General features: G+C 53.3%; 6 protein-coding genes, 1 long non-coding RNA gene and 1 pseudogene across 20 annotated transcripts in view; 3 read left to right on the top strand and 5 right to left on the bottom strand.

The window, feature by feature from the left end:
* Nucleotides 1-14287, bottom strand: part of UCKL1 (uridine-cytidine kinase 1 like 1) — a 22655-nt gene extending 8368 nt beyond the window's left edge. Inside the window, exons 1-8 of one of the 4 annotated variants that reach the window (XM_014873911.2) lie at nucleotides 14197-14287; nucleotides 6231-6424; nucleotides 5579-5685; nucleotides 5062-5232; nucleotides 4744-4815; nucleotides 3104-3293; nucleotides 2022-2083; nucleotides 731-747 (exon numbers count right to left, since the gene is read on the bottom strand). In XM_014873911.2, coding sequence (XP_014729397.1) covers nucleotides 731-747; nucleotides 2022-2083; nucleotides 3104-3293; nucleotides 4744-4815; nucleotides 5062-5232; nucleotides 5579-5685; nucleotides 6231-6424; nucleotides 14197-14246 — 863 coding nt within the window. In that variant the 5' untranslated portion in view covers nucleotides 14247-14287. The remainder of the gene's footprint in view (nucleotides 1-730; nucleotides 748-2021; nucleotides 2084-3103; nucleotides 3294-4743; nucleotides 4816-5061; nucleotides 5233-5578; nucleotides 5686-6230; nucleotides 6425-14196) is intronic. The other 3 variants (XM_088174828.1, XM_088174826.1, XM_088174827.1) reach the window with 3 other exon arrangements.
* A 1105-nt stretch (nucleotides 14288-15392) lies between these two features.
* Nucleotides 15393-45506, bottom strand: ZNF512B (zinc finger protein 512B). Of its 8 annotated transcripts, none has more exons than XM_088174824.1 (17): nucleotides 45488-45506; nucleotides 41270-41392; nucleotides 40181-40260; nucleotides 39307-39435; nucleotides 38791-38963; nucleotides 38373-38626; nucleotides 37498-37569; nucleotides 35755-35889; nucleotides 34324-34451; nucleotides 31812-31904; nucleotides 30863-30961; nucleotides 29861-30148; nucleotides 29098-29289; nucleotides 22712-22813; nucleotides 21662-21724; nucleotides 19609-19707; nucleotides 15393-19249 (listed from the first exon to the last, which is right to left on the bottom strand). In XM_088174824.1, exons 2-17 carry the CDS (start codon nucleotides 41388-41390, stop codon nucleotides 18956-18958), a joined length of 2322 nt encoding a protein of 773 aa, XP_088030950.1. In that variant the 5' UTR covers nucleotides 41391-41392; nucleotides 45488-45506; the 3' UTR covers nucleotides 15393-18955. The 8 variants fall into 8 exon arrangements, with proteins under 8 accessions (XP_088030950.1, XP_014729384.1, XP_088030949.1 ...); XM_014873898.2 differs by lacking the exon at nucleotides 45488-45506 and adding an exon at nucleotides 45238-45300; XM_088174823.1 differs by lacking the exon at nucleotides 45488-45506 and adding an exon at nucleotides 44784-44904.
* Nucleotides 45507-53999: 8493 nt separating this feature from the next.
* SAMD10 (sterile alpha motif domain containing 10) lies at nucleotides 54000-66199 on the bottom strand. Of its 4 annotated transcripts, none has more exons than XM_088174821.1 (5): nucleotides 66108-66199; nucleotides 60531-60724; nucleotides 56987-57155; nucleotides 55591-55691; nucleotides 54000-55283 (listed from the first exon to the last, which is right to left on the bottom strand). In XM_088174821.1, exons 1-5 carry the CDS (start codon nucleotides 66136-66138, stop codon nucleotides 55266-55268), a joined length of 513 nt encoding a protein of 170 aa, XP_088030947.1. In that variant the 5' UTR covers nucleotides 66139-66199; the 3' UTR covers nucleotides 54000-55265. The 4 variants fall into 4 exon arrangements, with proteins under 4 accessions (XP_088030947.1, XP_014729302.1, XP_088030945.1 ...); XM_014873816.2 differs by having other exon boundaries at nucleotides 54000-55326; nucleotides 55551-55691; nucleotides 66108-66171; XM_088174819.1 differs by having other exon boundaries at nucleotides 55551-55691; nucleotides 66108-66171.
* An 8355-nt stretch (nucleotides 66200-74554) lies between these two features.
* On the top strand, nucleotides 74555-99061 carry PRPF6 (pre-mRNA processing factor 6). The gene is made up of 21 exons (XM_014873876.2): nucleotides 74555-74741; nucleotides 75717-75885; nucleotides 76704-76822; nucleotides 77316-77394; nucleotides 78024-78200; nucleotides 79016-79171; nucleotides 79837-79931; nucleotides 80633-80789; nucleotides 81000-81162; nucleotides 83993-84111; nucleotides 84778-84996; nucleotides 86342-86464; nucleotides 87293-87414; nucleotides 88525-88663; nucleotides 89791-89910; nucleotides 91164-91340; nucleotides 92116-92249; nucleotides 92727-92818; nucleotides 94798-94912; nucleotides 96903-97029; nucleotides 97792-99061. Exons 1-21 carry the CDS (start codon nucleotides 74671-74673, stop codon nucleotides 97942-97944), a joined length of 2826 nt encoding a protein of 941 aa, XP_014729362.1. The 5' UTR covers nucleotides 74555-74670; the 3' UTR covers nucleotides 97945-99061.
* Nucleotides 99062-103840: 4779 nt separating this feature from the next.
* On the top strand, nucleotides 103841-105837 carry C17H20orf204 (chromosome 17 C20orf204 homolog). Its single transcript, XM_088175219.1, has 5 exons — nucleotides 103841-103913; nucleotides 103992-104140; nucleotides 104364-104426; nucleotides 104529-104681; nucleotides 105548-105837. Exons 1-5 carry the CDS (start codon nucleotides 103841-103843, stop codon nucleotides 105704-105706), a joined length of 597 nt encoding a protein of 198 aa, XP_088031345.1. The 3' UTR covers nucleotides 105707-105837.
* A 5683-nt stretch (nucleotides 105838-111520) lies between these two features.
* Nucleotides 111521-112915, bottom strand: LOC106851660 (ammonium transporter Rh type B pseudogene; annotated as a pseudogene).
* An 8029-nt stretch (nucleotides 112916-120944) lies between these two features.
* Nucleotides 120945-122818, top strand: LOC148221803 (uncharacterized). Its single transcript, XR_015807325.1, has 2 exons — nucleotides 120945-121421; nucleotides 121531-122818. It is a non-coding gene; the product is annotated as an uncharacterized LOC148221803 (long non-coding RNA).
* Nucleotides 122819-128984: 6166 nt separating this feature from the next.
* On the bottom strand, nucleotides 128985-133218 carry SOX18 (SRY-box transcription factor 18). Its single transcript, XM_014873941.2, has 2 exons — nucleotides 132615-133218; nucleotides 128985-131037 (listed from the first exon to the last, which is right to left on the bottom strand). Exons 1-2 carry the CDS (start codon nucleotides 133015-133017, stop codon nucleotides 130187-130189), a joined length of 1254 nt encoding a protein of 417 aa, XP_014729427.2. The 5' UTR covers nucleotides 133018-133218; the 3' UTR covers nucleotides 128985-130186.
* Nucleotides 133219-137940: the final 4722 nt, after the last annotated feature.

Here is a 137940-nt window from a genome sequence, read left to right as displayed (position 1 = left end):
GGTCCAGGGCTCCCACCACCCTCAAGATCACAGACTGGTTTGGGCTGGGAGAGACCTTAAAGACATCTTATTCCAGCCCTCTACCATGGGCAGGGACACCTTCCACTATCCCAGGTTGCTCCAAGCCCTGTCCAACCTGGCCATGAGCACTTTCAGGGACGGGACAGCCACGGTGTCTCCAGGCAACCTGTGCCAGGGCCTCACCTCCTCACAGGGAAGAATTTCTTCCTATTACCCAATCTAAATTTCTCCTCCTTTAGTTTAAAACTGTTCCACCTCATCCTATCACTATCTGCCCATTTAAAAAGTCACTTGCCACCCTTTTCTCAAGATACTTTGACTAATCCAGTAATTGATGTTTAATGATCTTTAATCATCAGAGATGGAGAGCAGCTCTGAAAATGGTTCATTTTAGATGATGAAGAGAAATAAAAGAGAACCTCAGGATGCAAAGGCTCCCCTCCTGCAGAGACTGGTGATTCCCAGGTACAAACCTGGCCCTGTCCCAGCTTCAGGGGTCTGTGCTCAAGCTGGCAGTACCTCCCTGGGGAGCAACCCTGTCCCTGCCATCCCAAAGCCAAGGGCAAGGTGGCCTTTTGTCACTGTGGAGGGTGACAAAGCCATGTGCTACACGAGCTGCTGGTCCTGCCATGGATCAGGGTGAGGCCCAGCAGTGCCTGGCATTGGAAATGCCTCAGCTGCACAGACAGGACAGAGTGAGGGCTCTTACCTGACACTGAGTTCACGCTGCAGCAGCAACACAAAGACACAACGCAACCGGTATTAAGCATTGTCAACACCAGGGTGGTTTCAAGATAAAAAAAAAAAAGGAAAAATAGGAGTATTTTCCTGAATTCACATGCAGCCTTTTGCCTTTCTTCCCCTCCCCAGGTCAATGAAAGCCCTCCCCAACCCCTTGCCTGGCTCACAGTGGCACCCTATGGGTGCTGGGTTTGCTGTGATATTCCCTGGCTGGATCCCAGGAGCTGGGGGGAAACAGCCATTCCCCTTTCCTAGGCTCTGTCTCAGGGCTGGGTGCCCTTCTCAGCCTGGCACTAGCAGAGATCCTTCCTCCTGTGACCAAGGGTTTAGAAACCACCTTCCCAACCAGAGTTTAGTGCTCAGAATTCAGGCAGCCAGGTACTCCAGGAGCAGGAACCTGCCAAGACACCTTTGCCAAGAGCAGTCCCTCCTGAGAAGGCATGCCAGCTCCCATCCCAGGGCTGAGCAGCTCCTGCCACCTGGGAGCTCCAAAAAAGACTTGCAAGAATCAAGCCCTTTATTTTCCAGTGCATCTATCTCCAGGTCATGCTCTCTGCACTTCCCAGGACATCACTCTGAGCATTTCCACGACTGGAACATCACCAAAACTACAACCGTGGAGTGGGAGGAGACTGTGCTGCTCGGGAACAGTAACACAAAATGCCATCAGTTCACTGCAGGGTCCCAAACCACTGGTCAGGACGGGAGAACTGGCCCAGGATAAACAGGAGAAGACCTAAAGCCAGTGGTGGTGAAGTGATGGAGCATGTGCCTGGATCAGGGCTCAAACATGACAAGATTTCGAGTTTTGAAACCCAACAGCTGCACGCAGCACAGAAGTGGAAAAGTGGGCTCCTGACTGGAAAGACTACAGCAGTGTCTGCATGGGAGGGAAGAGGAGAAGCCCAAGAGCAGTGGAGGGTTTGGGGCAATGCTGGCCCTGGGAGGGCTGCAGGGAGGGGGACAGACCCCTCAGATCACAGGAGGGTGCCTGGTTTGTCCCCTCATGACTTGCTGCCCCAGGGAGGGAAGGAAGCTGCTTCTGGACCACAGCTGGCAGAGGAGCCAGGACCAACCAGAGCACACAGGGCAGTTTCCTTCACTGGCCTGAGGGAGAGGGCTGGGAGGAGTTCACTGGAACTCCCACACTTGGAGCACAGGAGAAGCCCGGCCATTCCCACCTGGGCACCCAGAGCACAGCTCCCTGCCAGGTCAGGCTGTGAACCCCCCTCACCACCCAAGGACCACCCAGCTCTTACCTCTTCCAGCTGGCTGTGGACATGCTGAACAATCAGGTCAATGGCCACAGTATTTCCACTGCCTGGAGTGACCCAAAAGCAAAAGAATCACAGAATCAGAACTGTAAAGGTCGGAAAACCCCTCTAAGATCATTGAGTCCAACCTTTAAATCAGCACTGCCAAGCCCACCACTAAATCATATTCCCAAGTGTCACATCCACACACCTTTTAAATCTCTCCAGGGATGGTGACTCCACCACTGACTGCCCTGGGACCCTGTGCCATGGCTTGACAGCCCTTTTGGTGAAGAAAATTTCCCTGACATTCAATCTGAACCTTTCCTGGTGCAACTTGAGCCAGTTTCCTATTGTCCTGTTACTTTATACCAGGGAAAGAAGAGTCACCCTGGTCAGGATCACATTTTTTTTCCATGTTTCTTCCCTAAATTCCCCACGATGTTCAAAACCACACTGTTACCCCGAACATCCCTTTCCTTGCAAAGAAGGAGACATTCCTGCTTTTATTAAATCCTTATTCAACAATCTGTTACTGGGTATCTCCAAGTCACTTCCAGCTCATAAATCACTGTGCTGTAGGAGCTGGTAGGGCTGAGGAAAAAGCACAGACTTTTCCCATGCAATTGGGCAGTGTTCAGACACCCTCAGCTACAAGGACCTTTGCTTTGGCATGGGACAGCCACTGTGTCCTCACCAGCCAGAGAGAACTCCAGGGACTCTGAGGCTACAAAAGGCATGCCAAGGAGAACATAGGACTGCTACAACATGGCTCCCTCCACACCTTTCTGCTTGCCACCAATTTAGCCACCATGCTGCTTTTTCTGCTCCACCTAGGGTTAGGGTTCAGAAAACAACAAAGCCCAGAGCTCCACCAGCTCTGCAGCTACAAAAGGCATGCCAAAGGGAACACAGGGGACACAAACATGGCTCCCTCCACACCTTTCTGCTTGGCACCAGTCTCAGCCTAAGACTGCTTTTTCTGCTCTGCCTAGGGTTAGGGTTCAGAAAAGCCCAGAGCCCAGAGGTGAGGGCTGGGGTCTCTGAGGGGTCTCAGGATGCCACTTAGGACAGCCCTGGGCAGGTACCTCGGGGGACAACGATGTCTGCCAGCCTCATGGTGGGCTGGATGTACTGGTCAAAGGCAGGCTTGACAAACTTGTTGTACTGCTTGATGACCCCCTCGATGTCCCGGCCACGCTCGCTGATGTCCCTGCGCAGGCGGCGCACCAAGCGGATGTCTGAGTCTGTGTCCACGAATATCTTCAGATCCAAGAGCTGAAAGGACAGGGGAGGGGAAAATCCCAGCTGGTCAGGTGTGGGACTCAACCCATCTTCCCCTGCTGCCCCAAGCAGGGCTGAGCCCAGCCCAGCATCTGTTTAACAGAGCCTGGCTCTGCTCTGGCCTGTGTGGAGCTTTTCTCTGGAACCTGGCTGGTGCTGCTTTGGGCCCCTTGCTGCTACCTTATTCTTGTGTCCCCTGAGACCTGTCCTGCTCCACACTCTGTCCCTACTGCTAACGAGCTCCAACACTTTGGCTGGATGTTATTTAAGAGCATGGAGGAGACAAGAGGAGCTGCTGTCCGTGACACGCACCAAACACTGGCTTCTTAATCAAAGAATCCTTGGATGGTTTGAATTGGAAGGGGCTTTAAAGATCATCTCATTCCAAGCCTCTCCCACAGGCAGGGAATTCATGCTGGAAAGGAGCCCAGCACAGCAGGGCAGCTCATGACTCTGTCCTTAATTGCAAGAGGCAGGAGTGGGGAAGCTGATGGAGCCACCTGGGGGATTCACCCAGCTGTCCACTGGAGGTCATCCTTGCTCCAGAAAAGCGCAACCCAAGCACTCACTTGGCAGGGGAGGAAACTCTTTAGACAGAACTTGGCTAAGTCTGTGTATGGCTCACTGCCTGCTGCAGTCTTTGTCAGGGCTGCAGAGATGCTCCGAGGGATGGAGACAGGCTGAGAGAGCTGGGATTGTACAGCCTGGAGAATAGAAGATTCTGGGGAGACCTTAGAGCCCCTCCAATATCCAAAGAAGCTCAAAGATAACTGGACAAGGGCCTGGAGTGACAGAGCAAGTGGGAATGGCTTCACAATGCCAAAGGGAATGGTTAGATGGGATATTGAGAGGAAATTTGTCCCTGTGAGGGTGCTGAGGCCCTGGCACAGGGTGCCCAGAGAAGCTGCAAGTGTTCATGGCCAGGTTGGACAGGGCTTGGAGCAACCTGGCAGGGGGTGGAACGTGATGAGATTAAGGTCCCTTCCAACCCAAACCATTCTGTGATTCTATGATATATCCAAATAATCCCCAAGAGAGCCTGAAGCGCTGGATGATTCCATGCTAGGAACACCAGGCTCTGTGCAGTAGAAGTTCACCAGACTTTGCCTCTGGCTGTGCAAACTAAAGCAAATGCAGTGTGGAGGCAGGCTAATTCTAGCTGTATAAACATAACATACTTATAGCACTGCCAGCAACCAGGTCACCACTCAGCTCCTGTTTCCAGGGCACGAATGGCTGAGACTGAGGTGTTTGCTGAAACATTTGACCTCTGCCAGGGCCTCTTCCCTGGCTGCTAAGAATCAAAGCCTATTTCTCCTACCCGGGGAAGTGCTGCAGCATCTGGTGTAACCTGGAAGAGAAGGTCACCTCCCTGCTGCAGGACCTCAGGAGAGAGTATCCTCCCATCACCTTACCTTGGAACTGCTTCAAAACCCTTCCTCACCTTCAGGAGCTCCTTGTCTGCAAACGCCATGATGCCTTCGAAGATAATCACATTGGCACCATACAGGGTTTTCTGTGGAGTCAAAATATGATATGGTTAGGCACAGAACATCTGTTCAGAGGTGCCCTATCCCAGGGATTCTCTCTGGGTTGTGATTGTGACAGCTCACCCAAAAAATGCACCCTGAACCAGGCCCAGAGCAGAGGGTGACAGCACCGATGGGACTGCAAAGGCCAGGGGCTGGAGGGGTCCAGTCAGCTTCCCCTGTCCTGCCTTGGCCATCCCCCACCTTGTCCCGCCCCCCTCAGTGTCCCATACCCATTCCTTCTTCCGGCTGTGGGTGGTGAAGTCGTAAATGGGGATCTTGACGCTCTTGCCTTGCTTCAGCTTCTTCAGGGTGGCGATGATGAGGTCAAAGTCAAAGGCGTCGGGGTGGTCAAAGTTGAAGTCATTGCTGGCTGCCTGCTCCTGCTGCTGCTTGGTCAGCACCTGCCACAGAGCAGAGCTTAGGGCACGTGGCTGGGCAGTTCCCTCCCCACTGCTGTGCCCAGTCACTTCTTCCCTGCCCCACAAGAGCCACTGGAAGGGAAAACCACATGGCTGTCCCTAAATCTACAACATGTTTCCTTAGCAGGGGTTATCACACAGTCCCAGACTGATGTGGGTTGGAAGGGACCTTAAAACTCATCTCATTCCAACCCCCTGCCATACGTAGGGACGCCTTTCACTAGAACAGGTTGCTCTAGGCCCTGTCCAGCTTGGCCTTGGACACTTCCAGGAATGGGACAACAGCAAATTGAGGAGCCTGGCCAGGCCAACAGGGGTGCAGCCTCACCTTGTAGAAGGAGTCCATGGACAGCAGAACCACCCACGGGACATCAAGAGCTTCAATGATCATGGTGGCCACTGTGGTCTTCCCAGAGGCGCTGCCTCCTCCCAGACCTGCCAGGGAAAAGGTGATGAAGCCACCAACCCCAGGCACAGCCCTTCCCAGCACAGGCTGGAACCCAGGTGCTGTGCTGTTGCACTAAGCTGGAGGAGCCTCCAAAGAGGGAAGTCACAGGCACTTCAAGATACTATCCTGGAAAATGCCAAATGGCATGTACTAGAACTGCCAGCAACATGCCCAGCACACACTGGGAAATCCAGAGTTCCATGCTTATGTAACACAGGGAATGCTGGCACGGGAACCAGTCCAGACTGAATCCCCAGGAACTCGTGACAGCCCACGCAGCAGGAGCTGAGGGAACAAGAAGCAGAGTGGGGTCTCCTACAACCCATCACCCTCCCTGCACACTCTCAGGTTCAGCCCACCCACTCAATGCAGGACTAACAGGGACTCCTCCTGCTCCTGTCCAGAATGAAGCAGTGCTCAGAAGGGGGTGGTGCAGGAATCCCACCAAGATCTCCAGGAGAGCCATGGGGCAGGGGCACCGATGCCGCCTGGGCAGTGCAGAGGTGACATACCTATGACAAAGGTGACCTACCTATGACAAAGGCCTCCTTGGACTGTGTCCCGTGCTCGTTGTACCAGGGTGGCCGGCCTGCAGTGTAGATGGTTCTTTTGCTGGTCCTCAGCAGCGGGGGCTCAGACTTGCACTGGCTCGTGGTCCGCTTGCGGGGGGGCTTGGTGGAGCCCACGGTGGGATACAGCCTGTCCAGGGACTCAGCACTGCTGCTGCTGGGTGGGGAGAGGAAGAGGCACCATTAACCAGTGTGGGGAAGGACACACGTGCCTGGTGTGTGAGAGTGGGATCTTGGAGGATCCTGTGTTGTACGGTGAGGGATGCAATGGAAGAGCATAGCCAAGCATAGCCCCACTGCAGCACTACCAGCACTCACATTTCTGTGACCCATGGCCATGGACAACATCGAGGAATTCTCACACAGAAGCAATCTGAACCTGGAAGAAGTGCCGTGCAAACATCCCTCCCTAAAGTCCTGCTGTTTGAGGAATGTCTCCCTGAAATAAATCCCCTAGTGAGCTCTCAAAGCATCAAGGAGTGTGTTACAGGGAGCAACAACCCACCCTGATGTGCCAAGGGATAGAAGTCAAACACATGAGACACAGCACAACCATCCTCATCCCCAATCCCTTTTCTCTCCCCACTTTGAGTGCTCCACTCCCACCCAAGCTCTAGTTCCCACTCTTTTGTCCTGAAGCCTCCAGGAACAAAGCTGTGAGCTGGGCAGAGCCAGGCAGTGCTGGGCAGAGCCATCAGCTTTGCCTTGGGAGCTGAGAGCTCTGAGCTCACCCAAAGCCCTGGAGCTGCCCTTATCTTCCCTCCTGGAGAAGGAGAGGAACAAGGCACCCTCCAGAGCCCTTTTCAGCTTGGCAGGAGGAGAGCTGTGGCTGGGAGGCGATAAGTGGCCTCTGGCCAGGAGATAAGCTGCAGCCGCTGCCTGGCTAGCTAAGGGACAGGGAGGATTATTTATACCAGTGCCTGCTCCTGTTCCACTGCCCCAGAGTGAAGTCTGCCACCTGGGACAAAAGTCCAAAGGGCTCTCCTGGCTCATGCTGCTCTTCTCCCTAGCCATGACTGGGCTGGAAGGGAAACCAAGAGATCTGGGCACTGGCTCCAAGCTGTCCCTGTTTGGTACAGCCTGGCCGAGCCCGCAGGGCTTTACTGCTGCTCTGTTATGGCTTGCTCTTGAAAGGGCTTAAACTGCAGGGCTTTAGAGATTTTGGGTTGATTTTAAGCTGTTTCGGTATGAAGATTAATTTCCTTCCCTCCCCCAGCCCTTTTTAGAACAATTTTAGATAAAGATCAAAATTTCAGAAAGGCCATCTGTGCGTCAAGTGACCAGGCAACCCTTACCCCTGCATGGCAAACAAACCTCTTGGGCACAGCAGGATGCCCTTGGCAAACCCCCTGGGCATGGCAGGATGCCCACAGCACACCATCCCTACCTCTGGCACATCCCTGTGGAGCAGGCAAGGACACAGGGATTTGCCTGGCTTTGCTGAACTCCTGCTAACAAATGGCTGCAGCTCCTGCCCCTGTGACAGGGCCTGATGTCCACCCTAAGCTGTGCATTCATGGAGGTCCGCACAAGAGCTCAAGGCACCAACACCCCATCCCTTGCCCATCAGCACACACAGACAGTTCCAAACACTGCTAGGCTCAGGCTCAACCAGGAGCCCAAAACTCCCCAACTATTGTCACTTGCTTCTTATATGGGTTGCTAATTGAATAGATGGTGGACTCTCAACCGACACAGGTATCAGTCCCTTATCTAAATACTTTCCTGCCTTTCCTCTGATTGATGGTAGGCTCAAAAGGCTGATGCCAAAGATGGTAGGAAACATCAGCAGGTCACTAAAGCCTTCTTGCCTTTTCCCTGTAGCAATCCCACAGGCAGCATCCACAGACTCCTTCCTCTCACAGCACGACCTGCTAGCTCCACCAACACCACCTTGCTCTCCTCCTAGCTCTTTGTACCTTTTCTCTCACATGCATAACACCTCTGTGCCCTTTTACTGTTTTGTGGCTGATCAATACACATCAACATTCCGTGCATTCTTCTCCTTTAATGCTGTTCACTGGTCTTATATAGTTGCACCCCATTAGGGATGAAGTTCGGCTGTAGCACCATTCCCTATGTCCCATAATCTGTTCTCCTACAAACTATGACTCTTTAAAAGCAACCTCAGGAGACGACACCCATCGGGAAACCTGCTGTGAAGAAATGGTTCCTTCCATGGGGAGAAGCAAACCTAGGTGGGATGTTTGGGTCTCCTCTCCCACTGGTGATGCTGCAGCAGCTGTTACCCACTGGTTCTAGTCCCAGAGCGGGGCTGACAGCAGCCAGTGGTGCTGGAGCATAAACAACATCACTTTGGCTTGATAAAAGCAGAGGTGACAAAAACACCATTGTTTACCACAGCAGAAAGCGGTTCCTTTCATCCGCATCCCAGCCCCTCTCCCGGGACTGTGGTGACTCCAGAGCTGCTCAGCTGGTTCTCCTCTGGGAATGCACGTCAGCCTCCACGAGACAGGCGAGCCTGTGGGGATGCTCTGCTCCTTGGTGTCACACAGCACCCAGCTCTGCTGTGCCAGCCTGCAGATCCTGACCCAGGCCACCATTCCCAAAGTGACGCCGAGCTCTGTTTTCAGAGCTCTGCTCCCACCGCCTCCAACCAGCATCAACATCACCCAGCTCCTGGCAGGGAGGAAGAGGCTTGGACTCTAACAGCTCCACCAGCGCTCAGAATTACAGGCAGTACCCAGAATTACAGCCACAACCCCACCCCGCTTTCCCAAGTGTCATCTCTCCACTTTGCTCTCTCTGCAGCACACCCAGGGTGTTGGAACAGAAGGGACGTCGCTGTGGGATGAAGGGAGAGGAGTGGAGCCATCCTCCCCCTGCACACCTGGGGCTTCTCTGGGATGCAGCACCTGAATCCCATCCCAAGAGTTGGTGCTCTGCCTTATCCAAATAATTCTGGACTTTCACCAAAATTCTACACATTCCTATCAGTATCATCTTAACTTATACATCTACGCCTCACCTACCCCTGAAACCTCTACAGGCAGATGATATTCTACACCTCTCAAATCTGTATTCCCCATGATTTATTTGGGAGAAGCAGCACCGTGGTGCTGCAGGGCTGTCCTGGAGTTCTCCAAAGGTCATGCCTTTTCTCCTAATGTTACACTTCAAGATCTGTAATGTTTTCCATGGCTGCCTTTGCCAGGAAGGGGCTCTTCTTGCTCTGAAGGGTCGGCTGATCTCAACCATCTCCACTGGCCATTCCCCCCTACTCCTTTTCAGAAATTCCCTGCTGCAGTGCTGAAGCCCCTGCAATGCCCTGTACCTGCAAGGTGAAGCCCCCAGAGAACAGGACTCTGGAGTCAATGCCATCGCTCTGCCCAGAGGACGGTCCTTGTTCCACATGGACCCTCCCCAGCAGAGCAAACCCCTGGGGTGCCAAAACCACATCAACAGGAAAGGAAACATCACCTGGGCTTGGCAATCCCCCTCCTGCCAAGCCTTCCTGGAGGGCTGGGCTGCCCCCAGCTCTCTCCAGGCTGTCCCCAGCTTTTGGGAATGCTTTGCCTTCCCTTTCCTTGCTGGAGCATCCCAGAGGAAGCTGGGGGAGGTCCTGCTCCTGAGAAGGGCTCTCCAGCTCTGCTGTTTTGCCAGCACAAATGAAGGAAGCATTTTGCTCCTGTTTCCAAGCACGGATTTACTGAGGTGCAAGGGACACCCCTCTCCTTCCCCACTGTGCTCCCATCACTATCCCTGTGCCCTGTGCTTGGGCTCTCTGTCTCCTGCTGCCTTCAGAGACCCCCAACCACCCTGGGTCCATGCAGGGTTGGGAGGGCAAAGGCAGCAGGTCCCAAAAGTGCCTACAGCAGCAAGGACAGATGGCATAGCCCCAAACCTGAACTTGGCAGCAGACAGGAGAGCATGTCCTGGGCTCTGCGCCCCGTAAACAACCCAGTGACTGAGCTCCCAGCCCTGTGGACCCCCCAGCAGCCCCCACAGCCTGCTGAGGTGCCTGGCTGGCTGCAGACCTGTCCCATGGGAAGCCAATCTCTTCAGACAGGAACTGGGGCTGAGGGACTGGGACAAGAGCTACCGAGAGTTCACTCCAACAAACAAACAAACGAAAACTAGCAAATCCCACCCAAAACCGAAGCAAAACTCACCCTCCATCTGGCCCAAGGGCCCAGCAGCCAGAGATGCGGACACTGGAGAAGGCTGGGGGGCTGCTCATCTCCCCCTGCCACCGATCCAGGGGTGATCCTGGACTGAGGGTGTCACCCCCGTCCCTGTCCACACTTGGGCTCCTGTCCCACAACCTCTGGCACTACCAGGGTGAGGGAGGGGCTATGGAAGCGAGGCTCCCAGGGTGATTCTTGGGGCACGGAGCCATGCACGGAGTGTCCCCCTGGAATGGCACTGAGGGGTCCTAAGAGGCTGGGGTGAGGCAGAGCCCAGCAGATCCAGGGGGCTGGAAGATGGAGGCAGGCAAAGGGAGCAGAGCAGGGGGAGTGTCTGTGCCCGGGAGCTGCGAGGCGGTCAGCAGCATAAGAGGATAGCTTAACCTCCAGATTACGTTCATTACCTGATATTAATAGCACTGGCTTGATTAAAGAAAAAGAGGGGGGTTGGGGTTGAGGTGACACCTCCCCTCACCGCCCCCAGCATGGGCAATAAACACCAGCCCCAGCTCCTCTGCTCCCGGGACTGGGGGTGTTTGGCTGTCATGGACGTGTGGGCTCATGGGGAGGGCACCTGGAAAGTGACATCCACATCCACTTCCACCGGCACTGGTGAGTACCCAGGGACTTCTGGACACCACTGGGGAGGGGGCTGCAGGGGGCAGGAGGGGATGACCCCAGTGCAGGGGGTACCCAGCCAGCAGCCCTTATACAGCTGATGGAGCAGCTGGGGCTCAGGGCCAGGGGCTTCTGGCCATGTAGGGCTTTTTGATCCAAGACTCACACTCCTCTCCCTTGGCTCTCATCACTGGGGGGTCTGGCTGAGGGTCCCCCCGGTCACTCAGCTTCCCCAAGAGCTGCCCCTCACTGTCCCCTCAGCCCTGGAGTAAACAAGTGGGTGAAACTCAACACCCCGGGGCTGCGGGTGGCTAAGAATAACATCCTGCTGGCTGCTGTGCCCAGCCATCCGCTCCCTCAGCACCCCCTGCCAGCTGCCCCGGCCCCCCCCGGCCAGCCGGCTCCTCTTCCAGCATCAGCCTCTCCAGGGAGGGCAGGGAGCCTGGGCATCCTGCGGGCAGCCCAGGGAGCCAGGCAGCTGCTGAAGGGCAGGACATGTGGCAAGGGTGGGAGATGTTGGGCACCACGGCAGGGGGGTCCAGGCCAGCTCCGGAGCAGAGACTGGGGCAGAGCAGCCCTTAGCCCACAGCCTCTGGCTGCCAAGGAAAGGAGGAGGTGGCGCAGGACACACTGGAGGGCAGCCAGGCTCTGCCAGGGACAAGGAGCATCCTGACAAAGTCCCATGGCCACCAAGTGAGACTCCAGCTCACCCCAGCATGGTGAGACAGGAGCTTGGCCTCTGCACACCCACTGCTCAGGGGTTCCAAGGAGGGTGCTCCCTCCTGCTTAGCACCAAAACCCACAGATGGGGTCAGAAATGGAAAAACCCTTTCCTCCTCAAGCCATCAAGGTTATTCCAGAGGCAGGGGAAACACACTGCCTCCCAGAGCCATCAGGAAACCCCTCCTGCTCCTGCTCACCAATGGGACCTGCAGAGCCTCATCTCAAAAGATGAAAACCTGATGGGAACCAGAGATGAGGGGCTGGTCCTGAGGCAGGGGACAGGGACAGCAAGGTTTTGGGGTAACCTGTCTCCAGGACGGCTGCAGCTGCTGCCCCCACGTCAGGGAAGCGAGCGATGATCAAAGGAACTTTTCCATCCCTGATCTCTGCCTGGACTCCCCTCTCGCTGTAAAAGCTCCCTCAGAAGTTTAAAAATAAAATTCTCTTCCGGAGCCACTTCTGTTCCTTCTCATTAAAGAAGCAAAAAAGCAAAGGGATGCGGGACACGGCACGAGGAGCCCTCGCCCAGGGGTATTGTTCCTTATCGCGTGCTCCTGCTGCCACTTTTCCTGCCTTTGTTAAATGTCCAGCAAGTCTCCCAGCATCCCACCCGACATTCCCACTGGGCTCCCAGGTGGGACACACTGGCTCCAAAGCCCCGCTGTCACTGAGCCTTCCTGCTGGCAAAAATCTCCTCTGCTTCCCAAGCCCCTTCCCAGTTTTTGAGCTCTTGCAGAAGCTGAAATTCCTGGGTTTTGGACTTTTTTCTACCAGGTGATTTTTAAGCAAATCCCTCCTCTAATGGCACACTTAAATTTGGAGAGAGAGGAAAGCAGGCATGAAGGCCAGGCTCCCCTTTTCTTTCTGGTGCTGGCAGCTGCTGGGTGGGGTTCCCCTGGGATTTAAGGATGGAAGCTGGACTGGATGTGGATTTTCTTCGTTTGGTCACAAGTATTGTCACAAGATTGGTGTAAGAGCTTCAGACACATCAAGCCCCCAGTGGAAGAATGCCTGTTCCCAGCAGAGGGTCCTGCTCCCAGATCCCATCCTGTGAGCAGCACCCACAGGAGCATGGAGGTCAAACCTTCTTCCTCCATCACTGAGCTGGGCTTTCTTGGGCTGGATCCATGTGTGCCAGCTCTTGGCTGGGCCTTCCCTCTCCAAGAAACCATCCCAAGGGATGGAGGAACATGTCCAAGGGATCAAGGAACCTGCCCATGGGATGGATGAACCTGCTTGAGGAATGAAGGAACCTGCCTGAGGGATGGAGGAACCCAGACATGGGATGGAGGGACCTGGCTGCCACCCCACTGTCACATGTCACGCCCATGCCTGTCCTGGAACCCACGGAACGCCACTCCCAGTTTGTCCAGCCTTGTACCAAGCTCTGTCCTGGCTGGAGCCACCTGGAGCTGGATGGCTCATCCCAGCAGCTCCAAGCACAGGCACTCCCTTCCAGCTCTATTATGGTCTCTCTCTATTATGGCCTCACCACAAAAGAACAAACATTTCCCTCTGCAAACCCAATTATCTGTTGCTATTTATACCGAGTGGGAGCCACGGTGGAAGAGCCTCTGTTACACAACCCAGTTACTCATTCCTCACTCCTTCCTCCCAAACCTCATCCTCATCCTCATCCTCATCCTCCCTGCCATCCACTGCTGACCCCCAGGAAGGGCACAGGCAGCTGCCAGCAGTGGGCTTAGCTGCTGGAACACGCAGGATGGGAACAGGGGGATGCTCTGGCACTGACTCCAGGGCTGGCCAGTTGGTGCTGTGGGGTGTTGGTACCCTACAACCAGGGATGCAGGGATGCTCCATCCCTATAAGCTTTGCCACATCCCCAGAGCACCAGTGATGCTCCAAATTTAATTCCCAGATATTTGATTGGGAGCAGTCAGTCTCACGAGGATTGTGCGGGAAAAGGGGGTGGAAAATAGAGGGGAAACATGCGTGTGTGTTGGGGGGTGGGGGGCTGGAGGCAATCACCCTGTATGGGGTTTTTGGGTGGAAAAGTTTAGGTTGTCCCACTCTTCATCTTGATGGAGTGGATGTATGTGCAACCAAGCTTGGAAAATGGGAGGTTGTGGTTTATCTGCTTGTAAGTTAAGGGCAAAAACCATAAAATAAGGTAAATAAGGGAAAAGGTAGCAACACGAAAGGCAAAAAAAAAAAAAAAAAAAAAAAAAAAAAAAGAAGGATGAAAATAAACAAGGGATAAACCGGGGATGAGAAGAAACGGTTGGTGGGAAAAGCGAAGGGATTTCATGGAGCGATGGGCTCGGGGAGGCCCCACTCGCGGAAGTGGCATCGTGGGGGACGGGACGGGCACCGCAACCCCCGGGAGCCGGCGGGGAACGGGAACCGGCGGCTCCGGGGCAGCGCCGTGTCGGTCCCGTCCCGGAGGGATCGTCCCGGGGAAAAGAAAGCGGGGTCTTACCTGTCGTGCGGTTCTACCGGAGCCCCCTCGGGCACCGGGGCCGCGGCCATGGTGCTGCGGGAGAGGCGGGAGCGGCGGGGGCGGCGCTGCCGCGGGGATCCCTGGGACTTGTAGTGCGGGATTGGGGAGGAGCGGGACGGAGCGGGACAGAGCGTGGGATCCGGGCTTTGAGGGAATTTGGGCACAGGTTTGGGGGGGACAGATGGGGCACAGAGGGGTGCTGTGGCCATGGGTAAGAGCTGTGCGGGAGATGGGTGTGTGTGGGCACGGCTGGGTGATGTAGGGTTGGTGGGTGCGGGTGGGTGTTGGGAGGTATAGGGGGGTGTTTTGGGCGTGGGTGGGTGCTGCGGGGCTCCGAGTGATGCTGTGGGTACCTGTGGGCGCTATGGGGTGGGTGCACAGTAGCATCCCTGCCCAAGATGCTAAGGGGTGCAACACAGCACCCCCAGCACCCCGCAGCTGGGAGGGGGGATTTGGGTGACCCCGGGCTCTGACAACGTCTCTGGGCACTGGGGAGAGCAGAGACGACCCCGGTCCCGTGGGGGACCCAGGGCGCTGTGTGGGATCTGGGTTTGTTCGGCACCGCGCTCCCATCACTGCCGTGCTGCCCCGGGGCTGGGGTTTGTGGTACCTCAGGTTTGGGGGTGTGGGGGACAAGGCAAGCATCGCTCCCGGGGTCCCCACCCGTCTTTGGGAGGCTGCGTTCTCAGCCAGCGGGGTCAGCCTCAATCTGTCCCTGACTTGGGTTCGGTGCCAAAAAAGCCATTAGGGAGCAGAAGAGGATTTATTCCCACGCTGGGAAAGCCAGGGGGTGGCCCCGAGTCCCGCAGGGCTCCCCAGGGAGGAGAGGTCCTGGGCTGGATGTGGCCCTTGGGGCCAGGAGACGCTGGATGCTGCTGATGAGATGGGTGGGTTGGGAGCAGCTTTAGGGGGATTTCTGCCATGGGAGTGGGGGGTGGCTGGGCTTTGGGCACTGAGGATCCTCCTGGCACCAGGAGTGCTGGTGTGCCGAGTGCCGGTGCAGGAAGCATCACCAGTCCTCACCTTCCCCATCCTGGCTTCGGGAACACCCCTGGGTTGGTGACCACTCAGGGAATCCTCTCAGCCATTGCCATGATGGAAGGATAAATCCAAACCCACCGGATCCCATGTCCAACCTCCCACTGAACTGCCCAATAACGCTGATGAGACAGTGCTAATAAAAAATCAATAACCATTTATTCGATACAGCTGTTTCATACATACAGTACAGGGAGCGCCTCGGCGCTGCTCGGAGCTGCTCGGACAGTACTCTCCAACTGAGGATTTGTCAATGATTAACAAAAGAACAGATCATCACAAATCGGGAGTTTATTATAAGATAGTTTACCGTTAAAACAATTTTATTTTTTGCAAATAAACACTTTTTAATATATATATTTATATATTTATATATATGGTTACAAGTGATAAATTGAAAATTTTTTTTTCCTTTTTTTTTGTTTTTTTCTGTTTTAATTTTTTCCCCAAAATACACTTATCCACTAATAACTGGCATCGACGAGAAACATTCGGATATGCCATGGGATGGGTGTCACAAGGAGAGAAAGAAAAGAACAAAATGCTCCCAGGGTTCCTGGGGGTGAGAGATGCTCCAGGCCCGGGCAGCTCCATCCAGCGTGGCTGGAGCTGGTGTGACACAGCCAACCTTGCCAGGGCGTGGTGTTGGTGCTGAGGGTTCCCCAGTTCCCCATGATCCAAGCTTTCCATGAGGTCTTCCCACAGGCTTGCAGTCCATGCCTGTTCCCATGGAGGTTTAGCCCTTTCCTTGGGGACATGGGTGATGGGATGGTGGGTTTCCCCAACAGTGGAGGTGCGGGACCACAGTGTCACTGTGCCCAGGGTGACAAAATCCCCAATTGCCACGGGTGATGGGATGGAAGGGGACAGGACACCTTGTCCCCTATCTGGTCCCGCAGCCTCTGCCTGTCCCTCTACATCAAGGTGGTTTCCCCTCTGGCACTGCCTCACTGGGAGCACCTGAAGGGGCACAACCTACTGGCCCCCAGCAATGCCAACATGGTGCCACTCAGCCCTGCCTGCTCACTTATTGTGGCAGGTGCTGGTGATTCCCCAGAATTGCCCTGGAACCTTCCCTGCACAAGCAGGAGAGTAAAGGATGTCTCATGGAGAAGGTGGGGGAGAACATGTTCCTCTCCAAGTGATGACTAGTGGGGAAAACACCTTTTTTGGGTGGGGGGGAAAAAACCCTGAAGATTTCACTTTCTCATAGAAATTCCCACCTGACCACGGTGCTGCCCTCACTGGGGCTGTGAGTGCTCTGAGGGTGACAGGAACAGCCCCAGCACCAGGACTGCTGCTCCCATTGCCTGTCTCGAGACCCCAGATGGTCCCTGGAGTCCCCTCCAGGCTGGTGTCACTCTGTGAGGCCACTGCAGCTGTCCCTGCTCCTGCCAGACACTCGTTATGGAAGCAGAGGTGGGCTTTGATCCGGACCCCATGATGACCTCTGAGCTAGCCCTTTGTCTACCCCATCCTGAGCAGCTCCCGGGGCTCCCTCCCTGTGGAGCACAGTGCTGCCTGTTAATTTAATCAATGAGAAGCCAATAATTGCATATTAATGAGAACAGAGTCCCAGGCCATGCCCAAGGGGAGACAGTGAGGATTGTGTGGTGACCACCCAAGCCAGCAGCCTGGGCCTCCCAGATCTAGTTCCCCTCTCTAGGCCAGGGCATGGAGCTTTCCTGGGGACTTCCTGTCATGGCAAGACATGATTTTGGGATCCAGAGGCTCCCTCTGCACCACCACAGAGATTTTCAGTGCCAGGCCCACAGCTCTGCCTGTGCTCCCCTTCCTGCTGCTGCCTGTGAGCTTTCCTAAACTGTGCTACAGCTCCCAAAGCTGTCCCCCTTCCCCAGGGAAGTAGGATCTACCCCAGTGACACCATCCAAACACAGATCTGATGAAGTGCAAGCAGCGACCAGGCTGAGCTGCAGTGACTAATTAAGCTTTCTCACTAATTGCCTCGAGGCCTGGCACAGCCAGCAATGCTCAGGCAGTTCCCTCAGCCGCAGGCACGTGCCCAGCTTGCTGGGCAATGCAGATGGTGATCCAGGTGCCGTGGACAGAGCAGGAGCCCTGGCTCCCTGAGAAGCCACCCTGGCTTCAGCCACCACTGTCCCCCCTCCCTGGCTGGAATAACCTGCTAGTGGAGGATGTTAATTATGACTGAGCCGCTGCTCGGAGCAGGGAATGACACCGAGCCTCTGGCGGGCGACAAGGAGCAGTGAAGGAAAGCGAGGACTGAGGTTTGAATTGATTAAAGTAAAAGCAGAAGCTCCCCCTCTGATGCCTCCCTCCTGGCTCTGCATAGGGGAAAAATCAAATTAAGGTTTTCTGTTGTGTTACTGAGAGGAAACATGCCCCTTTCCCAAGGACCGAGGTAGCCTGGTTTTGTCTGGAGACGGGCATATCCCGGTCCAGGGATGGCTCCCCCTGGGCTGGAGCGAGGTGTGACACTGTCAGCACAGGAGCAAAGAGCTCCGGGGAAGAGCACAAGCAGGGATGGCACCACAGGATCCTGCCACCCCGAGGAGGGTGGTCAGGGGCTCAGATGCATCCTTGGAAGCAGAGACTCCTCCTATGGTGGGGTCCCAGCCCGAAAGGACAAGAGGAATGTGAGGTGCCTGGGCAGCAACTGGGCTCATCCGACAGCAGGACCCGTGATTGTCTCTCGATGCTGCCCCGTCCCTGTTACACACCTCCTGTGGCCACAGCTGGGGAATCAAGACTCCATTCCTCCCTCCCGGGTGACTGGCACCTTCGGGATGGAGCACACTGGGACCCTGAATTATCCCTGATGTCCCCAGGTCGGGGGACAGCTCCTTGGTTGCCATCTCCCCCTGACCCTGGCAGTGGCATCATGTCTCTGCCATCACAGCATTCCAGACTCGGCAAACACAACCCCAGCACCGGGGCGCAGCTCCCTCACTGCACCCCCTCCATGGCTGCACTGCCCCTCTCCACGGTGCCCACAGCATTCCCACAACTTCCCATTAAACCCTCTAGCCTGACCAGTCCCGGAGCTTCCCCCTCTCCTGCTCACACCTCCCACGCTCCCAGCGTGTGTCACAGTCCCTGCTCCCTGCTCCCTGCTCCACGCAGACAAACCCTGCCGAGCTGACACCGCACAGAGCCGCTCCCTGCCCCAACACATTCCCCCTTCAACTCGCGGCTGCAGGGAAAGAAAGCGCTGCCAACCAACCCTCCCTCACCGCAGCATCCCTCCGGACCCCTCGGGGTCAAACATCTTTGGAAACATCACCCTGGAGCTGGGAGGAGGCCGGGCAGGTGGGCAGCTCCCCGTCCCTTGGAGGGTCCCTGCCCACGGGACCCCGCTGCTATTGCACTTCTCTTTCGCTCAAGCGTCACCAGGTTGGCGCAGGGGACGGGAATCACGGGCCGGGGGAGGCAGCGGGGCCCCACCGAGGGGTATGTACATGGGCAGGGGGTGGAGAACGTTCCAGCTTCCTTGATCCTGTTTGTTTTCCAGTGTGAAACAAGGTCCGTGATTTGTTTAAAGTGGTTAATTGGTATTTTCTGTCTTTTTTTTTTTTCCTTTGTTTTTGTAAAAAGAGGGTGAGAGGAGGGTGGGGCAAAGGGAGGTGGGATGGGGAGGAGGGGACATAAAACTGGGAGAGACCCCCACCCTGTTACCCTGGGCTGTAAACGAATCCTCGGAGACGAGTCTCTGAGCTGCTCATTTCTCGGGCATCTTGCTGGCTCCTCCCTTCCGCTGGCTCGGGGGCTTGAGGACGAGCTCGTCCCCCTCGGGGCTGCTCCGGGAGCCTTCCCAGTGCTCGAGGGTTTTCTTGTGATTAGTCTTTGCTGCCACGCTCTCTTTGCCCTTCGGGGACATTTCCGGAGGCCTCTCCTTGGGTTTTCTCCCCCTCTTCTTCCCGTTTGTGCTTTTCTTTTTTTCCTCTTTGCTGGAAGAAAGCTGTTCCCTGTTTTTCTTTTTCCGGCTGGCCTCTGAGGAGGTTCGGAACCAGTTCTGTGTTCGTGGGGTGACACGGGGGTTAGTGACAGTCCTGGGGACAGGCACAGGCACACACAACCCGAGCCTGGCCCACCCCTCACCCACTGGCATCACCTCCCTGAGGTCAAATTACTCAGTGTTGAGCTGCTGCAATGAGCCTGGAGGTGTCAGGGACACCAAGGAGGATAGGGAAGAACCCCCCAGGCTGACTGGGAGCTGTTACTCAGCTCTGCTCTTAACAGACATGGATGGATGGATGGATGGATGGATGGATGGATGGATGGATGGATGGATGGATGGATGGAAAAGGACAGCCCAAGGACGCATGTGCTGAAGCAGGGGCCAGCCCAGCCCAGCTCCAGCTGCTTCCTTACCTCTGAGTGAGCCTTGATGATGTGGTACTTGACGCCACTCTCAGAGCTGAACTCCTTCTGGCACAGGAGGCAGCGGTACTTGCCCACTGAGTGGTCCCCCTGCAAGACACAGCAGCTTCTGCAGAGCCCAAAGCACCCCAAGGGGTGACCCTCCCCTGGCTGTGACCCTCCTGTGACCTCAGAGTGACACAAAATAAATACTCATGTCTGAACCTCCAGATCTCTGCCAGCCTCGGTGCTGGGCCAGGAGCTCACAGCCACATCCTCTTTCTGAGTTTCAGTCCATGCCACTCGTGCTGCAGCCTGTGTGTCCCCAACATCTGGTGATCGCCCCGTGTCCTCACTGTCAGCAGATCTGTGATCCCCTGGGACTGAACCACCATCAGATTTATGTCTAACACTCACCTAATTTTCCTGTTACATTGTCAAAGAGCCAGGGTGACTACTGATTCCTGTCACCAGCGCCCTGGTGGGATGACAGATCTCCCGGCTCTGCTGTAGGTCACGGCACGTGGGAGATAATGTGCTCTCTATTGATGAGGGAGTTATGGATGGGCCCCTCTGGGCCATCTATTTCCTCCCTGGGAATTTCTCCATAGCTGTAAATCTTGAGATAAACAGGTCTCTCATTTCGGGAGAGAACAGGCCTGGCTTCAGGAATCCTTGTGAAAAATCATCCTGGTGCATCAATGCCCACTGAGGATGGGGTGCTACCTGGGAGCAGCCTCTGCTCTTGCTAAGGCTCTATGTATTGCAACCAGTTCTGCAGGATTTTACAGTGGGAATCACAAACCAGTTCTGGAGGGGCTGCGATTTATTTATGCCAAATTTGCTGGCACATGTATTCAAAGTAAATTCTCTCCCCTAAGGGGAAGAAAACTGCTGATGGCAGTGTGGGGATTGCAGAGCAGCTTCCCATTGATGATTCCCAATACCTGGCCCCAGCTGAGCCAGATCTAGAGGATGCAGCTCTGTGGTTCATAAAAATGTTCATGCAGATCCTGGCTGCTTCCCGTGCACAGAACCAACCAGAAACCATCTCCATTTTCTCTCAGAGAAAGAGCAGTCCTAGTCTTCTGTGTTTGCTCTTTTATCCTGCATAAATCCAGCTTCTCCTGCCGGATCTCTGCAGCCCATTTTCTAAATGATCTCATTAAGGGCTGCTGTTCCAGCTAGCGCTGGAGGAGTGCGGGAGTTGGTGTTTTTAATAACCACGGGGTATGTATTGGAGCTGCCTCCTGGAAGCTCTATTCAATGGAAGCTGCAGCTGGAAATGTTTCAGGGTATAAAGCTTTAGCAGCTCTTGCTTGGTTCCAATTTGAGGGACCTACACAGAGCTCCTGATCCCTCCCCTGGGGCAGCTGCAGGGCACTGGAGCTCAGGGCTGCTCCATCCATCCTGTGGGAGGGCACTGGTGTCTGCACGGAGCAGCTGCCTCTTCCAGACTCAGCTTATCCCAGGAGGCACCACACCAGCATCCCTCCAGCTGGGCTTCCAAAGGGGCTGTGAGGCTGCCCAAATTGATGGAAGAAGAAGATTCCTGATTCCCACCTGCCTCAGGAAACATTCAGTTTCCAGCACCCAGCTCCTTGGCTCTGAGCTGCTGTGGCTGATGTGTGGTTGTGACACACGGGCCGTGCTTAGCCAAGGGCTTGTGAATGATCTGGGATGTGCAGGGACCAGCAGGGCACAGGCTGCTGTGGGACAGGACGACATGAGGCAGGAGGACTAAGACTCACTGCTGTGTCCCTGTAACACTTTGTGTGTCAGAGGTCTGTGCTTGGCTGACAAGTCCATGTTGTGGGACCTTTTCTCTATAAGTGGAATAGCAGCTACATCCCTCCATCCCATCTGCTCAACTTCAGCCTCTCTGCCTCCATCTGCCGGGTGACAACCCACTTGGAGCTGCACTGCCAGCCAGACCTCCAGCAGCCACCATCCTTTAACCTGTGTCATTGTCCTTTGGCTTATTCCTTCCAGACCAGTGGCAGGGGAAGACAACACCCAACACCAAATCCACCTCTGAGAAAAGGGTGTAAAAGGGAGGATCTACCTTGTTGCAGTTGGCCAGGTGAGCTTTCAGCCCCGAAACACTGGAGTAAATGGCTTCACAGCACTGGAGGAAAAAACAAAGCAGGGTTAGACATGATCCCCCTCATCCCCTGCCTTTCTCTGAGCCATGGCCAGGAGTCTGCTGAGCCAGCATGGCCACCGGTCCAGGCTGAGCAGTGTGAGGTTAATGCTCTACGAGGCGCCGAGGGCTCTGGTCACACGTTTCCCATTAATGCTAATGGCAGTCATGTGGCCACATCCCTCTGCAACGGGCTGAAAAACGTCTCCCCTAAACGTCTCCGTGGAAAACCTACATTTGTGAGCTGTTGGGAGGTCCTGCTGGGCTACAGGAGTTCTTGGAGCCACAGCAGAGGCTTAATGGAGAAATCACCCAGGCAGCAGCATGACCAGTTTCTGAGCAACGTCTTTTCCAAGTGCCTGTGTATGACATTAATTAGCCAGCCTGGCTCCCCTGGCCTTGTGGGAACTGCCTCCTTCAGAACTCCCATTAGCAAGGCTTTGTTTGGGACGATAAATCCGGGCTCAGCACTAGGGTGGGGTTCACCTCTCTGTCAGCTCGGGCCAAGGCTGTGTCTCACAGCGAGATGAGGCACACGCACCATGCCCTGGGGTTTGTGCTTGTCACACGGCTTTAAAAAGCTTAGCTTAAATTTATCTTCGCTTAACCCTGGGAGAAACAGGTTCTTTGCATCAAAAGGCCGTGCAGGATGTGCAGCCTTCACTCGTCAGGATCTTGGGAGCTTCCCAAAGGCAGCTCCAGGGCTCAGATTGGGCAATGCTGCACCATCAGGGTGTAAGGGTGGCCCTGTTCCCAAGGCTGGTGGCTTGAGCACACAAGGAAGATCACAAAGGTGTGACATGCTTTAACCAGTCACAGCAGCAAGCTCAGGGGAAGGAGGTGAAACGAGTGCCTGAGCATGTAATCAGGGGTCCAATAAGAACAATTTTTGGTGGATTTCTGCGCCAGAAAGTCTCCAGTCCTCCTGCAGATGGAGACCAGCCAGCCCATGGAAGAATAGACAATCCTTACGTTGTTAGGACAGTTGATGCGGCCCTTCTCCTTCACTTCGTTCTTCCAGTTTTCCAGCAGCCTGGGATTGAGCTTTGGAAGTCCGGGTCGGGTGTAATTGAGCTGTGAACAATAGCAGTTGATTAGCAGAGCTGCACACCCCAGCCCGGTCCTGCCTCTTCACATGGGTCTTGCCCTGCTCCCAAGTGAATAGGAGCTGAAAACTACTTGGGAGGCTTCCCCTAGAGATGCCATTCTCCCCCCGGGCACTGCAGAGCAGGGAGGTGGCTCTGGCCACTGCCCTGCCACCAGCGAGGAGTCCCTGGCAAACAGGAGAGGAGAGGCTCCTGCTCCCGGGTCCATGCCCACAGGGCCAAGACTGAACCCGGCCTTTTGGGTGCATGGTGTTGGCACAGCCCTCTGCCGTGTTTTATAACCACGGGAATAAACAACCCTTCACACTGGGCAAGAGGGGCCAGGAGCCTCCATGGCTGCCTTCCATGGATGAATGGGCACAACCCGTTAAACAATGAAAGGCTCTTGTGTCTCTGCCTCTCCTTCTGGCAGGGCAGCTCCTTCCAAGTGCTTTTAATTAGCGCTTTATTAGCGACTTTGAGGGTTAGCATAGCGGGCCGGCCTCACCAGCTCCAGTTCTGTGTGTTCAGCACAAGCCAAGGCAGCTGTGGCAGCTCCAGGCATCTCCGGCCTCCCAGCCACTGTGCCTGGCCCTACCTGCAGGGCTGGTCCCAGCCTGACCCTGAGCCACTGTGCCAAGGTCTGCAGAGGACACCAGGCTGCCCAACCACACCAGCACAACTCCCAGCCCAGCCTGCTGAGCTCTGCTAGAGCCAGTGGATGTTGTTTCTGTTCTGAGCCCCAAACCTTCCGAGTGGGAGCAGTGCTGGGTGTGCCCACAGATGGCACGGTGCAGGTGTGGGTACCTAAGCATGTGCCACTCTCCATGCTCTGAGCATGGGATGCAACTGCACCCCTGCATCCATAGTGGATAGAGAGCATGAACGGCCAAAAGGTGCTTACAGAGGTGCAAACCCAGGCCAAGCATTCCCCGAGGTCCTGGAGCTGGTGGTTTGGAAGCAGCAGGAAGCTGGCTGGATTTCTTTTCCAGCTGTGACTTTTCCTGAACATGCTGATAAAGCTGCGAATCTGCCTTTGTCCAGCTCCCCCCAGCTGTTCTCAAACCTCCCTGCAAAGGGAAGCTCGGGATGTTGAAGGCTCAGATTCCAGCCCCTCCTTTCCACTCAAATTGAAGTGATCCATGCGGCCCTGCAGCCTTGCCCTTGGCACATGGCAGGGCATGGCTGGGTCAGGAAGCACTGGGCTCCACATGAGGGCCAGGGGCACAGGGCCTTGTGAAACGGCGCCGCTAACACTGGTAAGGACGGATGTGGATGTGGAAAACTCCCCCGAGCCCCAGCGGGCTACAATTCTGTCGTGCTTCGTGGCTGGGGGAGATGCCAGCAGAGCTCTTTGAAGCTCTGGGATGGTGCATCTACCAAGAGCTTGGTCCCCAGCCCGGGGAAGGCAATGTCACCTCCAGGGGAGAACACAGGAGTCCCTTTTTGCCATTGATACTGAGAGCCAGCATGCCAAACAGCCTCCATAATTAAAACCCAATCAATCCCATGAATGAGCAAACATTAACGGTAACCGCACACAGCCCCAGCAACAACCTCTCCCTCCGTGGGTCCCCGGGGAGGAGGCGAGGGGGGATGTTCAGAGATGTGGACTCTCTTGCTCTGCTTTCCCACTCCAGAGAAAAATCCCTCCCTGCTCTCCTCCAACGGTCCTGCACAATAACATGCAAATCCCATGTCTTCCCAGGGCGCTGCGGTTCTGGGAATGTCAAAGTCATCTTTATGTCTCTATTAAGAGGGAGCCCCAGGCATGGAATATTTTATATTTTTTTTTCTTTTCCATTTATTTTCCTCAAACAGCCTGTAAGTGAAAATTTTCATGGCCAAATCATTAAACAACTACAACTGGTTTTGGCTACAGCCCATCTCTTCTGAACAGTTGAGGGATGCTGGGCTGGGAAGGTTTGTTTCCTTTGACTGACGGTTTTATTTAATTAACTTTCATATTTCAATCCTCTCTGCTCCCTAGACAGCTCTCCCCTTCCCCAAAATATATTACAGCAAATGAGAACCATGCAGGATGTCTCAGCCGAAGAGCGCCCCTGAAGCCTCACTCAGGTCCCCAGCACAAGGCACAGTCCTCCCTTCATCCTGTGGAAGTTGTGGATGATGCCCTGAAGGCAAGATGCACCCAGGGGTGCTGGCCAGCAGCCAGGTCCTACAGGAGGGCCATACCGTGCCAACTCTGAGGAGCAAGGGGAGGGAGGACGGACTCAGCCCCGCAGCTGGAGCTGGGATCTGGTTTGGCCCACGGTGCCATGAGTCTGCAGGGCTCAGCCTGGCTCCTGCCTGCATCGCAGGGCCATTGTTTTGGGGGACAAACCCAAGCCAACCTCTTCTGCTCCGGAATTTATCCTAGTTCCAGTATAAAACCTCAAGCCTGGAGATGACTGCTCCCCTTTAGCTTTATGACTGACCTACAGCTGCCCCTTGCTCCAGATCCCTGGCACCCCACGGTAGCAGACTCCACAGGGATGTGCAGACTCCATGGCTGCCCCTACTGACACTGAGACCCTGAGCCACAGGGAGGCAAATGGATTGTCCATGTATCCCACAGTGGAGCTCTGCATCCCTCCCTGCGTGACATAGCTCCTGCCTGGGCTGCAGGAGCCCATCACAACCGCCAGCACCTTGAAGCAAGGAACCCCACCTCAAGCTCTACCAAGAGTGTCACACTCTGAAACAGTGAAATTTCCACAGCATTTTCTCCCCTTCTGCCTCTTAGATGCCTCTTCCCTCTGCTCAAGGCGGTTGTTTCTCATCCACCACTACATCCCAGAGCTCACTGCCATGAGATGGGAACCTGTAGCCTCAAGGCTGCTCATGGGCAGGCGACAGCCCCAGCAAAGGCCAGAGGAGGGTCGGCATCATCTTCATGGAGCTTCTGGAGAGGGGATTTTTCCCAGAAAAGCAGCAGGGGTGTGCCCTTCCCCATCTGACATCCCCAGCAAGCGGCTGTTGTGAAACACCCCATCTGTTTCAGCTTATCTGGAGGCAAATAAAGATCGGAGCGAGAAAATAAGACTCCAGTGTATATTTAGAAATGCTGGATTTGGTTAGCGCAGAGCGAAGGCAGCGCAGGGCCTGGGATCGAGCAGCAATCGTTTATTCTGATGCCATTGCTTTGGTGTGAAGGAATCCATCCTCCCGGGGAAAGGCGAATTCATCCCACCACAGGCCACCAATGGGATCCAAACCCAGCATCCCTCTCCCCAGCTGGGACCAGCTGCCATGTGGCCACAGAGCAGGGGCTGCAGTGGGGCTATTTCTGCTGCCAGGCTGAGAACCCCTGTATACCATCAGCTTGATGAGGAGCTGTGCCTTCCCCTGGGAAAAGGTTTTGCTGCCTGGAAAAGGGATGGAGAGGGGTGGCTTTCTTCATCAGCTTCCTTCATCCACATTCCATCATCCACACTGACTGCTGGGACCATGGTGAGGAACTGGAGAGTTCAGTGATGGAGCTTGTCCTGTGCTGCAGCAAGTTTGGGTGTATCCATCCACCACTGACTACAGACCAGAGCTGGGAAGCACCTGTCCCTCTGGAATCCTGGAAATCCCTAGTGCTTGATGAAAAGGTAAAGGAGCAGCTGCAATCTGCTGCTGATCCCTGACATTCCATTTCTCTCCACGTCCAGTGCAGGGTCTGCAGGCCCAGCAGTGTACTCCCAATAGCTGGGCATGACTCAGGGGGAAGAAGAGGTGGTGGTGTGGTGGCTCTTCTGGGAATTCCATCAGTTCTCACCAGTCCCAGTGCCCTGGTAAAGGTGAACTGGTGTTTATCTTCCTGCTGCTCCAGTGGCTCTGCGCTGCCAGCTCCCTCAGGGAGGGCCACCACATGCTCGGTGGGGTGGTGGCATGGGGATGCTGCCAGCTGCTCTGAGCCTCCCATGTGGCACAAGACTGTCCCACAGGCAGTTCTGTTTTGGGGCTGAAATGAGGCCAAATTCGGCACTTGCTGGGAGGTTTCTTTCTCCACCCTGAACCGAACTAACTTGTAAAGGCAGAGAAGTCCTGAGCAATGCAAACCGTGGCTGAGCAGAGCAGCTCAGAGCGTGCTGAAGTCAGCAAGCTCCCACCAGCCTGCCTGGGCAGAACCTGCCTCCCACCTCCTCCCAGTATTGCTCGTCAAGAAAAAATGTCATAGACTGAACAGATTAAAAAGTGTTGTCAAGGGAACGTGACAGTCACTGCAAGACGTACCCACAGTCACACGCACGGCTGTGCGCAGATTCACCCACTACACCAACTTCCTCCAAAATCCATGTGGGATTTCATGCAGGGCCTGAGGTCTCTTGATCGTCCACCTCAAGAGCATTGTTTTGGATCATCTGGGAGCTGATCCAATTTCCCCCTTTCCCATCTTTAATACAAAACTCCTTCTGCCAGCCTTACAGCAATTCTTTGCTTTTTAGCACTGAGATGGGGCTCAGTTCAACTTAATCAGACTCTGAATACAACAAATGCCTCATTAAAAAAACCCACCAGCACTTCATGGAGCAATTACGCCAGTGCTGAGACCTTTACGATGCCATTGTCAGCCTGAGCATGTGCCCCTTGTCCAGGCCTGGGGTCCTGGCTGCTCTCTCAATTCAAAAACAAAATACCCAAAGTCATGAGTAAAGGGAACAATTCCAAGAGGAAGAAGAATGAAAGAGCTGAGAGAGGAGAGGGGAAAAGAGAGCAGCACACCTTCTCCCACAGTATCTGAAATAAAATAGCTACTTTGGGCTTGGTTTTTTAAAGTTATTAATGCATTGCAGCTGAAGTAATCTGGAAACCAACAATGGCAATACCAAACAGTGGGGAAATAAAACGTTTGCAAGCAGTTCTGGCCGTGAAATGCCCAGCTCTGCCCCTGCAGCTGGATCCCCTTCTGTGCCAGTGCCTCACTGGGATGCCAAGGGAGGTAAAGAAGCTGTTGGTTTGTTTCTGTGCTGGATTTCCAGCTGCCCACCACATGCAGACCAGAGCTAAGCCAGGCTGAGCTTCTCTGGGTCTCTGCAGGACCATGGTGGCACTTCTGCTGAACATTCACAGGACAGCATGGGACAGTCTGTGGGAGCAGGAGGGCATTTTGGTGCAAGTTCTGCTCTCCTGCCACTCCTTTTCCTGGAGTGACCCTCATCACTTCTCCAAGCTGGCTCTCACATTTGGGCTGTTCTCATGGCTTGGGGTAGGTCCTCTGGGCTGGGACTATTCACACTCTCCTGATGCCCTCTGATCCTCCCTTCCATCTTTGCAACGTGCCCAATATCTTGCCATGGTGAATTTCAGAGCACTGAAATGCCCACTGTTCAATGGCCAACTCTTCAGAGCAGGGAACGGGTCTGGCACTTAACTGCAGAGTCACCTGCTCAGGAAACAGGCTGCACCTCATGCAGAGACTTGCAGGAGAGCTCTGCATTGAGTCCTGGCAAACAAAAAGAATTCCTATACCCTTTTTTCCCCCTTTATGATTTACGTCCTTTTACAGTCCAGAAGGAGCATACCTGGAGGGAATTTCAGCTTTAGTACACTCCCAGGAATAATCACCTCCTCCCACAGCCAGAAGGGAGGTTTGGTTTAACATGTACTCACTCCAATGCCTACAAAAAACTCAAGCCTTCTGAGGCCCTGTGCAACCCCGACAGCTCTGGGCCACGAGTGCACGGCTGCTGGAGCTTGCAAGGTTTAGTCCTGTCTCCACTCTCTGCCTTCCTCTGCTCCCAGCAGTGCTGCTCTGGGATGCTGCAGGCCTTTTACCCCCAGGAAAGCATCTCCCAGAAGTTAAGAAAGAGATTTGGAAGGTAGGGAATTCTGCCTGGGGCATCTTTGCTCTCTGACAGTGCAAGAGACATGGTTTCAGACTTGATCTGCTCTCTGATCTGCTCTCTTCACGTGCTCCTCTTGGCTGTCTGCCTCTAATTCCCTGCTCAGTATGGACCACAAACGACCTCCTGCCCCAACACTCTCAGGGCCAGACCTTGATCTCTTCCCAGTGCACCACCTCTTCCTCCAAAGGGCACAGCTGCCTGCTGCTGGGAGCCTCCAGACCACAGCAGCTCAGCCTGTGCTGGGTGGGCTCCTCAGCAATAAATCTGCCATCACAGCTAATTAATTTAAGACACAGCAAGTGAGACATGTGAGCCCTCAACCAGCTGGAGCCAGGCTGGAATCCTTGAATCTCCGTGTACAGCTGGAGCCAGGCTGGATTCCTGGGATCTCTGTGTGCAGATAGTGCAAAAACCAAAAGGAAAACTGGAGGCTGCTCACCCGCTTCGTTTCAGGCACCAGGTCATCCTTCATCCTCCGCTTGGTCCAGTCCCTGGCCAGCTCATCCTCTGCAATCTCCTGGAGGTGGAAGACGGCGACTTGGGCTGACGTCCGACGGATGCGGCCGCTCGGGGTCCTCTCAAAATCCTCTACGGGACCCGGCTCTGGCTTCACCTCTGGCTCCTCTGGAGGCTGCAAAAGAGACAGAGTCAGGAAGGGCATGACAAGAGAACAAGTGAGCTCTCCGGCCCTGGGATGGGGATGCTGGGATTTGGGCTGTGTGTTTCCAGACTTGCTTTGTGCCTCTGCACTGGAGCATGGGAGCAAGGGGAGCACCCGCCTGCCCCAGCCCAGCAGCAGCCATAGATTGTGTCCCTCCGTGCTCCCACGTGTATAAATGTCTCCAGTTATTAGAGTTAGGGAGTGATTAGTGTTGGATACACTGTCAGCAGGGATCAACAGAACAGAAAGGGATGCTCCCCAGGGATAGATCCTTCCACCCCAGCACTGGCAAGCAGCTGGCGCTTGTGAGGGAGCAGCCCGAGGTCTGTTTTTTTCTCCCTGCAGAGCGCAGATGCACGGTGGGCTGGAGCACAGCCCTGTGGGCACTGGGGAAAGGGAATGCTGCTGACCACTCCCACCAACAGCATTTTTAGAGGAGTGGAGGAGGGTGTACCCTGCTCCCCCTCGACACTGCATGGTACAACACACGTGCATGGTGATTTGAGCGAGAAAACAACACTGGCCCGACGTCTGCACCTGCCTTGCCCGGCCCGGCCTTGCCCGGCTCTGTCCTGCCCGTGGGCTCTGCAGCTCTGCAGTCCCCCCCGGGGGGGGATGGCCCCGCTCCTCGGGCTGCGGAGGCGTCCGGGGGGCTCACCGAGGCCGTGTGTTCTGACCGCACGTGGTAGTCGTGGCCAGCCTTGGATTTGTACTTCTTGCCACAGTGTGGGCAGCTGAACACGGGCTTGTCGGCCTCGGCAAGCTGCTTGCCACACCGCTTCTGGTGGTACTGGTAGCCCATCAGGCTGGAGAAGTTGGCCACACAACCCTATGGAGATGGGGAGAAGGGGAGGGTTACGGAGGGCTGGGGCTTCACGTGGCCACGTTGAAAAGGTTGGGGTGCTGTTTCTCCAGAGAGGAACATTCCTGAGGAGCCCACTCTGAAGAGCAGCTCTGCCAATCCATCCTGTCCAAGCGTTGGAGAATTTGACAGTTCCCAAAGAGCCAGGCAAAGGCACGACACGCAGCGTCCTGGAGGGATGGGAGGAGCTGTCCCTGCCCCTGGCACTCCCCGCCCCAACATACAGACAGAGCTGTTCGGACAGACACACAGCAGCAGGCAGCAGGAGGGGAAGGCACCTGGGAGATGCTGCCTGCAGGGAGAGCAAAGCACCCGCGAGACAAACCTCTGCCACACGCCTCCCTTACCTGTTCGTGACTTGTCTGCAACCCGCTTGGCTCTGCTTTTGGTGTGGTTTGGTTTGGTTTTACGCTGTGCCCAGGACAGGCTGTGCCCCTTCCTGAGCTCAAGAGGCAGAACCTGCCCTGCAGCGCTCCTCAGTCTGCCCTGTGCCCACCCTCCTGCTGGGCTGTCCTGTTGCTGGAGCATACAGAGCCAGTGGGACAGGGATTGGGATGGCTGAGCTAAGGTGGAAATGTCAAACACATGCCAAGGGATGCCTGGAGAGTACATGTCCCCTTCTGCATGGGACTCACTCCTTCCACCTTTTCACAGAACGAGAAACAAGAATTGTTCTCGTACCTCATTGGGGCATTTCAGTTTTCCCATCTGCTTTAGCACTTTCCTCAGCCTTTCCCGCTCTTCCTGTTCACCAAGTCCAGCGGTTTCCACAGGAACAGGCTGGAAACAAGGAAGTAACAGAAGCGACAGAGTCAACCATTTACTCATGTCCTCTGTGCCAGGAGTGGATGGTAGAACCCCTGCCTTGCAGGGAGTTGCCCTGGGCTGGAGGGAACCTCTCACTAGGAGAGCTGGATCTCCCACTGGTTCGCTGTTATGCGCTGGATCTGCTCGTGCTTTTCTTGTCATTACACCCAAAGGGCCACCTGAGAAATCCAGGAGCAGTTCCTGCACAGAGGATTCACCAGCAAGACTGAAGAGCAGGAGATTAAGGCACAGGTAAAAGACAAGTCACAACTGGTAAGCACGGGACATGCAGAAATGTAGTTATGCCTTGCCCTGTTATCTCAGAGATGTACAAAACCAGACTTTTAAAACTGCATCTAAACTAGTGCCTGCAAAATTTATTAATGATAAATTTTGTGGCTGCTTCTCCCATGCACAGTGGAGAGCTAAAGATATGATTTCGAGATTGGTGCAAGGCAGAACCCATCAGTCCCGGATTTGCAGGCACAGTTTTGGAGGCAGAGCTTTGCCACTCAAAATCCACTTCACCATACTCACCGGATCTTCCTCCATTGTTGGGATCTGTAACCCTGTTTTTATTTTTTCAGTCCTCTGCTCTACTTAGCAGGATCAACTGATAAGTAGACCTAACTCACTACCTGAGAAGGAAATGCTTTCCTTGGCAGGAAGAGGGAAGGCCACCATCCAGACTGAGCAGTGTGTGAAATGCTCCAAAGGTGGATCCCTCCTTCACAAAGATCATGGAAAGAGGACTTTTGATGGATGGCTTCATCACCTGCATGCAGAAAGGAGGCACAGGACGAGCACAGCCCAGCTCCCTTACCTTGCTGACGTGTTCAGCCATGGTGTGGTAATTCAGCCCAGCTTTGGACTTGAACTGCTTTTTGCAGTGCTGACACTTCAAGGCATCCTGCAGCTGAAGGAATTAAAGGCAAGTCACCAGACAGGCTACATCCTTCCAAGGGCTGCTGCTGCTGCTGGTCAATAACCCCATGGGCGGCTGTTGCTGCAGCAGTACCCAGCAGTGGGACCCCGCAAGCAACACAGCATCCCCATTTCCCATCCTAGGCTCTGCCTGAGCTTTCTCTCTGTTGTCCTGGATGCTGTTATCAAACCCACATGCCCAAATTTTTGGAAAACAGTCCATTTTGGATTTAGATGTAAAGGCTCACTGGCCAAAAACACCTGGACCTGTCTTACTCTTCCTGTTAAAGGATTAGAGAGAGAAGCATCTTTGACCTACCAATGCCAGTGGACTGTGCTCTGCAGTCCTGTTTAGTAAGACAGATGCTGGTGTACAGGGCAATTTCTGGGTGCCTGGGCTTTGTGAAATTAAGGACACAATCACAGAGGATATTTTCTGCCTCTCACTGCCCTGCTGTTTGACCCAACTCAGCCTCCTGAGTGCGTGGGGAATTGTGCTAACTGCATATCCCAAGGTACCAGGGGCACTTGCACAGAGGGTGAACAGATCTTGACTTTTGCTGGGGAAGGAACCAGAATTTATTGACTCAGGAGGTTCATACTCTGGGCACCAAGAGACAGAGTATCTTGACAGGGAGCCAGTGCCTGGCCAGCCGTGGTCATTCCTGCTTCTCCTGCCAGATGATTGAAGGGACAGTGGTGAAGGTCAAGCAAGACTGAACTAAAAGATGGAGAGGCAATGAAGATGGATCTGCAAATCTCTCCTCATTATGGAACTCCAGGAAAAGGAAGAATAGACTCACTGCAGTCAGTTAGGAGTGACTCATGGTACCTGTGCTCCCATCAGTTAATCTTGTCCCAGACGCAAGCTCTTGATCCTAACAAGGTGGGTGCTAACAGCTCCTTGACTCATTAGATGCTACTAGCAGCTAATTTGGGATTTACTCGTCTGGTCAACACCTAAAAACATACCATGCCCACATTCCAACAAGCCCTCCCACCTGGGATACCAGGAGGATATAACTGCCCTTGCCTCCTTCAGACCTAAGCATGTTGCAATCCTCTCCATCTCTTATTTCCATTCCAAAACTAAAGGAAACAGGTGCAGACTGCTTAGCGACAAGCATGGAACAGAAAAACCAATTTCCATTTTTTAATAAGAGTTTTGGGAGCTTGCACTTCCTTTTCCCATTGTCCAGCTAAGGACTATATCAGTTATTAAAGAGGGGGTGCTTCAACTCCAGGGTGGCTTCTGATAGGGTGGCTGTAGCAGCAGGGTCTCACTAAGATTGTGCCACAGGTACATCTTAGAGATGGAATGCTGAGAGCTGGACCTCTGGTCACACAACTGGAGCTTAGGGACTTGCCTGCTTGGGTTTCCATGAAGCATCCCAGCTCCCAGAGCACCACAGCCATCTCTGGCAAGGACTGTCTCTCTCAGGAACTGTGTCAGAACACCCACTCCAAGGGCTGGTGCCCCAAATCTTTGGCTTAATATAAGGCTGGCATATTTCCAGCAGGGAAGACACCACTGACTGCTCCAGCAGAGCCCTGCTCAGCAGGTCATCTGGCTGTGCAGACTGCACAGAGCCAGCCTGGCTTGGGAGATGTTCCAAAGTGGAGGAAATACGACCAATGATGGCCAGGATCCCCACTCCACTGAGGCCAGGAGGATATTGGAGGCAGCAGGATTCTGCCCAGCGTTGCTGTAGTACCGTGTTTGGGAGGGACAGCAGCCTCCCACTGCTGTATAAACAACAAGGCAATGGCTGGGGAAGCATTTACAGAAAATGAATGTGGAATCAAAGCCCAGCCACATATTTTCAAAGCAGGAGGCATCGATCCCACGTTGGCTTTCTGTGGCGACAGCTCCGCCAGGTGACGGATGAAGACGTAATCCTGCGCTCTGATGGATGGTGGTGTGGCACAGAGACAATTTTTCACTGCACCATTACTGAACTCCTGCATCCTGACATCCTGCCTGAGCACATCCAGGCTCAGAGTCTCTCTGAGACATGCTCTCATGCATCCAGTTCATCTGGTCTCATACCAGGCACAGCACACAGTGAAACCCCACAGCCAGGGCTCCGGAGGATGCCAGATTCGACACAGCCCCAACAAGCTCTCCAGCCTTAAAACTATTTGTTTAGCTACTAGAATTACCTGACTCTGTTGAGACACAGGCGCAAGGGGCCCAGATCACAAAGGAACTTAGAACTGCTGAGAATTATTGTCCAAATCCCTCTGGGTCAATGCAAGTCAGCCAGCAAGCTGAAGATGACCAACAAGTGTTCTATCAAGCACAGTCCAGAAAGGTTTTAGGAGCACCACTGAACATTTATGAGAAGCATATGTACACATCCATTCCCCTCCAAAATCCATGTGTTTGACTGAATAAAGCAAGGCCTTACTTTCTGGCAGACATCCATGTGCTTTTTGAGTCCCACAATAGTTTTCCTGGTTATAATACTGCACGTTGGACAGGAAACTTCCCCCTTCTCACTGATCTCCCGCTGCCACTGGTCCTCGGGGTTTGCTGCTGAGGGAGAGGAGAGAGGTGTTAACATCCAACCTGCCTCAGCTGCTTGATTTGATAAGTTGAAAAGCAGTGAAGTGGGAAAGTTCCTGATGTTAAAAGAAGAGATACACTCTCCCAGGCAAAGCCAAAAGTGGACATGAACCATGCAGCTCTCCCTGCTCCATCGCTTGCAGCTGCCCAAGTAAACTGGGTCACTGGGTCATTTTATGTGGAGTTACCAGACCTGGTGACCTGGGGAAACACCCTCGTCTTTCCAACCACTCTGGTATCCTGCACACTGGGAGTTATAAAAAGACGACGATGCCCCCAGCCACCTGATCTTGCCCTGCTTGGAATAACTTCCCCCAGCCAAAAGAAACAATTAGTGGGAGTGAAACAAAGGTGAGAGTCTCAGCTCCATCCGGACGTGTGCTTGGAAAGCTTTTCTGGCAATCCTCTTCCCAGCAGACACAGAGGAAGCTGGGGGACTGCTGGCTTCCAGGCATCTGTTTATTTGAATGGCTGTGACTGGCCTTTAAAAAGCCCAAAATAAGAGATATGTAGGGCCAAAAGCAGCTCCCAGGCCTAGAGCTCATGCCGCGTTCTCAGCAGAGCAGTGCTGGCATTCCAGCAAGGGAAGCCCGGGCTGAATAAAATCCGCCAAGTCTGTTTATTTGGATGCTCTTGCATGGCTGTGAGATCAGAGTCGTTTATTTGAATTTGAAAGCAGTGCAAGGCACTGCAGCTGTGTTTATCTTGCACATCCTGCGTTCCTCCTGCTGTCAGAACTCTCAGGGAAAGCAAGAAACCTGTTCTGGGTATAGGCTGCACCTCGAGGCTCATGGAAGGTGTAATTATGCCCAGAGTTAAGCACTGGTGTCATTCATGGGAATGATGTTAGAAAAATGCCATCATCACATGGGTCACATGCTGACTCACAGTGAAGCCAGGTGGAACTTGGCTCTCAACTCCCAGCACTTTCATCACGTTGACCTGGCAGTGAACTGAAGGTAAGATGCCCCTCAGGATGTCAATTGTGATGGCACCAACATTTTAGTAGCAGTGACTGTTCCCACATCTGTGCTATATCTCAAAAGGGCAGGAGTTGTGTGCTCCTACCTCTGACTTTGTGCTGCTTCTCCTGACAAACCTGCCAGAAAACTCACCCTGCAAACAACCCGCGGGGCCAAGAGGGGTGTGGGAACCACGAGCTGCAGGTGAAGGTGGCAATGGAGGCATGAAGGTAGGGACCATGCAGGCTTGGGGTAGTGCACAGAAAAGCAGCTACACTGCACACAGAGCTGCTGCCTTTGCTTCGCCTCACCTGCTGGTGGATGCACAGATGTTTCCTTCTTCACACCAACTCCTGGAGGTTTCTTTTTCAGCTCCTCCATGTTGGAATTTCCCTCCAGCTTCTTGGCTCGATGGGCTTTTGCTTTGTCCTCTGCTTTGACAAGACCTGTAAAGAAAGAGGATTTTAGTCACTACTTGCTTTAATGCCTTCAGAGAAACTAACATTTAACAGGTAAAAATCTGTCCCTCTAAGCCAGGGACGCTGAGCTGGCTGCATGTCTACCAAGGTTGTACATGTAGCCTCAGGTCCATAATTATGACAAGCAATATTCTAACAGCTTGGGGTGTTTTACAAACAGCATCATTTCCCCCAACACAAGTTTATGAACTATGGAAACTCCATGGCAAAGTGAGGTAGGATCACTCTCCTCCAGCCAGGTAGACAGGCTGGGGAGAAGGGAATAGGGTGTTTCACAAGAAATTGAAAGAGAGAATTGGAGCAGCAAATTCAGTGTGTAAAAGGGATGTTCCTGCTATGTTCCTGCACTGGAAATGCTGTTTAACTCCCCTGGATCCCCAAATCCATGTGCAGTTCAGCCCTGTGCCTGCACTTCCACAGAAGGTGCTGGAGGCAATGAGGTAAGTGCCAGGGTCAGATCCACACCTTCCCATGAGGGTCCACATCCCCCTAAACCTGGGGGTTGTGACTCTTGCAAATCCGGGGTCTGAATGTAGAGAGCACCCCATGACGTGCTGGGGCACCCTCATCTCTGGGAAGTGACTGCCACATGGAACTTGGGGAGTGTAGGCAAACACCTGCCCCATCTTCACTTTCCATCTGAGGCACTGGGCCATGGAGATGACCTTGTTCTCCAGAAGCCCACAGCAGACACTTCAGTCTTCAGCAGTGCCTCTGTGGGGAAGAAAAGGGAAACAAGCCCAGACTTCCCAGGAGCCAGACCAAAGGAAATCACAGAGACCACATCCAGCCTGCTCGTCAGTGTTCAATTCTTTCAAAGCCATTAGTGCCTCTCCCCCGAGTGCCTCATACTGGAAGGTGCTGCCTCCTGCAGTGCCTGGAAATCCGCTTTCTATTTCTCTCATAGTCAGCCTGAATCCAGTTGCTCTCATTCCAGGGATGCTCCAGGATTTCCCCCTCCTTCCCAGCCAGTTTAGTGTATTTATGGAGCATGACCAAAGTCCCACTTGCTCTTCCTTTGTCAGGCTGCAGCAGCCAATTCCTGGGCCTCCTCTCAGCAAACATCCCAGCAACACATCTCCTCTCCCTTGGATTCATTCTCCTGGATGTGGGCGACCAGCCCTGGAGATGGAGTCTGAGGGATGGGTGCGTCACCAGCAGCCTTTCAACGCAGCAGAATTCCTTCCTGACACCGCTGGAAACGCTGAGACACCCTGGGATGGTGGGATGGTGATGAGATGATGTTTCTCATATCTCGCTGGTGTCAGCAGATCGTTACTGTTGTGTTACAGATGAACATACCCGGATCCTTTCCTCTCTTCTCTCATTTCCCAGTGCCAGGCTCCAGAACAGAGCAGACAGGGTTGTTATCAGTCCCAGCTCTGCTGCTGCTGCTTTTCACTCCCTTTATGACACTCTCGTGGTAAAAGGTGCCAGCTCCTCCAGTGTGAGATCCTCGGGCTTTGTCTGGCTCCACCAGAGAGAGGGATCTTGGGGAAGGGGCTTCCCTGCAATGCCCCTTCCCAAAAGGGGGAAGGTACAACCCTACAGCTGACCAGAGTTGTCCTGTATTACCTTTCAGTCCAAATGTCCCCGAGATGGACGGCTGCTCCCCCGTAAACTTCTTAGGAGTTTTCTGTTTCCTTCCTGACTCAAAAGAGAGAAACAGAGAGAGAGATTTGGTCAAATAACTGTACTGTCAGGGGGATTAATCAGTCCTGGGGCATGGGGTGGGCAGACACTCCACGTTAGGAGTGGGTCAAAGGCTGTCAGATGAAGCACCCCCCACTAAATACCAACAGACTGCTGCTTCCCACTCCAGAAAACCAGGATAAATCTGTTATTCAGGATGAATTCAATGAGTGAAAGTGGTGGCTCTGTCCAGTGCAAAAGCTAAGCAGTTCCCACATCTCATAGGCTGTGGTAGTTTGCTTTGGTGCTGCAGGAAGTGGAACCCCAAACCATGATGGAGACAACCACTGCCCTACACCAGCTCTGCAGTGGCCATGGACAGATAGAGGCTCCTCACCCTGTCCCAATCCTTCAGGAAAACGCATTTGCCAGAACCATCCTGGTTTCACCTGACACTCAGTGAGGACAGACAGGCTGACATGGCAGCTTGCTGTGATGCCAGGAATTCAGCCCATTTCCAATCCTATCATGATTGGAAAGGCTGGTTAAGGTTGGAAAACATCTCTAAGATCATCAAATCCAATCATCACACAGGTCCTTTAGAAATATTTCTACCACAGCTACAACGGAGGTTTGACTCCCAGTGAAGCTGCAAGAAACTGGAGAGCAGGACATGTTATTAAAGTCTGGAAACAAGGCTTGGCTATCCTTGGGTTCAGAGAGACACTTGCAGCAGTGTTGGCTGCAGCAGATCCCCTTCCCGTGTGACAGCTCTCTCTGGGCTCCTGAACCAGCGTCACCCTGGGCTCTAATCTTACTGTGCTTCATCCTCTCGGGGTCTTCCTCCTGCAGTGAGGCCTGGCTGCCCCGCTGCTGCCCGGTGTCCTTGCCACTGGAGGACTTGGCCGTGGGGGTGGCAGCTGCCATGGCCTCAGCTGCTGCAATCTGGAACTCCTTGCTCTCCCGGCTCTCTGCCAGGCACTCGCCATTCTCCGCGTGCTCCTGGGCCACGGCTTTTTCCATCTTTGCCTGTTTGGGATGGATGGTGGGGCAAGCTGAACTCTCAGCAGGTCTAGGGCAAAGCACAGAGGGCTTGTTTAAAGAGGGGTTGTTAGACAAGTGTCCTGACACCTCTCCCCCCTTGCCAGCCCAGATTGTAGGAATGGAAGCAGGCACGTTCCCCTTCTCCCAGCCATCCCTATGCCACTGCCATGCAGCCCAGCCACAGCCTGGTACCTTTTCTTTCCACTGCTCTTCCCAATGGCCTTGGGCACTTTGTTTTCTGCTTTGCTGGTTGGCACTGGCCGGTCCAAGTGATTCCAGAGCCGATGCTTTTCCAGCTGGGTTTTGGAGGTGAAGGCAGCTTCGCAGTATGAGCATGAGTATGTCAGCTTCTCCGAGATCGCACCCTGCATGGAGCGGGGAGAGGCAGGTGAGCACAGATGTTAGATCACAAAAGAGGCTTTTTCTGACACAGGCATGAACATAAATTATGTGTAATACTCTTCTGCCCTTCCAAACAGTTACCATAAGTCCATGATCCCCTGGGCCAGACCTCACACTGAGCTGCAGAGACCTCAGTCCCTCTCACACACACACACACCTCACAAACTGCTCCTGGCCCGTCTCTGCCCTCCCCATTTTCACCTCACGTTTTTCCTGATGTTTAAACCCTGAGAGCAACGTTACCCTGCAGACGGTAATGTAAGAGCCAGCCACTGAAAAGGAGAGACAGTTCTCCAGTCTCCTTACCCCTTGGCAGCGCTGATAGTGATACTTCAAGCCATAAATGCTGGGGAACTCCAGCCAGCAGCCTGAATTGGGACATTTCACCCTAGAGTGGGCTTTGAATTCGTCCTTCCACTGGTTCATCAGGGGGAGCTGGGAACAGGAGTAACAAGAGATAGCTGAGTAAAGAGCACCCTGTGCCTGGGTGTGTGCTGATGCATCCCAAGGGAGCTGGGAGGGCACATGAGACCTCTGATAATTCCAGTCCATCCCTTCCACCACATAGCCATGAAGTGGACCCCAGGGGTGTGTTTCAGCATAGCAGTGGTCACTCCAGTGAGAGCTGCTGGGACAGATGCTGCAGGCTCCATAGGATAATGATTCCTGCTGAGGCTTTACCTTGCTGTACCTCCCAGAGCACACACACACTCCCTACCAGGCTGGGGAATAAATCAGGCCCGAAGTCACCCGGCTGATTTAATCACCCCACATTTCATCTAGTCCGTAAATCACCCTATGCCCCTGCTCTCATGACAAATGGCTCCATGTGTTGTCCATGCCACCAGGCAGGAATTAAACTGCACAACTCTGCAGGGAATAAATCACCCCCTTGCCATTGCTGCTGGCTCATTAGCCAAGCCTGACACGGCTGTGACAGGATCCGGTCATCTGGACACGGCCTGGGAAAGTGAGGCTGGAAAGGCTCCTTATCTGTAGATGCTGGATGCCTGAATGCAGAGTTTGAGGGACCAAGATCTTGCTCAGCCCAAGACAAGGCTGCTCTGAAGATTAAACCACAGGGAAGGGAGGTTTAATCTTGGAATGGAGCTGGCTGGAGTGCACAGTGCAGGGCATGTCAGATGGAGCAAAGCAGGGACTGGAGCATGTGGGGTCTTACAGGGATGTCTTTCAGCGCCTGGTTCTCAGCCTTGGGTCTTCCTTTCTTCCTGCCTTCAGTTTTGTCACTGGTTGCATTTCCTGCAAACAGACACAGCACGCATCACCAGCCGTGCTGGAGGAACCACTGTCCCAGTAATTCTGCTGCCCAGCCTCAGCTTCCTGCTGCCTGCCTGATGCCCTCAGCTCTAGGCTGGCCATTCTCTGTCCTAGCAAGGATGGAGATGCCCCTCTGGAAGACAATGCCAGCTCCCCTGCAAATGAGGTGCTGATAAGATGTGGCACAGGGAAAAATGGTCTCCTGAACACAGGCATGTTCATATTGCGGACAGCTGGAGTTCATTCCCTTTGGCAATAAGTTATCCTCCTCTGTTAGCAATTATGGCTTCAATCCCCTCAAGGTAACAGGGGCATCTGGGAAACATTTAGGGCACACACATTTCCCCACAAAGCCACTGATTTTGGAAGCCCTGTCTGAGCTACATCAGTGGGGTCCAACCCTTTCTTGGGATGCAGGCACACCTCGGCACCCAGAGCTGCCCTTAGCAAGGTAAAGGCAGTGGGAGACTCTCTCACAGAGGGGATCTGCCCAGCATAAACAGACAGGAGGAAAAATCTCCTTAGGCCTGGAGATTCCTGGATAGAGAAATCAGCCATCCATCAGCATGACAGCCCTTAGTGTGAGGGTCCCCCGGGGCTCATATGCTTGCAAGCCTCCACCCCGGGGGCCGCGACACGGGAGGCAGCAGATGGCCTGAACTCATTTAAGCCTTTCCATCCTTTGATGTAACACTTAGCTACCAACACGATAAATAGGCAGCGAGACACCCATCTCGTTAAGCCAGACACACGCCTCTCCGAAGGGAGAGACCATCTCCACCCCTCCCCTCCTGCTCCCAGGGATCAGCTCTCTGCAGCTCCCAGGGCTGGGGCTTCTTGGCCAGCACAGCCGTTACCGGTGAGTCTGTGAGGAGCAGAGACACATCGAGACCCAGGCCACTTGTTTTGGCAGCCACTCCTCAACTCCTGACACTGGGCTCATCCCCTACACCCCACCCACCTCCACTGAAAGGACAAATCAGTTCCTTACCCAGCTTGGGCAGCTCTGCTGGTGGGCTTATCCTCGTCTCTGTCCTGCTTTCTTTGCTGGCAGTGGGTTTGTTAGAGCCTGCAGTTTTCCTTCCACCTTTACAGGTATAGGAATCCGCCATCTCTGAAAGAAGCAGGGGAGGCGTTAAAATTCACTCCTCGGAGCTGGGAGCAACACATGGTGAAAGCAAGGAGAGCTGCTGGGGAGGGAGGGAGGGAAATGAGAAAACCATCACGCAGTTTCAAGATTTCCACAAAGAGAAGAAACGGGACGTGCTTCCGAGTATTTGTTCTACAGTTGAGGAACGCCACAGACATGGCTGGAAAGCTGCTTTCATTACAGCCTGGCTTCCCCTTCACATACAATGGCAAAGACTTTATTAAAAATTATGGGCTGACTTTGCCCAGAGAAATAGTGAATAAATGGCTTTTCCTCTTCGTTTATTTCTCCGCTTTCATTTAAGACACCAAAAGCAAAAAAAAAAAAAAAAGTGAGTTTTAATGAACAGATGTAATGATAAATTTCCAATTTTCCTTATTAATGGGAAACTGTTATAAACTGAGAATTGTTAATGTTATCTGAATTTTCCGTATTAATAATTCAATTTGGCTTCTCTATAAATAATGAACGTCAGGAATTATCACACAAGGCCCACTCTCACTCCTGATGGAAGTGGGCAGTAGGACACCCCTTCATTCAGCAGTGCCAAGAGGAAGCCCACGGCATGACTGGCTCTGCCTCCAGCTTCAAGTTCCTTCTTCCCCTCCCGACAGCACAAGCACATCTGAGCATGGGGGCTGCTATGGGAGATGCCATATATGGATTTGGGGAAAAGAAGTCCTCCATGCCTCCACAATGAGAGCAGCAGTCCCTTGGGAAGAGATTCCTTGGACCACCATGACCTTGAGACCTTGGCTGGGACGGGATGCTGACGGTCACTCATGAGTTTTTTAAAACATGCATTTGACTCGTCACATGCAATTCCTCCCACATGTTTAACATCATTTAACTCAAAGGAGCTGATTCCCAAAGCATCCACACTCATCCTGTCTGTCCTGATGCCCAGAGGGATGGAGGAGCATCTCCTGCGTGGCCAGATTGCCAGCCACGCCATCAACATGCAGGACACGAGAGTCCACCAGTTCTTTCTGAGGTGTCCCCAGGGACTTTCCGTGTAGAATTGGGGACTTTCCATGTGGGATGCAGCCCACATGCTCCAAGAACTGGCAAAAGCTTCCAGCATGTGCTCGGCTGGTGACACATACGTGGTTGTTTGTATGGACACAAAGGTTAATCAGATCAAGTGAGAAATTCCAGGCTTGGAAACTGGTTCTGTGGCATTTGGTGCTGAACATGGAGGTCGCTGATTCAACTTATTTGGGCTCTTTTGGTGGGAGAGCTGGGTAGGAGTTTGTAGCCTGCCTGACAGCAACTCCTTTCTGGAGCAGGCACAGAGAGAGGGTCCCTGTGATCCCTTCCCAAATTGCTGCTCCACTCCCACCAGTGTGGGCACTATCCCCAGTCCTCCAGGGAAAAATGTGCCAGTCCCCCTCCTTCCCATGCTGCCTCCTGGCACCTCTGAGCAATCCTCACTCAAGCTGCTTAAAGATGAAAGGGGAAAAAAAGACTCACGAAAAAACAGTGAAGTGAAAGCTGAAGACAAGATTTCTGTGCTTACAATGGGGTGAAAACCAAAGGGAAACCCACACACCTTTATCCAGACAGGGCTAGTGCCAAAACACAATGAGGGATGGAGCACAGAATCTCATTGCCTGTCTCACTGCCCAGCTCAAGGTGACACTCAAAGGGTGACAGGCAGGGCAGACCCTGTTGACATCTCTGGTGCTCACCTCTGCACCCCACGACACTCCATACCACTGAGCATCACCCCAACTCTCCTTTCCCAGAACATCCAAAGTGCCCAGCTCAGCCCAGCTCCAGCAGCTGGACACCTCTCATCCCCCTTAACATATCTGTCCCCTCAAAGGAATCCTCTCTGCCCAGCTTAAGAGGTTCTGAATCTTCTGTTTTTCCACACCAAATACTCCTTTGCGTTTCCCCCCTCAGTTTTTAGCCAAATGGAAAATAAAAATCTCACAAATCAGTCAGCAAGAGCCAAAATCTGCTCCCTGGCCACTGATATGACCCCAGGGATCACAGAGGAATTGTCCTGAAGACACAGAGCAAAAATCAGCCCATTGTGGGGTTTTTTGGTAATGTTCAAACTTCTCGCTCATTTCTCAGTAACACACACTGAAAATAGGCAACAGCCTGTGCTCTTCCACATTTTCCTTAAGGTTTTGCTGAAAACTCTTTTGCAACCGGTAATGGGAATAGAAGGTATCCACAAGTTCTGGCCATGAGCTGGAGTGGGATGTGCTGTGCAAAGGTTGGGCCTGGTAGCATCTTATGAGGTCTCCAGCTCTTTCTAGGTAACTTTTCAGAACTTTGTGGCAACATTTTGGAAACATCCCAGTTCAGCTCCAGGACAAAAAAAAAGCTCCTGCAACCGCATCATTAAAATACGATGAGCGAAGTCCAAGCTGATGCTACTCGGAGCAAGAGTAAGGAGGAAACCCATGGATGCAGGAAGAGGGAAGTGACATTTGGGAACAAAAGGCACTGTTCCCAAGGCACTAGCTTGCACAGCATAGAATGGGAAAGGAGAAATAATTCCATGTAGAAATGCCTGTCTATTAATTTGGATCAGGCCTGAAGGAGCATGCACATAGCCAGGGACGGCTGTGACCCTTTCACGATGTCCTTACAGTTACCAGGGGAAAGTCACCTGCAGATCATGACCCCACATTCTCCTGCCGGGATTCCCATCCCAGTCCCATCGCTATGGATGAACTTTGCTGCACGACAACAGCCTGGTCACCTGGCAATCTGCTCCACCTATCATCAATAATTTACTAATAGCTCCAGAGGTACAGAATGTCAAAAGCCAAGGGAGCTGCCTGTCCCAGCACAAGCCGTGTGCCAGCAGAGATGCAACGAGACTAGCATAGATGATGGATGCCAAAGGGCACTGCCATCCTAGTCACTGCTGGAGGAGCTGTGCTCCCTCCCATGAACTCCTGATAGAACTGGAGATGCTGGGAAAAACTTGCAGGGAATGAAGACAAGGAAGCAGAGGGAGAGGCTTCCTCTCGAAGTATCGCCCTCGCTGGAGGTTTCCCCGGGAGGGAAGCACGTGGCAGGCGAAGCCCTTCGAGCCGCTGCCTCCTTGGGCACGGCTGGTGGCCGGGCAGCTTCCAAGGGACACGGCGCATCCCACCGCTATCACCCAAACCCAGTGACAGCCATCGAGGCTTTCCAGGAGGGAGAACCTCACCCGAGGCACGCACCCACCGCTCCTGCCGCACATGGCTCTGACCAGGCGCAGACGAGGCTTTTGAGGGTGTAAAGTTTCTGTTCGAGGCGCGTTATCCCGTCCCTCCCCTGTCTGTCCCCGGGCACTGACATGAAGGGAACAGCATCCGCACAAGCCTGGCAGACAATGAGTCCTCACCGTGCCGCGGGGACCGGGGTGTCCCATGTCCCGGGGGTCAGTGGGTGCGGGGAGCTCTGCCCGGTGCCGCTGTCACCTCCTGAGCGCGGGGAGCTCTGCCCTGCCCGGTCCCGCTGTCACCTCCCGGACACGGAGACCTCTGCCCTGTCACCTCCCGGCCCGGCCGTGCCGCCCGCGTCCCCTCACTGCCCCTCCCCGCTGTCACCCCGCGGGCAGCGCCGCCCGGGCCTGTCACCCCCCGGGCCCGCTCCCCATCCCCGCCAGGCGGCCGGGGCTTCCCCGCGGGCCGGGCCCGGCAGGGAGGGGACGGAGGGCCCGGCCCGGCCCGGCCGCGCTCCGGGAGGGGAAGAGCGAGCGGCAAAATGGCGACGCGGCGGCGGGCGGAGCGGAGCGGAGCGGGGCGCGGGGGTCCCCGCCGCGGGGCCGGGCGGGCCGGGGGCCGCTCGGTGCTTACCTCGGCGGGCCGGGCCGCGGTGCGGGGCGCGCAGGGCCGGCACCCCCCGGCCGGCCAGGCGGTGCCGCCCGCCGCCCCCGGGCCGCCGTGCGGGGCTCCCGGCGCGCCCACACCCGCGGCGGCGCCGCGCTCCGCTGCCGCGCTCCCGCCCGCCCCTCGCCGCCGCCGCCGCCGCCGCCGCCGCCGCGGCTCATGCGCGCTCCCCGCCCCGCCCGGCCCGGCCCGGCCCGGCCCGCCCCGCGCTCCTCACCGCCGCCACCGGGCCCCTCCGGCCTCGCCTGGCTCCGGGACCGGCACCGGGATCGGCACCGGGAGGACGGGCGGCGGCGCCGCCCTGGGAGGGCGGAACGGGGCAGCGCCCCCCGGACCGGGCTGTCCGGGGCAGGTGCGACCGGACCCCGGTGCGGGCAGGGCTGCGCTGCGCTGCCCCTGCGGGATGCGGGCAGGGTGCCGAGCTGCCATCCGCACCTCCGGGTTGTTTGGCCTCTGTCGCACCCTCTGCGGTGCAGGCAGCCTGTCCTACCTGTCGTCCTGCTCTCCAGGGTTTGGGCGCTGAGTGTCCTGCCTGTCATCTTCCCTCCAGGGTGTCCTCTCTGTTGCCCTGCCCTCCAGGTTATAGGCAGGTCACCTTTCCCTCACCCTGTTCTCCAAGATGCAGACAGGATGACCTGCTTGTCGTTCTGCCTGGCAAGGTGCCCTGCCCGTTATCCTTTCCTCCAGGGTGTCCCGCCCATCATCCTACCTCCCAAGGTGTTGGCAGTGTCCTGTATGTCACTGTTCTGTCCCGGGTATCCTGTTCAGCATTCTGCCCACAAAGGTGTAGGTAGGATGCCCTCCCCATCCATCAATCCATCTAAACCCAGGGTGCTCCACGTCCCCTTGTAAAGCCACCCCAGCCCCTTGGAATGATGCTGGGTGCGAGCCTGTTGCAATGTCCATGGGGCACTTTCCCAGCTCCCAGGCTTGGGATGTCACCCCGGCAGAGCTGGTGGCACCTGGGAAGGTGCCGCAGGGCAGAGCCAGCCTTGGTTACTGGCTTCGGGAATGCATAACCACACCAGGATCCAGCAGTAACCCAGAAATTAGGGAAACTCACATTAATTTTGCCAGGTAAGAGCAGAACCCAGAACAACCATTGCTGTCAGGGCCACCCTGCCTGCCATTACCGGCATGTGGCTCCTGCAGTGCTGGCCGGGAACTGGGAGGCCCTGTGGCACAGTTGTGCAAAAAGAAAAAAAAAAGAAACCAAAAAAACCCCAACCCAAGCTGGGAGTTTCCCCGCGGTTTTCCCCTCTTTGTCTCCATTGCGGGGAAAAGAGCTTAATTAACGACTGCAGAGAGCAGGGAAAGCTCGGTGTAATTGCTAGGTATGATTATCGGTGGAGCGGAGGGTGCTCAGCAGGGTGGGAGGGACAGGCACAACCCACCTTCTTTGTATAAAATGAGGATTATCCGAGGCGGCCTCGCTTCCCAGCAGGGGCTGCCTCCCGGGAGAGCTCGGCTGCCCGGGGGTGGCTATGGGGCAGCTCCATGTGCTCGCTGAGACCAGGCAGCGCCTTCAGCACCTTCGAGGTCCCCTCCTCGCTGTAAACGGTGCCCATCGCTCATCCTAGCAGCTGCTCCACTGTGTGTGCAAAAGTGCTACCATGTCCATTTTCTGCTTCCACAAAGCACTGCTTTGCATCTCCAGGAATGGGATGAAGGTGAAGGAAGATAGGGGAGCTTGGCCAGCCTGGGGTTAGGGAGAGCAGGCAGCTACAGGCTGAGTAAGGTACAAACCTCGGAAAGTATGCAATATAGAGGCACCCACTGTTGTTATTTTCAGGCTCTACTGAGCAGAAGGGGCCAAGGAATGGACTTGAAAAGAACAGCAAATGTTAAGCAGATGCTGAGGAGTGCTTTGTTTCACAGGCAGAGCTGGGAAAGGCAGGTGGAGGAGGAAGAGCAACAGGGGCAGTGGTGCTGCCTTCCTCCATGCGCTCAAGGGAAACCATGGCATCTCCCCTTGCACCGAGGCTTTGTTGCAGAAGTGGGTTGTGTATGAGAGCTCATCCTTGCAAACCAGCACAATGCTGTGGAGAGGGCCACGGGATGATTCCCCAGTTCTTTGGTCCCATGGTCACTGTTCCCACCGTTCCCACCACTCAAGGCAGGAGAAGGCCAGGAAGCAACAACGAGACATACACTGCAACTGTAAATGCTGGAGAAGGTGATTGGCAACAGGAACAAAGCAGTCCAAGCCACTGAGCATGTAAATTAAATTGATTTGGACCCCAGGAAGAGGAGATGAGGGAAATAGCAATTACATGGCCTGTATCAGTGAGGTGCTGCCACCCTACATGCAGTCCTGACATTGCTTCTCCAGCCTCTGGTGCTGGTACTGAGCAGATCTCCCTGGACCTGCCCTGTGCCTGCCAGGGTGCAGCCAACACAGCGACCTCCACCCCAACCCAGCAGCAATTTGGGAATCCCTGACAAGGGTCAGTTCTGGCTTGTAAAGACAACTGGACAAGAGTTTAAAACTCCACAAATGTAAAAACCACCCTTTAAGGAAAAGCAGGAAATAATCTGGTTTTCTGGATGCAGATCCTCTTGGGATGTTGGGATCTGGAGGCAGGACAGTGCCCCTTGCCCAGAATGGGGGCTGGCTGATGGGGCATTTACACTTTAAAAAGTAACTTAAAAGGACATTTTAGAATCACAATTAGACACCTTCCACCACACTAGGCTTCTCCAAGCCCCGTCCAACCTGGCCTTGAACACTTCCAGGGATGGGGCAACCGTAGCTTCTCTGAGCAACCTGTGTCAGTGTCTGATCCATGGGCTGCAGCAGCACCCTTCAGACCCTTAAGTCTATTAGAATGAAATGTGTGCTGAGTCTGCAGAGCCTCTTACACATGTTGCTGCCCTGGAAACATCCCAAAAACTTCCACTAACTGCTGTGCATATGGAGCTGTGCAGGGCCAGCATCTCCACTGGTGGGATGGTGAGATGCTCAATGCCTGGGACTGGGAGCACTGGGAACACTGGGAGCACTGGGAGCACTGGGAGCACTGGGAGAACTGGGAGCACTGGGAGCACTGGGAGCACTGGGAGCCCAGACTTCAGCCCGTGTCTGCTGAGCCTTGTGCACCGTGCACAGAGACAGGAAAGGGCATGACTGATGCCCGGATCCAGGATGGGAGACTCAGCATTCCCTGTCTCCCAAGGCTTTATCCTGGGATAAAGGATCACAGGCGGCTGCTGCATCACCTTTATCCTTGGAGTGTCAGGGGGACAAAGGCCCTTGGAGCAGCCACATGCTCACACATCCGCAGGACAGGCTGTGCAGAGCCTGGTCCGGCTGAAAGAGAGTGATTCCCGAACAAAGAGGGATTTGCAGCTGGTTTGTGCGGCAGCATCCGGGCCAGCCCCAGCCTCCTCCCGCACGCTGCTCCACAGCCTGGGCTGCTGATTGGAAACCGGAGCCTGCCATCACTCCGACAGCCAGAAATTATGCTGATGGATTTTTTTATTATTTTTCCCCCCTCCCTGTGCTTGAATCCACTCAGCAAATATAAGCAAAAGGGGAAAAAAAGAAGAGAGAGAGAAAATCCAAACAGATTCAATTTTAGATATGGCGACAAAGCAAAATGGTTGCAGTGCAAAGAGGGAAAGCTAAGGGGGGAAAAGCTCCTACCTCAAGGAGGAGCTGGAGCTGTAAAGCTCTCTGAGGCTGCTGTTTATGATTTACAGGGTTGTAACAACATGGGGGCCATGTCCCATGGGGACCCATCCCAACCTGGGGATGGAGGGGAGTGGGAGCTCATCCTGTGGGGATGCAGGACAGGACTGGTGATGAAGTTATGTGGCTTCATCAAATACTTCCTAGTTTTAGAATATGCATCCTCTGATGGGAAGTGAAGAGGCTCATTTTCTCCAGGGGGTGTGAAGGATTTTCCTGGAGGCCCCAGTAACAGCCTGTGCAAGTGTGTTGCCTGGGAATGTTATGTCAAAACCAAACCCCAAACTTGCCTTTCCAAAAAAGGCGCAAGTGAAATGCTGTGGATGTTCAACTTGGTTTTGCAGCAAAGCTACTGGTGCATCCGGTACATCTCTGGTCAACACAAGTGATACTTGTTTTGGATCAATTATTTATCTCAGTCCTGGGCTGCCTGACTCTCACCACTTGCTGCCTTCCCTCTGGGGCTTTCCAGCCTGTGGATGCTGCCTCGCCCTTACTCCAGCCTTGCCAGCTGGTCCCATGTGCCACCAACCCCAGTGCAAACAGCCAGGTACCTGCTCTGACCCTGCTCAGGTGCTGCCAGCACCTGGCACTGCTGCAAACCTGGCACCACCCTGCTGAAAGTGTCAGCACCATAGCTGCATCTGCACCCACCCCTCTCCATCCGTATTCCCAGTGAAAGCACCACAGCCATACCCACACTCACTTCTCTCAATCTTTCCTGTCTCTGTGTCATGCCCACTGTCCCTGAGAGTGTTTCTGGCTCTGTGGAGACAGAGCAGTGAGAGGGCATCCAGCAGCTGAGAATGAGGACCAAAAATGAAGGAAGTAATATAGGGGAACAAAATGAAATGAAGCAATTATCCCTGCTCTGATACTTTCTAATTAAGGAAAGTGTCATCCTTATTAAGAGGCCATTAATTCATTGTCATAAGTCACCACCAGAGTGCAAGTACCAAAAACGTGCCTGAGCCATGGGGGATGGAGCAGCTCCCCCTCCTCCTTGCACCACAGGCTCCAGCCCCGGCAAGAGCTGCTGCTTGAGGCCACGGGGCTGCTCATGGATTTCTGCAGGAAATGCCTTGTCCCGATACTCTGGGCTGTGTTTTGGTGTGCTCTGCCACAATGCTCAGCCTATCCCAAACAGGGATGAGCCCGTCCACCTCCACCTGCATCCCTGTGACTGCATGCTCTGCCCTGTGGGCTCCAAACAGATTTGTGCAAAGCATGTGGTGAGTTCTCAGCAGAGATCAGCTCTTGGCTGCTCTGGGGAACCAAGCTGCCAAAGAGCTGCCCAAATATCTCCAGCCCTGCGGTCAAGGCCAGCATTTCCCCCTGCATCACCTCCCATTAACAGCCAGCTCTGTTTGGCAGCCTCTCATTACGTATTCTGCATGGAGGGCCCCACATCAGCTTAATTAACAAGGTAAGAAAAACGGGACCTTTGAGGAAATCTTAATTATATTATCCATCTCACCCTGAGTGGCACCTGATCCATCCCAACACTGTTTTCAAGTTCATTAGCTATAAATCAAGATTGATTAGTCCTGGATGTGCAGCAAGAACATACTGGAGCAGAAGACTTCTGCTGCCATTGCTGTGAGACTCTGTGTGTGTGTCCCAAAGCCCTGTCTTGTCCTCCAGCACCAGGCAGTGGGGTGGGGACCAGGGCTATGGGAGGAGGCAGAGGGAGGCGTGCCAGAGCTGGGATGTGGCTGTTGGAGCATCCCAGGGGCAGCTGTTTCACTGTGCCCCTGCCACATGCAGGCACCCCACTCTTCCCTGGGATACTCTAACTTGGAACAGCACCCAGGCAGCCCTTCCAGGCTGCTGCACCCTTCCAGGGATGAGACAGCCACAGCTACTCTGGTCAGCCTGTGCCAGTGCCTCACCACTCTCACAGGGAAGAATTTCTTCCTAAAATCCAACCTAACCCAGTCTTCTGCTGGTTTAAAGCCATTATCCCTTGTCCTGTCATTTCATGCTCTTGTTTAAAGTCACTCAGCTCCTTTAGGCACTGAAAGTGACTCTAAGATCTCACCAGACCTTGTCTTTTCCAGGTTTACCAACTCCAGATTTCTCAGCCTATCTTCATTGCAGCGGTGCTCCAGCCCTTGGAGCATCTTTGGGTTTGTACTCTGAACTCACTCCAGCAGCTCCACAACCTTCTGATGTTGGGATCCTCAGAACTCGAGGTAGCGCTGCAGGTGGGGTCCCTCCTGAGCAGAGCAGAGGGGGACAAACCCCCTCCCTGCTGCTGTGCTGCTGGAGATGCCAACACATGCTGCTCATGTCAAGCTTCCCATCCAATGACTTGGGGTGGTTTGTAATCCTCCCTGTGCACCTGATGGGCTGACAGGGTCCTAATTAGCTTGGGCGTGCAAGCCACTGGAGACAGCATTCCAATTTAAACCGGCTCCAGCTCAGCAGAGCCAGTGGCAAGCACTGCCGTCCCTGTACCCAGCACACCGTGTCCCCCCACCCCACTCAGCCAGGGACAGCACAGGCTGCCTTCAGCATCCGGAGCGAATTTCAGGGTCAGGGAAATGGGGAGCATTCCCTGCATCAGAGCCACAATCAGCAGTGCTTCAGAGCTGGAGGTGTTTACATCATCAAGCCAGGCTCAGTAATTACTCAGACAAATTTGCATGCATTTTCTATGGGCGTCTCTGCTGGCTTTTTTATTTTCTGCTTGAAAACCTTGCTGGAATCTGCAAACCGCCTCTGTCACTGGGAAGGGATTGCTGGATTGTTCCTTTCTAAGTAGATGCTGAACATAACTCCTAGTGCCAGTGACACATTGGCCCTCTTATTCAAAAACTTTCCACCAAATAAAGTGGCAAAACTTTTATGAGAGACGGGAGTTGTGTGGCCATCGCCTGCCCTTGTGCCCCGGTGCTGCTGCCTGCATCCCCCTGACTGCTGCAGGGGACTGAATAATGCTAGCTGGAGTTTCCTGTTTAATTGTGGTCTGGTTTTAATATTGCATGAATTGATTCATCTGTGTTTCATTGTCGGCGCTGTTTGTTTTGGGGCAGTGCCTGGAATATCACTGGCAGATAAGTGCTGGACAAGTAGAAGGTGTTTTTCTTGCTCGGCAAAAGATGAGGAGTGACCAAGCTGTGCCTCAGTCCAAGAGGTTCCCGAGCAGTGTCAGCCTCCCGTTCCCAGGGTCCTGGTGCAACACTCACCACCCCAAGGCCATGATGAGGAATGTCGTTTCCTGGATCCAACATACAAACACATCCCACCAAACCCCAACACACTCAAATACACCTCAACACACAGAAACACACCCAGACACACCCAAACACACCTAAGCAGACTCCAGCACACCTAAATACACCCAAGAACAACTAGAGACACATCCAGGCACACCCAAACACACCTAAGCACACCCCAGCACACCCAGACACACCGAGACACACCCAAACACACCCACACGCATCCCATCACACTCAGACACACCCAAACACACCCCAACACTCCCAGACACACCCAAACACACTCCAGCACACCCAAACACAACCAGAGACACCCCAGAACACCCAAAGTCATTCTAGAACACTCAAACACACCCCAGCACACCCAGACACACACTGGCATGGCCAGACACACCCAGACACTCCCCAACACACTCCAGTACACCCACACACGCTTTAGCACACCCACACCCACCCAAACACACTCAGACACACTCCGGTGCCGTCAGACACACCCAAATACACCCCAGCACACCCAGACACACCCCGGTGCCGTCAGACACACCCAGACACACTCCAGCACAGCCCAGCAGACCCAGACACACCTCAGCACACTCAGACACACCCAAACACACCCCAGCACACCCAAACACACCATGCAGATTCAATTCACTCTATGCCCCGTGATGTCAAAATCCTGCCAGGGCTCCTCTGGATGCCTCCCTGCTGCCCTGGGCAGAGTCATGGGTGCCCCTTGGACCAGCCATGGGCATTAGGTGGCACCAGACACCAGCTGTAGTTCAGAACCAGCCTGGAAAGATGCTCTGTTCTCACCATCACCATCCTCATCAGGTCAAAGACACAGACCAGGGGACTGGGGGCAGGACGGCATCCTCCTACCAGCCCTGGGAATATTTTTTCACCCTGCTCCTCCACCTCATCTTGTGTTGGTGTGTTTCAGAAAGATACACAAACAGGGGCCATGCTTGGGGCTCTGGCTGAGTGCAATTGGTCGGGTTTCTGCTTTTATCTGTGCCTCCTTTCTTCCATGCTGAGGAGCTGGAGAGAGCCAGAGCATCCTCAGGAGCACAGCAAGGGGCAGTTGGGCTTTGGGGTAGGATCTGGGGGGAACCCTGTCTTTTCCAGAGAGTCTGGGGCAGCCCAGAACTGCTCTGTGCACCCCAGCTGCATTCCAAGCCAAATCTCCAGCAATTTACTGCATGAGCCCAGCTGGACCCTGGAGAAGACATTTCTTCCTGTGCAGCTCCCAAGCTCTGGAGAGAAGCTCAGCGTCTCCCTCTAACGATGTGCAGACACCTGCAGCCGTGATCTGCTGTTTGGCTTCTGGCCCCTGGTCACTCCGCAGCTCCCTGTGCCTCCCCACTGCTCCCACTGTCCCCCCGGCTCCCCACCAGGACAGAAACAAACCCCACCGTGGGGAAGATGGGCTTTCTCCTTCTTTTTCCTTTTGGCTTCTTTTTCCTTTTCTTAAAACCCAATAAATTCTCCCAGATCTGTTGCTCGTGTGTCTCTGGTGAGGTGAGAAGAGCAAATTTTGCTGCATATTTGAAAAGGTCAGTATGGAAACAGCAGGAAATTCTAATTCCTGTGTCTTGGGGCACCAGGGGCTACACACAGCAAAACCTTGGATCTGCTTCCCTGCAGACGGAGCTGAGGGTCACAGACCCCTGACCCACAGGCAGAGAGGGAAGATGTTCAGCCTAACATGGAGGGATTTACGGCTGTAGACATCTCCTGAGCATCCCCAGGAAGGACTGGAGGGACCAAACTCACAGGGCAGGTTCAGGTGTGGGAAGAGCCAGAAGAGCAGTGAGTTAAAATAACAGTCTCTCATTTATTACCAGCAGAGAAGCAGGCAGGAGAGTGCCCAGGCAGGGGGGCACCATGACTTGCCACCACATCCCAATGCCCCAGGGGTTTTGGGGTGCTGCTGTTTTTGGACCCCCATGACCCACAGCCCTACCCTCATCACTTGAGGTGGAATGTGGGGAGGTGACAGCATCCATCATGGCCAAAAATCCTGATTTACACATGGATTTTCCTTATCTGCCCACAAGGACAGTCTGTAGTTCTGTAGAGGAGAGTTTGGGAGGTGGGGGTGTTACAGCAAACACTTTCACCTTAATCATGGTGAAGGTCATCAGGAAGGTGCCTGGCTTTGGTGGCACCATTGCCAGCCCTTGGGCAGGAGGTCAGGACAAGAACCTGCCAATGCCTGGATGAGCAGAGCTCTGCAGAGCTGGTGGGAGCATGGAGCAGAGCAGGACCAGGCATGGGGGCTGGGGAGGACCTGGCACTCAGTGATCCCCCAGCCTCACCCTGGGCAGCACCCATCAGCACCTGGCAGCATCCCTGCCTGTTCCCCCAGCCCCTGCATGGGCTCCCCTGTACGTCTGTGGATAAAGGATGAGCTCCTAGCACAGCTTCCTCCAGGCCATGGCACCCTCCCGGTGCATCCACCCTGCTTTTACTCCCAGACTTTCCAGCTCTGATGACTCAGCTCCCTTTTTAACTCACCAAGTGGAGCTGGGTGCTGGGGTCTTGGCCCCGCTTTGAATTTTTTGGCTGGTTGTATCATCTTATTTTCTACTGATAACGTCACCTCCCCGGATGCTGGAAGACAGCCCAGTCTGATGAGGAAACCAAAGCTCCCTAAATAAGCTCCAAGGCATGGACACGAGTTGCCGGGTGCTGGGATATTGCCCAAGTGCATAATGCTTCAGTGTCCTGGACATAGCTCCAAGCTGTCCCTGAAACCACTGTCCCTTTCTCCACAGTGCTGAGCCCTGCCTTTTGCCATCTCCTTTTTTCCATCTCTTTCCCTGTGAACCGTCAGGCTCAGGTGGATGGAAGTTCATCATCTGTCCCAGCAGCTGGTTTGCTGATTTTCCTCCAGCCAAGAGCCATGTCTGCTGGAAGAAACCTTCCATCCCTGCACAGGAATGCATTCCTTTAAAAGAAAGAGAAGGAAGAAGCAGGAGAGGAGCCCTGGAGTGTCTGGGAAGCTGTCTCTTCTTATTCCAAGCGTGTGGCTCAGGTCTCATATCGGCGCTGCACAGCCCATCCCAGCGGAGCTCGGTTCACAGTGTTGGTGCAATCTGCCAAACAGACGGATCAGCTAGGAGACATTTCCAAAAGAAGCTGGAACAAGGTGGGAGAGGAAGGAATAAACAGCCTGCAGGGTGGCACCTCGCAGCTCACCCACTGCCAACCCCAGAGAATCTCCCCCCTTTTGTGCAAAAGGCCACTGACAGATTTTGAGCTTGTGCATCACAACTCACCCCTGTGCTCCCTGTGCTCCCCACAACCCATCCGTATGCGCCACAGCCCAGGTCTGGATCCTCCCCCTGCCCCGCTGGCCCTACCTTGGCTGAGCAGCTGCAGGTTCCGAACCTCCTCGCGCACCTGGAGCTGCAGGACCTGCTGCAGCACCTCCTGGCGCTGCGTCTCCAGCGCGATCCCCATGCGCTGCAGCTTCTCCCCGTTCAGCCGCAGCAGCGCTCGCCCTGCCAACACAGAACTGCTCAGTGCGTGACCAGCCCCACGGAGTGGGGGGATGATCCAGGAAAGGGCAGCACAAAGGGGAGCCCATCAGCATGGAGGAATGAGGAGGGAGTGCGCTCTCGCTGCCTGGAGTAGCGCGTGGAGCGACAGGATGAGGGGGAATGACTGGCAGAGGATGGGGTTAAACCGGATATTGGGAAGAAATTCATCTCTGTGAGGGTGGTGAGGCCCTGGCACAGGTTACCCAGAGAAGCTGCCCCATCTCTGGAAGTATTCTAGACCAGGTTGGACAAGGCTTAGAGAAACCTGGTCTAGCAGAAGGTGTCCCTGCCCATGGCAAGGGGGTGGAACGAGATGAACTTTAAGGTCCTTTCCAACCCAAACCATTCTGGTTTGTGACCTCACTTTCAGAGAGCGCCGGGTGGCAGCTTATGTCCCCAGCCTGTGACAGGTACCAGGACTGCAATCATGCAAGCCATCCCCCCAGGCAGTAGCGTTCCATTTCTCCGCTCCACCTCCCACATGAGGAGATGTTTTGGGTGAATGGGGATGCCCATCACAGCCCATTAGCGCTCTGGTCCCCACAGAGCCACTTCCCTCCAGTCTGGGGCTATTAGAGGAGGGATTGTAATCCAGTTTTTGTCCTTGCTTCCCAGCGTACACTCACTAATGCTGCCTTTGTTGCCTGAGCAAGGGCTGGCTGAGCTCTTGCATTAGGATTTGCATCCCCCCCAGGCAGCTCCTGCCCTCACTTCCCTGCCACCATCCCCTGGCCCTGGCAGAGCACAGTCTGGCCTTGCACATATTAAAGTTGGACTGAAATGATGCTTTTACACAGAGGTCAAAGCCACTGAGCCCAGGGAGCAAAGGGGACAGAGCAGATCCTAGAGGTGAGTCTCCTTGAAGGACTTGATTGGGAATTGGATTTGTACCTGGACTTTGAAACTTGGAAACTTGGACTCCAGCTGGGCAGACATTTTTCTCTTTTGCAAAATTTTTCAGTATTTAAAGAACTTTAAAAATATTATTTTATTAAGCTAGGTGATGAGATCTCTTCCATGTCTTACAAACCAATGTAATAATTTTAAAGAACCTCCAGCCTGTCCTGGAGCTCATCCTGGTGGCAGATGCCTCCTGCCCAGCCTGGGTCAGTGTCGCTGTGTCCCCTGCTCTCACTCTGGCTGCATCTCATGGGGAGAGGGGACAGAAATGGGGGATATCTTCTGAACCACCAGTGTCCAAACAGCCTTTCCCAGGAGCACGTGCTAATGGGAATAGTCCAGAGCACACACTGTACCTGTGATGGCGTGGTGGGAGAACGCCTCGACATAGATGAGATAGTTGTGTGGGCAGTGCTTCTTCAGCCATTTGCACACATCCTGCTGGGTCCACAGCACCACTGGCTTGACCAGGCTGCCCAGCGTGGGACTGGTGTGGTAGATGCCATAATGGTCACAGCCACGGACCTGAGGGGAGTGGGAGGGGAGAGTGTTAGTGGGATTCAACCCTGCGAGGAGGGAAATGGAGATCAGTCCATGGGGATGGGGGAGATGCTGGTTGGCTGCATAGGATTGTGGGGATGTTGGCATCTCTGGGCTCATCCTGAAATCAAAGGAACCAGTAAGGGAAGCAGGGAGAGTGGGGATGGGAGGTCAAGCTGATTGTCCTGCCACATATAAACCCAACACTTTAAACTTCCCAGCCCTCCTGCTGCAGAAAAGAGACCCAGCTCCCCTCCCCTACGTATCTCCCAGCCCATCAGAGCATTGCAGAGTCTCAGGAGATGTACTGGGGAGTCCTCAGGGTCCCTACCTCACCAGGCAGAGATGGGCATTTGCTGGAAGCTCTCTGGGGATGAAGCCAGTGGGATCCTGGAGCACAGTAGGAACTGGTGCAAAGCCATCCCTACCAGATGTTGGTACTGTGTAAACTCACCCCCACCAGAAGTCCCCAGGAAAGAAGCCAGCAGCCAGCTGGTGCCCTGGAGTGGGAAGGACTCTCCCTTTCTCTCCTTCTCAACCCCCTTCAGTGCTGAGCTGACTGGTCACAACAAGGTCCTGCAGCCTTGCAGGTGTCTCAGGCCACCTCTGAATCCTACAGCCTGTTCCTGGGGTGCTGCTGTTCTCAGAGACACCCAGGATAAGGCAGGGTCACAGTTCCCAGCACCCCAGTGTGCCCTGGCCACCCTCCACCACCTGCTGAGATATGCCACGCACAGTAGCAAGTTATGCCCACAGGGTTTATCTGACAGTATCCCTCCATCCCACCTTCCCTCCCTCCAGCAGCCTGCTGCAGTGGCCAGTATCACTCTGTGCCACCCAGTCTCACCCCGAGCTGCTTGGCAGCTCCATTTTCTCTCCTCCATCACAGCTATTCTGTCCTCATACGGTTGTTGCAGCCTGGACTTATCTCGTACACAGCAAATCACACATCTTGAGCTGTGACTGCCCAGGGGAGCAAGCCTGCTTCTCCTAGGGAATCCTGCAGGCTGGCTGGGAATTGGGGCTGAAGGGTGCAGGAATCTCCCTTTCCCTGCTTTTAGCATCCAGGGGAGATTGGTGAGCTCTCCACTGCTGGTGATGCTGAGACTTCACCCTTGAGCAACATCAGCAAACATCGCTGCTCCAAAGCATCCACTTGTGCTCAAGCTGCTAGGGCTGTCCTGGGCTGGATCACCCGCAAAATGGGGTGGAAACGACATCCCTGCTTCCCACAACACACGGGGACTGGACTGCCAGGGCTCACCCATGGCCCGGACACGGCAGGGACAGAGCAGGAACGACACACCGGCACGGGAAAGGTCGACAGCGTGTGGCTCACGGTGTGCCAACATCGACCTCTGCGTGTGAACGCTGGCTAATTAAGCATGTCTAATAGAGGAGCAGGGATAATTAGTGTAAGAGGGACTCCAGACATCCCGCAGTTACTGAAACTAATGACACATTCCTGAGAGAAGCTCCAGAGGAGGCAGTGGAAGGCAGCTGAGCTGGGATGTGCTCCCTGCCCCATGCTGGGCATTGCCATGGAGCCTGGCCAGCCTGCCAGGGCTGCTGCCTGTGCCCAGGACAGCGTTTGAGCTTGGAAATGAACTGTTCCTCAAGCACAGCTCGTTGGGAACATTAATGCAAGAGGGAAGAAGGCGAAGTTGGGAGGCTGTACATTAATAAGTAAGGAGTCTGTCTCCAAAGCAGAAGGAAAATCCGATAGTCAATGCACAGGATGCAGTTTCCGAAAGAAACCCTCACCTTTGGGGGAGACCCTGGCAGCTGCCCGGTTCCACCAGACGCATCCCGGGAGTCGCTGCCTGCGGGAGCAGCCCCAGCCCTCGCCGGCTGCGGCTCCTTCACACTCGGCTGAGCGCGCCGGAGAGTGTGCCGTGGGGAGGAGGAGGAGGCGGCGATTTGCTCTGGATTCACTAACGAGTGATGATGAGAAGCGGAGGGGCTGGGGGGAATAACAACCAGCTTCCCGGGAGCTTACCGCGAGCTTCCCACAGCTATTATCCAACTACCCTCCGAGGCACGGGGGAAGAGGTGACAAACAACTGGCAATTTCCCTGGGCACGCACACGGCTGCACGCACATCACTCATCAGACACAGCCCTGCACCGGGGACCATCCCAGCATCCCTAAACCCTGCGCTGCCTGCTCGGCGTGCATTCCCCATTCCCCACGGAGGGTCCCCAAGTGAGGCCCTGCGCTCGCCAGAGGGGCAGGGAAGGTGGAAGCGATCATGGGTTTGTTTTCCAGCCGGCTGAGCCGCGCTGTCTCTCTGATAAACTCTCAGCCGTGAATATCGAGCGCCGGTGAGGAGAGCAGGCAGGAAGGCTGGGAGGCTGCTCTGGCAGGAAAGCAGGAGGTGGCTGGGGAAACCGGGGGGTGGGGGCCATCCCTGGGCACTGAAAGGAGCAACTTGCATCACCTCCCTTAGCTCTGGCATTTTTCTTTGCGTATGGCAAATTAAGAACCTTTCACTAAATCCTTCTGGGCAGCACATAGAGGTGGAGAAGGGAGAACCACGATAAGCCACAGCTGGCAGATGGAGGGTGGCTGGTGTGTCCCCATGCAGGAGCCATCTGGAGGTGATGGGACAGTGCCACCAGCACATGGAACATTGTCTCCCCTTGAGCTGCTGCTCCTGAGAGTATCACGACCATACCCATCCCCGTGGGATTCCTACTCCCTTCTGAAGCCAAACCAGACAGGCCCTATGATACAAAAGCATCTTCATGTTGGCAGCCAGAAGCCAGGCAGTTGGATTTGCCCTGTCCTCTTTCCAGCATTCACTGTCTGGATGTGCCACCTCTGAACCCAACTCCCAAGGTGTTAAGGAGGGGCTAGGAAGCACAAGGAGCCACCTGCAGGGATGATATTCCTTCCTGTGTCTGTTCAGCAGTGAACAGGTGGAAATCTTTGGCTCACAGCCTCCATAGTACAATAAAGTTTCAAATTTTAGGAAGACAGTGGTCCAAACCTGGGTAAGAGACACACACAAGTGCTCAGCGATTTTAAGGCTTTATAAGGAATTTGGTCCTGGCATACTTAATGCAAAATGGTATTAAGTCCCAGGACAGGTGATGCACAGAGGTGGGGTGACACAGAGAGCTCACCCCAGCACACCCTGAGGCCTGATGAAAACACTTCTTTATGTATATATATATATATATATATATATATATATATATATACATATATATGTTACTATAAATAATGCCCAATAATCATGAGGACTTTCAGCAAAACAAGAGCTGAAGGTCTGATCCTGCAGGGAAAGAGGAGATGCTCCTGGCAGACACGAGGAGCCGTGCTGCCCTTGGCATGCCCGGGTGGGGTGTGGGGTACCTGGGAGCCCTCGGTGCCCGGCTGCCGCAGGAGTTTGACGGTGTGGCCGCTGTCGGGGCGCTGGCTGCGGCCGTCGTGCCAGGTGAGGCTGCTGCCCGGGTTGCGCTGCAGGCGGTAGCTGAGGTTTTCGGCCGACACCGTGTGCTCCAGGAGGCTGCGGCAGAAGCTGAAGTGAGCAGAGGCGGCAGCGGCGGCTGCAGAGGGAAGGGGAGTGAGAGACGGCCACGGTGCCCGTCCACCCCATGCCTGGGCACCCGAAAGTGCCTTTTTTACCCCACAGAACTGAACTCAGTTGTGTGCCCCTCTCTCCAAAAGCTCCCTGTTCCTGCCTTCTTTTCCCATTGCCAAGAAGAAAATCCACCAGCCCAGGAACCGCCAGCTGGCGCTGGGATCCAGCAGGCACCCGACAAGATGTTTGCCCACACAAACCCCTCACGAGCGACGTTTGTTTTGACACCCGCCAGCCGAGCAGACGTGGGACCTGCAGCTGATCCCCGACACGTGGTGAGAACCTCCTGCTTGTCACTGCCAGTCTGCCGGGACAGGAACCGGGAGGAGGCCCAGGGAAGCTGCTTCCCGTGGTCCAGGCTGACAGCAAACCGCCACCACCGAGGGAAGGGGAGCAGAGAAACCCTCCTTGGGCAGCCTGGTGGAGAAGGGAATGCAGGCTGGTCCTCCAGCACAGACCATAGGTGCCTGGGGACAGCTACTGTGCGCTCCAGTGATGGCCAAACACACACCAGCCCTTCAGCAATGACCATGAAGAGACATCTACCCACAACGAGTGCTTTTTGTGCCTTATTTATAGAATCATAGGATATCCTGAGTTGGAAGGGACCCACAAAGGTCATTGAAGTCCAATTCCTTGTGTTTTAACAAGCTGGGGGTGTTGGGGTTGCAACGAGGTTGCACAGCTTTTCTTTGAGAGGGGCTGAAGGGACCCAGCTGCCATAGGAGGAGGGTGAGTGGGTATTAGGGGCTCACGCTCTGTCTGCTCCGGATAAAAGCCAGACAGCTTGACATAAGCAGCTCTGATCCGCAGAAGCAAAGACCAGAGCATCCCCCAGCTCACCTGCTCCCACCACGGGGAGCCAGGCAAGTCATGAACCACCTCTGAGAGCAGAGCAGCACCCAAAGGAGACCCACTTCGAGCACAAACCACCCTGGGAGAGCAGGAGGCCTGGAGAAATCCTGATGCAGCTAATTTTCCTAATTAGTGGGTTTTAAGAGGGAAGAGGTTTGAGAGACCACTCAAGTACACCTTTATGCAATAGGAGAACAACTAAGCAAAAAAAGTCAAAATAGAGCAGTAAAGGGTTGTCCCAGGATACCCAAACCACATCACACAGTATTGTTTCTTAAACACCCAGTAGGAAGCGTTGCCATGAGGCAGGAGACCTGTCTGATGACTAGGGAAGTGATTTTAGAGAAAACAAGGTGGAGGGAGATCCACGGAGAGGCTCAGTGGGAAGCAGAGGAAGGACTGGTAGGGGTGGTCTCTGCACCTGTCCTGATGACAGGGGATGTCTCTGATGACTTCCAACAGTCTCAGACACCCTGAGTCTGTCAGGTGAGGACCAGAGTGGGCTGTGCTCACTCCAGCCAAGGATGTCTGAGATGCCACTGTCCTATCCCTGACACCCTGAGCACTGTAGCTGTGCTGTGCTACCTCCGAGATGGAAACTGCCCATTCCACTGGGTGCTGTGGCAGATATAAACCTGGCAGGTCTGGAGGGGCTGGTGCCAGAGTTGTGTCCTTCAGCTGTGCCAGGGCTTCCCCAGGACTTGCTACAGGGACTAGAGGGAAGGCGGCTCTGGCCATCAGCAGGTCTCATATCCATAGGGAGCTATGGAGTGTCTGCCTCCAGCAGCAGGATGTGGGCATCTCTGCTCCTGCAGCAAACACTGCTGGAGACAGGCAACACCAGGAGCGGGAGCAGATGGGAAACAGGGGTGGAAGTTGAAGGGGAAAAAAGAGCCGGGAAGAAAGGCAGGTCCAGGAGCTCCAGGGACTTGGATCCCCATCAGTGGCTGCCCTGAAATCCAGAGGCCCTGGCTTCAGCAGCTCCTCCACAGTCTCAGTTTCCCCAGCCCAGCCCTTGGGTCCCAGCTTTCCAATGACCTGGCAGCACTCGACATGGGATGGTAGGGAGGGTGCTGAGCAGGGCATGTGGAAGCATTTTGGAGCAAGGAAAGGATGGGGACAGAGGAACCCGTGACAGGACAGCCCTGGGCTGGCTCCACGCAGGGACATAGGGGTGATATCCACCCCGGGCTCTCCTCTCCTTTCCATGCCCTGCACAGGGAGTAGCCACAGCATCCCCAGGAGCAACCAGACGCCTTCCATCCCCTCCGCCCCTGTCTGCTAAGCCGGAGGCTGCGCCCTCCGGTCAGGAATGCACATGCAGCATCTACCCCCAGGCCCGCTGGCCCCACAGACCCCCGGCCATGCCCTGAAGACCCCTCACCTGGCTCGGGTGGTCCCTGCAAGCTGCGGATGGTGGAGACGCAGCAGAGGGATGGCCTGCCCTGCTGCATCTCGGCGGGAGGAGGGATGCGCGTGAGCGCTCGGCACCGCTGTCACGAGTGCGGCTCCATCCCTGCCTCCCCTCATACCTCGTCCACACCTGACTGATTCCCCCGAACGCCTCCCTCCCACTGCCTCTGAGCACCGGCTGCACGCTCATCCCAGCTCCGAGCGGCCCCGAGCCGGTCTCACATGGAGAGGGGGGTGAATTGCACCCCCTCCCCGCTGCCCCGTGGGCGTTTGATCCGGAGAGATGCTCGGTGCTTTCCTCTCGTGCTCCCGCCTAATCCCGCGGCAGGGCCAGCTGGCACTGGGACGGACAGGAAGCCTGGGGGGTGCTGCAGGGGACACCGGGCCCACTGGGCATCAAAGTGCCCCGGGGCCAAGCGGAGCCATGGCACGAGTGTGGCAGCACCGGGGTCATCGGCGGCTTAGGGCAGCCGGGTACAGGAGGAAAAGTGAAGAAGGAGCGTGGTGATGAACAACCTCAGCAGGAAGGGGTCGCAGGGCGCAGTGTGGGATGCACCTGCTCCCGGCCAAAGCTCTCATGGCTATGGTGGTGTTGGGGTCCGGGCAGAAGTGGGGTTCCCACAGAGCAGAGGCTGTGCTGAATCCTGAAACGGGAATGGAGGAATCTCCAGGCTGGCTGAGCCCGAGCTAGAGTGAGGAGCGGAGAGCTCAGCTCAGGTCCCCAAATAGGCACTGTGACCCCACTGCTCCAAGTGGACCCTGCCGGCTGGTCTAGGGTCCCTGCGCCCCGTCTGCCTGCCCCCCGTGAGTGACACCCCACTGCCTGCTTGCCGCTGGGGAATCGCTGCCGGCTTGTTTCCATGGCTCTTTGATCCATTTTGGGCATCTGTCTAGCCAGGCAGGAGGGGGAGGCCAGGTCCAGGTCACCGCAGGGAGACCAGCAGAGGTGGGACAGGGTCTGCAGCAGTGGCAGGGACAGAAGCCGCTCCCTCCCCTCTCCAGGCACAGCGCTGCTCCCGCTCCCATTCCCTCTCCAGACACTTTTATGGCTGGTGAAACGTGAGCGCCGGAGAGGCTCAGAGCAGCAGCAGCTGCTGGTGGGGAGAGGGACGGGAAACCTGCCGGGGCTGGGCACCTCGGGGCAGGATGTGGCAGCATTCCCCGGCAAAAGCATTTCCATGTGGGTGCCGAGTTGGCCCGGGCTAATCCCTACCAGCAAACCGGCTGCCAGGGGACTTCCCGCGGATGCCTCCTGCTCGCAGGTGACCAGGACCTGCCCGGGGGACACGGTGGCAGGCAGCCAAGCCGCAGGAGGAGCAGGAAGGGGTACAGCGAGGAGAGCCAAATGCCTGGACAGGCAAAGACTGCCCGACTTGCTCTGTCCTCTGCCACTATTTCTCAGCGCGGCCTCAGGAACACCCCCGTGTCTTTGATGCCATCGTGCGTGTGGTTGTCCCACAGACCTGCCCTCCAGATGGGACCATGTCTGCAGGCAGCTGCAGTGGGGGCAGTCAGGCTTCCCGAGGTCAGACAGGCTTCCCGGGATTAATGGAGAAGCTTGAAAGAAGCTTCACAGGGAATGAAATTACTTCGTTGGTTTGCCTGGCTGCCAGTGTGTGACGACCCTTAAGGGTGGGTCATCACACCGCATTTGGGAGGGAAAGAGACATTTAGCACCAAATACAACGAGGGATTTACTAATAATTGGAGGTGGATTTGGGGAACTAGTCTTCTCTCTTGTGTTCCTGCAGGCAGGTGAAGGGTGGATGGGACCAGAAGTCTCCAAGGACTCCTAGGATGGGAAATTTGCTCAATTCAGGGAGCGGCTTTGTGAAGAACTCATCCTGCTTTTAGTGGCATCTGCATGAGCCATGAGCTCAGCTGGTATTGCCATTGCCCTGGTCCCCTCTGTCCCTTCCATGTGGCTTCATCCGGGTGCAGGACAGAGCTGTTGCTTGTGCTGGTGGAGCCTCCAGGAATGATCATTCCAGTGATGCTCTCTGGGTTCCCCCAACACATGCCATATTTGAAGCTGTGCCTATAGGATGGTCCTGCCCTGAGCTATTCCCTAAGACCTGCGGAAACCAGACTCAAAGAGCACTGACACCCCCTCCAGCCTCTCCGGATCCCCCTGGAGTGTACTTGTCTCAGGCCCCGGGTGTGATGAGCATCACCCCAGTGCTTCCCTCTGAATTCTCTGCTTGCAGAGATGAGATGGGAGCCCCGCACAGGGACAGAGCTCAGGCTGGTGGCTGCCCACTGCTGGTGCCTCCCGAGGACGGAGGAGGAAAGGAACAAAAGGCAGATGTCCTTTCTGTCCTCCTTGTGCAGCACAATGGGTGCCACTGAGGGAGTGGGCACAGTGTTTGAGGGGAATGTGAATGCCTTTGGGATATCTATGATCCTGAGACTCACAAGGGTACTGCCAGGAGGTCCCTGAGCACCCCAGGACAGAGGACTTCTGTAGGGTTGGACAGTGTGAGAGTGTGGGGTGGGGGCAGCAGACAGGACTTCAGGTGGCTCTGGGGAGGCTCTCCTGGCAGGAGGCAGGTGTGGGAGCCCACAGGCACCGACTCTCCTGCCTGCAGTGAGCCCCTTCCACCTCGGCATGCTCTTCCCAGGGGTCCTGCACTGCTCCAGCACCCCCAGGCCTGCCTGCCCTGTCCTCACACCTGCATCCCTTTGCTCCGGCCAGATTTTCCAGCTCATTTCATTGGTACACCACAATACCAAGGGTAGGGCACGGGGACAGACTCCCCCCAGAATGGGGGACTAAAGGGGAATGTGGAGGGAGTGACTCCCGGGATGGAGAGGACAGCTCTGGGGATCGAGGGCAGGCAGACCCCTAGAATGGAGGGGGCAGCACCGGGGGAGCGATGAAGAACAGACCCCCAGCATGGAGGGGGCAGCACCGGGGGATGGAGGACGGGCAGACCCCCAGGATGGAGGGGACAGCACCGGGGAGAGATGGAGGGCAGCCCCTCGGACGGAGAGGATCGCCAGGTCCGTGCCCGCCGCGTTCGCGGCTGGGGGAAGCGCGTCCCGCCGCGCACCTGAGCCCCCCCGCCCGCGCCCGGTACCTTCCATGTCCTTGGGCCGGCCGCAGCTCATCCTCCGGCAGCGGCGCCGCGCTCGGGCGGGGACGGAGCCCCGCGCCCCCCGCGCCGCCGCCGGCACCGGGCGCTCCCGCCGGCACCGGGCGCTCCCGCCCGCCCCGCCCCGGTGTCCGCGCCGGGGGCGGTGCCGGATCCGCCACCCCCGGGGGCTCCGCCCGCCGCCGGCCCCGCGCTGCCGCCCTCCCCGAGGATCCCCGAGCATCCCCCGGTTCCTCCGGGGCTGCGAGCATCATCCCGCTATCCCTGCTCGGGGCATCATCCCCGCTGTCTCTGTCCAGCTGGGGGAACAGGTCCTCGGGGACACCAAAATGCAGTGGGCACCATGGACAGGTTTTTGGTCATGTTTGCAGTGGGCACAGAGTGGAAAACACCTGGTTGTTCACTCCACCCCAAGTGTTTCTCCTCTCCTCGACCTTCAGCTCCCTAGATGGGGAAGGTGAAGGAGGGTGCTCACCCCCTGGGTGTTCATGAGCTCTGGTGGGTGGTCTCAGCATGAGTGGGTACCCACCAAACCTCACTGACACACCAGCATCGAGCAGAATGGTGTCACCAGCACCTGTCACTACCCCGGGGTGACAACCCCACAGGTATTTTTGTAGGTGCCAGCATTCATCTGTCACACCTGACCCAGACAGGGACTGTCACTGCCAGCCCCTGCAGCCACCAAGGGAGCAGGGTCTGACTGTGCACCCTGTGTTCATCCTGCACCGGGCTGGGAGGAGGGTGGGGAACACTTCTGGCTGCACAGGACAAGGACAAGCAGATGCCCGTGCTGTGATACTCCACCTTTGCAAGGGTCTCCTCTCACAGACCCACTGCAGTACAGAGCATCACCCTCACCCTTGTTTTAAGACCAGCTTAAGCACGTTGTGTGATGATCCATGCCCTGTGGGCTGGGAAGGTGCAGCAGGTGGCAGTGACCTTGCACAGCCTCCTGCAGGCTTTGTGTGGCTGTTCATTTGCCTTACATAGCTACAGCACAAAACCCTCTTGGATCTGGGCTGTGCAGCTGTGTGTGTGAGAGTGAAGCACTTGCCAAAACTAAATTCGGCTCCCCAAATCAATAGGAGCTTTCCAAAATTTTGGATGCTCAATCAGGAGCTGCTCTGGATGAAGCTCAAGCCCCTGACAAGGCTGGATGCTGGCTCAGCTCTGTGCTGGGAGCTGGCCAGGGCTGACACATTCAGTGAGCCAACCGTGCTGCCAGGCAGGGAGCGGGGACATTGAGTCACAAACCATGTGAGTAGTGGGGACATCAGTCCCCAAACTCTGTATGGAGACTGCAAGGAGTCTACAGCTGAAAGATCCCTTGAGAATTCCTGGGGGGGATTGGCATTCTTCCTCCTGCTTCAAGAGAGCAGGCTGGGCAATGTTTCTTGTTGCAGGCAGATAAAGAAAGAACGTGTTCTCCATCCCTTTGAATTTCCCATTTCTTCCTCAGCCTTTGTCTACACACAGAATTTTGAGCCATGGCAGAAATTTTCCATGGGAAATACGGTTAAAGAGGGGCCTTGGCAGGAAAAGGCTGATGTCGCTTGAGAAATGTGTGCAGATTACACCAAGCTGTTATTAAAAATAAGTGCTGCGCTTTTCCCAGCCTTTGCTTTCCGTGATTTTTCTGATAGTAATTGCACTTCTCCAGTAAAGGGTTCACGTGCCCTGGGAGTGGAATTTGTTTCCTCCTCATCTGCAAATGAGCCTGGTGCCAGCCCAGCATCCCAATGCCTGGGGATACTGTGGTGGGGTTTGGGTGCCTGGGGGAGTTCAGACTACTCATCCATCTGAAATTCCAAAGGATTTTCAGAAAAACCTTAAGACTGAGGTTGCGTGGGGAGGGCTGGGGAGGTGGTGTGGTCCCCACACCTGCTCCATGCTCCAGCCGTCCTTGGTTTCACAGCATCCAGCATCACTCTTGGGCTGTCACTCAATCCCTCCCATGGTGGAGCATCTTTTAAACAGCCCCAGCAACTCTGTCTTGGGTTTTGATCTGACTTTAATGTCTGGTTGAGGACTTTACACAGTTAAACAGGAATTGAATAGCAGGGAGGGAAAGCCCTAAACTGAGACACAGCTTGGGGCACTCAAAGCACAAGCCAGGGCTCCTTTTTCCCAAGGCATTGATGGTGTGGGAAGAGGACAAGCTGGCTCCAGTGAGCTCTAGACCAACAGGCTTCCCCTCCACTTGCATATGGATTTGGGTAGGGAGAGCACCAGTGTTCCCGTGTGTCCCATCTCTCCCCAGCACCGGGCTCTGGAGAGGATGCCAGGCTGGGATGATTCAGCACGTTCGTTTTTCAGAGAATAAAGGAAGTAATTAAACATCAGCTTTCCTCCCGCCGCGCCCCGCGAGGATGAGAGGGAGGAGATGAAAAGCCTTCAGACGGAAGTTATTTGTCCAAGGAGAAAAGTGGCTAATTTCTCTGGTGCTTTGCTTGTCTGCTTGTTAATGAAAACCGCTCGTCAGCAGCAAAAGGGAGCACCCAGCGAGGGGGAGGAACGAGGATCACACATCCGTCAGTGGCCTGGCACGTGGCCTCGGTGGCCTTGGGACATCCTGCCCTGTTGGGATGTCACCTCCACAAAGCCCCCCATGGCAGTCACCCACAGGCCTGGGGCTGTGAATGCAGCTGGGCACTGGGGACCCCCCTCACTGCATCCCCATGGGTTGGGAACTGACACTCCCAAGCTAAATATCATGGAAGGGTTTTCCCAAATCCCACCCCTCCTCTACTCCCCGATATTTTTTTGTGCAAAGACTTCAAAATGAATTTGTTGAGGCACTTGCAGGGAGATAGAATCGAAAACAGCTTCGTGCTGAAGCCTCCTGCCTGGTGCGGGTTGATGGATGGTGCTTATCTCAACCAGGCATGGAAATATTTAGTGTTATGAAAATCTCTCCCTGAAAAGAATTTATTTTCATGCTGATAATAAAAGAACCAAAGCTCAGTGCTGCAGGGCAGGGTGCTCTGGCTTACCGAGCCCAGGAGGTACCTGTGCTGTCCTCTGGCCCCTGGCTGGGCAGGTGACCCTCTTGTCACTCACAGAATGACATCTGCACCTTCCCGAGGTTCATGTACTGGCGGAGCACATCCAAGGCATTGCTCCCTCTTTGCTGCTCTCTGGGACACAGAGAGGGGTTGAAATGATGGAAGCTTTTCCATTTGGAGGTTTATATAGATATATTTCTAATTGGATTTTGGCACGTCACGGTTATTTTCAAGGCAGCCTGTAATTATTTGAGAGCCTCCTTTCCCTCAGAACAGAGGGCTGGCTTTTTTCTATTTTATATTGTTTCCCCAAGTGAAATTGTGAATTTGCAACTTAATCCAATGAGAAGACACACATGATGTCACTCTGCAAGGACACAGCAGGACGGCAGGATCTGCCAGGTTCCTAATCAATGCCCAGCAAGGGCAAAAAACATAAGAACAGTATTTTAATTCTTTCTTGTATTAAAAAAAAAAAAATTATTTTAAGAGGGTGTTCACGGGTACTTGATGGGGTGGGGAGGTTTTGCTGGTCCTGCAGTAGCTCAGCTCACCCTGTGCTGAGACTGCCTCATGTCCAGCTGCAACTCTGCAGCAACTGAAAGCTACTCTCTGGCTTTTTCTGTCCCATCTGAAACCTGATGAAATTCCCTCTAATTACAGGGTTTTATTTTTACATGTGTTGTAATTTTTTGGGGCCAAAAAAATTTCATCCAGCTCCATCTGCTCTCCATTAGGGAACTGCAACTCGAGCAGGATGGATCCAGCCATCCTCACCAGGGTTCTCCCCAGGTTGGGCATTTCCACCATCTCAGTGCTGCATTTTTTGTTCCAGTGCCCAGAATGGGCACAAATGAAAACCATTATCCAAACAGAGTTTTCCAGCATCTCACAGCTAATGACCATACACCACCCTGCTGCATCTTAACAGCCTCAAGTTCTTATTTTCCCCAAGCCTGATTTCAAGGCTCGGGGCTGCATTCAATTGCTACTGAATCCGATTTATTATTTACATTGCAAGGTACAGCCTGGCATGAATTGATTTGCCGTGCTCTGATTGCCACTGCACGCTGCTCTGGGATCTGGGAGCTGGTTGCTCACGCAGCCAGGCTGCAGAAACAGAAGTTAGAAAATACCAGAGTTCAAACTGCCCGGACATCCCAGCAGTGCTCTGTGCTCTGCTCTCACCTTTGGTTGCATCTCTCAGGATGCAAGGAGTGCTGGTCCCAGTGGAGACAGTGGGATGGATCAACTGGTGTTGTCACCCCAGTGCTGCAGAGATCAGATGATTTTAATGGCACCCCTTACTAAAGGAGAGAGATTTGGGGAGTTGGAGAGAGCAAGTGACACTGGTTCTTAGGATAGAGCCATGGATGGGAGTGCAGAACAGATGGAGAGAGCAGAAATGATGGGGAGCAACAGAACTGGGAAAGCAAATGAGAGACCTGGTGTTTTGGGGGATTTAGCAGGCCTTTACCTTCATCACCACTTCACTTTTACTTTCATCATCACCTTCACCTTCACCTTCATCATCATCTTTGTCTCCACCTTCACTCCTTACCCTGCCCACGGTCACAGCTTGCACTACCTTGGGTGGCAGGAATGAGTGAAAATCCCCCAAACCCAAGCCTGTTCCTCCACGGCAATGATGAGCAGAGGCAGCAACTCTGCTGACGGCTCAGCTGTTGGAGACGAACCTGGAACAGTGGGCTGGAGGGCAGGACCATGGACATGCTGCCCTTGGCACAGGGACCCTCCTCCCCCGACTCACCCAGCAGCCCAAATCACCAGGCACCTTGGGACACGTTGGTCCATCTGCCAGAGCTCCTGACTTTGGACATCCCCAGACGAAAAGACAATTTTAAGAAATGCCATTTGGAACGCCATCATTAGCATTCTGCTGGCAAGACACTGTGCCCTTGAGCTCTCTCCCACGTGGGGATTCTTCCCAGCAAACCTGTGGCTGATGCCAACTCTGCTCTCTGGATTGCTAAGGGTGTGAGCCTTGTGTTGAAGACTCTTTAGGAATTTCTGCTAATTGTCACTGAGACCTCCAACGGCTTTGGAGGAGACTCTCAAAGGCACCTCGCTCCCTCCCAGCTGCTGTGGGATCTTGGCACCTGCTGCTGCCAGCTCTGGCAAAATTCCCACTGCACACCAGAGCTCAGCTTGGGGTGCAGAGGGGAGCAGATGCTGCAGATGAGTCCTCAGGGCGCCTCTGTATCGTAGCATGGGACTAATTAAAACTTCAGAATGTATATTTACCTAATACGGAGTAGTTTGTTAAGTAGGACATCCTATCTTCAGAGGATTTCACGGTATCAGGTGATAATCAAGTGAGAACAGGCTCCAAAAGTGTTAATTTAGGAACTGAGACAACAGGGATTAAAAATAAACCCTTGTTTTAGTCTTCTTTTGCACTTCCATGTCTGAAATCCAAGTAATCATCCCATTTGGGAGTGCAAAGCAATGGCACCAGCACCCAACAAGCACCACACTGGCTGAGGGGGAAAATGTGGGGCTTCAGTGGCCGAATTTGGGCTCTTTGCCCTCTCGGAGCTCAGCTGAGGAGCTCACACTGCTCCAGGTATTCCTGGCACCTCTGGGATGTCCTGTCCTTGTCCCTGTGCCTGGCACTGGCACACAGGAAGGGAATGGATTTCTGCTCAGGGCTTGCAGGCAGGTGTTTTGTAACAAGGATTTTCATAGAATTATGGAATAGTTTGGGTTGAAATGAACCTTTAATGTCCATTCCATCTCATTCCAACCTTCAGGCTTTTGCAGGGACACCTTCCACTACACCAGGTTGATCCAAACCCTGTCCAGCCTAACCTTGAACACTTGCAAGCATGGGGCACTCACAGCTTCCTGAGCCAGTGTTTTACCACCCCTGCTGTAAAAATGTTTTCCTTATATTTAACCTAAATCTCCCCTCCTTTAGTTTAGAGCCATTTCTCCTTCTATTGCCACAGGCAGGCAGCAGGAAACAGTGCCTGGGATGAGCTCCAGGCTGATCCTGCCCTGTGGATGCATTCTTGCAGTGCTATGTGATATTTAAAAACACGAATTCCCAGCCTCGGGAGAGCCCTGTGGTTTGTTTTCCCGTTGTCCTGGGAGAAGTTGCTGCCGCCTCTGCTCTCCCTGGGGACACAGAGGCGGCTTTGTGTGAGCAAGGGGCCACAGTGACCCAGCCTGGGCTGGGCTGGGCTGCTCCTTGCTGGGCTTTGGGCTGGACCCTGATCCCAGTCCCTGGCAGGATCCGCCTTGGTGAGCTCGTCCTTGCGCTCATCCAAGTGATTTTTTATTCACTTTCAAACCTTTGTGAGCGATTCTGGCTGTTGATGTGCTCGGCATCCCCTCCCACCTCGCTTTCCTTCAGGCACACACACAGACTGAGCTTGGGAAGTCCCAAAGCAGGAGTGGGATAGCTCTGTTCTCCCAGGAGAGAGGAGTGACCTGCTGTGGGTGGTCTCATCCCTCTGGGGTTTTATTCCCATCCCCAAAAACGCTTTCAAGGGTGGTAAGAGGCACTGTGCCAACATGCAGACCCAGCAGCAGCTCCCTGCAGGTAAAAGTGCAGCATATTTGCAACTTTAACAGGTGCTGCTGCTCCTTCACCCCTTCAGGCTGGATCCTGAACAGCTCATCCCTGCTGTGCTCCAACATTGTGGGAAGATCAGTCCAGAGCTCTGAGTGCCCCTGCTGCCCGGGATCAGTGGGACACACAGCCTGTGCTCTCCCCTGCACTCACCAGGACATACCAAACACAGGGCCCATCCTCAGAGATGATTAAAACTCATTTGTGGTTGATTTTACTTAACCTATAAATTATTCTGAGTTTTCCTGTTGTGCAAGAGTTGCTGTGTAAAGAGAGACTGAGAGCCCTAACACCAGCCCCATTCTGGGGTCACCCTGCTGCCATCCCTCACCTCAGCTCTGTTTTCAGGACATCATCCCAAAAGTGAAATTCCTGCTGCTTTCAAGGCCTCAGCAGAAACTGTGCATTTCCCTGCTGTCCCCATCCATTCATGGGTCAGGGAGGCTCCTGATGGGCTCCCCTTTATCCTTCATCCTCTGGCAGGATGGGAGAACCCAATTTACCTCCAAAACCCCCCAAATTTACCACATGCAGCCCACAAAGAAGACCCACTGGTCCTCCATGATGTGGGATGTGCTAGAATATGGATGAAGCTCTGGGTATTCAGAGGGGTCCAGGCTCAGTGGGACAGGCTGGGGATTCAGGGGGTCCCACACCCCTCTCTGGTGCTGAGGATGTTTCCATGGGCTCGGGGTGGACATGAGAGCTGGGATACTGCAGCCTCCCTCCCTCTCTGCCACCCCAACTGTTTGGCAAAAGGGATTCTTTTTTTTTTTTAATATTTTTTTCTCCAGCAAAACCCAAAAATAGATTGATGGGAAGCGGCTGGGGGTTGGGATGCTATTAGCATGCAAAATGGGGCTATTTATCTTCCTGCAGCTGGGTTCTGCTCCCAGACCTGGCAGGGACTGGCAGCGGGAGGCAGGGCTGGTGCTGGGAGGGGGCTGCAGGATAGGGACAGTCCCCAAGACAGCCCCATCCCCTCCTCGCCCCTCTGGCTGCCCTTGTCCTTGTGCTGTGTGACCCTGAGGAACGAGGACCTCGCAGTTCTCTGGTACAGCTGGACACGGTGTCAGGGTCACCTGGAGACTTCACAGCTGGGCCCCGTGTGCCTGGGCAAGGGAAGCCTGCCCAGGGCTCCGGCTGGGGAAACTGAGGCAGAAGCTCCTGGGACATCCTCGGGAAGGATGGATGAGCACAGGGGCTGTCTGTGCGCTCTGGGGGGCTGGACCTGTACCCCTCACCCCTGGAGGCCACCTTGGTCCCTTGGCGTGGCCATCCTTGCTGTCACCACACAGCAGAGTTGGAAGTGAGAGACCCTCAGAAGGAATGAGCACAAAACCAGCTCCCAGAGATAATTTGTCTTGGAAATTTTTAGCAAAAGGGAAGCAGAGGGAAGGGGGGAAGCAAGGCTCACATCTCGCAGCCCTGAAAGCAAGGGCTAGGGGAAACAAGGGTGAGCAGCACTGAGGCTGCTCCTCATCCTCATCCTCCTGGGATGATCTTGGCCCTTTTCCCCCCTTTTCTGCCCCATTCTGGCTGGAGGTTGTTAAATACAGAGTGTCAGCTTTTCTCCCTGCAGGACTGCTCACTGCCTGAGGGGTTCCTTAGCAGCTTCTCGTTTTTAAATCAAAATCAAAATCAAAATCAATGTTGGCAGCACAGCTCAACATCCCGATCCTCAGCCCCATCATCCCCATGACCTTCATCCCCACCATCCTCATGTCCCCGTTCCCTACCCGCATCATCCCTCAGGACCTCCGCGTCGCCAGGGGGCGCGCTGCTCCCCGGCGGGAGCGGAAGTGCCGCTCTGCCCTCGCGGGCAGCCCCGCCTGCTCCCGCCGCCGCTTCCGCCGCCGCCGCTGGTCCGGGTTGCCTCTCTCCTTCTGCTCCGGTCCCTATTTCGGTCTCGCTTCGGTCTCGCCTCGCCGCCACTCCCATCATGAACAAGAAGAAGAAGCCTTTCTTGGGCATGCCCGCGCCCCTGGGCTACGTGCCGGGGCTGGGCCGCGGGTGAGACGCCGCCAGGCCTGGCCTGGCCCCCCCATCCCGGTTCCTTCGCAGCCCGGTCGCTCCGCCAGCCCCTGGGGCTCTCCCAGGCTCACACCTCCCTGCCCCACTCATCCCCGACCCCTCAGAGTGGCCCCGCGCGGCTTTTCAATGTTGTCCCTTCCTAATGGTTCGCGCTCGCTCTTTAGCTGGGCAGGTTTGTCTTTAAAACACAGAATGAGTTCCCGGGTGCTTCAGCCAGCAAAAGATTGTGTCCCTCCTGATTCTGTGACTGTGTGTGCGTGGGACCCTCTGAAAAATGATCAGACTGGGGGGCTTTTGTTGAGGGAACAGTGAGGGGGTTTGGGGACGATTGAGACCATTTTTGGGATGTTCTTTGCTAGGTGTGAGTTGTGTTCGTCCCCCACTGATTTGCTATTGCTTTTCCTGGGGACATCTTGCTGGTTGTGCCACACGAGATGCTGGCAGGCGAGTGTGGGGGTTCAGAAGAGCTCCTGCTGCCCCATCCCTTTGCCCAAACCCCCAGCCCGTGTTGCCCCATAGCCTGCAGGGTCAGCTGAGAGACCCAGAGACAGAGTTTAGAAAGGAGGCCATGCCCAGGATGGGTGGCAGAGCCATGAGCTGGATGGTTGCAGTGCATTTATAGAAATAAAAGGTTGGATGAAAGGTTGCCCAGAGAACCTGTGGCTGCCCAGTCCCTGGGAGTGTCTGAGCTTGGATGGGGCTTGGAGCAACCTGGGATAGTGGAAGGTGTCCCTGCCCATGACAGGAGGTTGGAACAGGGTGAGCGCAGAGATCCTTCCAACCCAAACCATTCCATGATTCCAAGAACATTTTCCCCCCAGTTTTATGAATGCTGGTCATGGGGAGTGTCTGATGCTGTTCTCCCAGAAGAATATTTTCCCTGCCTGTCCTGAGCAGTGACTGTGACAGGCTGGGGTTGCAGTGAGCTAAGCAGCCCCTGGTTTATCCCTGCAGAGCCACGGGTTTCACCACCCGCTCTGATATCGGCCCTGCCCGCGATGCCAACGACCCCGTGGACGACCGGCATGCCCCGCCCGGCAAGAGAACTGTGGGGGACCAGATGAAGAAGAACCAGACAGCAGATGATGATGATGAGGATTTGAATGACACCAACTACGATGAGGTGAGGAGGTTTCATCATCCTGCAGATGTTTTTCTCCAGGTGGAACAAGAGTCCCTGAGCTCACTGCTCTTGCTGTGAACCCTGCTCTTCGCTGAGGCTTCAAAACCAGAATTTCCTGTAGTTTGTAGGCTTATTTATTTATTGATTGAGATCTCAGTATGCACAATGGCGTGGTGCTTAACAGATATTTGTTGTGGCCTTGCTCCATGGATTGTGGTTTAATTACTGATAGAGAGCCCTGAGAGTCTTGGGAAAATATCTGGAAATAAAAATTAGTTTAAGTATTTCAGGGGTTGTATTTTTTTTTATTCTCCACAAACGAAAACTTATGTGCTTTGGCAAGATTGGACTTGATGATCTTGGAGGTCTTTTTCAACATAAATGACTCTGTAATTCTGTCCATATATTGTCCTTAAGTGGCTTGTGAAGTCTCTTGTGTTTAAGTTCCACTTTGGTTTGATGTTTTGATATTCTTTCTGCTTGCTTTCACTGGTATAAAAAGAAAAAGTGGTTAATGGAAGAGAAGGGCTTTTCTATCCTGGGATCTCATTTATTGCTGAAGTGGTTTAGAGAGAGAAGCAATTTTGAAGGAAGCAATTTTGAAGCAGTTTTGCTTCAAATGGTGTGGGAGAATAAACACCACCATGGGGTGATAGGAGGAGGATGCTTTTACTTAGGGATGTATTAGTCTGATGCAATGCTGTCAGAAACACAAACCTGTATTTTCAGGTGATTGTTGGCTGTAGCAGGAACATAACAGGAACTTCTAAAAACTGTCTTTTCTTCCTCTTTTTTTTTTTCTCTCTCCAATTTCCCAGTTCAATGGCTATGCTGGGAGCCTGTTCTCAAGTGGCCCCTATGAAAAAGATGATGAAGAAGCAGATGCTATTTATGCAGCTTTGGATAAGAGGATGGATGAACGCCGGAAAGAAAGGAGGTAGGATAAGCTACAGCACTGGCAGGGGGCGTTCTCTGGGTAATTGAGGATGACAGGTATTTTGCACCACTTGCTTTGATAGTGGATGTGGTGAAATTACTTGTAGTTAATGAAGAGTCACTGTAGTTCATTAAAATGGTGTGGGGAGATTCTGAGCAAGTGATATTGATGCATGACAGACTTCACAGTAGACTGGAAATTGTTAGAAAAGTCACCTCATGCTTGTGAACAGTATATGTTACTTGTTAAATTCACTACTCATTAAGAGGAGGTTAAAGACTGAAGTTCACTTGGAGATGTCTGTTTTTACACTATAATACTGTCTTATTTGATAAAGGATCTCTTGTTATAATGTTGATAATCTAAGCTTGGAAAAAATGCCTTTTTTTATGCCCTAACTCTTATCAAATACATTTTTCTGCTATGTCAATACTTTAATCAAAGACTTGTCAAATGTTACTTTGACCATAACCTGAATATTCCTTTTCCTAAGGGAACAACGAGAAAAAGAGGAAATAGAAAAGTACCGTATGGAACGACCCAAAATTCAACAGCAGTTCTCAGACTTAAAAGTAAGGAAAAAAATGTCTGAAATGTGACTTTTTGAGATACAAGAGGTGGCTGTGTGTTCTTTTGTGTGTGTTTGTTTCTTTGCTTAGATTTTTTGTGTTGGCAAACAAGTACTTTGATATTCTCCATATTAGAATGACTTTCTGTTGGAAGAATAAACACTGTTCATGTGTCAGTGAAATTTCTACCAATTTTGATGTGGTCATTTTTGTTTTGTGCTTTATAGAAGGTGCTACACTTCTGTCTTTGAGGGAAGCTGATAACTTGTTGGCATTGCAGGAGTAGCTGAGCAGAATCTCCTGACTAAATCTTCTTTTAAATAAAATGCATTGTTTAAGCTGTTGTCTAATGATTAGTAATAAACCACTCAATGCTCCAGGCACTGGGATTAATCTGAATGTTTGTAGCACTGAATCTAATAACAAAATTGATTTGGAATCTCAGCCTGGACTAAAACCAAATTCTAATTAAATACATCTAATTCTTTTGTGCATTGGATTCGGAAAAAAGTCTGACCCTTAATTGTTTAATTGATCTTGAATTATTTCAAGAAAATAAATCTGTTAAGGAGTTAGAGCACTTAAAGAGCCATTTCTGCAGCAAATACTGATGACAACTCCTGTCTGAACAGCGGAAATTAGCGGAGGTTACTGAGGAGGAGTGGCTGAGTATTCCTGAGGTTGGGGATGCCAGGAACAAGCGGCAGAGGAATCCTCGTTATGAGAAGCTGACTCCTGTCCCTGACAGCTTCTTTGCAAAGCATTTGCAGTCAGGAGAGAATCACACTTCTGTGGACCCACGCCAGACAGTGAGTACACAGCAAACCTGGGCGAGCTGTGGCCAAACTGGATTAGACATGAGTGTTAAACTGAGATCTGGGGAGAAGATACTTGACCAAAAAACTTGGTGTGGTTTGTGAGTGTGCCAAAGGAATTCTGGATGTTAAACTCGTGTGCTTGCTGCAGACTTTCATTGCACAGCCATTACCAGAGGAAATATGGGGATAAGCAGAGAAAACCTAGTTCTTGTTTTAAAGATGGAAGAAAGTGTTTGTTTTCCTATTTGCTGAATGCAGGGTAGAGATAGTTTTGGTGAGCATAACCATTTCTGTTACCATAACATCCTGCAAAAAGGGAACAGAAAATAAAGTTTGCTTTTACTTAATGTTTTGCCTAGTTCTGGGATGATTGTGTTAAGAATTATTTGCCCTTTGGTCAACTGAAAATGAAGTAATTTAGCTTGTTGCACTGTGGCTGCAGTCTGCTGTGGTCATAGAATTATAGGAGCAGCTGATTGGCCCTAGACTGGCTCCAGATGTCCATGAGACTTCTATGCAGATATTCTTGTTTAAATGTGCCAGGTTCGCGTGCCTGTGCTTGAATTTTTCACTTTCTTATTGCTTATTTCCCTGACTTGACTAAACTTTAGTAATTACCTATAGATTTGCAAATCCTCTATGAGAAATGTTTTGGGCCCCAGGGAAGCCATATGAGAAGTACCTGTGGGGGTTTGGCATCTGTGTCCTGCAGCTTCTGGGGAAGTGCAAATCAGCAATACTCTGAATTATTTTTGAAATCTCAGAGGAGATTTTAGGAATGACTTTCTCACTTTTTTTTAAAATAGCAATTTGGTGGACTGAATACTCCGTATCCAGGGGGTTTGAATACTCCATACCCAGGAGGAATGACACCAGGCTTGATGACACCTGGTACAGGTGAATTGGACATGAGGAAGATTGGCCAAGCCAGGAACACTTTGATGGATATGAGGCTAAGCCAGGTAAGGATGTGGGAAAGCAGAATCTGTCACAGGTGTACCTAGGGTTAATGTTGTGCTGCTGTTCAAGTCCTGATTTTAGAAAAGTGTTAAATTCTCTTGGGTGTTAGAAGATCTAAGAACTGTTGAGCTGTGAAATAATTTTGTAGTCCCTCTCCCCAAATCTCATGCCCTCAAAATGAATAGAATTTCCTGAGAAATACCATTTTGTCCCTGAAATTTTTGGTCATTATGGGAGAAAAGACTGCCTGGTTATAGCAGAGGTTCCCTTGAGGCAAACAGCACAGGCAGTGCTACCAAGGGAAGCATCTCTTCTGTCCTATGTAGGAATGCAGTACAAATTGCTGAAAAATACTGATTTTTGATTTCTTTTTCATTGATTTTTTTCATCTAAATCTGGTTTATTCTAAAAAGAACGTCCTTAGCTGGCAGGGCTGCAAGACCTTTGGGTGACTGCTTATCACCAAGCTGCTTTTTGTCTGGATTTTAATCTTGAAATTGTGTTTTAGAAATAGAAAAAAAAGCTAATAAACAAGGCTTTATGTTTTCCTCTTTCCTTGCTTTTGGAAACAGAGGAATATCTAGGATTTTTGCAGAGCCACAGTGTCTTTTTAGGCATTCAGGGGCTGTGAGTGGTTATTTCAGTAGCTCTGACTTGACTTTCCCAGGTGTCGGACTCTGTGAGTGGCCAGACCGTAGTGGATCCTAAAGGATATTTGACAGACTTGAATTCCATGATTCCCACACACGGGGGAGATATCAAGTAAGTTTAAGAAGGATTAACAGATTTATCCTCTTAGCAGTGGCACTGATCCTACATGTAAATGGAAATCTGTCTGAGTGAGTGCTTTCAGCTGGCATTTGGATTCTAAGAAATGCCAGGTGAGTTTTTGAGGATGAATTCTTTTAACATGAGATCTGGTCTAGTCTTTCAGCTGAGGTATTAGCATCTGACCTGGATGCATGAATTGTGGAGTTTGTTTCCATTCCATCCCTATTTCCATGCCAAAGTGATGGCAGTGTGTGGCTGCCTGCCAGCCAGGAAATAACCTGGTTAATTGTACCTGTGTGCTGCTAATTTAGGCTTGATTGATAACCTCTAAGAACCTCTTTAGCCTGGAGTTTGACATCTCTTTCATAAAGAATTGTTCTTTAAGTCAGAGCAATACATTCTAATATTGATGCTAATTCTTGACTTACATCAGTGCTTGGGCTTATCAGCTTCTGGCTGCAAGTGCCCAGCTGTAATTCCCAAAAATCTTGCTTAAATACTTAACTGGTTTTCACTGTGATCTCGCTGTGTTGGTGTGTATTTGTAAGCTTGCTTTGGAAGATTGTAATTTGTGCCTCCAATATAGAAAAATTTGAGGTCACAGTTACTGTGCACCTGAGCATGTCCTGGTTCAGGAGAATTGTTTCCCAATGTACTGAAATTTTTCTTTACTGTTTTTCCTTCTCCTTTAGTGATATCAAAAAAGCCCGTTTGCTCCTGAAGTCTGTCCGAGAGACCAATCCTCATCATCCACCAGCCTGGATAGCATCAGCCCGACTGGAGGAGGTCACTGGCAAACTCCAAGTGGCTCGAAATCTCATCATGAAAGGCACAGAGATGTGCCCTAAGGTCAGAATTGCTTTGCATCTCTGCTGATCCTTGTGGGATAGTAGGAAAAAGTTGTGTTTCATGAGTAGCAGAATCTCTGTTAACCTTGATTGAGGCTCTGCCTGATACAGCTTCACTGTTGACTGTATTACAAAACACCTGCTTAGCCAGAAGCTGTGATTTTTTATTCTTGTTCTGATGTAAAGGAAGATGGGTTGTTTTTCCTGACAGAGTGAAGATGTTTGGTTGGAAGCTGCTCGTCTTCAGCCTGGAGACACAGCCAAGGCTGTCGTGGCCCAGGCTGTGCGGCACCTGCCGCAGTCTGTGCGGATCTACATCAGAGCAGCAGAGCTGGAGACAGACATCCGTGCCAAGAAACGTGTCCTCAGGAAAGGTGAGAGCTCCTGTGGCCTCAGGGAATGAAGGCATTGCACTCTTTGTATTGTGTTGTAAGTTGTTCAAGATGTGGCCGTAAGTTCAGGTGCTTTTTTTTTTCGCTTCCTTGTTGAAATTACAGTTGTCAATTTGTGTACTAATGGTGGAACTTGCTGCTGTTGAGCCAAAGAACCAAGGTGTTGGAGTGTTTGTCAAACATCCTTCAACAGAAAGCTGTTGGTACTGAACAGTTCCAAAATGGTGTTTCACTTACCTAAGCCAATTGCAGCTTGATCACAATTAGATAAGTAGATGAAAGCAATTAAAAAATGATGTTCTAAGGATAAAAAGGTGCTCTAGATGTCACCTTGTGATACTTTTTGGAAAAGATACTGGAATTGATTGTTCCTACTTGCTTTGTAGCCTGTTAGACACCACAGTGGCTGCTGCTGGAGGAGCTTTAGAGGTCTTGGAGTTCTCATATCATTGAGCCTGTTGAGCTGCAGGATTTGCTTTAGTGTAGCAAGTTTTGTCCTTGACAAACAGCCTTTCTCTGTGGTGCTTACCTGAAACTTTACATCTTCTTGGATTGCATTGCACTTGGAGGCTTTCCTCTTTCTTTTTTTTTCCAAACAATGACCTCTTCAACAGGAGTTTGTTGTGTTGTCCTGAACCCAGTTCTTCCTCAGAAGTTCAAAATATGAATTCTTTGATTACTTTAAGTAGCTGGGCCTGTATCAGTAGATATTAGTTCCTTCATGACTATTGAATTGTGTTAGTTACATCTCCTGACTTTAATCTAGACAGGGAAAAGGGTCTGGATTTAATACATTTACTGATTCATTGTGAAGCAGTCTGCCTCACAATGATTTAGGTTCAAAGGAATTAGTTGCCTCTCATCTCTTACCTCTTGCATGTAAAATTGCAGACCTCTAGTGAAATGACCTCTTACTACATCTGCATGAAAGGCACTTCAAAGTTGCTGGGTTTGAAGTTCTAAAGTGTTCAGATATTAACTATTCAGTAGCTTTTTAAATTTCCATTGGCTCTGCAGTGCAACATGATGTGAAGTGCTGCTCCTGTGACACGGCGTGTCCTTCTCAGGAGCAGCCACAGATGTTGAACAGAAAAACACTTTTAAAGGAGCAGAAATAGATCTGTGAGTCCAGCTCGGGTACGGGGGGGTCTTGTGTGAGAGCAGTGACTTACCCACTAAGTACTGAGCTTTGCTTCAAACACTGTATTTATGAAGAGAAAAACACTCAGTTTTGGAACCACCTACCTAGTCTCTTGATACAAAGCTCTTAGTGGAATGGAACTGGATTTATCATTCTCTTCCCAGTTTCTGCCTGTTAACAGCTTCACAGTGCTCCTTTGCTGCCCAGGTAGCATCAGCAATATGGAGCTTGAAGCCTTAAGTGGTAGTAAAACCCATTATTTCTCCCAAAATAAAGAAGCCTGAGTGCCAAGTAATGTCACTGAAGTGTGACCTTTCATAATGTGTTTCTTCTCTCTGCTGCTGTGTGCACTCTTACCATCCAGCAGAGCCTCTGGAGTTTTTAAAGCCTCAGTCTGACTGGAGACCCAGCAAGCTGAGTGGCTGAAATACAGCTTAAGGTCTAAAAATCAAATTCTGTGTTTATGAAAACATGTTCTGTCCTGCAGAGTGATGCTTTCAGCTCTTGGAGGCTGACATTATTCACTTAAATTCTTCAGGAATGTCTCCTTCAGCTGCAGACTTGGAGACAAACGGTTAATGCCTCTTGTAAATATCTGTGTGCGTTGAGGTGGGATGTGCTCTGAGTTGAGGCTCAGAGCTGTGCCTCTGCAGCAATGCCTCAAGGAACAGCCTTGCCTGGAAGCCCAGCTAGTTCCAAAGTGAGTTTAGATGTCTTTTCCCACTCATTTTTGTGTCCCTGTGACTGTGCTTGCTTTATTGCAGTGGGATGTGCTCAGTCTTCTGTTACTATGGCACATTTGTGTACAGTCACCATGGAAGCAAGTGGAAGTAATGCTGCAATGCAGCTGATTCCAGTAGTCTGGGGTGCAAATTGGAGTGACAAAAGGCTAAAAAACCCTTTGGTTTTTCAGTCTGTCTTAACGAGATGGGCTAAAGAAAGTTGTTGTTTAGCATTTAATGTTTCAGACAGCACATGTAGGGCAGGCTGCAGAGAATGCAGTTCTACCAGCAGCAGCTAACTCTTGGACAAGATTAAGGAAGCCTTGAAGAATCCTAATTAGATGGAGTCTGTATTGGATTGCTGGAAGCACCCTTGGTGCTCATGGCTTGTCAGCGAGGCCTTTAAGTTTTTATGCATCCGTCTTTTATATTTGCATGGCAGGACAACAGCTTTTTGGGAAGTTAAGCTGGGGTCCTTTGAGCTGTCAGGAGAGGCTTACAGGAAAACTGCATTGTGAAGGGCAGTTTCAACATGTAAGGAACAAGGCTGTATTATTAGTTAGTGTTGAAGATGCTCCTTTTCTATAAAGGCAGACCCGGTGTGATTTAAGCTGCCCAGTTTTGAAGATCTTCATCTGCTCATTTGCTGGGACTGGAGGCTTTGTTCAGCCAGGTGTTTTACCGAGGAGGATGCAATTACAGCTTGTACAACAAAAAAAGCCCTTGGCTCTCCAAAACATGTTTCCAATTAAAATGATTAAGTGTTTTATTTTCTGATTTTGAATTCTCATTTTTGAAGAAGAGCCCAAATAAGTAAATTCCCTCCCTTCTCTCCTTCAAGACATTTCCTTGTAATAGCACAAATCCTCTATTATATCATGTTTAAAAAATACAGATCTCATTGGTAAACTATTTTATCATTATTGACATAATTGTTTTGCCTCTCTAGCCCTTGAGCATGTTCCAAACTCTGTGCGTTTGTGGAAAGCAGCCGTGGAGCTGGAGGAACCTGAGGATGCCAGGATCATGCTGAGCAGGGCTGTGGAGTGCTGTCCAACCAGTGTTGAAGTGAGTTAAAAAAAAAGTAAAATAAAATAACCCCTGCACCCCACTTCAGGCGGGCAGTAGAGCTTTGCAGCAAAAGGCAGGGGGTGAGCAGTGTTTCTCCACACAAGGTTTTCTCCCACATGCTTCGTGCCACAGTGGGAAGGATGTGATGAGTAGTGGAATGTGTGTTTTTTTCCTTTGGAGTTAATTGTCTGGTGGTCATGACATGCCTCATTTTGGTGTGTAATTGTTAGGTTAGTCATGGCAGTGCACAGCTGTGCCTGCTGTAGGCACTGAGCCATGTTTGTGTCCATGTGTTGTGCCTTGACAGCTGGGAAAACAAGTGAACATTTAACCTGGTGAATCTAAAAGTTACTCATTTCTGAAACAGAACCAGAGTGTTCAATTCAGCTGTTTGAGAGGTGATATGAAAAGAAAATAGGAGTGTAACAGCCTAGCAGATGGAGATGATACCCAGACATGATCAGGACTGAGCTTCAAGGACAGTAGCAGCTTGTTTCTCCTCTCCTCTATTGGTATTCCACAGCCTGCTTGCAGTGCTTGAGGACAGTTGCCAACCAGTAGCAAGCAGCGTGAAGCTGCTTATCTCTGTGGGCTGACACTGCCATACAGCAGCCTTGTCATCTCCTTGTTCTCATCTCAAATCCATCTTTTGTTGCTCTGCAGCTGTGGCTGGCGCTGGCAAGGCTGGAGACATATGAGAACGCTCGTAAAGTCCTGAACAAAGCCCGGGAGAATATCCCCACGGATCGTCACATCTGGATTACTGCTGCCAAACTGGAGGAAGCCAATGGAAACACCCAGATGGTGGAGAAAATCATTGACAGAGCCATCACATCTCTTAGGGCTAACGGTGTGGAAATCAACAGGGAGCAGTGGATACAGGTATGTGCTCGGTCTTGAAGGCCCAGGGGGACTCTCCAGGTTCTGTTCTGAAGGCTGCTGATGGTGGGTGTTATAGAGCAGAGTCATTTTGCACCTGGCTTATCAGTGGAGGTCCCCGTGAAGAGACAAGAGATGAGACCAAAAAGCTCAGTAGTGTCATGGCCATAAGTGATACTCTGGGGTAATGTCACATGTGTTTTGCTGAGAAATGTCTGTTTTGCTTCTGTCACGGAACATAAGTAGCTTCGAGTTGAAGCAGCTGCTGCCTTAAGTAGGACAGAGGCTTAAAGGCTTCAGTGAAGGATTTATATATTCTTTGCATGTATCTCTTTTGGCTTGACAGGTGTTTGTTTGCCCCACAAGTCTTTGTCAAATGGCATTATGATAAATCAATACAAATACTGCGTTTGCAGCATGTAGGAAATATTCTGTTAGTCCTGTACTGGAGCTCTTTCCTCCTGAATATGTGCTTTGTTTGATCATAAGTCGTTAAGGTAGTTTCCTACTAAAATAACTTACAATGGGTCAAGGCAGCAAAATCTTGTTATACTGCTTAAGGGCATTGATAATGAATGAAGTATTTAATATTACATGGATATCATTGTTAACAGCTAAAAGAATTCTGACTTTCTTTACAGCAGTAAAACAATTAAAGGTTAATTTCAACGTCTCTTTAAAAAAGTCCACTATCACAGCCTCTGCAACGTTGTGTTCTCGAGTTCCTTCTCAGTACTAGAATGCTCCATTTCTGTTATCTGATCAGAGGGCTTTTCAACAAGTTTAAGCAAGACATGCTTGGCTTTCTGAAAGCTTTGTGTGTCAGGAAACTCCACTTTTCCATACATGCTCTGGTGAGAGAGCCTTTGCACCTTTGACTTTACACTGCTTGATGGGGTACTCTTAAATTTAGTTATTGCTAAGCCCTTATTAAAACTTAATAATCTCAAAGCTGAAAGAGGGTCAGTAGTTCTGATGTTACAATTCTTTCTTGTGAAAATTTTGCATTTTTTATTGGCCAGATCCCTGCTTGGGTCAGCCCAGGGTTGTGGAGCTGTAGGGAAACATTTCTGAGTCTAGAAAGATCCCACATTGTCACCTTTTCAGTGGATGGAATTGATGTGATCTGTTTCTTAACCAACTTGTGAATGATTCTGTGTCCAGCTCTAGCACCTTCCTCCTGGGTGCAGGCTCCTGCTCAGTGCCAGGGTGTGTTTGAGCAATGAGATGTTTGTGCTGTGGCAGTGACCACAGTGTCTCTGTGTTTGTGCACGAGGAGTTGGCATTGCAGACTTTAACCTCTTGTGCTGAGCTCTCAAAATGAGCAGGGCTTTCCTCTCGTTTCCAGGATGCCGAGGAATGTGATAAAGCTGGAAGTGTGGCCACGTGCCAGGCAATCATGAGAGCTGTGATTGGGATCGGGATCGAGGAGGAAGATCGGAAGCACACCTGGATGGAAGATGCAGACAGTGTATGTCCAGCTGTGATGCTGCTTTTTGTTGGTTTTGTTTTATTGTGGGTTTGTGGGTTTTTTATTAGAGGCAATTGAAATGGGAAATGGCTTCATCAGTGAAAGTGGATGTGATTCCCACACCACCTGCCTTTGGCCAGTCTCTGCCTCAGGAGGTTATTATAGAGCTTTATTCAGATTTGAATTTTTACTTAACAAAAAAGACATTGGTATAGCTTGTATAGCTAGTTTGGTGTGGATTTTTTTTTGTGAGTGTGAGACATCAACAGAGATTGAGTTTTGAGTAAAGGAGCTGGGAGTTGACTTTCAAGGCATAACCATTGTAGCTCAGGAGTTAATATAAGACTGGACAAGGGAGTGGGTAAAAGTTTTACCAGGCTTTTTTGCTTTAGGGAAATAGTTTGAACATGTGCTCAGAACTAAATCATATTTCAGCATGAGAAATGTCCAACTTCACTGGCTTTAAATTGGGCTCAGAGCAGTGGGGGGCACATGCTGTGGTGCTTAGGGTTTTGCCTGTGAAATAACAAAATGAAGTGCTAACATGAGAGCCTTTCCAATGCCTTACTGAGGTTTCAAGCTGGCCTGTGGGTGTCAGTCCCACTGAAAGGCCACGGATATTTGTGCTCTATAGAGGGATACTTGGAAATTCTTTCCTGCTTCCTTTTAAAAACCTGATTTTAAGTGTTCTGTTCTCTATTAATGCCTCAGTTCATGGATTACACCGAGTTACTGAGTTCTGGGTGGAATTGTGCATGTGTAATTCCTGCTTGCTCTCGATTCCAGTGCTCCCCTAAGCTGACTTAGTCCTGATCTGTTTTCCCTCAGTGTGTTGCTCATAATGCCCTGGAGTGTGCCCGAGCCATTTATGCCTATGCCTTGCAAGTCTTCCCGAGCAAGAAGAGCGTGTGGCTGCGAGCAGCCTACTTTGAAAAGAACCATGGAACCAGGTACGTGTGCTGCACAATCCCTGCATGGAGGGGTTCATCCCTGTGACAGGGGGACAGGCTGGGGAGGAAGGAAAACTACAGGATGGTCTCTGGTGTGGTGCAAGTGCAGAGTTAGTGCAGCTGATGAAACTCACTGGCGTTTTTTTACAGGTCTGACCTTCTTTGTTATTGTTGTGCTCAGAACATCCTTAAGTTTTATGAAGTCATAAAATGGTTTTTGGCAATAGGGATTACATGGTAAAAATAGCTGTGAAGAGACAAGGCAGGAACAATTATCTTTGAGAAGGCATCTCTGGAAAAATATAGGGACACAAATCACCTAAAATGTGTTTTATTTAGTTTTCATAGATAAACTACTTCATAGCTGAATGTGTCCAAGCATCTCTGGTATTTTCTGATTAAACACTGTGAATGTGTATCACATTCTGAATTAAGATTGATGTTACACTGTTACAGCTCAGGCTCTTTTTAAAGTTTATTCACAAAGCTTTACATGTCAGAAACTTTCTGCCCTCAGCTTAGACTAAAGCAAACAATCTCTGCAGTAGGCCACTTATACATGTGGATTCATCCTCATTAAAGCCAACAAGGCTATGTTGTGGAAGTGACTGGAGATGCTGAGTTCAAGCCTTTTTTTTATTGGGAACAAATATACCTTCTCTTTTGATGTTGTTTTCCCATGTTTCCCAGTGGTGACTGGCTTTTGAGCCCCATGTTCTACATGAAAAGTATATTTGCCAGAGGAGAAAAAAATAAGTTGCATAAGATCAAGCCAACCTCATCTGATAATTCTGAAAACTTTCCTGTCTCAGTTTCTACTAAGGTTTGTTAAGCAGAATGACTCCAAGAGAAAGGAGCTGTTTGTGTGAGGGCTTTTTCCGCAGAGGCTATCAAAGGTGTCTGAACAATGAGCCGTTTGTGGAGTGCTGATTTCAGAACCCTTGTGAAAAAAGACCCCACCCTTTCCTTGTTATGAAACAACTTATCAAGGTTTACAACGTTGGACTTTGCAACAATATTTATAACGCTGAGTGATAGTGGAAATGGTGTGAGAGAGCTTGCCTTTGGCAGTACCTTGAGGGATTATAACTTGCTGTTTCTTGTCTTCAGAGAATCCTTGGAGGCTCTTTTGCAGAGAGCTGTTGCTCACTGTCCCAAAGCAGAAGTGCTATGGCTCATGGGAGCCAAATCCAAGTGGCTGGCGGGAGATGTGCCAGCAGCCAGAAGCATCTTGGCCCTGGCTTTCCAGGTGGGTCTTTACACTTGTCAAAGGGTGTTAAATGTGACAGGTAAAGAATACAGGGCAGGCTTTTTCTGTCAACACCCGATTCCTGCTGCCTTTCAAAGTGATGGAGACTTCTGCTGTTCTTTGATTGCTTTGTATGGCAAAATGTTCTCCTGTAAAATAGCAGCAAGCTGGAAGCAAGGCTGTGGTACTGCTCTGTTAGTAATTCTACACCAGATTCTGAGCTGGAACAAGTTGTCCAGGGAGGTTGTGGCTGGAAGTGTTGAAAACCAGGTTGGATGGGACTCTGAGCAACCTGGTCTGGTGTATGGCATCCCTACCCATGGGATTGGGATGAAATAATCTTTAATGTCCCTTCCAACCCAAACCAGCCTGTGATCCTATGAGTTTGCAAGCCATCAGTTTTACTAGCACAGCTCCCACCAACCCCAGTCATGAATCAAAATCCTGCTGTCTTGGGTCTCCTCAGGGAAGGGATTGTGGTCTGCCCTAATGAGGTCACTGCATTACTTATGTCTTGGATCAAACCCACTAATGAAGGGAATTGCCTGCTGGATGCTGTAGCAAAGGTAGGCAGTGTTTCTAACGCTGGGAATGAGGCTAAAAAGCTAAGTGAAAAAAAAAAAAAAAAAAAAAAAGACAGGTCCTGAAATGGAAGGTAAAAGGTACTTCCTTAATCTGTTCTCGGTGCTCTTTGTTACTAGGCTGAAAAGTTCTTGACATAGTTGCCACTGAAATGACTTTTATTGGAAGGGTTTTCACATACCTCAGTGGGGAATTAAAGCTGCAGCTTTTTTGCTTGAGGGTAATAAAATGAGGGTCTCATTGTGGCAGACCCTGTGATGTTTTCAGTATTTAAACTGGAAGTTCAGAAGATCAAGCATTACTGCTTTTCAACAATTGAGAAGCATCCAGCTTCTAAACTGGCATATATCTTTGTGTTGCCCATCTGTTTTGGAGGATTTCTATAAACTTCAAAGGTCAAAGAAGACTGGGAGGAGCTTGCACTGAAAAAAATCCTACTGTGGATTGACAAAGCTCTGATTTCAATTTTAATCTGGATCAAACAGAGGATTAAATCTGCTGTTGATTCACTGTGTGCATTTGTCTGTCACTTTGTGTTCTTGCAGGCCAACCCCAACAGCGAGGAGATCTGGCTGGCTGCCGTGAAGCTCGAGTCTGAGAACAATGAGTATGAAAGAGCGAGGAGGCTGCTGGCAAAGGCTCGCAGCAGTGCCCCCACAGCAAGGGTAAGGACATGGGGGGAGGCTGGAGAGGCTCAGGCCTCTTGGCCACGGGGGATTTGGGACGGAAGGAGGAGTTCCTTCAGTTCTGTGGCCGTAGGGATTGACCATATGGCTCCCTGCCATTGCCTTCCAGGGCATGTGGCCGCTCTGCCGAGCGCTTCTCCAGCGAATTGCGACACAAAGTCGTGGCATGATGGGAAAAGAAGGCCAGGATCAAGTGAAGGGTTTCAATTGGTTTTTTACACAAATGGCAAAAGTCAGGAAATTCCCAGTTTACAGCTGTTTGTGTAATGTTTGTTTTGCATAAAAGCACATCTTGGAAAAAAGAGAAAATACTTTCACAGAAGACTCACTTATGCTTCTACTAAAGACAGCTCTGGGGTGGTTTGGTGCTTAAAGTTACACTCCTGTGTTTATCTCCAGTTACCTCTGGTATGATAAACTGTCGATTTTCAGCTCTTCATACAAAAGCATTTTAACTTGTCCAAATAAATGAGAAAAAAAAAGTTAATTTGATCTCTGTCCTCTGTTCCTCCCCCTCAGTTGCTGTTACATCCTACATCTTTTTAACTGTCCTCTTCCTCCCTGAGCCAGGGAGCTTCTGCAGCTGGGGCTGAAGCTCTGCTCTCAGACTTGATGCCTCTTGTGAGGTCACAGTGGGGGAGTTTGGGAATGGGGAGAATGAGGATCAAAGAGCAGTGAGAGAGCCTTTGGTTTGTAATATATTTCTCATAGCTGTGACTTTCCTGCGTAGCCAGAAGGAAGGATTTAGGGGACAGAAAGGTACACGTACCAGTTTGTAATGAGCAGGACAACAGTTAGAGCCTGAAGCCATAAGTAAGCAAAGGTGGCCTTGGTAGCTTGGATCTGAGGAGATCAGATTGTGCTGGTGGAGGAGGCTCAGATTTGTTAATTGGTTGTGCTGTTAAAGCTGTGCTCTTTATACAAATACTACTTTTCCAACCCAAGCCGTTCTATGATTCTTAGATAATGCAAACGCCAGCTCTATGTTAATAATTATGTAAATAGGTGGGATACAGGTTGGTCACACTGTTCTAACTCCTTTATCATTTATCTTTCTCATTGTTACTTAATCCTGCTATTACTTTACTCTGATATTATAATTTTTATTTTACTTCAAACTGTAGCTAATCAATAACTTTCTAATGGATGCATGAAAGTGGGAACCTGCTGCTTTGGCAGATTAATGATGTTTCAATGGCTGCTGGTGGTAAACAGCTTTGGTTTGTTCCCAGGTCTTCATGAAATCTGTGAAGTTGGAATGGGTGCTTGGGAACATTTCTGCAGCCCAGGAGCTCTGTGAGGAAGCCCTGAAGCACTATGAGGACTTCCCCAAACTGTGGATGATGAAAGGGCAGATTGAGGAACAAAAAGAGCTGGTAGAGAAAGCACGGGAGGCTTATAATCAAGGGGTAAGATGGATGTTACTGTAGGTTTGCTTTGTGCTGTTGGCATGGAGAGATGTCTTTGAATCAAAATGGAGAGCCAAAGACATGATTTCTGTCCTTGGTTAAAACAGTAAGAGAAAAAAACCAAAAGAAATAAGCAAGAATTTCTCTTACCCATTACCCCTATGCAAGACTGATTTTCTTGCTTGATAGAGTTCTCTGTGCCTGACTCCTCACAGGCAGGAAAAAAGGCTTTGCACAGTAATTCTCTAAGACCTGTAAAGACTAAAACCAGAACTCCTAAAAGAAAATCTTTCTCAGCAGCTCTTAGATACACACTGTGAAAGGAGGTGGCCTACAGAGCACTCCTCTCTCTTTTAAATGGTAATTGGTGTCCTTGGGTATGAATGCTCAAAGTCGACAGCCATCAAAGTCATTTGGACTCAGGTTTCTGCCAGTGTCCTGAGTCCCTGCACACTCTGCTGTGGTTTGGGGATGTATGAGAGTCCTCCATCTGCAGAAAGAGCACAAATGGTAGCTGTGTTAAGGGATGCCTTTTCTTTCTCTTACTGCTGGGATAGCTCAGTCATCCCTGACGGTACCTGGCTATTTTGGGTACAGGATAAACGTCACTTCTGTGCTGTAAGACTAACTGGAGAAATTTGAGAGACGTAATCAACTCGATCTCACTTCTTCTAAACTCTCGAGGAGGATATAGAGAGGGAAGTTCTTTTCTATAGGAGTTACAAGATTTTTTTTCAAGTTTACTGATGGGCATACTTTTTTTTTTAAAAAACAGTTGAAGAAGTGCCCCCATTCCATACCCCTGTGGCTTTTGCTGTCCAGGCTGGAGGAGAAAGTTGGGCAGCTGACTAGAGCCAGAGCCATCTTAGAAAAGTCTCGCCTGAAGAATCCAAAGAATCCAGATCTCTGGTGAGTTGTGTGGAGTTGAACTGAATTTGGGCTACAAATTCAATCTGTTCTTCAGGCCAGCTATTTTACATCATCTCAACCATTTGAGCCTGGGATTTAGGGCCACGCCCATCCTGGAGTTTCTTCTGGACTAATAACTTCCCTGAGTATCAGAAATGCTTTGGTGATCCTGGCTAGCTACTCTAAGGATCTGGGAACTAGTTATTTCTTAACTGATAATTGTAGTGCACAGAGTATGCAGAGTGCACAGGGATCTTTCCTTTCTGTTACAGTCCTGTTTTCAGATTGTTTTTTATCTGGGCCTTTATGGAATGAAAGTCACATTTATTTTTAGATGGAGAGGAATGGGAAGATGTCAGTCACCTACACATACTCAGAATATGGGCAGATGCTTGCAGTTTCCAGTGACCCTCATCACTGTTTGTTTTAGCCTAGTGAATGTTGTCATAAATATCATCAGAGTCTCTTCCCTACCAGGTTGGAGTCTGTGCGCTTGGAGTACCGAGCTGGGCTGAAGAACATTGCAAACACTCTGATGGCCAAGGCTCTGCAAGAGTGCCCCAATTCAGGTGAGCTGGATCTCACTTCCACCTTAAACAAAATTGTTTTGCCCACTTGATAGAAGCAGATTTTTTCCCAAGATGTCCTTTTTGGCCAGATCTCAGAATATGGTGTTTTGGAGAGGTGTCAGTCATCCTTCTGCAAAGTAAATGTTGAGGGTCTTCGAGGACAATCCCAGTTACTTTGTGCTCTCTCACCTGAGGGGTCATGGGTTGGTGTTGTTCCATTTTTCTGCAGTATCCAGTATATTACTGGGTCTTTGGTCCACAGTTTTTCTCCAGGCAAGAACATATATGGATATGGGTGGGCTTTTCTCGGAAGCTGGTAGAAGTCTGCCAAGGTTTAAAATGAAAGAAAGACACTTCAGTGTTTGTAATTAGGAAGTTCAGTGGAAAAAGAATGGTGCTTTCCCTGTCCCTCTGGAGTACAGCTGGCCTTAGGAGATTCCCAGTTGCTGGTTTGCCTGCACTGGTTGCACCACTGTGAATTTAACAACTTGTGCTTGCAGTGAATTTCCACCACAGTCATGATTAGGGGATCATGAGCCATAAATGTTCAGTCCTGGTTTTTGATTATTTTAGCTCATGTAAGAAAAGGCTAAGAGGTCATATGATGTAAGTCAGTTAGTTCTAAACAGCAGTGGAAACATTTTCCTCTGGGGATGGGAGGATAAAGTGCCTAACACATCCCTATTTCGGGGCAGAATTGCAGGAAGACTTAATTATTTAAACATGTTGACGTCTTTGGGGAGAAGATGTCACATAACTACAAATTGTAGTAACTTACTGCAGGACAAGGCTTGGCTTGCCTTCAGGCTAGGTTTTGAAAGGTCGCTGCTTAAGTCCCAGTGAAATAATTGGAAACTAAATTACTTTTATGACATGATAAACTCATTGCAAGGTACTCTCCATGCGAGTGGATCACCAAAGCAGCACTACCAAAAATCCTGCTTTGTTTTTGTGAATGACCTAATGAGTGTTTGCCACCACAGGCTGTTTTACAGACCTGCTTGTTGCTATGGAAATGGGCAGCAGGATCTCAGTTTTTGTTTAAACAATTGCTTCCAACTTTATCTTAGACCTCAACCAAGCATAATCAAAACTCGCAGGACTTGGCTCGTTGGCCACCTGCAGTCATGTAAACCAGAGGTTTGGGTCCATTGATTGCTGATTTGATTCCTGATGGGTGGCAGGCTGCATAAAGAATAAAACAGAAATATTATGGTGTTTGTGATCCTATATATAAAGAGCAAGAAGAAGAATCTCTCTCCTGTCTGTCGCTGCAGTTATCAAAGCTCATGTGTGTTCCCGTGGTGCTGTTTATGGAAAGCAAGAGCACTTTGATGGAGTCCTGGCAGACACCAGCTCTCAGGCTTTGCTTTGAAGTGATCAGGTGTGCCTGGCTGACATGAGAAACTGCAGATTTCATGCTCCCCTGAGCATATTTCCTTCCTTGCTTTTGGCAGTGAGAGGAGCTAGGGATTAAACCCAGCTTTCCTGGATCTAGTCTGTCCTTCATCAATGTGTGTGGAGCCAGCATCAATAAGACTGTGGTGCTCTCCAGCACCCTTGAAGCTGCTCCCAGACTGTACTTTGTACTTTTTGAGACTTCTGCCACTGCAGTTGCCTGTTGAAACAGACAGATACCTTTCCCTTTGGAAATGCTGATTTGCCCTCTCTGTCCCAGAGTTTGCAGTGTCTCATCTGAAAAGCCTGAGCTCTGGGTTAGGTAGTGCTGGAGCTGCAGGAATTGTGGTACAGAACCTCCCAGAGCTGAAGCTCCAGCGTGGTGCACACAGTAGCTAAAAATTCAGAGTACTGAAGAAGTATCCGTGTGGAAAGAGTGATCTGGGATGAGGTTGGGGTGAATAACCACCAAGGTGGGGGCTGTACTGCTGCTTGTGTTGCAGAGCAGTGGCCTGATGTCACGGTGGGGAGGGTTAACCTCAAAATAACACTAAACAATCTTCCTACTTGATTTGATTAAGGAATCCTGTGGTCAGAAGCAATTTTCCTTGAAGCACGACCACAACGAAAGACCAAGAGTGTGGATGCTCTCAAGAAGTGTGAACATGACCCACATGTCCTGCTGGCCGTGGCCAAGTGAGTTCCTGTGCTTGATGCAGTAAAAATATCAGTGTGTGTGTGTGTGGCTGCTTCCAGGATGGAGCACTGCACTCCAGCACAGCCATGTGATTCTGGCTGCAGCAGCTCTGATAGGTCCCAAAGCAAGGAACAGCTCTCCAGCTGTCTCCTAGTAACTGTGCAAATCTCTCTCCCTTGATTCCAAGTGGGGAATGTCAGCCTGCCCTCAAGCTTCTTCTGGTGGGTCTGGGACTGGCACAGGCAGCAATGCACTCACACAAAGCCCTTTGCCAGTGCTGGATATTGGCACCCTGCAAGCTGCTTTCTTTCTGTCCCTTGGAGAAGATTTCACTGTGCTGTCAGGTGAGCTAGGCTTTATTAAGTGGTCCAGGATATATTTTAAGTATCTGTGAAAATAGGGACATTTTTTGTTGGTTATTTTTCATGTTTTATGTGGCTGACTGTGTAGTTTTCATCTTTTCTCTCTATCCTAGATTCTGTCAGGTGTCTTTTGAAATTCTGAGCTAGATATTCTGTTCCTGAATGTCTCCTGTGTCAGTGTTCTTCAGCTGTGCCCAGCCATTCTGTAGTTTGCTTCTCTGAAAGGGGAAGATAATCTACTAGGAATTCTTTTGTCCAGGTTGAGTTGGGAGGATTCCAGTGCTGAAAACCCACTGTTAGAATTTACTTTTGCCACATCCTGCTCTGATGTGTGAACAGCCTTACAGCAGCTGTGATGGAAACAAACTTACTTTTCTCCCTTTGTGAACAGCAGAAGAGGTTAATACAGGAGACATTTTGCTCGAAGTTGCCCAATTCTTTCACAACTCTACTTTATAAGCCAAAGAAAACTGTAGGATACACTCCAGTGACTGCAACACGGGGTTCTGCCAGATCCTGACAGCTGACTTATTCAGCTTTAGCAGCAAGTGAGAAAAATGTTAACTTTTGCTTAATGGCAACTGCTCTCAGGCCCCTTCTGGTGCAACCTCAGGCTATTTAACAGCTAATCCCAACATAAACAGCTTCCACCACCCTTCAGGACTTGCCTCTGTAGGTACAGGGTGTCACACTCTGTGACAAACTTTTGTTAAATATGTTGCTGAAAATGGCCACTACCTGCAGGTGTTAAACCTCTGCTATCATTGTTCCTGCTCTTGTAAATCACAGTTTATTTAACACAGAACAATCAAGGGTATTATAGGGCTTAAGAACAATCACATAAGCTGTATAATTTTATGACAGGCTAAGCTCTTTATGAGGGGTGGCTGATTTGATAAAGACTTTATAGTTCAAATGAACTCTTTAATGCAAAGGAGTGAAACCAAGAGACTCGTGACTAAGCCGGTTCATTACTGGGGAGAAATTTCAGCATTGACCAGTGCCTGGATGAAGTGGCAGCAGTAGGGCTGTGCCAGGCTGGGGTTTGAGTGCAGGAGGTTACATGCTTATTTTTCCTTTGAAAATGGGGCTGACAAGGCAGGTCTGCTCCACTCCACTCCAGCAGGCTTTGCAGGTGCGAGCATCTGACCATACAGCAGCCAGTTACCAGCTTTTAGAAGTTATTTAATTGTTAAATGCTAAAATTGACTTTAAGAAACATTAAGAAATTGAAGGAGTGGGAATAGATGTAGAAATGTAATCCTGTCTCTTCCACACCAAATCTAGAACAGCAAAATTAAAGCAATTGAGGCAGCAAAGGTTGAGCTCAGTAATGCTGCCCCTCTCAGCAGAGTCTGTGTGTGCCTGGGCCTAAGCTATCCTCTAAGTTACCCTGCCTCACTGTGGGGCAGTGAAGAGGAAGTGCTGGATGTTCTTTTCAGTCCTCTCACTCTCTTCCTTTCCCGAGGGCAGGATGGTCTGCAAGTTGCCTAAAAATCTGCTGTTTACTTCCTGGGAGAGCAAAGAGTTGGAACACCTGCAGAGCCTTTAATTTGGAGCTCTTGTGGGTTGGCATCTTCCTCTGAAGCGAGGCTGTTTGTCAACTCCCCTCTGCTTTTCCCAACAGGCTCTTCTGGAGCGAGCGTAAAATAACCAAGGCCAGAGAGTGGTTCCACCGCACAGTGAAGATTGACTCTGACCTGGGGGATGCCTGGGCCTTCTTTTACAAATTTGAGCTCCAGCATGGCACAGAGGTGAGTGTGTGCCCGAGAACAGGGGAGGCAGCAGCAGTGCCTGCCTGGCAGGGTTAGTTGCCAAGTCCTGGGATTGCTGCAGTGCTGGGCTGAGAGCTGCTCCTGCTTGTGTGGTCACAAGGGAGGCTGGCTGTCACGCCTGGTCGTGAATGAGCATGAACAGGCCTGTGTGGTGGCTTTTAAAAGGTGCTGTCATTAGCTGAGCTGTGTTTCAGGCTGCTTTGCTGTCCACAGTCCTGCTGGTTCATGCAAAAATCTCTGAAATCAATCTTCCTCTTGTAAAACTCAAGCTTGCTCAGAGGGGATTGTGCTGGAATTGTGGTGCTGGATTTGTGTAACTGGGGCTGTTTCTTCCCAAGTGTTGAGCACAGGTTGCACGTGAACGCAGCCAGAGGAACAGCCAGCTCTAATCTCTTACAGCAGTTTTTACTGCTGATACTACTGAAATGATGTGGGGGTGTTTATCTTCTGCCTTCAGAGAGACCTTTCACTTGACACAGCTCCTGCAGGTAGTAATGCACAGGAAGTTTCTGCTGCAGTTTCTCTGCGATAGCCAAAACTTGCTGACCTGCAGCTCAGCCAGTTTGTTCAGCCAGGCAGGAGACTTGCTGCTTCTGAATTTTGACTTAGACTTCTTTTGAAAATAACAGACCCCAAATACCACCATAATCTTTGAAAGAATGTTTGAATCATCGGGAGGGCTCAATTTTTGGCTGTGTTCTGGAACAAACCAGGACAAATTGTCATTTCTCTTTCCTGTAGGAACAACAAGAAGAGGTGAGGAAGCGCTGTGAGAATGCTGAACCTCGCCACGGAGAGCTCTGGTGTGATGTCTCCAAGGACATAGAGAACTGGCAGAAAAAGATTGGAGAGATTCTTGTGCTTGTGGCAGCCAAGCTGAAAAATACCTTCTAGAGTGTGCTGGCCTCAGCTGCCTCAGAGCTACCTGTAGGACTGAACCTGCTTGTGCTGCATTTGCCCTTTCAGTGGCACAGATTTTGAAGGATAGGACATGGATGATGATAGGAAAGAGCTTTCTCCCAAAAGGAAAAGCTGCTTCCTTCTTTCCCCAGCATGGCCATCAGCTTCTGCAGCACATGAGAACATTGTAGCTGGTGTCACACAGGAGACAGGAGCAGTCTTGTGAGGCTCTGTTGGCATTTCCATGTTGATTCCTCATTCCCCCCTGCAAACACAAGCTTTAATTAGTGCTTGTATGGATTCTGACATGTGGCAGTCCCTCTGTTCCTGGCCCCAGCATGTGTTCCCTGTCCCCCTTTAGTGTTTGGCCATCTAATGTTGGTTCCTTGTCAGTAGATCTGGGTTGTTGCTGTTGGAATACATGAGTGTCCTTGAAGGAGATGGGGTGGAGTTTTGGGAGCAGCCCAGCAGCACAGGGAAATGTCTGGGCTGGCTCCTCTTCTTTAGGTGCTTTAGTTTGGTCTCTGCTAACAAGCTGCTGCACAGCTTGGAGGTGTTCCTCCAACCTGAGCAGCTGGAGGATTTTGTCAATTTCAAAAGCATATTTTTAGAGAACTTTTGCTCAATTTTTAAATGTATATAGTAAAGCTTATTCTTTTAGGTGTCTGAGCTCATTAAGCACAGTGGTGGTTTAAAGTAACAAGGCAAAACTCAGCAATCCCTGAAAGCCTTTTTGAAGGAAGAACATTTATTTAGAGTTGTTGGGAGACTGCTGTTACACGGCTGTGACTGCCTGTGGCTGGTAGGTTTGGGATGGCTCCCTCCAAGTGCAGATAGAAAAAAGCAAACTCAAGAGAGGGAAAACTTTGTGTTTGGGGCCCTTTGTACACTGTCTTTAATTTTCTACACTTGTGATGTGTGCTATTTTTACCCCCACCTCCTGACTTTCTTGTGATCATAGAATGAGAAGCTATACTGTCTTACACCTGAGGCTAAAGCAGCTCTATCCAGGTCTGTGGATGTGCATTATCCCATGTATTTAGTTGGAGGAGAAACTCTCCTATTACTCGTTGGAGAATATGTATAAAATACAGTTTCTTTTTTTTGTTTCCTTCTGTTGTCTTCGAGCGTGGTCTTGCCCTTTGATTCTGACTGGGAAGAGTGGGTCTGATAGCAGAAACCTTTGGACTTATCAGGCTCCCACCACTCTGGGAAGGTGCCTGCCAGTGGTGGCTGCTCCAAGCTGGGCTACAGCCTCTTGCCAAAACGGATGAGAAGCCCAAAACAGATCTTTTAACGCTGGAGCAGAAACGGTTGGTCTGGAAGCAAAAGCCTTTTTTTCTTTGGGTTCCTGATGGAAACTCTTGTGCATTCTCTGGAATAGCTGATGAAAGGGATTCCTGTGGAATTGTAGTCTCCCAAAGGTGAGTGAGAGGTGTTGGGAGTTGAGTGGCTCTTGCTCAGGGATTTTTGCCATTGCTGGCATCTGTCAGGTGAGTGGGCTCAGAGAGAGTGGAAGAATTTGGGAAGGGGAATGGAGATGGTGTTCGAAGGAGAGGGTAGACATGGCAAGGGAACCTGGCTGGACAAGGATTCAAGACTGAAGCAGAAACTGCAGGATAAAAACAAGTTTAAAAGTAGTTTTCAATGTGTGCTGTCCTTCAACCTCTTGTCCTCACATGGGGGCTATATCCTGCTTTTCTGAGCAGGGAATGTGGCATTCTGATTCCAGGTGTAGTCATGTGCTGGGGAAAGCTGGGTGCCTGTGGTGCTAAATCCCTCTGCCCAGCGGTGCTGTGTTGTTGGTGGCTGCAGAAATTGGGATGGGAAATGGAAGTGGGAATTGCAGTGGTGTGGCTTTTCCTGCTGGCGAGATTCCTGACTTGTGTTGGGAGCATTTCCCTTGAGCCAGGTAACATGAGTGCAACCCACTGGGTTCCTCGTGCTATTCCTGCCCCTTGCTTAGGTGGCAGCACCACATCTTGCAAGGAATTTTTGGGATGTGGAAGACCCAAGGAAGGGGCCCTGTCCTGGACGCTGTGCCACCTTCTCTCAGCCTCAGGCTCCTTTGGCCATCTGCTCCTGGTACCTTCAGCTTTCTACAGAATGTAGCTTTGGGCTACATTCCTTAGCTTGGGGATTATTTTTTCTTACTTAAAAGGGATCATCAGTCTTAGAACCTTGTGATGTTTGTAGATGTCTTGGTGGTTTTTAAATGGATTATGACACCCATGAATTTTAGCAATATATACAGCTCAATAAAGAAGTTATATGGGTCCTGTCCCAGCGGAATGCTGCAGTGTGCTGTGGGTCCCACTTCCTGGGGAGGAACGTTCTCACCAAGCTGAGCAGAGCTGGATTATTCACCGTTTGTTCTATTTCTTACTCAATCACCCACATTCAGCTCCTCAGCGGAGCCTTGTTGCTGTCAGTTCCGTTTTTCCCAAAATTGATACGAATTGAGTCAGGGCAACTTCTGTGCCTGGGCTGGGGGTGAGATACAAAATGCAGAGGGGAAGGAGGAGAGAGCTTTGGTTAGAAGCACGAGGACACTCCTCGTGTTGATATTTTGGGGGTCTCACCCTGACAGTCACTTTTGCCATGGATTGGTGCCGTTGTCAGTGTTCACCCACTGCCGTCTGTGAATCCAGAGGGAAACAATCACCCCACGCCAACAGAAATCGAAACTGCGGGGGTTTGCAGCACAGCGTGCAGCTCCAGGATAGGGATGGGACGCGTGGGTTGGGATCCCCGGGTGGGTGCGAGCAGGGGGCACTGCCCTGGGACAGTGGGGACCCTCTCCCACCCTGCCCGCTGCCCCCAGGAGGGGTCCCGGCCCCGCAGCCCGGGTTTGACGCGCTCCTCTCTGCGCTCCGGCGGGGCCGGGGGGGCCGGGGCGGCCTCCCCCGCGGGGGCCGGGGCTGGGCCGGCGGCGGTGCCGTGTCCCGTGTCCCGTCCCCTCCCACCGTGGAGCCAAGTTCAAACCGCGGGCCCCGGCGCAGCGGGACGGGGCCGGACCGGGCTCCCCGGGACCGCCGCAGGGGCCGCGCCCGCGGGGCTCCATGGTGAGTAAGCCGGGATCCTCCTTCTCCCCGGGACACTCTACCTCTTCTCCGGGACACCCCTCCCTGCTGACACGGATAGACCGGAGCCCGCCGCACTGCCGGGATGGGGTCGGCTCGGCTCGGGACCTGTCGGGAGGTGACCGGTTCTCCTGAAATGAGGCTTGGACCGACCGGGAGAGGGGCCGGTCCGTCCGGGAAGGGGCTCGGACTGGTCGGGATGAGGCCGGACCGCTTGGGCAAGGGCTTGGAGCAGTTGGAATGGAGCTGGGTTGGGTCCAAAGGGGACTTGGATCTTTAGAAGGGTCGCGATGGGACAGAGCAGGGAGTCCGTGAGGATGGGACTCTGGTCTGGCTGGGGAAGCTGGTCCAGCTGGGATCAGGCTGCTGTGTCTGGGATGAGGCTTAGACCTCGCTGGGATGGGGCTTGGATCTGCCTGGTCTTGAGGGAGAGAATTGAGGGTCTGTCCTGCCTTGGGGGTGGTGACAGAGTCCCTTTGGGGACTCTGGGAGTCAGGGACAGAGTCCGTCTGGCTGGGAGGACTTGGTGACCCCGGTGGGATTCCCAGGCTGGCAGTAGGAATTGCCCCTTGCTGCCCTGCTGGCTGGGACTGGCAGTAGTGCCAGCAGGAGCTGCTCTATCAACAATGGTGATTTCCCTTATCTCCTCGTATTTGCTGGAGGATTAGAGTGAGGATGAGATTAGCTATGCCTGTCCTGCACCCGTGCTTCCCGAGGCTGCTCCTTCACTGCCAGCTCTCCCCTAGGAAGGGATGTGCCACCTGCCTGTAGCTTATTGCTGTGGAATGGGGACAAAGGCAGGAGGAATAATCCTAAATCAGCTGCTGAACTTGTTCTCCTCCATCCTGGAGGGGAGAAGACAGGAGGAGGATTTGCCACCTCAGTCTCCGTGCATCCCTCTCTTGCTGCTGCTGCTTCCCTGCTTTCCATGGTTGAGGGGAAGCACCTACAGCATCTGCTGACCTCCTGCCCTGGCTGTTCCTTGGACTCCTCTGCACTTCCTTCCGGGCTGAGCACTGAGCCCAGGCTTGGCTGTCTTGGAATGCTGGAAACTGGGTCCAATTGTTTAATAAACCACTTCAGGGAAGTCATTCCCATTTTCATGGTAAAATTGCATAGCCTTGCCTTCCCGGCAGAGGAGACTTGTGGAGGGTAACCCTTAGACTTTGGCCAGGGTGTCCTCATGGGAGCAGTGCTCTCCTTTGATGTCCCTGGGGATTATACCCTCGGCTCTCTGCTCAATCACCTCTAGGGCAAGATCTCTCAAGTAGTTTGCAAGGAGCAAAGTCAGCAGCAGAAAGAGGCTCTTCCCTGCCCTTCCCAGCTCCCAGATAGAGCTCAGCACAGCTCTACTGGAAGATGTGTGGTGATTAGGGACACTGAAGAGCCCAGTGGGATTTATACTGGTTACACCTGGATTTGCTCCTCTCTTTGCATGTGCCTATGCTCTGAGGTGATGGTTGTGTACGTGTGTTCCCAGAAGTGTGCTGTGTTGAATTTTGCCACATGTTAGGTCTCCATCACTCCTATTGAGCTGCAAGAGGGTGGGAAAAGGTTTCCTCACTTTTTTTGGAGCCAGGTCCAGCTCAGGATTGAGTAGGGAGCACAGAGCGGGTGTGGATTTTACAAACAACCCCCCCCCGGCTTCTCACCAAAGAGGACAGATGGAGTGTGCCTGGGCTTGGAATTCAGTGAGGGAAATTCTTCCTTCTTAGAGCAGAAGAGCAAGTGCAGAGGTGCTGGGGAAGGCAGTGAAGGCAGTGACCCCTGAGCTGAGGTGGGGAGCAGCAGGCACAGGCTGCAAGCAGAGCTGCGGCCCCTTCCCCCTTGCTCCTGCTTTGGCTGCGGTGCAGGGGTTGCATAGTTGGAAGGAGCTGAGCTGCGTTCTGCCTGCCCAGACCTGACACCTGCGGCATGAGGGTTGTTTGGGAGGGGATTGTGTTTGGGGGGGACTTTTCCTGAAAATGTGAAATTATAGAAATTCCAGGATGGGCCCCAGGGCTGTGCCATCGTTCAGCAGTGTGGAGATATGCTGAGCTGTTGGGCTCCTTTCCTGGCACAAATTTTGAACTCTCCATCCTCACTCTGCTGCTGTTGAGCTGCTCAAATATCCTCAGTCCTGGTCACTTGAGCTTGTGCTGGCTTTTCTTCAAAGCTGTGGGATTCATCCCTGCCTTGGAGGGTCCATCCACCCCCTCCCTGTGCCCCTCTGCCAGCTCAGGTGTCAGCACTTGGGGTTCCCCGCTCTGCAGGGGCCAGCGTGGGGCTGCTGGGAAGGTTTGGAGCCAGAAGGCTCAGCAGCACCTGGGATGTGCTGGCCAGAGCAGATGCTTGAGCTGCTTCTGTCTGGCTTGTGGTGGGGGCCCCTGAGCCTGGGATGAGCATGAGCTGCAGGGAAGCTGGAAAAATGCTATATTAGTTCCATCCATGCAGCAGTGTTATGGGAGCATCCTTTTGAGGGTGTTTGGATACATTTGGGCTGATATGTGGATGCTGGTGGAGACCAGGCAGCTCCTGCCTCCAGCTCCTCTCCAAAGTCCCCTCTCCAACCTCCCTCTCTGCTCCTCTTGGATTTTGGTACTTGAGGTTCTCTGACCTTGAAATGACACGAAGTGGGGATCTGGTGGAGCCATGCTGGGACAGAGAGCTCAGGGATGAGTCCCATAGACTGACACAGGTCCCTGCCATAGCTCTGTGCCAAGAACCCACCTGCTGGCATGAGAGAGAGCTCTGTGTGTGCCATGGGCAACACTGCTGGGCTTGGCTGAAGCTGGAGCAGTTTCCCAAGGTCTTTGCTCCAAGGGGAGATGGCTCATCTGGGAGGATGTTCTTTGGGAGAGGAGGCAGTGGAGGCTCCTCCGTCACGTGTTGCATCTTCAGGTACAGGTCCAATGGAGCTTCTGACTAAGGGTTGAAGGCAGAGCCCAGAACGTTCCCTAATTCCCAGCTGACTCTGAGCCCTTCCCTGGCAGATTTTCCCCCGGGTGCTCTCCTGTGCTGTTCTGCTGCTCCTGCTCGTGGCCGTGCTGAGCAGAGGCAGGAGGTGCAGCATCGCCAAAATCCTGCGGCAGTACCGCGCCGTCATCTTCCATGAGATCCAGAACCTGGTGAGCCGAGGCAGGGCTCTGCCTGGGGGCCCAGCGCTGGCTCTGAGAATGCTGCTGGGCTGGATGCAGCCCTGCTGTGGGATGTAGGGAGGGAAGCTTAATATGGAGCTGGCTGCTTTGCCAGCAGTGTTGGGGAGGGGGTTGTGCTTAAATGGGGGATCCTTGTGCCAAGTGGGAGGCACTGATCCTGCGAGGTGCTGGATATTCTTCTTTATTTCTCCAGAGAAACCTGACTGGGTCGGTGTACAGGAGTGGGAGGGCTGGGCCCGCTTGTCGTTCGGACAAGGTGAGCACCGAGGGACCCGGGGCTGGGGCATTGTGTGGGCTGAGCCCCCAGGGAGCCACGAGCCTCCCTCCCTGCCCGGGGCCCTGCGCTTCTCCTCTGCAGGACCAGAAGATCCTGCTGTCCATCTACAACATCAGCATGTCCCTGACAGAGGTGGGGGCTGGCACCCTGCAGGCCCCTGAGGAGCTGGCAGTCTGGAGGGTGGCCAGGAACACCAACTTCGTGCTCCGGGAGAACTGCAGGAAAATCAGCAAGGTAGGAAGCCCTCTACTTCCCAGCCACATCAGTGGCTCCCAGTTCCCAGAGCTTTAGGCAGACCTTGCCTTCTTTTGTGCTCTCCTGGCTGCCTGTGAGGAGTCTCCAGGCTCTGCCTGCTTCGTCCTGGGAGCTGGGGAATGCTGATGGCACATCCATACCTGGGAGCTTCAGAATAACCAAGGGAGGGAAGTTCAGTTGTGGCAATTTGGGCCAGGCTGATGGGGTTTTACCACTGGCTCCCTCCCAAGTGGGTTTTTCCACATGTGCCACGATGCCATGGCTGAGGGGAGCACAGGGCCTTGTTCTGGTGGGATGCTCACCCTGTGGGTGCATTTACCCTGTGCTGCTTTGCTTCTGAGTGCTCATAGGCAAGAATTGGGTTTTCTCCCTTAAGGGCTGGTCTGGGTTCCTCTGGCATCTCCACGGCTCTGCAGGGGAAGCCCCATCCAGGAGGATCCGTATGGCAGCACCAGCAATCCATCAACCAGCAGGGAAAACCAAGGGCAGCAGAATGCCAGCTCCCAGCTCCGCTGACCTTGGCACAGTGCTGGGACTGTCCTCCCTGCCACTGTCAGGGACATTGGCTGGGGACAACCCTGCCTGGGGTCTGCTGCTGTGGGATGGAGCTGCTGCTGCTCTGGAGATCTGATCTGGTGCCCGTGGGTGCACACCCCCAGCTCAGACAGTGACAGCCACCTTTGGGGACTCTTGGGGGACCTGAGACCATGTCCTTGCCACGGCCATAGGCAGTCTAGCCACCTCAGCCATGCGGAGCCTGTGTGTGGTGGCTTTTATCCCGTGACTAATGTCTCTGTGATGTTGGGGGGGGGTTTCTGCTCCCTCTCCCGGCACTCGGACCGCAGAGCCCAGCGCGCACAGCCCCGGCCCCGGCGCGGCGCGGGGGGCCCGGCCGCAGGAGGAAGCAGCTGCGGGACATCGGCAGGAAGGCGGAGAGGCTGGCGACCTGCTGGGAGAAGCTCAATGCCCTGCACGCGCCCCGCCAGGCTCCCTGGGACTCGTAGGGACACCCTCGCCACACGCCGGGGGGATGTGCTGCTCCGGCACCGCGGCTGCCAGTGGCTTGTTTGGAAACCTGGGACAAACTCAGCCCTGAGGGCAGAGGGGTTGCTGCCGGCAGATGCCCGAGCTGAATTCATCGTCCTGCTCCAAGCGGTGCCCAGGGACCACCGCCCGTGCCTGGGGCTGGCAGGTTGGTTTGCTGCGGGATGGCTGTGGCAGAAATCTGGAACACCTGAAACACTGGGAAGAAGAAGGGAAAAAACCGAAAAATAGGTGAAGTGTGGGTTAGTTGCTCCTGGCCCTGCAGCACCTGCTGCTCTCTTGAGGACAATGGGTGTGTTTTGGGGCAGGAAGAGGACATGTGGGCTCTGGGGGCTCTGCTGGAAGTGAGGCCACAGTGCATCTGCAAGGCTCTGAGGTTATTAGGGCTGTGGATGGGGACAGGTGTCCCTGAGGCATTGCTGGGATCTGCAGAGCAGCTGGGCACCCACAGTGGACAGGGAAGTAAAGGTGCATCACTGGGCACCCGGGGAAGCCTGGGGAGTTCTGACACCCAAAAATCCCAGGCAGGTGTGGGGGCTTGAGGCCAAGGCTCAGCCTCGGTGACAGACTGCACTGTGGAGGGACCTGGCTGCTTGGCACTGTGGGTGCCCCAGCAGGGAGGGCATGGTGGGGTGTGGGGTGAGATGAAGTGAAGGGCATCCTCCCTTGTCACTGTGCCCTGCCAGCACGCCATCTGTGGCCTCCACTGCTCTGTTGGGTGGCAAACAGCCTCTGGGAAGCCAGAAATAAACCTCTCCTTCCCTGGAAATACTTTGGGTTCTTTATCTGGTCATCCAGGGGCTCTTGTGCTGTGGATGGAGCTGGCACAGTGCAGATCTGGCCATGGTGCTGGGCCTGTGGAAGCCCAGGCAGAAGGCCACAGCAGTGGAGGGCACAGTGCCATCCTGCCTCTGCTCGCCTTATCTGCATCCCTGGTTTGCGGGCGATGGAAACCAGGAGATGCTTTCTTGAAGGACATTTCCCCTGGAGCAGCAGCCAGGAGGGCCTGCAGTGTCCCCTGCCTCAGTTTCCCCAGCCCGTCTCGGCCCGTGTGGCTCTGTCCCAGCCCTGCGAGGAGGACACGAGATGGCAGCAGCGGGCTGTGAGTGCCGATCGGAGCCGGGCACTGCTCCCCCGAGTGTTCCCATGGCCACACCGGCATCGCTTCCCTCGTCCCCACTGAGCCTCGGCCACCGACCCCGCTCCGGCTGTGGCCAGGGGGGCAATGAGCGCTGCCAGTGAGTGGGATACCCCCCATGCCCTGGGGGAGGTGGGGGCGGCTTTCCCTGGGGGATTCTGGGGATTCACACTGGAAAAGGGCGATTCGGGGAGGGGACGGCAAGGGATGCTCAGGGGTCCCTGCCCACCCCCTGCTTCTGGGAATTGGGCTGGGAGGAGCTGGAAGGATTTCATAACCAGAGGTGGGTGGGACAGAGCCCTCCCTGCCCTGGGCACATCAGAGTCCCTGGGGTGTAGCAGGGTGCAGGCAGGACCGATTGATTCGATGGGGCAGGACAAGGACCCTGATTTGGGGGTCAAAGCAGGGGGTGCAGCCTGGGAACGCTGCTCTTGTGGGGTCCCTGGAAGAGGCTGTCTGCCTGGCACGGGGCAGGCTGGCACCAGGGGCCATCCAGGGAGCCTCAGCTCAGCACATCCCGATATCAGAAGACTCCTGGTGCCATGCTCCTCCCCGGCTGGCCCCATCATGCCCGGGCTCCTTCCTCCCGGATCCGTGCTCCTCCTCGGAGCGAGCACTGCCCTTTCTGCTGCCCCCACAGGAGGTTTTGCACTGGTTTAGTTACTAAGATTTTCTTTATTCCTCCTCCCTTATCCCAACCACCGTCCTTCCACAAATCACTAGCATCCCAAAATAGCCCTGCTGATGCTTGATATCCCATGGATGAGGCTGGGGGCCACGGCAGGACCTGATAGCTCACGCACCAACAAGATCGGGATCGTGGCTTGGGACAGGGTGACTCACAGCCTTTTTCTTTATCAAGGCTGGAGCAAAGTCCCTCTTCGAGTGACCTGTCAGCACCTTCCCAGATAAACCAGAGCAAAAACCACCTCCCTTTACTACCCTTCCCTCACAGGCAGCTGCTGCCGAGCTGGGAACCTGGTGCGGCAGTGGGAATGAGTGCATGGAAAGGAAGGAAAAAATGAAGGAAGAAGCAACAGGGAGGGAGGGGGAAAAACGAGGTCGAAGTGATGGTGGAATCACAGCAAAAACAGCCGGAAAAAGGAAACAGGCCCTGAAAAGTCAAATAAAAATAGCAGCGAGGCGAACCCAAGTGTGCAGCACATGGGAGTGAGCGCATTTCCTTCGAGGGCAGCACCACACGCTCCCGGCTGCTCCGGGGGGGCCGCTCTGATGTGGCTCCAGCTGCTGCCATGGCCCCCCCGGTCCCCCCGTGCTGTGCCAGGCACTTGGCAGCAGCTCAGTGCCCACCCAGCCCCTGCCTCACCCGGGGTCCCTGTGTGCCCTTGTGCAACCCCTCTGCACTGGGGGTGCAGGGATGTGGCAAAGGCTGCACAGGAGTGTTAGAGCTGAGGGCACGCAGGGCTTGGGGGTTCCTGGCCGTGCCCACACCCCCGCCTCGTGCCCTGTGCAGCCGGTGTCGCTTGCCCGACGCATCCGAGCACTGTGAGAGCTGCACAATCTCGGCTTCCTCCCCTCCCCTCTTGTTTTGCAATCACAGCAGGGTCCCGCTGGGAGATGAGGGTTGCTGGAGGGGCTGCGGGGACAGGGATAGGGGCGAGGATCGGGGCTGGTGCTCCTTGCCAGGACCAGTGGGCTGCATCCCAACCCAGCTCGGGGCTCAGCTCAGAGGCAGCAGCAGAACCCAGCGTGCGGGGCACTGTTCTGGGAGCCAGTGATGGGGGATCAGAGTGGGGTACCGTGCCTGCGGCCCGTACAGGGCTGCAATGCCCAGGTGTTGTGTGTCCACACCGGGGTACCATGCCCGGGGACTGTGCATGGGGAGCTTTGCCAGGGGTTCACACTGGGGAACCATACTGGAGGACAGGAGCTGCTGCGGTTCCACAGAGGCACATTTCAGCCCTCCTCACCACCACTGTCCCACCAAAAAGCAGCTGCCCCCAAGCCATCACCATCTTGGGGTGCCAGCAGCCCCTCTTGACTCTGGGGACCCTTGCCCACATAAGTCCTCTGCTTCAATCCTCACTGCCTTTGCAGTGGGGCTGGGGACCCAACCCCTTGCAGCCCTGGCACACGCAGGCTGTGTCTGATGGAGCAGAGCAGCATTTTGTTCTCTCCCATCTCCCTGCAGCTTCGTGAAGCTGCTGAAAGCCCAGATTTACAGCGTGATAAACGCTGGAGGCTCTGCAAAATATCTGACTGCTCCATCCTTTGGAGAGCGACTGGTTTGGAGGAGCGGGGAGTGATGGGCAGCACACCCAGAGGCAGAAGAGCGGGTCTCAGGGAGGGGGGTGGCCGGGACTGGGGCTGATGGAGCCGTGCCATGACCCAGGTGGGTCCCAACACCTCTGGCCCTGGGTCACTGGGTGCCTAAGCCCCTCTGGGCAGTGGGAAAACGCTGACCCCCCATCATTTCTTGGGCCTCTTGCTGCTTTTTGGAGCATCTGCCGACCAGATTGTGCCGCGGCGTGCCGGGGTGCCCGTGCCAGGACATGCCAGCCGGGAGGAGGGGTGTGCCCAGGCCCAGCTCCGGGTGTGCTCCCTCCCTGCGCCCTCATCCCTCGCTCCCCTACTGGGTGCCGCGGGCTGCTCAGCGGGAGCCTGCGTCCTCATCCTCGCTGGGAAGGGCTGGGGGATGCTGGAAAGCGGCTGCTCCACTGTCTCCGGCAGCAAGAGGTTCGCAGCCTCGGGGCTGTGCCTGCATGTGGGAGTGAGGGAGTGCTGGGATGTGTGTGCACGGATGTGTCTGTGCATGTGCGTACCTGTGTGAGTGTACCTGTGTGTGTCCGGGGTGCTGTGAATGTGTGCAGGGCTGTACCCACGCACGTGTGTGATTACAGGTGTGTACACGCCTGTGTGTGCAGCTCCTCTCCAAGGCTGTTTCTCACAGGGTGTCTGCAGCCCCTGGCTCCGCTGACCCTGTGCCCCCTTCTCTCCGTGTCCCTTCCTCGCCGTGTCCCCTCCTCCCCGTCCCCCTGCTCCCCGTGCCGGAGCTGCCGCTGGATCCAGCAGGCCTCGGCGCGGGGGCAGCCACCGGCTCTGGGATGCCGGGCTCAGCAGGAGCGCTGTTCTCACGGAGGCTCGGCGCTGCCGGTCCGGCCCCGACGGTACCGCGGCTCCCCGAGCGGATGCCGGTCCCGGTCCCGGTGGCTCTCGGCACCCAGAGGGAGCCGGGCAGTGCTGAGGGGCCGGGCCGGTCCCAGCCCCGGTGGCTCCACGCTGTCATGGGGCACATCCACACCGAGCTGCCAAGAAGATGGGGGGATTCTGGGGCTCGTCTGGGGAAGGGGGAACCGAGCTGCCTCCCGCCCCCAAGGCCCCTGGCCCCACTGCTCAGCCCGCAGCATCCTGCGCCGGGGCCCATTGTTCGGCCGCGCCGGGCTGCGGGGCAGGATTTCTTTGTCAGAGCTCGGCAATATTTTATTCTAACAATTAACCAAACACGCCCGGGCCCCCAAGCCTGTTTGTGATTATTGGAGGGCGAATTCCCCAGCCTCTCTCCCTCTTGGTGTTGGCTCCGCCTGGGGCTGCACCGGGTGGAAGGGATCCAGCCCCTCTCCCACCCGCTCAGGGCTGGGGACCCCCAACCGCGCCGACAGCCCCCCACTCCTGCAGCCAGCGCTGGGGGGCTCGGTGGCCTCGACCCCCTCGGGAGCCCGCGAGCATCGCCCGCATTGTCTCGGCAGCAGCGGGATCCGGGGGGCGCAGGGGCAGCGGTGATTCATGGCAGGGGGGATGTGAATCACAGCCCTCGCTCTCCGGGCAGGATGCGGCCCCGCGCTCCCAGCTTGCCGCATGCCAGCCATGGACCGCAGGCTTTGTCCTCCGCAGGGTGGAAGCGGCTCGCTGCCCGTGGTGGGATGGGATGGGGCCACTGCTCTTCCTGGGATGCTGGCGCAGCTTTCCCAGCTCCGGCTTCGGGGTGGGATGAGGGTGCTGTGGGCTGCGGGTGCCTCCTGCATCCTGGCTCTCTGCGAGGCTCCTCGCCGTGCTTGGGCTGCATCCTCATTGCTGCACTAGCGGTGAAAGAGTTGGCGCTTCCCTTTGCAAACTTTCCTGGAGGGTGAATTGCCCAGCTCAGGTTATCAGATCTCTGTAAAGTCCTTTGCTTGGGCCATCTCCCTGCTGTTGCAGTTTCACGCTCCAGGCAGTGGATACTGAGTTCCTTTACTGTAGCTGTGGTCTGTGCTGGCAGCCTCCTCCAGGTGCTGCCCTTTGTGGGCAGGGGAATCTGAAGCTGAGGCTCGGGGTGAGCACAGAGGGTGATGCCGCCAGCTAAGAGCAAAGCAGCCGAAGCCAGTGCCCTGCAGAACGGCCGACTGGGTTCGTGGGGGCTATTAACCATTCTGGGGGAAACACCCTGAGCAGGTCATTTCTCTGGCTGCTGCCTGGAATGAACGAATGCTGGGAGCCACTGGGACACGGGAGGGGGGTTGCAGCTGCAGGGTGGGGGGACGGAGAGGTGACCAGTGCTGTGATGCTGACCCAGCTGTGCCGACATGCTCGACAGCTTGAACCAGGCACGGGGCAGGAGCGAGTGCAGGCAGCATCTCCTGCCTGCTGATCCTGCCGGTAACATTCCCTGGCCCTCCCTGCTGCTGCTGCACGCCACTGCCTAAACCTGCTCCTTCAGAGCCAGGGCTCCTTCCTCAGCGCTGCTGTCTGGCCCTGGGCTCTCGGCCTGATCATGGATCTTAAAGTACAGCGAGTCATCGAAGCAGAGCCGCTCGGGCGGCCGGGCCAGGCAGGGCAGCCGGAGGGTGGCCCCGGTGAGCAGCCCGGCGAGCAGCGAGGCACCGATGGCCACCGCCAGCCCCGCTGCCTGGTACAGAGCCTGCCCGCCCACCCCGCGGTCCCCCCCCTGTTCCTCCACCACCTCGCTGGCATTGCCCCCCGCAGGGGAGAGCTGAGAGGGTTGGGACCCGGAGGTGTCCTTGGATGCCAGCAGGACGGCCAGGACGCTGGCTGCGGCGCCGAGGATGCCGGGCAAACCGTGCAGGTTGTGGATGCCACATTGGTCGAGGAGTTTGAGCTTCCTCCCCAGGAGCGGAGTGAGGAACCTGAAGCCGAGGACACACACCACGGCCGAGAGGCTGCCCAGGGCAAGAGCGGCCACCGGTGGCATGGCCATGTCGGCCACCACGCCAATGGCCACCCCGCCGGCCAGGCTGCCGTTCTGCAGGTGGCCAAGGCTGAGCTTGCCGTCCCTCTCCAGCAGGCTGGAGGCCACCACGGTGGTTATGGCACTGGCACTCATGGCCAGGAGGGTGTTCAGGATGGCACGGTGCTGGGCATCACCCGGTTGGCAGAGGACAGCCACGAAGCTGGGCCAGAAAACCCAGAGGATGAGTGTCCCCACCAGGGACATGAGGTCAGAGCTGGGTGTTGGGGTCTCCTTGGGGTGCAGTGGCTGCTGTGTTGCCCTGAACAGAGCCTTGGACACGCCAAGGCCGAAATAGCAGGAGAAGATGTGGATCGTGATGGTGCCACCCACATCCAGAACGCCCAGACAGGTGACAATGACCCACTCGCTGGCCAGGTAGATGGGGATTTCACAGGTGGCCATGACGAGCAGCTGGCAGGGGCTGGCCCTCCCCAGGATGGCCCCCACAGAGATGAGCACTGTCACAGCAGCGAACTCAGAGATGAGGAGTTTGTGGAGGTCCAGGTGGATCTGGCCATGGTGGAAGTGCTGGAGCAGGCCCTGCAGCACCAGCGCCCACTGCATGGAGAAGTTGAGCAGGAGGAAGTTGTGGGTGAGGGCGCTGAACCCGTAGCGGGGCAGGAAGGTCAGCAGGAGTCCCAGCCCCACCACCAGCATCACCTGGATGTCCTGGAAGAAGGGGAAGGTGCTGTAGACCTGGTTGGCCACCAAGTTGGTATCCTCCACCTGCGCCGAGGGCTCATCATAGGTGACGAAGAGGGCAAAGAAGAGGAGCAGGGCTCCCTGGAAAAGCCCCAGGAAGAGGGGCAGGAGGCGACGGGGATAGGTGGAGGGTGGCACAGCCATCCTGGAGTGGACAGGAGGGGACGGTGGTCAGTGGTCAGCAGGGCACTGGTGTGAGGTGACAGCCCAGCAGTGCTTCCGGGATGAGCTCTGCTTGCTCATACATCAGGGGTTTTATGGCCACGGTTAATTATTAACCAAAGACCTAAGTTTATGTTCCAGAAGAGGAGGGGTTTGCCCCTCCCTTCTTTAAACACAACTCCCATAAAATAACCACATGTTCTTATTTGGCCGCCATAAAAGTGGATGTGAGGGGCATTATGATTTTGAAGGGAAACAAGAAAAACCTGCAGTGGGGCAGAGGAAGGAGAAGGAGTTTGGTGAGGAGCTGGCCGGGGATGGAGGTACCATAACACTCACCCCTTTTGAACTCATCCCCATCCAGGAATGGAGACCTTCCTGCTGCAAGCCTGGAGTGATGCTGGCAGCTCAGACAACCCCAGCTCCCGGTCTGGCTCTGCCACGTTCCACTCCAGGTTGGCTCTGGCAATGCCACCACCCCATTCTGTGGGATGATGCACGTTTTCTTTATCCACCACTTGGATTTTGTGAAGCACCATAAAGCTCCAAAGTCAGGGCTGAAACGATCATTTTCTCACAGGTTTGCATTGGCTTAAATGGCTGGAAATTCATTAACAATTAGCGCACGAGAAAAACAAAGCCCAGAGCAGCCAAGCAGCTACCCCGAAGTTTCTGGGTTGCTGCTTAGTGTGACATTTTGCCAGTGAATGTCTGGAAAAAAAAAATTAAAAAAAAAATATATGAGAACCACAAGAACAAAAGGCAGAAGGGTTGGTAAATATTTGTTCCAGAGAGGAGATATTTTTGTGCTGTCCCTGATCTCAACACCCCTGCCGCGGGCGCTGGCTCCGCGCCGCTCTTCGTCATTGTTACTGGAGGATGAGGCAGGCGAGGGCGCAAAATGGGAAACAATTGTTGAATAATCTGCACGAGGCTCCTCTGCCAAACCCTCCTCGGCCATTTTTCAACCCAAAGATGCTGGAAATGGGGGCAACAGAGAGAAGGAGTGGTGCTTTGAAGGCAGTGCCTTTGACGGGTGAGGAGGGGTTATGTTGCGCCCAAGCCATGGCCAACAGCAACAGAGGGGTGGTGGGAGTAGTGAGGGTTTTGGGATGGGAGTTGGGATGCTTTGTCTGCCCCTAATATGTCCCTGCTGCATGGGTGGTGGTGCTAATGGCAGTGGATGCTCCTGTGGGATCCCTCACCAAAGGAAATGCGGGGCTGGGGTATTCATGGTGCCATTCAGCTCCTTGCTGTCCCTGAGGATGGGATGGGGTGGGATGGGATGAGATGAGTAGGCAGGATGCTCCCATTGCTCCTGCCTCTACCTGCATGGGGGTACAGCTTGATCCACCTCCTGTGGCTGCTGCCAGCTGCAAGCTCCGCTAGGCAGTGGCATGAAGGACAAAGGGATGCAGGCAAAGCCTCCCCCACCTGTTGCTGGTATAAAAAAGGCAAAGAAAGGGGATTTCAGCCCCCAGCTCCTCACCTGTGACCCTTCACACACCACACCAGCCCATCAAGGGAATTTTCAAGGAGCCAGCCTGGTACAGTGAAACCTCTTTGGTTGATTGTGGGTGAGATGCAAACCCAGAAGATGTTTGGAGCAGGTTGTGCTCCTGTGATGGAGGAGCTGGGCTGCTCTTTCAGAGCTGAGGAAGCATTTTGGCTCTGGGTCAGCTGCGATTGGGCTCCTTTCAGTGTGGCTGGAGGTGGGTGCTGCCTGCTTGCTGCTCTCCTACTCCCCACAGCATCTCAGCCTGCCTCTTCCTGCTTTAGTTTGGGGCTTTTTAAAGGTGTGGTTAAATCAAATGCTAAAAGGAAAAGCTACTGATCAGGTCTTTTAAGAAACAGAGTGTTTGGAAGATTTCAAGGTTATGGCTCAGTGCCTCCTGCAAGGAGGAGGAGGAAGATGCTGGAGGGATTCATCCTTCTGGAGCATCCCAGCACTGCCAGATCTGCTGGAGAGGACAGAGCACTTTGGGAAGTTTGGGATGTAAATGCTCTCCTGGATCTGGCCATCATGTCTGCCAAGGGGCAGAGGTGTGGGACACCAGGAGTTTGGGGTTCTTTGCTGGACTCCGCTGGGTCAGGAGATGCTGGGGACACACGGGGCAGCTCCTGGGCGGGACTGGGCTATCAGACTCAGTGCCTGGGGACAGAGTGCTTGAGGGGGTGGCACGGCTCAGTTGGTGGGCAATAAGGAGTTGCAGGGTCAGCAGGATGTCCTTGGACACACAGTCTTTTTCCACTTGGACATCTTGCTCTGGCAGCACCTGGGGATTTGGGATGTTTCTCTGGGCTCCTGGGATTCCTTGTGATCTACAGCCCCTCACATCCCTACCAGCAGCACCCTCAGCTCTGCCACATCCATGGGGCCAACCAACTCCACATGCCTTTGATGAGCTGTTGGGTACCACAATCCCCTTCCCTTTGGAAAAGGCCATCCTGTGAGCCTTTCCACTTCCCAAACCAGATGAGGCACAAAAAGCAGCGGTGCCCAAGTGCTCCCCAGAGCAAAGACCCCATAGCCGAGAGGGGGGAATTTGCCAGGTTGCAGATTAAAAAATAACCTTTATGGCACCCATAAATGAAGGTCGAAATTCCAAGAGGTCTCTGGGAAGGTGAAAGTCTCCCCCAGCCCTGGGGCACCCCTGAAGGCAGCGAATGATTAACCCCACAGTGCAGGGTGCAGCATTGGGATGCCACGGTCGCTGCGGGGAGAAGGTCCAATCCCTCCAGTAACATTTTCAGGCACACCGAGTTTTCTCTTGGCACCAAAGGAGAAGGGATGGAGGAAGCATCTGGCGAGGGCCTGGGCAGCAGGGAGAGAGGGGAGCATTGAATTCCACCCCCCACATCCCCCTTTCACTGGAGGGGGCAGTTGTTTTATGGCAGGAGGACTGGGGAACCATTTTAGCAGGATCCACGCTGGGACTGCTGGAGGAGTTCCCCGCTGAGGGCTGGATACAAAGAAAAGCTGAATTAACCGAGGGTCATATAAGGCAACAGGATCTGACAGATCCGAGCCAATATATGCTGGCAGCAGCCAGTCCATGGCACTGTGAGAAACACTCCTGCAAATTTAACAAATCCCCATGGTCTAGAAAGTCATGTACAAGAAATTACTAATGAAGGGATCTAGTCATATCTGGATTTCCAGACGTTGGTCATGCTCCCACCGCGTTCTGCAGGCCATATAAGTACATGGATCTGAATCCCGGGTGCTGGAGAGCGGGAGGATTGTTACGATCATCTTGCCTGACCTCCTGCGTCAGACGAGGGCTCCCGGCGAGGAGGGGACACCGGGCGGTGGCGGCTGGATCCTGCGGCTGTGCGGGGCCGGGGATGGATGGAGGGAGAAGCCTGAAGGGGAGCAAGGTTTGGGAATGCTGTTGTGATTATGGAGTGGCTGCGTGCTCCCATCACGCAGGGGTGATGCACTGGCACCCAGATGGGTGCTGGGCAGGAGGGAGCAGGAGTCCCAAATTCATCCCTGCAGGGCAGCACCGTGTGACGGGAAGAAACTGCTGACAACACCTTCGACCTGGGCATCACTCTCTTTAACCCGCTGCTCCCTCCAGCCTGGAGCATCCCAAAATTCCCCATTCCCTAAAGACCCTGCCAGAAAGCTGGGCTACCTGCGCAGCTCCCGCTCTATTCCATCCCCTCCGTAGGTCCTACAACCACCCACCCTCCTGCTGCCTTAAGGAGCCGGGAGTGATCACCGGGAGTGTTTTCAGAGCTCCGGACCAGCTGTGACCCCGCGAGCCCCGGTGCCGGCTGTCAGGCGGCGGGCAGGGGGCCAGCCCCCTCCTCGCCAGCCCCTCGCAGCCGGGTCCTGCCGGGTGGGGGGGACACAAAACCCAACAGACGTCACCCCGGCATCACGCGGCCCGAGTGGCCTTCTCCATCTTGTTAGCACATTGTGTAACACAACATGTGGAGGCGCTGGGACCGCACACGCATGCACTCCCCGACAGCCCAACCGGGGGGAAAAGAAGGAGGGGAAAAAAAAAAAAAAGAAAAACCGAAGAAAAAGAAAAAAAAAAAAGGAAGCAATTTAAGCTTTGAATCTTTCTCTTTAAAATGTTCTCATGGCTTCATTAGAATTTGCAGCCACAGAGGCTTTGAAGAACATGGTATAAGGAGTGAAACATCTGGAAAAAATAGGATTAATGAAAACATAATTCCCAAGACTAAAGGAAAGATTAATCCTGCGTTACCACTTGTGTGTTCCACAGCTTTTCCCCAGCTCGTAACACTGAACTTATTAAATCGCCCTGAGCTGAGTTTTCCTTTTCTCTCTCCCTCCCCTATGGAGCCCAATGGAAGCAGCTGATGCCAAATGTAAGGATAACCAATTGTGCTGGCCAGTGCTGGCGTGAGCACACCCGGCCCTGTGCCAGGTGGGCACCCACTGCCCAGCAGAGCTGGGGGGGTCCCTGAGTGGTGGTGGGGCTCCAGAGGGTTTCAGGATGGTCTGTACTGGGCTGGTGGGTGCTGTACCCCATTGGGGCTGCACCTGCTCCTGCCTGCGGTCCTGAGCAGGGACTGACCAGCTTGGGAATGGGGCATGCTGGGGATTAAAGATAAATTAGTGAGCCCCCTTGTCTGCTGCTGGATGCTTGGCCAGGGTGCCACTGCAGTGGGTCTGAGGTGCTGGTGTCTCTAGGTGGCATTTCTGTGAGAGCAAGGGTAGCCCTGGTGATGTGCCATGCTGTGCCATGCTGTGCCATTCCATGCTGTGCCATGCCATACTCTGGCACCACTCCTGCTCCAGGATCTGGGCTGTGATCAGGGAGTTGGGACACACCAGCCCCGTGCCAGCTGGCAGTGTTCAGCTTTGCCACTGCCGTGCTGGGGGGTACTGGGGGGGGGGGGTCACACTGGCTGTGTCAGCCCTTGTTCAATCCCCCTGGACAGAGCTGGTCTGAGATCTTGGGCAGCTCCGAGTGGAGCTCAGCCACGCTGAGGGACCCTTTGGGGAAGGTACTCTGGGGGGACAGACCCATTGTCCCTGTAAAATCCTGCAGCAATTCCTTTGCCACCAGCAAGTACCACTGATGGGTGCCAGTGCTGGTTTGGGGTCACATCAGATGTTTGTCCCTGCAGCTTTGTCACCACAGACACTGATCTGCACAAACGGGTGGGGCCGGGGTCGGAGTTTGTCCCTCCCCAGACCAAGAGGCTGTGGAATCGTGGTGCTTCTTGGGAAGAAGGAAAACAAGGAGAGTTTACTCCATTATGTCTTCATCCATCCCGCCCTGGGCACAGGGAGGCCGGGAACTGCCTGCTCCACACCTGGGCTGGCTCTGCCCAGCACAGCGATCCCGGCATCTGGAGCCTGCAAAGATCGGGATGCTCCGAACGATGGGGACAGAGAGCAGAACCCGTTCTGCGAGTCTCTGATGGGATTTGGGTAGGCTCTTGCCTGATGGGTGCTCCCCACGACGTCAGGGTGAGGGAACCAGATGCTTTCTGCATCCCCTCCTTGCTTTCTGCCCCGGATTATGCCGGGACTGCACCTGGATGGGGCCAAAGGTGTGTTTGACCCAGGCACGGGAGATCAAGGCTCATTTGCCTCAGGCCTGGTCGAAAAAGGCTGCTTTGCCCCACACACGGAGTGAGGGAGGAGGCAGCGTGCCCAGGCCACTCCCTAAGAAGGAGAGGCTCCCAAGGGACTCAACGGGACCCCTCTCTCCCTCCTTCCCACGCTGCCGTCCCTCTTAGCTCCAGCTTGTTTTCCAGAGAGGAAACCGGCAACCTTGCTATTCTTTTTTTTTTTTTCTGTTTTCCTTTTTCTCCCAGTGTGAGCGGCGGGGCCCAGCTGGGGGGCAGCGGTGCCGGGTGCCGGCGGGCGCCAGGTGCCGGCGGGGCGGCGCGGGAGGTGCCCGCCGGCCGCGGGGGGACAAAGCCGGCGACGGCCCGCGGGGCTCGCGGCCGCATTGTGTGAGCGAGGAGGAGATGGATGAAGGTCACATCCTGCCACTCTTCCGATGCCCGGCACCAGGAAAAAGCTGCGCTTTGTAAATATAAAAATAAACAACAAACTCTTCCCCCCATTTACCACCTGCCCCCCGCCCCAAAGAAAACAACAACAGCCCCCGCGGTATCGCAGCCACCTGCTCGGGGAAGTGATTTTTCATATAGGCAGGAAACGGGGGTCTAATTAAATCTGGGGTCAAGAACATAAAGGGAGAACTAAGTTTATTTAGGAGTCCTCGAGGAGGGCGGGAGGGGGATGATCAGCAGGGCTGTGGGGGAACCATAGGACGGTGTTTGATGGGGCTGGGGAGGAACCTGGGAGTGTTTCGGTCCCAGAGTGGGTAGCAGGGCATCACCTTCCTCCTGCCAGCGGGTCCAGCATGCCCCAGCGGACAGTGGTGGCAGTTCGGTCCTCACCAGGGCAGGGAAGCTCTGGGGGACTCCCCACTCTCCCTGTCTCCCTGCGGGTAGAGAAAGGAGCCCGGGGAGCGTCACGCTCAGACCTACAAGAGTGTCCCCAAGCCTTCAGCGAGATCATATGAGGTTCCTGTTTCACAAGACGGAGGATGGCATTTCCATTGTGCTCGCCGGGGATGTGTTGCAACGAAGCAGCCGCTTCCATCCTTTGTCCTCCTCCCCGCAGAGGAGGAGTCTCAGCCTCTGCCAGGGTGACCCGTCACACCCTGGCCCCCCCCAGCCACCAAATTTGGCTCCACTGGCAGCGTTAGCCCTCCTCGGCGGGTCCCGTCCGCAGGCATCGCCCCACCGCCAGCGCTCTCCGGCTCCGAAGGTGCCTCCTTGCAGCCATCGCGCTGGGTGCCCTCGGCCGGGGGTCCCCACCAGGTTAGGGACACTCTAGGAAGGTGATACCCACCCCGAGGCGCTCCCAGCGCTGACACTGGGGTGCTCCAGCTGCCTAATTTTCACCACCGATTAATAAAAGAGAGACTGACCCCACCAAAGCCCAACTGGGAAGTCCTGGGTGCTGGCAGCAGCTCCAGCTCCCCGGGATGATGCCACCACCCCGGCCCCTCTCCCATGCTCGCAGCGGGCAGCTTCCAGCTTTTAGGAAGCGCTGCGGAGACCCTCGCCTTTGGGTCGGGTGCTCCCTGCCCGGACCCGCTTTCTATTCCCCAGCTGGGGTGTGCCGAATATAAAGTATCACAGCATTGTTATGAAAAATAATTCAAACCCACCAAAAAGGCCAGCAGCAGATGGAAGGGTGAAATCAGAGCAATCCAGGCTAGCTGTAACCCTTCGTGGGCAGGGAAGGCAGGACACGCAGGGGACCAGCATCCACATCCCAGCCTTGCCGCTGGTGCTTGCGGCTATGGAAGGGAAGGTGATGGGCTGAAAGTGTCCCAGCAGACTGTGGGCAGGACAGGGAGTGATTTCCCATGGGAAAGGGGGAGCTCGTGCCTGGGGGCTCATAAAACAGCCGGATTTTTTTTTCCTCTGGCTTTAGGGATGCTGGGGAGTGCCCTCATCCCCAAATTCCTGCTGAAGGATGGGACGTGTAGCCTGGGCACCACTCAGCCCGGGGGCTACCAGTGCCCACCCTGAAGCGGGGCGTCAGATCTCTTCTGTGACCACTGATAGTTCGCAGGTGCCACCCACCACACTGGGTGTGTGTCCCCTCCCTGCCACCAGCATCCCGCCGCCGAGCCGGGTACCAAGGGTGGCGCTGGGGATGAGGACGCGTCCCCAGCCGCGGGCCTCGCTCCAGCTGGGCGCTGTTTTGTAAGGACTCCTGGGCCTCTGCGGCGCAGAGATAAGCCCAAGAATTCGCCGTCAGTTCCAAATATCCCGTCCGCTTCCTCCCGCCGTCCTCGCCGCCGCTCCAGCCCGCTTGTCTCATTTCCGCAGCAGCGTGCTGGGGAGCGCTTCCTGTTTTCCCCCCGGCCCCGGGGCGGGGGGCTCAGGGGCGCGGGGAGGAAGGGCAGGACAATGGGCGCAGCTCGGGACGGGCAGCTGCCCATCGCCCGGGATGGGGGCTCCTCGGTGGCCCGGGATGGGGCGGGGAGGGAAGGGGAAGGCGGATGGCAGGTGGCAGCAGCGGGGATGTGGGTCCTGGGCTGGGCTGAGCTGAGATTGCGGATGGGGTTTCTTTCCTTTCCTGATTTCTTTTTTTCTCTTTTCAAGGGCTTTGTTGTAAATCAACCCAAGCTCCCTAGAGAGCATCGTCTCTGTACCGCAGTGGGAGTCCCCGCTCCAGCTGGGCATGAGGACAGGAATGAAGCCGGGTGGAGCACAGCCCTGGGTGGGGGGACTCTGCCTTCTATGGGACAATGAACTGACCCCCTCAAATCGCATTTTAGGGTCCCTCCAGTCAAACCACCCACCACAACCCTCTCTTCCCCAGCCACAGCATGCCCACGGGGCTGGCACCTCCCAGGAGCTGTGCCAGGGGGCAGGAGGTTGGGATGTGGCTGCCCCATCCCAAACTGCTGCTTTGAGACAAGAGGGACCCATTTCAGAGCTCAGCAGCCTCCTGACGCAGGTAGGAGCAGCCGGGGGCAGCCCCTGTGTCCCCCTGTCTTTGGGGCTCCTGCCCCCCGGTCCTGGGCTGAGTGTGAGTGTTTACTTGGTGCCTTTCTCACCACTCACAGCATGGCAGGACTTATTCAAAGGCGGGCGGAAGCGAGCGCAGCAACTGAAACAACAATGAAAAGGAAACAGAGCTCGAAAAATTCTCCGTTCATAAATCAACTGAACTGCAGGTGATCCCTGGGCAGGAGCGAGCTGAGGAAGAGACACGGCTCGGCTCGGCATGGCCAGCAGCCAGACAGGCTCCGGCCCCCCAGGCAGGGATGGGGGAGGCCGGGATTTCCCAGGGTGGTCCTGAATGATGCTGGGGTCGGTGCCCGTGTCCCCGGGGCTGCACGTCAGGGACTTTGAGGCAGGTGAGGTGCAAGCATTGCTGGGTTTATTTTTATTACAAATTTTTATTATGCATCTGGGTGAGAAAGGTGAAGCTGTGCTGGGTGGAGTGGGTTTGTGGGGTCAGCATTGCACGCACACTCGCAGGCACACGCCTCCTTTCCAGACCAGAGGAATGCAAAATGGCCAGGGATATGATGGAGTGCAGGGATTGTGCCACAGACCCTTGTGACCAGCAGAGTGGGGGAATATGCTAATTTTGGTGCTTGAAGGGTTGCAGAGCAGCCCCACGCTCTTTATTCATTTCCACGCTTGCATTTTTGAGTTGAAATTCATCACTTTGGAAGCAGAGAAGCCAAAAAGGTGTGGGTGAGCATGGTTCCAGTCTGTGAGTGTGCCATGGGAGATGCTGGGGTTAACGGAGATGATCCAGGGCTCTCGGCAGCATCAGGACATGGCTCCTTGCTGGGATCTCATAAAGGCTTTTTCCTCCTTAGGAAATAGAGCTGCTGGATTGGGACAGGCTCCTCAGTGCTGGCAGCATCTCTGCACGGGCAGGGGATGGGCATGGTTGGAAAAAATCTCTCCCTCCTGCCTCCAGTTGTGTCCTGCAGCATCTTGCTGTAGGCAGGGTGGGGGCCAGTTTGGGCAAACCTAACTGTTCCCTCCTAGCTGTCCCCTCTGCCAGCTCCTGTAAGCTGAGACCCAGTCCTGGGGACACCAAAAGGAACTTGTGCTTTTGGGACCAGTGGATGGCCCCAAGGACCAAGCTGGTGGCAGTGAGCTGACCTTAGAGAAGAGGAAATGATCCAGTCGTGTTCCCCACACTGGGAAAGCCAGGAGAGATTGCATGTCCCCCTCTGCTGCTATCCGTCCTCCCTCCTGTGAATTCCCTGTCATCTTGTCTTTTGGCAGAGCTGGAAAACTGGGAGACCACCGTAAATAAATCCTGTGTCTTTAAGCAGTTTTGTACAGTACAAGAAAATGCACTCGTTGAATTACAGCTTTTTAATCAAATACATGTAACCATGTCACTTAAAGTGCTCGCGAAAAGCAAGGAAAAAAAAACCCCAACACAATTGGAAGAGCACAATATTAAAACCAGCTGCCTGCTTACCCCCACCACAGTTAATAGTTTTTGAATGTTCTGAATGAGAGAGAAACCAGAGCCAAGCTCCACTTTCATGTCCATCTTTCTGATCAAGCCCTGTCAGACAGGGGGAGCCGGGCAGCCTGGCACAGAGGCAGGGGATGCGGGAGGGCTGCTCTCCCTTGTCCTGCCGCTTTGCCCATCCCTTCGGGCTTTCTCCCTGTGGTGATGGGATGCGGGAGCCCACGGTCTTCCTGCAGGCAAAGCAGTGCTGCCTGGCTGGGATCCAGCCTGGAGATGGGAGCACAGGTTGCCCAAGCCATGCAGAGGTGAGGGATGCTGCTCTGGGACATCACCACGGTCTTGTGTGTCCCCTCCTGACCAAATTTAAGCCAATTCTGCCTCTTGATGTTTCTTCTTGCAATCAGCGGTTGTCCCCCTGAGGCACTGCGCTACCCACAGCATCCCTTCCTCCGCTCATGCCACTGCAGTCCGTGGTGTCACAGCCCTGCGCCCCATTCCCTTGGGACACACATGCCAAGACCACCTCAACGCCTGCCTCTGGCCTCGCTGGCCACCGACCCCCCCCCAGCACAGCCTGCCAACCACCCGAGCTGTGCAGTTCCCCCGCAACGTGGACCACTGCTCATTAAGCATGAGGCAGAGACCACCAAATATGTCAAAACACACTTAAAATTTATTGTTTCATACCATACGTTTGAGTCTCTTGAACGCCGGCCAGTGTTTCTCCCTCTCTGCGATGGGGCCTATCTGCTGTCACCGATGCTTTGCGTATATGTGTAGCCCGCTTGCTTGCTGGCTTTTTTTTCCCCCTCCCCCTTCTTACTTTAAATGCAAAATACAAACAATTGATGGAAAATGTACATTTGTTCCATATGGGACGGTCGGAGTGTGGAGAGGAGCCAGCAGAGGCATTTTTAGGCAGACTCCTCTCTCCAGCGGATGGCTGGATGGCTTCCCAGAACGGCCCCGCGCGGCCTGGCCTGACTCTCCTGACGAGCTTCAGACGCTCTGTGACGCTCCCACGACGGTGGGGGGGACGTGATTCAGTTCCCTGAAGGGATCAACCTCCCTGGGCTGCAGAGCACAGGAGGAGGGAGAGGCTTCCACCAAAACCACTGTGACATCCTGGAAGAGTTGAGCTCGGTTGGGCGGGAGGCGATGGGGAGACTTGGTTTAGGGCTTGTGTAGGAAGTTGAGTTTGGCTGGTTGGGTTGTGTTGGGTTAGGTAGGCTCTATTGGGTTGGTTGGGTTGTGTTGGGATAGGTTGATTGAGTCCTTGGGGTAGGTTACACTGGATTGAGATTGGTTAGGATGAGTTAGTTTGGTTGGGTTGGGTTGGGTTGGCTGGGTTGGGTTGGCTGGGTTGGGTCATGCTGGGTTGTATTTGACTGAGTTGGGCTCAGTTTTGTTGCATTAGGTGGGTTGGGTGGGTTGGGTTAGGTCGTGCTGTGTTGTGTTGTGTTGTACCCCTGGAAAACACTCTCAAGCCTTCCATGACCCTTTGGCCTCCCAGTACATCACAGCACTGCTAAATCACCTCAGAAGAGAAGCACACAGTGGTTCTGACAGATGCTGTGGGGCATCAGTTGGCTCAGAGTCAGGGAGGAGAAGCCCCCCAAATCCCTCATGGCTCACATAATGAGGCCCAAGTCTATCTCCTTCACTGGGACCTGTCCTCACAGGGACCCCAGCACGGTGTTGGGTGAGCAGATGTTGGTGTGGGGCTGAGGCCTGGGGGTCCAGGGGGTCCAGGTAGTGGCCTGGCAGGAGAAGGAATGTGATGGCTGATGGGGGCAACGCTGGGAGCTGTGGGGGGTCAACCAAAGCTCCACAAGGGATGTAGAGGCTGAACTTCACAGCAAGAAAAGTGCTAAAGCATTTCAGCCTGCACAGATTTCCCAGGGCACATTAAGGACTCCTTGTTGGCTTCTTTTTTTTCCTTTTGCAAAACCTGTAATATTTATGACACCCCAACTCCCGTTCCCTGCAGGCAGCTGCCCTCCCCTGCCTGCAGTGAATTCCTGCTGCCAGGAGCAGAGCTGGGGGGGCACCCAGCCTCACCCGAGTGCTCCTGCTGCCTGGCAGCTCTGGGCATGGCCAGAGGAAACAGGGCCTTTCCTGTCTGCAAGGAGCACTGAGATTTCCAAACATTTCCTTTCCCAAACTGAGCTGCAAAGAAGAAAGTTGGGGAAGGCTTGGGAAATTTGCTTCTGCTTGGCCAGGAAAGGTTGTTCTGGGAAGATTTGAAACCTTTTTTTGCATATCAACCTTTTCCCTTTGGTTAACCTCTCACCACAGAATGCTATTACCTCTCCAAAGGTTTTGCTTCCCATCTAAAAAAACCTGGAAACTTTTTTTTTCCAATGCACTTTTTCTTCACTCAGGAAATGTTTTGGAGCTGTTTCCTACAAACAGGTTTTGTTTTGCTTGTTTTTTTTTTTTTTTTTTTTTTTCCTGAAAGAGGGGAAAGAATATAAATCCAATCACTTGGTCTAGAGCATCTGCCTGGTGCCACGTTGGGGAAGCACCACTGGGAGCATGTTCCTTTTTCCAGAGGTGCACCCACACCAAAACACAGAGGTTTTTCCAGAGGTGCCCCAAACACCCAAAATACAGAGATCAAGAGGCTCTAATTCCCTGTTCATTCCCTGTTCATCCCAGCCAGGATGACTTCATCAAGGCTGTTGTGTCAGTGTTCCCACCCCTATGTGAGCTCTGAGCTGGGATGGCTGGGGCTGCCCTGGAGTTGTCACTTGCCACCCTGAGCATCCCGCTTGCCCCTGGCTATGCCACAGCCTCAGCCTTGGGAACAGCGAGCCGGGAGCTGAACGCTGCCGAGCCGGGCTGGCTGGCACATGAGGTTTTAATATTTGGGTGGGTGATGTCATCGAGCACTCCATAACACTGTAAAAAATCCAGAACGTCTATAAAGCTGATCCGTGAACCTCCAGCAGAACACACACACACACACACACACACACACAGGGGTGTGTGCACATGGATATGCACATGGACACATGGACAAACACACATGGACATGGAGATGCACACACACACACACATGGATGCACCTACATGAGTGTGCACTGACATATCCACAGAGAGATGCACGCTTGGATACACAGGGAGGAACACGTGGATGCACGTGTAGGATCAGAAACACAAAGGAACATCAAAGGAGATGCACAAAAAGGAGCAGCACACACGTGCAGAGGTGCACACACAGAGCTACACACATGCACACACACCACCCACCCAGATGCAGCACACGGATATCCAGGAATGTGCACACACACACACACACAGAGCAATGCCTGCACACATGGATAATGCACACCGGGATGGATGTGAGCATGGATGCATGCAGTGATGCAGGTACACACAGATGCACAGGTGCTTGCACACTGATGCACACCAGTGCTTGCACATGTACAGGTTTGCACACTGATGTGTTGGGACGCACGAACAGTTGCACACGGGTAGAATCCACCGCCCTGCACCCCCAGGGGACATAGAGCAGATGCCACCTGCCCATAAAGCCCAGGTAGGACCTGGCATTGCCTCCCCCTCTCCCTGCATCCTGGGAAAGCCGGCAGGATGGGCTGTTGAGTTTTCCATTTACCTGTCAAGTACCTTCTCCATATTTCTGCTGTAACGACCTGCTAAAAGCCCCTCGATCCTCCTCCCCAGCCCAAAACCATCCGGCCTTGAGCTTTGGAGAGATTAAGTCATAAAAATCGGAAGGGGCTGTGCAGTAACAGCCCCGGCCTGAGCCATAACAGCAGTGAAATCATCCCCAAACTATGTCAGCTCCAGCCATTTCCAGTCCCACGTCACACCTGAGCCACCGGCATGCAGTGAAAGAAAACACTGGGGGATGGTTTCCTGGCCCCAGAGCAGCTGTACGAGGACAGGGGCAGGGGAAAGATAAAAATAATATGTATGTTAAAAATATATAAAAGTAACATATAAAATACATAAAAACATAAAATACATAAAAATATAAAAATAAATTTCAGTGTATAAAAATAATACAGATTAATACAGAATGAATATATAAGATATGAAACAAGATATAAAATTATAAAAATAGTATGTAAAATAAGTGGTGTGGCTAAAGCTCATCAAGGAACCAGCACCCTTCCCAAGCACCCAGCACCTCTGCCGTGTTCAGCTGAGCCCTCTTCCCTCCTGATGGAGCCAGTGTCACCAAACTCTGGATTTGGAAGTGTACAAATCCTGTCCTGGCCATGGCTAAACCATGAGGCTGCAGCAGTGACACTGTGGAGAGGTACCTGCCCAAACCTCTGCTGTACCAGCACAAGCCAGGTTGGTTTGGGACAATTCTTGATAAAGTTGATATCAAAACAGTGAGTTTAGGTGAAAAAGGCTGTGTGGAACACTGAATGATGATAGGAGGTGTCATCTTTTGGAGTCTGGCACAGTTCTTTCTGCCTGCTGATATCTACTCTGCTTTTTTCCTCTCTCCCTTCTCTTTTGTTTCCCTGTGACCTGGTGTGAGGCTGCCCAGCGAGGTGGGGCTTTCACAGTGGCTGTGGCTTTAATGTGGTGTCTCCTTGGTGCAGTTATGGATGGGAATGACCGTCCATTGCAGCTTTCAGTACCTGCTGTATCTCCACAGCTGCATCCTGGGGCATGAATCACAGCACAGTTTGGGCTGGAAAGGACCTTAAGAGTCATCAAGTTCTAACCCCTTGCCATGGGCAGGGACACTTTCCACTAGACCAGGTTGCTCCAATCCTAATCCAACCTGGCCTTGGACACTTCCAGGAATGGGGCATCTCTAGCTTCTCCAGGAACCTGTGCCATTGCATCACCACTCTCATTCTAAAGACCTCTCTTATCTAATCTAAATTGACCCTCCTGCCATTTAAAAACCACGGTGAGCTGGCACAGCCTGAACAACGGGGAAAGAAGGGAATTTCTGCTGCAGAAAAGTGACTTCACATTAGCTCCACGATGTGATGGACAGCGGCTCTCCCCAGCACGGCAGGGCAGCTGGGTGAGGACCGGCCTGCTCACCGCTGCTTTGAACCGCAGGAAGTGACCGCATCCATGCCTGGAAGGTACCTGGAAGCTAGGGGCTGGAAAATAACTCAGGGCTTTCTTCTTCTCCCCCCTCCCTCATCTCCTTCCTCCCAGGCCACTTCGGGGAGCAGTGCGGGACGGAGCCCATAGCCGGCTGCTTCCTTTCATAGTCATCAGCGGCGGCACAGGATGCTTCTCATTTGGTGTTGTGTTTGTTTGCTGCAGCGCGGGTTCTGGCACCCGCCGGGCGCCCGCCAGCCCTCCCGTGTAGGTAGTGAGGTCATTTTTCCATGTATTCCCCCTTTTTACATACTGTATATGGAAAGACAATGAAGCGCCTTTGTGGCGTTCCATGGGAACGCGTCGCCAGCCCCCGGAGTGGTCCCGTTTATTAGCGCTTCACATTCAACAACAACAAAAAAAAGTGACTCAGGATTGAGTCCTGTTAACACTAATGTGAATTTAATTTAAGAGAAGCTTGAAAATTAATGTCATTTGTTAAATATCCATTTCCCCTAAAAGGCAATTCTCTGCCAACAACAACAACAAAAAAACCTCTTCTATTCAATTTTTAAATTTTTTTTTTTTAAACAGCCTTTTTTGGCGATATCAGCCTGGTTTAAATCACTCGGCGCTCAAGGAACGGATGCCACCGGGTTTTAAGCAACAGATTGTTGTTCCTCCTTTTCAAATTGAACAAAAAAGCTCCCTGTAAATCATACAGTGATTCACAGGAGGGGGATGAAGCTCCGGCAAAGCACCAGCAGCTCCGAGCAGGATCCGGCTGAGCATGGTGACGGCTCGGCAAGACCTGCCGCTGCTGGAGCCGGGAAGCAGCCAGTGAAGGCCAGGAGGAGGAAAGGCTCCGGTACACGGAGTTTTCTTCCAGTTCTGAGGATTCGAAGAGAAAGCATTGGAGCAGTCTGGCTCTATTTTTGGGGGGTTTCATGGGAAAACAGGGTGAGCCACGGGGATCGATGCGCTGCCAGCCTGCCAAAACAATGACCACACCGAGGCTCGTTTTGGAGGAGGATATCACATGTTTTATTATATTTTAATCTGAAAACAGCTGCTTTTCCTGCTGGGAGCATCTCTGGGTGGCACGGTGCTGTGGGGCTGCTGCCAGAATCCCATCCCATCCCATCCCATCCCATCTCATCCCAAGCCACTGTCCCGTGCCGAGCTGAGCAGAGCAGTGCTCGTGGAGCCTGAGGCGGCTGACAGAGCAGGCGGGCGGCAGCTTGGAAATTAATACATTTGCCAGGTTGTCAAAACATTAATCAACGGATACAAAAATCTGGAAATGGTTGGGACAACATGTATTTGCGGAAAATATGTGTTCACACAACAAGCACACAAGATGGGAACAATTATATGAAGATGTTTTAATAATTAACCAGAATAAAACAGTTTGCTCTCCATACAGTTCTAGACAATAAAAGTGTTTGCAGTCATATTTTTCTTTTGTACAAAATTCCAGTCAGTTGTTCCTCAATATTTACATTATCATTCCCTTTTCACAAAATATCTCCTTTTTTCCCCCCTTCCTTTTTTTTCCCCTTAAATCCAGCTTTGCTACATAAATGCTTTAGATCTCATGGATATCCCTTGATTTCTTTTTAAAAAGTCTAATAAAAAAAACCCCAAAAGACATTAAATACCATTTTATATATAAAAATGCTTAGTAAAAATATAGTTTTGTTGCCCAATTAAAATATATTGCTGAGAATACAGTAAAAACTGTCCTAAAGCCCACCCCTAATGGGCGCCGACTCTTTAACAGCCCCGGCAAAGTCTTTCTAAAAGCTTTTTCCCTCTAAAAGTTTGCCTGTTCCTTGGGTTAAATACTGGGGACAGGTCACACTTTGGCTCATCCTGATGTGATTGTTTCAGGCAGGATTTACTGGAATTGGCTTGAAAATGCCCTTTGGAGCTGGCGGGTGCTGGAGGTGTGCCCTGCCGAGGGCTGGAGCGGGGAGCACGGCGGGGAAAGGCGTCTATCTGTGTTATATAGTTATACGGTATATCAGTGAGTTCAGCATGGTCTGTCTCTAAAAAAAAAAATTAAAAAAAAATCAAAATAAAAAAGAACAAACAAGAAAGCGATGCATTTAATGAGATACTCTAAATATGATGGAGCTCGTGGTTAAAGGAGGATGGCTTTTTGTTTTTAGAGGAGAGTCGGGGCTCTCCTGGTGTGCGCATTGGATGGTGGGGTCAACCTAACCGGTGATGCAGGGGCTATAGTAAACAGCACTGCTGGCATCGGACAGGGCAGATATCAAACTGCTCTCCTCGCAGGAGATGCTTCTAGGAGTCACTTTGGACAGGGACACATGGTAAGGGAGGCCCGAGGCTTCGGGACGAGTCCTGCTCATGTTCAAATACTGGTCAAACTCGTTGCGGTCAACGTCTGTCCAGAGCTCGGTTTGGTTCAAGTGATCCACGCTCTCCATGTGGTGGGCTTCAGGCGGGGGCGACAGCTGGCCCAGGTGGGCAGAAAGCCCATTCTGAGTTCCTGAGCACATCTGGTTGTAGTAAAGGCTGGAGGGATGGGGAGTCCTCATGGCGTCGGCCAAGTGTGAGGGGGTCTGCGTGTAGGGCACGGCCACGTCCCGCCCCATGCACTTCTCCTGGGGAAACTCCATCTGGTGATGGTGGTGGTAGCCGCGAAAGGGCATCATGTTGCAGTCATCCTGCATGTGAGGAGGGAAAAACGCCGGCTCGGTCTGTTCCAAGACATCCAAGGGAGACATCTCAGGAGTTGGCAAGCCATAGTTTTCAATATCCGACCCCATGGAGTGGAGTTCTCTGAAGTGGTTAAGTGGGGGAGGCTGGGGGTGGCCCGGCTGGCTGCCGCCATGGTGACTCATGCTGAAGTTGTCACTGCAAGGCTGGGAAAGGTTATGCAGGAGGATATTGGGTTCCATCCTCTTGATTTTCTTGGCTTGCTTCTTTCTCCTTGGGCGGTATTTGTAGTTGGGGTGATCCTGGAGATGCTGGATTCGCAGTCGCTCTGCCTCTTCTACGAAGGGACGCTTGTCGCTGGCGCTCAGCGCTTTCCATGACTGGCCTGGAAGAGGAAAGAGAAGCTCTGTGAGAATGGCTCAGCCACCTGGCAGTGGCCAGGGCATGGGGACACCCAGGGAAAGGCAGCCCAGGGGTGAAGGGCTCCTGCAGATGGCTTGGCACCTGAGTGGGGTCTCACTGCTGGCACCGGGAAGGGCTGGGGAATGGGTTCCCAAGTCAGGCTGTTCCCTTGTCCCAGCAGAAGGCTCAGGCAGTGCCCAGCACTTCAGTGATGTGAGAGAATGGAGATTCATGGAATGGGAACTCCTCTGCCAGAGCTGGGGATTCTGCTTCCCTCTGCCCCTTGGTACAGTCCACATTCCCTGCTTCCCTGTATCTCACATCCATAGCCTGCACCTCTGTAGACCAAATCACCTGCCCCAAAAACTCACAGCACCATATCCTGAATCCCACATCCCCACGCCCCGCAGCCCCGTGTCTCTGCATCCTGCTGCTCTGTCTGGCCATATCCTGCTTCCCGTAGTCCCGCATCCTGCAGCTCCATTTACCCATATCCTGCTTCCCGTGTTCCCACATCCCGCATCCTATAGTCGTGCATCCCGCATCCTGCAGCCTGTATTCCCATATCCTGCATCCCTGCAGCTGTGTACCCCTCAGCCCTGTATCTCTGCATCCCGCAGCCCTGTTTCCCTGTATCTTGTGTACACGCAGCTCTGCATCTTCACATCCTCAACCCACAGCCCCATATTCCCACATCTTGTAACACCACATCCCACAGCCCTTCATCCAGCAGTCCTGCATCCTTACAGCTCGCATCATTGCAGCCCTGCATTCTTGCAACCTGCAGCTGGTAGCCCTTCATCCCACATCCCTAAAGCTTGTGTCCTGCAGCTCTTTAACCTTGCAGCCCATAGCCCTGCATCCCCCAGCTCTGTATCCCACAGCATCCCATCCTTGTACCCCAGCTCCTGCACCCACATATTCTTGCAGTTTGCATCTCACAGTCCTGTACCCTTGAAGCCTGGCTAGCAGATCCCCATATCCTTGCATCCTACAGTCTGCTGCCTTGAATCTGTGCAGTCTGCATCCCACAGCCCTGGACTCTCACAGCACACATCCCAAATCCTTCCCTACGGCTTCATCCCACACTCCCAGTCCTGAATCCCTGTACTCTAGCAGTTCGCATCTCCATCTCTGCATCTCTGCATCCCATTGCCTTGGATTATCAGAATGAGACTTTCCTATCCCTACACCCCCAGCCCTGTACCCCAACATTCTGAGCTCTGTACCCCTTCATCCTGCACTCTTGCAGCCCACATCCCCAGACCTGTACCTCTGTATTCCTGTATTCCCAACCCTGTACTCCCACATCTCTGTCTCCCCAGCTCGGTATCCTCCCCATCCTACAGCCCTGTACTCTTGCAGCCTGGATCCCCAACCCCACATCCCCACGTCCTTAGCTCTGTAAGCCGGCGTCCCACAGCCCCGCACTCTTGCAGCCCGCATCCCCAGCCCCGTAACGCAGCATCCCCGCATCCCTAGCTCCACACTCCGGCAGCCCCAGCCCCGCACCCCGCATCCCCGCGTCCCCAGCCCTCCTCCCACTCCGCTCCCGCTCACCCAGCATCTTGCTGAGCACGGCGTTGTGCAGGTCGGGGTTCTGCTGAGCCAGCCGCTTGCGCTCATCCTTCGCCCAGACCATGAAGGCGTTCATGGGCCGGCGGATGCGGGAGTCCTCGGCGGCCTTGCCCTCGGGGCGGCCGGCCGGGGGGCTGTATCCATAGCCCGGCTCGGGGCTGGGCGTGCGGCTGGGGGCCGCGCCGGGGGCCGCGCCGCCGGGGCCGGGGCCGAAGGCGAAGCCGGGCTCGGGGCTGGGCGTGCGGCTGGCGGGGGAGGCGGCTCCCGGGGGGCGCGGGAAGGTGAGCCCGGGCTCAGCGGCCGGCACGGCGGCGGTGACCCATGAACAGTCGCCCCGGGGTTGCGATATCTCCTCTCGGCAGTAGTTAGACTCAGATATATTCATTCCAGCTGGACAGCACTTTGTGTCCGACCCGACCGGGTGCCGGAGAGAGAATCGGGATTCCTGCCGCGTCTCACCGGGTCCAGCACCGCCGAGCAGCCGCCCGCAGTTCGCCTCCCTCGCCTGCCTTCGGGGGACTCGGGCTCGCCTGCGTTTGTTTTGGTTTCTTTTCTTTTCTTTTTTTTTTTCCTTTTTTTTTTTTTTTTTTATTTTTTCCCCCCTTTCCCCACAAAAAAAACTTTTGGGATGATGCTGGGCTGGAAGGGGCAAAATATAGCCGGGCTGGACCAATCAGCGGGGCGAGGGGAGGAGGAGGAGGAGGAGGAGATGGAGAGGAGGAGGAGATGAGGAGGAGGTGAGGGGGAGGAGGAGGAGGGAACGGGGGCGTCCCCAGGCACCAGCAGGAAGAGCCACCCGGGGAGGGCCGAGCTGGGACCGGTGTGGAAGCTGCTGCCCCGTTCCCTTCTGTCCAAGGAGGAGGGTTGTTACATTTTTCTCCGAGTTTCTTTCTTTTCTTTCTTTCTTTCTTTCTTTCTTTCTTTCTTTCTTTCTTTCTTTCTTTCTTTCTTTCTTTCTTTCTTTCTTTCTTTCTTTCTTTCTTTCTTTCTTTCTTTCTTTCTTTCTTTCTTTCTTTCTTTCTTTCTTTCTTTCTTTCTTTCTTTCTTTCTTTCTTTCTTTCTTTCTTTCTTTCTTTCTTTCTTTCTTTCTTTCTTTCTTTCTTTCTTTCTTTCTTTCTTTCTTTCTTTCTTTCTTTCTTTCTTTCTTTCTTTCTTTCTTTCTTTCTTTCTTTCTTTCTTTCTTTCTTTCTTTCTTTCTTTCTTTCTTTCTTTCTTTCTTTCTTTCTTTCTTTCTTTTCTTTTCTTTTCTTTTCTTTTCTTTTCTTTTCTTTTCTTTTCTTTTCTTTTCTTTTCTTTTCTTTTCTTTTCTTTTCTTTTCTTTTCTTTTCTTTTCTTTTCTTTTCTTTTCTTTTCTTTTCTTTTCTTTTCTTTTCTTTTCTTTCTCTATGTGTTTTTTGCAAGCCCCTTTTCTGCTCCCTGTGCCCTGCCCTCGCCCCTCACCACCCGCGGTGCCGAGGCAGGGAAGCGTTCAGCTTCGCCTGCCAGGCTGTGTGCAGGAGCACAGGGATGTTCAGGGCTCGGCGTTTATTTTTCTTACGACTGACTCCGTGTGTGTGTTTTGGCCAGCATTCCCCATCCGGGGCTGGGAGCAGCCCTGGGGTGAAGGCAGGGGTGAGCCCTCTCCCTCCAGCAATTTTCTGTGGGAATTTCAGTGTCAGGCAAAGAAACTGCTCCTTAAGTTTCATTTACATGAAAAGCGTTGTGTTTTCTAGGGATGGGGGGCTCGGTATCAGCCAGGTGATCGTGGCTAAACCCAGGGAGGGCAGCTGGAGCTGGAACGGCTGTGCCATCACTGCATGCCTTGGGCATGGCCGGGTACCCACAGCACGCTGCCATTGTCAGCCACAGCAAAGCAGCACAGCCCCTGTCCCCTGTCCCCTGTCCCCTGCCACCAGGTCACTGCTCCGCCTGCTTGGCTGCCATCCAGCAGGATCTGCAGTGCCAAGGGTCAGGCTAGGTGGTCTGGAGGTCCTTCCTGCTCTTGGCACTGGGAGTTATGAGTTCTGTAGGATCCATTTGCAATCAAGGAGAGAGGCCAGCACACTGTGCCTGCCCCCTGAAATCCCCGGGGCAACCGGGCTGACTTGAAAGGGATGTCCCAGCTCTGGATACCTGCCCCCAGGCTCTCTCTGGCTGTGGACACATGCCCTAGACCCCAGCCTGAAATGTGAACCCCTGCCTTAGGAAGACTCAGGGCACCGGGTTGCGCAAGAGCCCAGCTCCAGCCTCTCACAGCCGTGGGGTATTGCATGCCATGGTTTCTGTGTGTCTGGAAGTGATTTGGACAAGCCGATCTGCTGTTAACCCTAAACAAAACAAAGTCCTCTAAAAAATAGAAAAAATTAAAAAAATCGTGTCTCACTTATTCTTCAATCATCAGCCAGGAGCGGCAGAGGTTTCAGGCGAGATTTCCTTCACGTTTCTGGAGCTTCTTATTAAAATTTTGAAAGTGCAAATCAGCACCAGTCCACAGGAGAGCCCACACAGCTGCAAGGAGTCTCCTCTCCTCTCTCCCCCATCCAGAGGGAGCTGGAGCACTGCTTTGCTGGAGAAGCAGTCCCTGCCACCATCCAGAGCAGAGCAGAGCCCCTGGAGGCTTTGGCTCTTTGCCCCTGCCCTGGGAAAAGCAAGGTGGATGCTGAGGGATCTGGGAACTCTCAGGCTGGTACCTATGGCTGCCTGTGGAGTGAAGTGAGCAGCCTTTGGGGCAGTCAGTCAAGGCAGCTGATGGGGACATCCCCCTTCTCCCAGGCTTCAGCCAAGCATGTGGTGCTTTCCCTGATCACATCCTCTCTGTGACCTCCTCCATAGCCCTGGCAGAATCCTTGGCTTCCAGGTGTACTCAGAGCTGCCCTGGAAGCCAGGGTTAGAGTTGGTGGCACCAGCTGGCATTTGGGATGTGGTGGGGATGAGCTGCCACATGGTGGGAGTGGGGGCAGCTCAGATTTTCTTACCCTGGAAAGATACTAAGAGCCGAGGCAAACTCCCCCCCAGGGGGCCAGAGCCTCATGTCCTCCACACTTGCTCTGTGCAGCCACTCCAGGCCTGGGCTTCTTCCACAAGGGATGGTCAGGGGCTCAAGATGCTCTCCCTGTTGCAGGGGGTACAGGTCAGGCTGGTGCTGCTGTCCCTGCTACAACGGGATAATTGGAGAACTCCTGACCATGGAGCAAAACTGGGCACTTCAACCCTCAAGCTCGCATGAAACCCAGCCTCACACTTTGCATTTACTGTTGGTTCTGCATCATTAGGAAACCATCAGGGAAAAAAAAAAAAAGAAAAAAAAAGGAAAAAATTGCAAAGAAGGAAACAAATAGAGACGAAAAAAAGGATGAAGAGCCAAGGAGGAGGCAAAGCACAGAGAGAGTGGAAGGAGAGCTGTGAGGATAGAGCAGTATGCAAAGCACACAAAAATGCCTGGATGCAGAAATGTCTGGGTGCAAAGTACACAAAATATCTCCAGGCTAGCTCAGGAGGAGCCTGCCTTCACGGGCAATGCCACTCTGCTTTGCTCCCCTCCCTTTCCCCACAGCCAGCACCACAGAGCTTCACTCCAGGGACTGAAAGCCCCCCCACCCAGGTGTGAAGTTGCAGGGTCTGTGCCTGGCTCAGCTTTCCTGCAAGGGGGATAAAGCCCTCCTTTCCCCCTTCTGCCCACAAGGCTGGAACATGGGGTGCTGGTGACCCACTGGCTCCTCACCAGCCGCATCTGCAGCCGCACACAAGGAGGAAACTCTGGGTGGGCATCCCTGGGCAGAGCCAGGATCGGTGCGTGCCAGCCGAGTGACCTCTCCCCATGCCCTCCTCGCTGGCCTTGGAATCAGGCAAGCTGGACCCCAGTCCAGCACACAGCCTCGGGAATTGGTGTATTTTTTAATTTCTTTTTTTTCATTCCCTCCCCAGTTTTATTGAGCTGGCAGCTGGCTGACCCCACCCCGGCCCCTGGCTTCCCTTCCTAGCATCCCGGCAGCCCAGCACCACACCTAGCAGAGGAAGCGTGGCGGGACGGCCGCCTCTGCTCCCCAGCACAAAGGCATTTTTCCTCCCCGCCCCCAGCCCGCCCGCTCCCGATTATTTCTCCCAGCCAGGTCCGTTGCCGAGCTCCCACCCGGCTAAAAATAGATGTAACACCACCTGGATCATCTCAAGGGGCATCGGGGATTTGAGAGCTCCAAGAGCGGCTGGTGAGGATGGCAAGAAGGGAAGAGCCTGTTGCCAGCTGAGCCTGATGGTTATTTCTGCTGCTGCTGCCTGTGGTTGGTGCAGAAGCCCCAGGCTGAGGTTGTGCAACCAAATCCACAATTTGCATCCAGGTAACAGAGGTGGCAGGTGGATGCTGGCAGGATCCTGTGGTGGGAAAATTGCTTTTTATTCTCATTTTGCAGAGGGCGCAGGGCAGGGGCAGGATGGGTCCTTCGGCTTGGCTACAAGTGCTGCACACTCCACTGGTGCCCAGCACTGCCTTCCCTTGCTCACACAGACCAGCCTTGCCTCTAGATGTGTTCACACCACTAATTAGTTAATCACTATGCAATTACCAGCAGTGTGTCGCTGATGCCATTGTATGTCCAATTGGATGAATGAGATATTTCACAGGAAGAAATTTGTTATTAATCATATTGAATAATTATCATTAGGCCACCCAGAGCAGTGCAGCCAGGTGGGATGGACGTGACCTACACCCACAAAGGAGATGGGGATCCTCGGGGTGGCCATGGGATGTTCCTCACACAGTTTGGGGGGAACCTGTGCAACATGGCTCAGGCTGGCATCTCCCCCGGTGCCCTGAGAGGTGCCCCCGTGCTGGCAGGTCCCGTGGGCTCCCCTGGGCCTGAGACTGCTCCAGCCTTGCTGGAACAAAGGCTTCCCAAAGAAAGGAGCTTCCTGGAGAGCAAAGGACTCAGTGCTGGGGCTGTGTGTGAGCCCTGCTGGGAGGCTGAAGTCATCCGCTGGGAAATGCTGTGTTCACCGGAGCCTTCCCTTCTCCAAGGCCCAGCTCAGCGCCCGGTTTCCTCGGGCACAAATAGTTCAGTGGGTCAGGCCAAGCTGGAAAGTGCCGAGCAAGGCAGCTGAGGTTCAGCATCCGTGTCAGGAGCATCCTGGCTGCAGACATGTGCCTGTACAAGGGTGACAAATCCCCTGTGTCCCCAGCCAGACTCCCACTCAAGTAGGAGAGAGTGGGCGCTTGTGCCACTCCCAGTCCAGGGAAAACCCAGCTCATCTGTTTTCTGCTCATGTGCTCTATTTTTTTCCTGCCAGCTCCCTCTGACAAGTGAAGGGCATCAGGGACAGCAGGAAGGTGTCCTGG

The sequence above is a fragment of the Sturnus vulgaris genome, chromosome 17 (genome assembly GCF_052056855.1).
Source record: "Sturnus vulgaris isolate bStuVul1 chromosome 17, bStuVul1.hap1, whole genome shotgun sequence".
In the NCBI taxonomy this organism is placed as follows: Eukaryota; Metazoa; Chordata; class Aves; order Passeriformes; family Sturnidae; genus Sturnus; species Sturnus vulgaris.
This window is presented reverse-complemented; position numbering and strand designations above follow the sequence as displayed.

Coding starts and splice junctions, on each gene's coding strand:
- ZNF512B (XM_088174824.1), bottom strand. CDS start 41,390: ATGGCGGATTCCTATACCTGTAAAGGTGGAAGGAAAACTGCAGGCTCT. Junction 19,708..21,661: donor ACCTGGCCAACTGCAACAAG/GTAGATCCTCCC, acceptor TGTGTCTTGCAG/GGGGACCACTCAGTGGGCAA. Junction 19,250..19,608: donor TCATCAAGGCTCACTCAGAG/GTAAGGAAGCAG, acceptor CCACGAACACAG/AACTGGTTCCGAACCTCCTC.
- SAMD10 (XM_088174819.1), bottom strand. CDS start 66,138: ATGAGCTGCGGCCGGCCCAAGGACATGGAAG. Junction 55,692..56,986: donor CTCCCACCACGCCATCACAG/GTACAGTGTGTG, acceptor CTGTGTTGGCAG/GGCGAGCGCTGCTGCGGCTG. Junction 55,284..55,550: donor CCTGCAGCTGCTCAGCCAAG/GTAGGGCCAGCG, acceptor TCTGTTTGGCAG/ATTGCACCAACACTGTGAAC.
- PRPF6 (XM_014873876.2), top strand. CDS start 74,671: ATGAACAAGAAGAAGAAGCCTTTCTTGGGCATGCCCGCGCCCCTGGGC. Junction 79,172..79,836: donor TGGATATGAGGCTAAGCCAG/GTAAGGATGTGG, acceptor TGACTTTCCCAG/GTGTCGGACTCTGTGAGTGG. Junction 91,341..92,115: donor GGGAGGCTTATAATCAAGGG/GTAAGATGGATG, acceptor TTTAAAAAACAG/TTGAAGAAGTGCCCCCATTC.
- C17H20orf204 (XM_088175219.1), top strand. CDS start 103,841: ATGGCTCATCTGGGAGGATGTTCTTTGGGAGAGGAGGCAGTGGAGGCT. Junction 104,141..104,363: donor TCCATGAGATCCAGAACCTG/GTGAGCCGAGGC, acceptor TTATTTCTCCAG/AGAAACCTGACTGGGTCGGT. Junction 104,427..104,528: donor CCGCTTGTCGTTCGGACAAG/GTGAGCACCGAG, acceptor TCTCCTCTGCAG/GACCAGAAGATCCTGCTGTC.
- SOX18 (XM_014873941.2), bottom strand. CDS start 133,017: ATGAATATATCTGAGTCTAACTACTGCCGAGAGGAGATATCGCAACCC. Junction 131,038..132,614: donor CGTGCTCAGCAAGATGCTGG/GTGAGCGGGAGC, acceptor TTCCTCTTCCAG/GCCAGTCATGGAAAGCGCTG.